A 121896-nucleotide genomic window follows, 5' to 3' on the forward strand; every position below is an offset into this window, starting at 1 on the left:
AGCAATTTCGGCCGATTACAGGACAAAAAACCGACATTTCGTGAGCTTCTACCGAAATTTTAGGATTTCACCCTAAATTTCAACGACTTCTGTTATTACAATCAGTTGCTCCTCACTTGACCCATTTTCTTCATCCGCAACTAGCGTAGCCACAGAGGTTTCTTCGCCCTTCTCGGTCCAGCAGCTCTTTTATCCTTTAGGACGAAGCAATCCTTAAGAATGGAACCGATCATCGCTCTTTCATTGCATACCAAGACCATGAGCAGTGGGCCCTATGTTGAGTAAGGGGACAGTACCCCGAAACCGTTTCGAACAAAGCAATAGCAGCTGGGGCATAAGATTACTAATAGGTTAGTAAAGCGTGCTAGATTGGTATTCGGAGGGAAATGGAAACATGAAAAAGGAGTCTTCTTTCAAGTTATGAGGCTTCGCCAATTGAGAACATTATAATGAATAGGAATTTGCCATTGGCTTCACATGATCACATATTTATCTCGATTTTGCTTTTGCATCTCTCATATGAAACATTCAAATTGTGGACCGGAACAATCAATCAAAGTAGGAAGCCTGGGTCTTTGTAGGCAGCGAAAGAAGACCTTTTTTATTCTTGATGTGGGAGAGCAGTATCAAATAGTGGATTCAGGCACGCAGTCAGAGATCTAATTCTCCTCTCACTGCAGAGGAGCTCATCGTTTCATGCGGTGAACATTGAAATTATAGCCAAAACTGAAATTTAAAACCATGGTTGGGAGACGAGAGAAGAAGGAGACTGACTGCTTCACTTCTCTTTAAAATCGTGGATTTTAAGTAAGAAATCCAGGTTTCAGAAATCTTTCCCAAATCCTGAGATTTGTAAAACCGGGAAAGATGGGATGATCTCCTTGTCACTTGCTGACGGAAAGAAGGGGCGAGAAAACAGAAAACGACGGCTGGTCTCCTCTCGTCTCCCAACTACGATTTAGAGGACATCCAAGATTCTAAAATCCACGTATCCAAATGCCCCCTAAACTGTCCTATTATCTACACACCTAAACTTTGAAATTACTACAAATAACCCAAAATCTCTAATACCAACGTAAAATAAAACATATTGAAAGCCATATAAAACAACACAAGATTGTAAATCTCAAGCCAAATAAAACAACCCATGATTGCCAATCTCTCTATTAAGCCCCTAGGATATTTAAAACCCTACAGATGTAAATCTCTCTATGAAGCCAACATGCTATTTAAAACTTAAATGCTCTATGTACAAGATATATAGGGGCTTTTAAATCTTATTCATGAAAATTTCTGGGAAATGATAAATGCGCCCATTTTCATCACTTGGGACACCCAGCAACAATGTATCAATGACTGTAGAGGGGCTGATGTACTTCACCTCAGAATGATTCAACAGCTTTGTTTGCCACGTACACTGCACTTGGGTGTCCCATGTGATGAAAAGGGGCGCATCTATCATTTCCCAAATTTCTCCATCCCTATTAAATACCTTATCAAGCATTTAAATTAAGGAAATTTATATCATATTTGCTAGCGTTCATCGCAGAAGGCATTTCTCGGATGGACTGGTGCATGTGAGAGCAGCCACTCAGGTAAATTAATAGAATAAGGCAAAATTTGCTGAAAAGTGAGCCTGACCATTGCAGTGTTGATATCATTTCCTTGCTTTATTTCTTGTAACAATATATGAAGAGTATATAAAACTTCCAACATTAAAAAATGTACTGAAGACACAACAACTGGCGTCGGGTCTCATTCCTTCGAGGGCAACAAAGCTTGAGATCACAACTTATTTCCATCTCCCAAAAGGAGAAATAAAATAATTTAAAGACTAAACAGACAAAGAAAGAGATTCTTAAAGCAAGAGTCTCCTGCTTTGCATGGTGTTAGTAGCCCAAAAAGCAGCGCCATAGATAACAACATTTCCATCCTTTTGAACATTCGGACGGCAATCGTTTCCCCCACCAGACGGTGCATTTGCCACTTGTAAAATGGCACTTGCTTTAAAAGCAAGGGGAAGAGTTGATGGATACTTATTAACCTCATCCACTCTTCCCACTTCCAATATGGGACTAAACTTTGAGTCTTCCTCCGCACACTCTACCTCTCTTCCAAAAACACTCATTTCTTTATAACAAAAAAAATTGTGTTTAACCTACCAAAAACAAAATTGTATTTACGAAAAAAGAACATTTCATAACACTTATTTTAAAAAATCCAAATCTCTGTCACCAAATTTATTAGAAAACCCATCATTAGCTGGTGTTGAATAGGTATAGGAGATATTTTTTTTCTCATTTAGCCCCTGTTTGGATTGGATAAATATATATTTTTAAATTGGAAAGGAAAAATATTTCAAAAATCAGCTACTTTTTTACACACAAATAAAGATAACTTCAAGCCAATCCTATTTATTTTTTATTTAAAGGGACCTTCAATTTATGACGATATCCCTCTAAATTAACTATAATCATATTATTTTCCTCTAAAATAAGGAAAAATATAATTACCCAAGAATTTTTTTTCCCATACAAAAATTTATCACGCTATCCAAACATGGCCAAGTTGAGAAAAAAAAGAAATTAGAAGAACCGATCATCCGTCTTCCAAAGAAACCTGGACATGTGGTACCACATGAGCATCCGGTAAGGCTACAGAGTATAATGAGATCATTTAAGTAGAATCTTGCATTCAAAAACCTAATAATGGTAAACTGTAGAAAAAAGATTTAAAAGGAATCGAGTGTGATGATCTAGATCGTCTATCTTGTGAGCCACCACAAGTTAGCAATATGACGGGTGCAACTTGGGTTGGGTTAAACCCGAAAAAAAGTCTAGTCAGGTCGAGTTGAGTTCGGGTTGAGGGCTCGGGCAACCCCCCGACCCGGGGGAAACCCGACATTTTTTATCAATTTTTTTCAGCTTATAAACTCAGGTTGGGTTGGGTTGGGTTGAACCTTGTCGGGTTGGAAATCAGGTCGTGTCGGGTTCGGGTTGAGTAAATGGTTCATCGGGTCAGGACCAAGCTGGCCTCAACCCGACCCGCATTGCACCCCTAGTTGGCAAACTTCAATCAGAGATTGTCAGGATCTCTCCTTCGCTCACACAGACAAATGAGGTCGGAGAATGGTCGCCGAACATAAACAAAGGAAATGATAGAAACCAATAGAATTGGGCCAGCTGACGATCTTCTTTCCAGAGAATATCGGGATTTCTCATTCGGGAACATCAGAAAAAAGTAAACAATAGAAACGGGCAGAAGTAGGCAGGTGCTGGACTTCATTTCAGAGATTGTCAGGATTTCTCATTCGCTCACACAGACAAATGAGGGGCCAAACATCACCACCTAAAGTTCCCAAAAAGCTCTCGGTAGCCAATTAAGAAAGAAAAGACGAGCATAGCTTGTGCAATTTTTATTTTTCATGTGATAATTCCACATTGTTTTCACCCCTCTTATCTTCCTCTGCCCAACCCCTTTAGTGTAAAAAGAGTAGTCATAAATACACTAAAGCCCGGTGGCCAGGGGGAGAAAAGGCCATTATTTATTTCATTTTTATTATTTAACATGATAACTCCACACAATCCCTTTGAAGTTTGAAGTGACGAGAACTTGGTTCGCAAAACTGTTCTGATTAACCGTGTCGCCTTAATGTCCCCTCCGTGGTTGGATATTTGGTCTGGATCCGCGATTTAAGTGAAAGAGACAGAGAGAGGATTTCAAAATTTACTTTGAAAAAGAAAATCAATCAAAATCATAAAAAAGGAAAAAAAAAGGAAGAAGCGGATTTCTCGAAATTAATAAATTCATCCGTACCGCATGCTCAAAAAATTTCCGTATAAGTACCTTGCTGCGAGACATCCGCATTAGACTCAGAGAGAGAGAGAGAGAGAGAGAGAATAAGAAAAGAAAAGAACGAGAAGATCTGATCAGATCTCGCAACTTTTCTCTCGAATCTGTGGAAATTTCTCTCGAGTGCGTGCAAAATCGCAACTTTCTCTCGAATCTGTAGAGATTTTTCTCCAGTCCGTGCAAAATTTCCATATCTACGGGCATTTCAAGGTACAAACCCTAATACCATTTCATCTTGCTTTGTTCGTCGCATTCAAAGCATTTTAGCGACCAACAAACATAAAAGATAGCTTTTTTCTCGAGCCTTTCGGCGATTTTAGGGTTTCTGACTAGGGTTTGATTCGGGAGTCTTAGAAATGTCTGCATGTGATCTTTGATTTGTGATCTAGGGTTCGGTGTCGGATCCGTAATAAAGGTCAGATGCATGCATGTCTTGATCTAGGGTTTCTCTACTTCCCTTCTTTGACATGCAGTTAGGGTTTTGATCTTGATCTGTTGCATATGATTTTGGGTCTAGTTTATTATGGGGGACGAAAAGTCCAAAGGCGTGATCGAGGAGATCGGTTCGAGTGAGATTAGGGGCCCTCGCCAGGAACTTTCATGTACGGGGATGGAAAATGCCGAATTAGGGTTTTCTTTGGGGAGATGCAGAGGAGCTGATGGTTTGCAGGGCCGTGAAAGAGTATTCGAGGAGTCAGATCGGAGGATGAAGGATGTTGTGAGGAGGAACCACGAGGGAGAGAATGAGAGATCTGGGGACCGCGGTCCTGATTGGGAGATCGGATGTTCTCGCTATTTCGAGCAGTATGCGTTGGCTCGGGGTCATGATGGAGGGGAGTTTCTGGGAGAGGTGGAAGGGTGGGATTTGGATGAAGACCATTTCTCAGTGCCAGAAAGAGGCGATTTCCAACACAAGCGTGCTAAAGTTCTTTTCCATGATCTGTGAGTTCTTGATCATTCCTTCTTCAATCATCCTCATTGTTTATACTGCTGTGAGTTAGCTGTGCCTGCATGCATGCCCATGCACGCGGCAATGCTTAATTAACATTATACTTCTGATTTGGGTTATTAATTTTTTGGGGCTATTGTCCTTTTGATAACGTCGAATGAGTATTTAAAAAAAGAAGATGTTTTCCGTGATTGGTGAGTTCCTGATTATTTCTTCTTCAATCATTCTCATTGTTTATACCGCTGTGAGCGAGCTGTGCCTGCATGCATGCTGATGCACACGCCCATGCTTAATTAAGACTATGCTTCTTCTTTGGTTTATTAATTTTTTTGGGCTACTGTCCTTTTGATTACGTCAAATGCGAATTTAAAAAAGAAAAGAAACTCATCTTAAGTTCTAAACAAAACTTATTCAGATATTTTCAAGAAGTGTAATGCTCGCGAGGCTGAGAGTAAGGTTGGGGTCTGGACGAGGACCCAGAAAAGAGGGAAATGTGATTTCCAACACAAGCGGGCAAACGTTCTTTTCCATGATCACTGAGTTCTTGATTATTCCTTCTTCAATTATTCTCATTGTTTATACTGCTGCGCGTGCTCGTATGCTTAATTAAGACTACATTTCCTATTTGGGTTATTGTTTTTTTCTAAAAAAGTGTTTTGTCCTTTAGATAACATCGCACATGTATTTAGAAAAGACTATAAAACTCAAAAACTCATTTTAAGTTCCAAATAAAACTTATTTAGATCTTTTCAAAAAGAGTAATGATAGCGAGACCTAGACGAGGACGGAACAAATGGGTTCTCGCCACAGCATCACAAGTGCTCGCATGCTTAATTAAGACTACATTTCCTATTTGGGTTATTGTTTTTTCCTAAAAAAGTGTTTTTTCCTTTTGATAACATCGCACGTGTATTTAGAAAAGACTATAGAACTCAAAAACTCATTTTAAGTTCCAAATAAAACTTATTTAGATCTTTTCAAAAAGAGTAATGTTAGCGAGACCTAGACGAGGACATAACAAATGGGTTCTCGCCACAGCATCACAAGTGCTCGTATGCTTAATTAAGACTACATTTCCTATTTGGGTTATTTTTTTTTTCTAAAAAAGTGTTTTTTTTTTTTTTTTTTTTTGAAATGGCAATATATATTGAAGAAGGGAACCAAGAAGGTCACCAGAATTACAAAAGGGAAAAAACAGCAAGGGACAACAAAAATTCAATGGAAAACAGAGCCAAAACTTCTCACGGGGGAAGGAAATCAAACCACTCAAACCCCTTTTTGTGTACTCCAGATCGAGCGAGAGAATCTGCCTCGCCATTTGCTTCTCGACGAACATGCTTAAAAACCATAGACGCCCCTGAAATGAGATCAGAAATTTCCTCAAAGTAACTAAGGAATCTCCACGGGGGAACCACTTTCCCTGATAACCAACTAATAACATTTGAAGAGTCCCCTTCCACAATCACCCTATCATAAGCTTCAGCACTCAGGTGCTTTATTCCCTGATATGCCGCCCGAACTTCAGCTTCAGATGAGTCACACCTTCCAATGGGACTTGCAAAAGCCCACGAAACCTCCCCTTGATAATCCCGACATAGTCCTCCAACCCTAGTTGGTCCTGGATTACCCAAGCAGGACCCATCAAAATTTAATTTACTGAAACCTTCAGGAGGAGCTTCCCATTTTTTACTTCTCTTCTCTCGCCTCAAACCTTCAGCGCACACAATGCTCCACCCCTCCCACAGATCGAATGCTGATACAAATTTGAACAGAGGGATGCTCTTCACCGACAAAATAACCAAGGCGATAATTTTGTTAAATAGCCAGGACGATGACTTAGCTACTCCTTCGAAAACTCTTTGATTTCTTTCCTTCCATATGACCCACCACAAGGCAATTAAACATAATCTCTACAACACCTTTCCTTTATTTTTCCACAGCACGAAATCCCAACTCGAGAATAGATCTGCTAGAGACTTTGGAAAGACCCATAAAATACCAAACTTTTCCAGAATGAAACCCCACACCTCCCTCGTTACCTTGCAATGGATAAAAAGGTGATCAATCGATTATCCATCTTCCAAACAAAGCGAACAATGGTCCACCAGGCACATACCCCTTTTTCTTAGAAACTCTATGGTTTGGATCCTCCCATTACACACAGCCTAGACGAGGACGGAACAAATGGGTTCTCGCCGCAGCATCACAAGTGCTCCCATGCTTAATTAAGACTACATTTCCTATTTGGGTTATTGTTTTTCCTAAAAAAGTGTTTTTTCGTTTTAATAGCATTGCACGCGTATTTAGAAAAGACTATAAAACTCAAAAACTCATTTTAAGTTCCAAATAAAACTTATTTAGATCTTTTCAAAAAGAGCAATGTTAGCGAGACCTAGACGAGGATAGAACAAATGGGTTCCCGCCACAGTATCGCAAGTGCTCGCATGCTTAATTAAGACTACATTTCCTATTTGGGTTATTGTTTTTTTACTTCTAAAAAAGTGTTTTTCCTTTTGATAACATCGCACGTGTATTTGAAAAGACTAAAACTCAAAAACTCATTTTAAGTTCCAAATAAAACTTATTTAGATCTTTTAAAAAAGAGTAATGTTAGCGAGACCTAGACGAGGATAGAACAAATGGGTTTTTGCCACAACATCACAAGTGTTCGCATGCTTAATTAGGACTACATTTCCTATTTGGGTTTTTGTTTTTTTCAAAAAAGTGTTTTTCCTTTTGTTAACATCGCACGTGTATTTAGAAAAGACTATGGGCGTGTTCGGCAACTATTCTTTTACGTGATTTCCCCCCTTTTTAGGGTTGGAGAATGACGAAAGCCAAAAAAATCTCAAAAATCTTGTTCGGCTGTGTGACCCACTAAGGTCCGTTTCCAAAATTTCTACTACTTTTTCGACTAAAAAATAGGATTCCCTGAAGCGATAAATAATCGTTTCTAAAGTTTCTCGTCACTCCGTTTCTGCCCGATTTTTAGGCGAGAATGAGAAGTGTTGCCGAACATGCCCTATAAAACTCAAACTCATTTTAAGTTCCAAATAAAACTTATTTAGATCTTTTCAAAAAGAGTAATGTTAGCGATGCCTAGACGAGGACAGAACAAATGGGTTCTCGCCACAGCATCACAAGTGCTCGCCTGCTTAATTAAGACTACATTTCCTATTTTGGTTATTGTTTTTTTCTAAAAAAGTGTTTTGTCCTTTTGATAACATCGCACGTGTATTTAGAAAAGACTATAAAACTCAAAAACTCATTTTAAGTTCCAAATAAATCTTTTTTTTTTTTTTTTTTGAATGGTACGTTCCAAATAAATCTTATTTAGATCTTTTCATAAAGAGTAACGTTAGCGAGACCCAGACGAGGACATAACAAATGGGTTCTCGCCACAACATCACAAGTGCTCACATGCTTAATTAAGGCTACATTTCCTATTTGGGTTATTGTTTTTTTTCTAAAAAAGTGTTTTTTTCCTTTTGATAACATCACACGTGTATTTAGAAAAGACTATAAAACTCAAAAACTCATTTTAAGTTCCAAATAAAACTTAGATCTTTTCTAAAAGAGTAATGTTAGCGAGACCTAGACGAGGACAGAACAAATGGGTTCTCGCCACAGCATCACAAGTGACCTAAGCCAGCCCTCAGGTTTAGGAAAATCAACAAATAAGTAGATTTATTTTGCGCACATGACACATTCTTACTGTTGGGCTTTCCCATCGTTCTTACTCTACTCTCGGCCACGGTCACGATATCATTTTCTTCTCAAAAACTTATTAAAAAATCCACATTAATAATGCATGTATAACTATAAATTCCTAATGCTCGTAATTCTAATCAGCCATAAAGTCCTTCACTCGAGCCTAGTGTAACCGTCTCTTTCTATATTCTTCTTGTTCGCATCCAATAATGAGGCTTATTACTTACTATCTGTGGACTTTGGATGTCTTAATACACATTTCTTCTTTCTTTTCTTGGATGTTTTCGCTTCTTGTATTTTTTTTTTCTAAATCCCTGGCTTTCCTCCTACTCTTCTCTTCGCTTCTCACACTTGCTTCCCAATCTGGCAATTGTAATTCCGATTGCTCTCACCGAAAATATTTGTTCTTTCATTCTGTTTGCATAACTCGAATATCTGGTTGCTCAATAACTGGTGATAACTTCCAATGAGTAACTTTACATTTTCATGTGCACTTTCCACTCTCAATAAACTGATATTATTCTTTTTGCCAGCCTTCCAATTCAAAACAAGTGTTGGGCGGCTATCATATTTCTTCATATTTTGGCTCCTATGAAGTCTCTCTGTGCTACAGCTGATAAAACTCCTTGCTATGAACGTGTGTTTTACGCCCATCTAATTGGTGGAATTCTTTCACAGGTTGACTGGTGTTGAAATTCTTTTCAAAAAACATATATGTTTTGTAGCTTATTTTGTCGTTGTTTTGCTCATGCTACATTCTTTGAAACATTGTTATTTCAAGAGTTCAAAATATATTACGGTTGTCCTTGTTACTATAATTTATTATTGTAAAGTGCTGGTCTTCCCATCCAATATTTATTTAACTTGTTAGAAGATTTTATCATCTATCCCCAACACATAATCACACATATTCTGTTTCCTCCAACTCCTCAATCTTTTTTTTCTACTTTTGTAATGCATTTTATCAAAGAACATTGAATTAATATCTTAGTACAGTTTATTTTTGAATGGTTATCTCAGTACAATTATTGGTGTTACCTCAGTACAATTATTGGTGTTACCTTATCTTGCATTTGATGTCTATCTGTATTTGTACTGAGGTTATATTTGAACTTAATGGAAATATTCAAATTTTTTTTTTTTGAAGTTCTAGGAAGTGTGTAGTAGGGTCGCAGGTTTTAGAAGCAAGTCTATGGGTTCAACTCTCGGGGTTTCCTTTTCAAGTTCTGCTTCACGATAGACTCATTTTGCATAAATATTTTTTTTGAAAGATTATTTGGATAAAATTTAAAAAAGCTATTTTGTATTGATTAAAATTGTATGTGTTTCTCGAGCATTAACATCTCGATCAATTTTCTCCTAGTTAATTTGTTTGTATTAATGTTTCAAGCTGGGTTGATTTTCCTACCTTAAGAGTAATTTTAGTGCTTGGTTTGTCTATGCTCTAATAGATGTATTCATTGATGATTGTTTAGCTGGATTAAGGCACATGGGAGTTGACACTTCAACAAAAATCTTTCTAAAATATTTTATTTTATGATCGTCATGTTAGATGCCTCTATTTGTTGCGGAGAGCTGCTTACCATGTATCTTTCTCTTTCTCTCTCTCTTTTCCCCTTTCACAGGGCATGCCTTTCTGCTGCTACAGCTTCAGGCGATGAGTCATCTACTTCACATGCAGATGGGGAACTCAATGTTTGTCAGGGATCATCGCTTCCTTCTGGAACTGAGATGGTCCGTTACTTCAGCTCAATACCGAATGATGATCGTGGTGGAAATTCCACGGGCCCTAATGGTGGAGGTGACGACAATGGAGATGGGTTTAGTATTTCAAAAGTAGAAGATTTAGTGGTTAGGATGGATCTTACCGATGATTTGTTGCACATGGTAAGTTCATGATTCTTATTCAGGAATTTTCTATTACTAGTTCATGTTGCACATGGTACGTTTACGAATGCTACATTATTGCTTCCCATTCCGGGGTTTTGTCTTAATTTTATTGTATGTGACTGCAGGTTTTCTCTTTCTTAGTTCATATTGATCTCTGTCGAGCTGCAAGAGTCTGCAGGCAGTGGCGAGCAGCTAGTGCCCATGAAGATTTTTGGAGATGTCTGAATTTTCAAGATAAGAAAATTTCTCCACCTCAGTGTACGTCTGTCTTCTTTCATACCTTTCTTGTGGTTCACCAATCTACTTGAAGACGCTTTTGTAATCAGTTCAATACTAAACTATTTAAAATAAATGGAGTTGCCAAGAACCATAACATTACGAGGTCAATTGTGCTATAAGTTTGTATGGTTACCTATTATACCTAGACGTGGACACAAATGCAGAGAAGGGAACATTGACATATTAGATTCTTAAAAATTACATTGTTTGATTTTAAGATATATTACGAATAGAAAACTTTCAATGCTTAACATTTTGTTGTCTTTTAATGGTCTTGGAATTGTAGATAAATGATAGTGACCATAGTTATTAATTCTATTTTGGTGGGCATTTCAGTTTGCTGTGTAATGGTCCTAATGGAGTCCGTTCAACTGGTCGATTATTTTTATTAAACAGTTCAAATTTTTTTTAAAATGGGCTTCCTAAAATTATTTTGTACCTTTCAAAAAAAAAGTTTTAAAATGAGAGGTTTTGATATGTTTTTTACCCTGCCATTCATTTGGCTGGGTTAAAAGCCTTCAAATAACTATAACCTATCCACTAAAAGGGAGTAAAAAGTAAAATTTCCCAAAAAATGCCAAAAAACATTTATGGAATTTTTATAGAATTTTTTGGAATGGATCAGTACAAACCAGAATAGAGCAGAACAAGCAGAACATACCAGAATAGAACAAAACATGGTAGAATTCAGTTTTCTATTCTGGAGCAGAATGTTTGGTCGTGTCGAATGAAGCAGAATGTTTGGCCATTCCAGATGAAACTGAATGAAATCCGTAACTATGATAGTGACACACACATTTGTCTAGTTTGAAGTGAGTAGTCAGATCATTTTTTTTTTTTAAAATGGCAGGATGATTTCATTAAAAAGGAAGAGGGCCAAGATGGACCCCAACCAAAAATACAACAGAGAAAAACAACAAAAACCAAAAAGAAAAAAAATAGACAATACAATTCTCAAGGAGGAAGTCAAACCACTCCAAGTCCAACCTCCTAACCCCACTCCTAGCCAAATAGTCCGCCTCCCCATTAGCGGACCTCCGAACATGATTGAAAACAATAGATGAGCCCTCAATTAAATCGTCTATTTCATCAATGTTAAAAGTATTAAAGATAAATAACGCCTTTCTCCAACAGGCTTTTGGAGAAGTTGGTAAGTTAACTTGGTATCAGAGCCAAAGGTCTCGAGTTCAAACCTCCCCGATAGCAAAAATCCACATGCGATGGTCGGCCCAAAGTGGGACCACATGTGCCACGTGTTTGCCAAGTGGGCCACACGTGCGGGGGAGTGTTAAAAGTATTAAAGATAAATAACGCCTTTCTCCAACAACTTGAGCTTTTGGAGAAGTTGGTAAGTTAACTATCAAAAATAGAAGAAAATCTCCAAGGAGGTGACACCAACCCCTTCAACCTTCGAATCACATTCCAGGAGTTTCCCTCCACAATAGTGTTATACATGCTCCACAAATCATAGAATAAAAGCTTCTTTCTCATGCCGTATTCTATACCTGTATCTGTATTTTATCCTGTTGATATGGGTACCTCTCGGTCTACCCCATTATCCTAGTGGTTACCAACTGGGACATTTACATCAGTGGTCATGGGAGCTCCTCTCGATCAAATAGCCCGAAATAATGTAGTCTATGGTCTATCTTTTAAACTTATTGATCAATTGACACATAGGAAGAGATTCCATTTTTTGCATCCTGCCATCTTTTAGAAAATAGAAAGTCACGAATCCATAGTATCACTTTCGAAATTTGGCAAAGCATCTTCACCCTATTCTGTATCTCTGGACTTGCAAAAGCAAATTCACAGATTTTCCCAGAGAAATTCTCCGCCTCTTGTCCCAAAGAAAATCTCTTTCCAATTCTTTGACAGCTAAGCCAGTGAGCGCATCGAAGTGTGACTACAAGAAAGCCTCTAGAGTACATCCATAATAAATCTTCTACTTTCATCTGAAGAGATATGCATAGGGCTTTGAGAAAGCACTAGGGAAAGCTTATCTTAAATCTAATTTTTTAAAGAGACTCATATGTTGGATGTTAGAATCCTTATTAATTTACCATTCAAAAAAAAAAAAGAAAAAAAAAAGAATCCTTATTATTTCCATGTTGTTGCAGTTGCGGATATGTGCCACCGGTACCCAAATGCCACAGAAGTTAATATTTTAGGTGCACCTGATTTTGACTTCCTTGTTATAGAAGCAATGAGATCTCTAAGGTGATTGTGTCTACACCTCTCCTACTCATAATTTCCTTCTCTGCATGTTGTTGTTGCTCATATGGCTGGTTGGTATACAGGAATATTGAAACTTTAATCTTGGGTAAAGGAATGCTGGGCGATGCTTTTTTCCATTCTCTAAGTGACTTTCATACCCTGAACCGTTTGAGTATCACTGAAGCATCTCTTGGTAATGGTGCTCAAGAGATTCCTGTGTTCCATGATAGGTTGCATCATCTTGAAATTAGCAGGTGTCGTGTGCTCCGTATTTCAGTCAGGTGAAAATCTTGCCTGGTTTGGAATTCTGAATTTCACTTAGTACTCAGCCTTTTTCTCATTCTTTTTTTTTTTTTTTTGATTTATTTGCCAACTTCTTTGTTGAGCCATGGTAATATCCAGGTGTCCCCAGCTTGAAACTTTGTCGTTGAAGCGCTCTAACATGGCACATGCCATACTTGGTTGCCCCCAATTACAAGAATTGGATATAAGCTCCTGCCACAAACTCTCAGATGCCGGAATTCGTTCTGCGGCAACGTCATGTCCATTATTGGCGTCTTTGGATATGTCGAATTGTTCATGTGTTAGTGATGAAACCCTACGCGAGATAGCGCTTGCATGTCTTAATCTCCGTGTTCTCAATGCATCATACTGTCCAAACATCTCACTTGAGGTCAGTCTTATAAATCTGGCTTGTTTGTTGTAGTCATAGTTTTAAATTTGGGAAATTTACAATTACACGGCCTCAACTTTCTGACACATTTAACTTGGACCCTATGGTTTAAAAGTCATCAAATACACCCCCTGACTTTTCACCGTCCATTAAGTAGACCCCCTCGGTTGACGGTCTGTGACTTAAACCTGACGAAATGACTCAAACTAACCTGGGTTAATATTTTGACTTTTAAGGACATAAATACCCTCCTCACTGGTTTTAGGACATTTTTGCAGAGGGATTAGGGTTCCGCAATTTCCTTCCAAGATTGTTTCTTCCTAGTTGACAATTCCTCATCAAGTCAATGGCATCAAGTGGCTCTTCTTCAAGACACTCCCACCACAAACAACGAAACCCCACCCCATAGCTACATCAAACAGCACATTTGAAGAGAAAAACATTGATAAAGAAAAAAAAAGCCCTAAAATATAAGGGTTTCTATGCAAAGCATGGTGATGATTTGAATTAAGACAAAATAAAATCCCCACATCGAGAGTTTCTGTCGATAAATATACGAGGGTCTGAATCAAACCTTAATTTCAGTTTTCAAGTATGAAAACCCTAATTTTCAGTTTGGGAAGATGAGGGCATTATAGACATTTCTTCCTTTCCGTCTACTCTGTCACGTTAAAAAAACCCATAGAAAAGTCAGGATGTGTAGTTGATGACTTTTAAACTAACTATAGGGTCCAAGTTAAATGTTTCAGAAAGTTGAGGGGTTGTAAGTATAATTTTCCCTTTAAATTTTGTCCAAAATCCAAAATTTTGGATTTTTTTGGCAGAAATTTCAAGAAATTTATTTTTTTTAAAAAATTTTATATTATTACAAAATTTCGGCTGAAATTTCCGTAATGATTATTTAATTAATTTTTTTACCCGATTTCGGCCGAAATTTCAGGGTTTCGGCCAAGGCCGAAATTGGGACCGAAACCAAAATTTAAATCCATGGTTGTAGTGATATGTCTGCTTTATCTTCAACTGACATTATTGCCTGGCTGTGCTGGAAGTCTGTAAGACTGCCAATGTTGACAGATCTGATGCTTCATAGCTGCGAGGGTATAACTTCTGCTTCAATGACTGCTATATCCCATAGTTATATGCTGGAGGTTAGAACTTGTATTTTGACTCAGAATTTGGTTTTGCTTAGATGTGTTTTAGATTTTAATGCTTTTCCTGAAAATTGCTTGCAGGATTTACAACTTGATTGCTGTAGCCTATTGACATCAGTCTCCTTGGATCTGCCACGCTTGCGGAATATCAGTCTTGTGCATTGCCGCAAGTACAGTTGTTGCCTCATGTCTTGATTCACATGCTTTTATATCTTTGTCTGAACCATTTTCTGAATACAAATTCGTTACTGCTTTTCTGCAGATTTGTTGATTTAAATTTGCGATGTCCTTCGCTCTCTTCTATAACTGTCTCTAATTGTCGTGCACTCCATCGCATCAGCATTACATCAAATTCACTTGAGGTCTGGCTTTCATCCAAGAAACCCAGTTTGTTGTTTCTCTCTACCCAGCAAGTGGCTGGAAGTTGGAACTCTAACGGATCGGTTTTTTTTTGGTGATGCAGAAATTGGTATTACAAAAACAGGAAAGTTTGACATCTGTATCATTGCAATGCCACCGGTTGCAAGAAGTGGACCTTACTGAATGTGAGTCTTTGACGAATTCTATTTGTGAAGTTTTTAGTGATGGCGGAGGTTGCCCGATGCTTAGATCATTGGTTCTCGACAATTGTGAGGTATGCGAATTATCATATTTATGTTCATGTGGGTGGTATGTTTTGCTTTCTACTATCAATTTCACGTACTTAAATTGATTTGCTTTATTTGGGTGAAGTTTTTGAGTTCTTTCTTTGTGTTTCTTTATGTTTAACTACTAAGCTATCTCTTTGAATTATTCAAGTCCTTTCTTTACACTATCAGTATGTAAGTGATATATTTACATATACATATGCTTCTAGCTGTGCTATTATATAAAGAGAACATACTTTCATACTTCCACAGTGGTTTAGAAAAGTCTATTTTCCAATTAATGGGTGGAAAGTGGACTGAAATCTACTATTTAGTTACCAACAAAGTTAGGGATGTGGTCTCTATATCTATTCTTATACCTGGGGACTCTTCTAGATCCCTGATAAAAGAGTGTTCCTTCAGTGTAGGGTGTTGTCTCACCACATCACAGAAGCTGTATCCGGAGACCAAGGTTTTAAATTTTGACCAAAATCCAAAATTTCTTTGGTTTCGGTGGAGAACGAAACCGTGTAAACTCAAAACGTTACAAAATTTCGACAATATTTCGGTGCGAAATTTAAGGAAAATCCCCAAAAATCTGAAAATTTACCCTTTTTAAATATTTTCCCGAAATTTCAGAAATTTTGGGCGAAATTTTAGGACGGGATAAAATACTAGTAAATTGGTTCGTCTGATTTCGCCCGAAATTTCGGTTTCGGTGAGGACCGAAACGCATTCCGACACCGAAATTTAAAACCTTGCCGGAGACTCACTTTGCTGTATTCGGTCTTGCTTTACAAGTTCCATGGGTTTAGATTCTACCATTGAGCTATTGATTTCGTCAGATTTTTTGCCGATGAATAAGATGCTATTTTTATCTTGAGATCTGTGCCACGCATTGCAATTATTTTGTCATCCTAGTTTGTTACTGTTTAGTAGCATCATTTGATTACATCAGTAAATGTTGCAATATTTTATGCTAAGCTGAAAATTGTTAATCTGTTTTTGTCAGAGTCTGATGACAGTGGGATTCAAGAGTACTTCTTTGGTCACCCTCTCACTTGTCGGTTGTCGTGCCATGACATCACTTGAACTTGCATGTCCAAATCTTCAGCAAGTTCATCTAGATGGATGCGATCATCTTGAAAGAGCATCATTTTGTCCGGTAACTTAAATGAAGTGCACGCCTTTTGCGTACTTTTTACTTTGCTGTTGCACTCTATGAAAAACTGTTTTGTCAATCAGCTTATTTTGAACTATTTGTCTGTGCTCTTATCACGTCTCAAGCTGTAGTTGGTTTTAAGCGTATGATTTCTTTCCTTGTTGGAGCAATACTGGTTTTATTTTTCACCTTCAACTACTCTTAGTTTCTTAAGATATTGTTAACTACATCTAAGTAATGTGTGTTTACCCGTTTTCATGTATAGCTTGAGATTTAATGTTTCTATTAGTGTGCACTTTTAATAATTTGATATGCCCAGATAACTTCTCTACTTTCTTCCAGTTATGCTACTACTCATCCTATTATTTCCTGTTTCATGCCCCTGGTTTCTTCTGCAGTCACATGGCTACTTTTATCTGCTGACCAATAGTTCCTGGTATTATTACTATTTAAACGACTCTTTGGCGGAGTCAAATGTAATTTGGTCACTTTCTATCAGATATGTAGGAAGTAAGGGTTATTTCTTTTGTGGGAATTAGATTGTAGTTGGGGGGTATTTATGTCTTTTTTATGCCACATAGGGTTTTATTAGTAACATACATGAATATCCCAGGTAGGGAACTACTCCATCTCTTCTCTCCTCTCATCTCTCTCTCTCTCTCTCCAACAAATCCCAATTGGTATCAAGGCAAGGGATTTTCCCATTTTTTCCAAGAGAATAAACACTCCTGACTGTCCTTGGTATCATTGGGTTGTCAAGTTTTCTGTTATTCAAAAAAGTGAGAAAAAATTGGAGAACTGTGCATGGGTTGCTTTTGCTGCTTCTATGTGAAGGAACTTTTATTATCCTCATGTTGACTGCCCACTTGAATTTGCAGAATCGATATATGACATTAGACAGGGTTTTAAAATTTTGTGGCTATGGTTGAATGTGTCCCAATGTCTTATGAAGTGACTCAACCAACTGCATTATTAACACAAATCGATAAAATGGGTAGAGCCAAAAATGTTAATCTGTATGTATGTTCTGTTACCATGGTTTCCAAAATAAACTAGTTCCTGGATTGGAAACCTCCCTCTTTCAATACTCTATTAGGTTGTGTTCTTTAACCCTTATTGGCAGCACCTTTTGGGTTTTTCCATTGCGGAGGATGGAAAAAATTAATAAAAAGCAGAGAAAGATGTTCGCCAGACATGGCCTGTCTGCCTGTTTCTCCAAATCCATAATTTCCAGCAACCAAAATAGCTGGATTCTCGAAGCAGAGCAGACACTGACTTGTGTTCTTGCGCATGTACATTGCATGGATACTGACATTCAGTCAAGTGTGATAGGAATACTGACAGACCGAAGGTGGTAGGGTGAGGTCTGTTTGTATTGGTATATGTGCACACACAGGCGCGCAATGAAGTTGGAGATCAACCACAAACCAATCTAATTTCAAACACCTTAAGTCATGATGCTTTGGTTAATTATTGGTTTGGTCTTTGCGCACTTTTATCATTCTAGGTATAGCCTTTTTTCGCGTGTGGACACCATTCTATCTATTCCTCCTGAAGTAAAATTAATGCAGTTTCGTATTCTTTTGTATAAGGTAAGGTTTTTTATTGCAAGGGTTGTTGTTTGCGGAGTTCCAGCTAGGTTTGCAGTCTCCTAATTCTGTAAGGGTATTCTTTAGAGTATGCTAGTAAATCATCCAATGTGTGGGGATTAACTTAAGATGGTTGATAACCCAGAAAAGTTTTAAATGCTTTTTTATTTTTGTACTATATGCATTTCAATAAATTTAAATGAAGTGCAGGTAAGACCAGTTTTGTGGTAGAGACAAAAAGGCAGGGCGAGTAATTCCTTAAGCATGCAACTGCAACATATATATTGATAACCCGAAACCTCAGCCACTGAGGGCGTGTTCGGCAACCATCCATAAAACATATTTTTTTATTTTGTACTAATAATATCATAATTATCAAAACAATGGCGTTTGTTATCCATTAAGAAAATTAGTCTAACTGTTTGCTAAGATTCTAAGTCCGGATTTTGCGAAGCATCTATTTATCGCTTTACAGAATCGTTTTAGTGAGTTTATCGGATCGCTGCCTTTCACTCCTCACTTCTCCCCCCACCGCCTATTTTTTCTCTCCCCCTTCTTCTGTCTCCGTCGTCTTCTCACGTCTCTTCAACCATCTCTGAATATGACGGCTGAACTGCAGAGCCAACAATACCTGAGCTCTCTCTCTCTCTCTCTCTCTCTCTCTCTCTCTCTCTCTCTCTCTCTCTCTCACACACACACACACACACACACACACTCTGTTCCTCTCTCACGATTTTGGGTTATGGATTTTCTTCGATCCTTGCTGCCTAGAACTTGTTGAGGACCAAATCAGGAAGAAAATCTGCTGAAAATGAAAATGAATGTAACTAGTCTGTTTTCATCATAGAAATAATGAGAAGAGAGAAGATGAAAAGTGGGTTTCTTTCGTTTGCTATCGTGGTTCAAAACCCTAACTACTTTGCTCATTTGATTTAATCATAGGAGTTTACTGGCATCGAATTCTCCGGAATTTTCCGGTATTTGGATTTTCCGGTATTTGTTGGTCGTTCTCCGGACACGGATCAGGAAGGGGATAGATTTTGGGGGTGATCCGTTGTTTTTGTTTCTCTCGATCACAATCTTGAGCTTTTGCGACTCATATTTATCTTTCTCGAGTAATGATTAGAGATTGGTAAAGGTTTGGATAAAATGAACAGGTTTGGAAGCTCAGATTTCTGAAATTAGGGTTTCAAATAAAATGAGTAGTTTGGAAGCTATGATTTCTTAAATTTTCGGTTCTGAAATCTTTTTCAATAATTATGTTTTATTTTTACCTCTATCTTGAATCTTGCAATTTTTCCTTATGGTGTTACCTTCTTCCTCTTTTAATTTTCGTGAATTTGATGGGATAGTAGTCCAAGGGAGGATAGATAAACGCGCCCTCAATTTTCCTTCCGAAAAAAAAAACAGGAAGTCAAGAAACACAATAAAGAAGTGATGACGGATCTTGTTTAATCCGTTAGATTCGCAATCTTCCTCAAGTCAGTCAAGGAGTCTGTTGTTCATATCAAATATGTTTTGAATCCATCCTTAATAGCACGTGCTGTTGCCAAAGTTGAATTTGTACGCCTATGTTTATCCCTCGCCAAGAATAGCTCCTTTCCAAGCCCTGAGACACCAAAACAAAGGCTCGATACCTTAGGTTGTGGAAATGCTGTAGCCTGTAGGGCCATGAATGGATACATTGAATATCTTAAAAGAAATATTATGGTTTCAAAAGCTGAGCTAATTTGCAAAACCATTGTGGTCCTTTTTGAAATATCCATAAACGAACCGGCTATGTTACATGGATTCTTCTGAATGGGAGGAGAATCCGTGTCGGAGACGTCTCCGATTCCAATACTTTAGGATTCACAGAGACACTTGTAGGTCTCTTTTAATTGTTTTTTTTTATCCCAAATACTGCTACCACAACCTTGCCATTACTGCTTATTTTAAGTTTTATCCACATAAGTTTTTATATTTTTATATGAAAATAAAACATTATATTTACTCAGCCAACTAAATTTTTTAATATATTATTTATTGTAATTAAAACTTCAGAATTAAGAGAATCCATGAATCTTGCTCTTTGAGGTTTGCCGAATCCAACACTCAATGCCCGTGCCCGTGTCAGATTCCAACACGTATTAGTACTGATGCAACATAACGAACTGGAAATTTGTGTGAAACAAATGAGTACAATTACCATTAAAAAAAAAAAAAGCACAACAACTGAGAAGCATTTTGGGAAACAAATGGGGAACAATTGGGAACTAGTGTGAACAAATAGTGGACATATTGGGTATGAAGTCCCCCGAGAATAGTCTTATTTAAATTAACACAAAGCACCAAATTTTGTGAGAAAAAGAATTTCATACATGTTGTCTGTGGATTAGATATTCAGGTACCACATTGGGACTTCTCCCTGTTAGACTAGATATTCAGTATTTTCTCCATGCAGTGATCTTAACTCTTATGCACTGTCTCTGTCAATTTGGTTTTCCCTCGATTTTTATTTTCCAGAAAGATGTCAAGTACTTTATTCAACATCTTCATTGGTCATCCTCTCTTGTTCGGTTGTGAAAGACGCCCTAACCCCTTTGTCGCTCTCCACGTTTGCACTTTTATCTTTTTAAGTTGGCGAAAAGACCCCTTGGGTTAAACTATCCCCAAGTCTTACATAAGTCAAGCCTGATAATTACTTAAAATGAGTTAATTGACTGTGCACAAATATCCCCAAATTGGAGGGTTAGGATTGCTTGACATGAAAGATTTTCTATTTATGGCCCATACTTCAAAAGGCTCATGAGATGAATAGTTTGGATGACCAGGCCAATTACCTGTGCTTGCGGACACCATGGGGGTGAGCAAGTTACTTGCAGACAGCAGACATCTCCTAATGTAATGTAATAAATTAATATAAAAAAGAAACTCAAAATACCATTCAAAAAGAAAAGAAAAGAAAGAAACTCAAAATAAGTGAAAACAGAAAAAGAAGCCTTTACAATTAGGTCATTGACCTGAATGAAAGTTGGCTATATTTCCAGAGAATGGCACAATTATAAAATTTGTGACTCTGTGTGTTGGGTCAGTGATGCTCATGCTAAACTGAACAAATGTTTGCTGTAGGTTGGTCTTCGGTCACTTAATTTGGGGATATGCCCCAAGTTGAGTATCCTCCAGATTGAAGCACCACATATGTTAGTGCTGGAGCTGAAGGGTTGTGGTGTTCTTTCTCAAGCATCCATCACTTGTCCTCGATTGATGTCTCTGGATGCTTCCTTTTGCAGGTAATATTCTTGCTACTATATTTTTGTGCGCTTGTGACATTCTTTGGTTCATGCATTCCAGCTAATGTCAGTGATTTGCTTTTGCAGCCAACTTAAAGATGATTGCCTCTCTGCTACGACGGCTTCTTGCCCATTGATTGAGTCACTAATCTTGATGTCATGCCCTTCTGTGGGTCCAGATGGGCTCTCCTCTTTGCGCTGCCTTCACCATTTGACCTTGCTTGATTTGTCTTACACTTTCCTGCTGAATTTGCAGCCTGTTTTCGAGACTTGTTTGCAGTTAAAGGTAAGTCACGCATCACCTAAACCACAAGCACTTGGAAAATTTCTACTGTTCCTATGTTTTGTGCATGAGCTTTTTTTTTTCTTATTTACCAAAATACATGTTAACATTCAGGAGTCATTTTATTGTTCACCTATCTTCAAATCTCCTGTTTCCTTGTAGATATTAATGTGGCACTTTGAGTTGCATGATTTGCATTTATAGTCTACTTTAGCTACTATGTTTCCAAGTGAATCTGTCTAATATAGCCCTGCTCAACTGCAAGGAAAATTCTGGTCCAATTACCATATACGGTCAGCCCATTGGTTTTAGGTTTCTTCGCTATAACTATGTAGGAAGTGAATGAAAAATTTCATAACATATTTAACCTACCCACGCGCACACACACACATTTATAATTTTTTTGAATGATCTATGTGTATTTATATTTACTATGGAAAATGATGGAACACAAAAATAGGGCTTCAGCTGTGGGACAGCTAATGTTTTCTGGTTGCATATTCCGGTTGCTTTATTGAGCAACCTTGGTTTCATTATAGTAACCGGAACATGTGGCCAGATAACATTTGGCCGTCCCAAGGTCGCCTCCTATTTTTGGGTCTCATTATCATATCTTATATAATAGGGCGTGGGAGTGGTACTGCCATCCCTAAAATTAGGCCCTTCCACCCTTGCAGGTGGTCCTATATGCAAAAAAGTAAAGTATATCAAATCGGACAAACTTACAAGAGTGGAGGCTCCTGAATTTTTGTCGCATGTTTTTTTTTTTTTTTGAATGGTTATTTTTGTCTCATGTGTTGAGGTTGTTATTATTTAAAGTTTGACCAGTTCTGTTTCAGGTTTTGAAATTGCAGGCATGCAAGTACCTCACCGACTCATCTTTGGACGCTCTTTACAAAGAAGGTGCTCTCCCAGCTCTGCGTGAGTTAGATTTATCCTATGGGACCATCTGCCAATCCGCCATAGAGGAGCTTCTTACTTGTTGTACGCATCTCACACATGTGAGCTTGAATGGTTGCGTGAATATGCATGACCTTGACTGGGGTTCAAGTGGCAGCCACTTCTCCGGTTTATCAAGCACCGGCAGTTCACCTGACCGGTTGCTTCAGAATCTCAACTGTGTTGGGTGTCCAAACATTAAGAAAGTTGCCATTCCGCCAATGGCTCGCTGTTTCCATTTGTCTTATCTAAACCTTTCTCTGTCTTCAAATCTAAAGGAAGTGGATCTATCTTGTTCTAATCTCAGCTTTCTCAATTTAAGGTTAGTTTTTCACTCTTGCTTTTTTAGCTCGGTTGATCATTTGTTTCACTTCTTTTCTTTTCTATTTCCACACCTATTTATGCTTTATTTTGTCTACTCACTTCCTCCCCCTTCGCCTTTGCTTCACAGCAACTGCAGCTCATTGGAAAATTTGAAGCTTGACTGTCCAAGATTAACCAGCTTTCTTCTTCAGGTATGTATTGTGCCTAGCCTGTAATTCAGTCACTTGCAGAAACACCAGGGGCAATGGATACAATTGAGATTGAATGGCAAATAATAGAGAGATGTCGAAATAAAGTATTAATAGAATCTTTCTACTATGAATTAGGGTATCAAATTTCAAGTCCAAGAAAATTTCTGCACACACATGCACGCCCCCATTTTCCAAAGTAAAAATATGAGCAAGCAAAAGTATGAAGTAGGGGCCATTGGTTCAATGATCCAAACCATCTATTGTGTAGGCCTTGATATGGATGGGTGATGGAGCAAAATGTACCCTCTTTGGGCGATTGTAACCCTCCATTTTTTTTCTTGATGAATACGGACCCTTGCCTTTTATTTTTCTCCACACCCATTTAGTGGCAGCAAATCGGAGTGTGATTTTGTTCCATGACCCATCCATAACAAGGCCTAGGTATTAATAATTTGGATCTCATTAAGCAAGTGACCCTCGTATCCATCACGCGCACGCGCGCGCCACTCGTGCATGCACCTGAACTCAATTCAGCTAAGCATTTGTCCCAAAGTAGTTGGGGTCGGCTGATGAATCCTTTAGAAAATTTTCATGAAGAAGGTGAAAGGATCTACCCGGCTCAAATCGACTAAGTCTACTCCTGACACTAGTTGGGTTCACACACACATATAACCCCCAAAATTCTTTTGACGCTAAATCTAGTCTCAGCCCTAGATCTAATACCCGACTTAGGAATTCTCTTTTAGAAGCCCTTACTACAAGATCCAAACCCAACGCACAGTGATGGTACAGTTTTGTTATTGTTTACATTATTAATTTATCTATCTGGTTAGTGGTCTGCTAATATTCTACTCTCCTGTGTTCATAGTATTGCAGCATTGCGGAAGCATCAGTGGAAGCTGCTATATCTCACTGTAACATGCTGGAAACCCTGGACGTCCGCTATTGCCCAAAGGTGACAGCCAACAACTTTTGTGACAGCTCACTTTTTTCTTTTTCTTTTTTAAATGGCACAGTTCACTTCTGTTTTGAAGAATATAAACTAAATGGAAATCATAAATTGATCTGAACATGAAAATAAGGAATTCAATTGCTGTTTATTATTGAAAGTTCATTTTAATCGAATTGGTCTTTCTTCCTTTTTGTTTAGATATGTGGTGCGAGCATGGGGAGGCTACGAATGGTATGTCCCAGTTTGAAACGCATATTCAGCAGCCTGTCTGCCTAATTGTAGGTGGCGTGTGAGACGGTCGCCCTTTCAGGTCAGGCTCTCTGTGTTAATTTTATATGGTTTGCAGTTTGTATGAAGTCTACTCTGTATCGACAAAGCCCTTGTTGTTCTATGCTGGAGAGATAGGATTGTTTATTTTTACTATGCTGGAGAGTTATGATTGGAGTTTATGTTTCTTATTTATTTTAAGGTGGGATGTAAACTGCAATAATACTTCTAATTTTTATTTATATTTATTAGTAGTTATAATTAAATGTTTAGATGTCTTCTATTCTCACCCCCTCTAACTTGGAAAAAAAAACTGATCCTGAAAAGATCATTGTTTCATGATTAGTTCAATTGATTTCTAGGTGACTTGACTACTGGTATGAGTCAAATGAAGACCGTTAATCTTGTAGAACATCATATAGATGTGTCACAAGCAGGGCCCAGAAGGTATTGTTTTGGAAGAGTGTACCAACTTTCACCTCTTAAATATTTTTCATATTCAAGTCTCTCACTATAATTTCATGTTCTTTCAATTTAGTTGTTTCTTAGCTATGAAAAAGTTAAATTTAGGCTCCGTTTCTTTCTAACGTAAAAATGGATTTCACGGATGGGCTGTTGCACGTGAGAGCAGCCACACCGGCTCAATTTTCAGCAGATTTTGTCTTCATTCATGATGTAGCTGCTCTCACGTGCGACAGCCCTCTGTTGCAAAAAGTAGTAGTAGTGGCCTAAACTTTTTCGATTATCCCAACCGTGTATTTGTTAGGGCATGATATTGATGGGCCATGTATCAAAATTAACTCCGATTCGATTATTATAACCCTTCAATTTAGAGTTAGAATTGTCCGATGAAAGCAGATTTTCTTTCTTGGACTCAAAATCACCTTTAATGGGCTGTTCAAATCTGAAATGAACCGGCCCAAGTTTAAGAATTAGGATCATCCATTCAATAGGGATGATTTTTAAGTCCTACAGCCTATTATGGTGGAGGAAGTAACCTATAAATGGTTTAACCACTGAAAAGGTGGTTGAGGTTCGTAGGAATGCCTTATTAGGGTGCGTCCTCATTGGAATACAATGAGGTTCATTCCCAAAGGCCCCATGGGTCTCACCTTTTCTTAATTGGAACCGTCCGTTTGTTAGGCCTTAGGCCTTGCTTGGGATATCCTATGGCCCAAAGCTAAATCACCCATCATATTCCATGAGCATATGGCCCAAAATCCAAGTTAGGCCCCATTTAATTTTGAGTTCAATAATCAGTTTTGGACTCACATTCGGTTCTCAAAAGCCAAAACGAGCAGGGCATTATTGTTTGTTTTAGATTTTCATGTTTGACCTGAGTCCAAAATCAATTCATGACAAAATTGGGTGTTTGATTCACAGCTTTAGAATTGATTTTGGACTCAAATCGATCCTACATCCTTTGCAAAAATACACATATTTATAAATGTAATAGAAAATTAATTTTAAGCTTCGAATCAACCGCCTCACCCCGTCCGTTTTTATATTGAGAATTGATTTTGTCCAAAAGTGGTTATTGGTCTCAAAATTGCATATGATTTTCAGTCCAATTTTTAGTTTTAGACTCAAAATCGATTCTGAAAATCCTCTGTTTGTTTTGGACTTTGAGAACTGGTTCTGAGTCCAAAACTGACTCAAATTTACTCATCTATTTTGGACTCAGAACCAATTCTCAAAACCCAAAACAAACAGGTCTAAAACGAATCAGGGTAATTTTTCCCATAATCAGTTTTGAAAATGACTTATCCATTACTGAATTAGGAAATGATATATATAATTGCCCCTTTTTCTTCCTTTGGCCACCCCGGGTAGAGGCTGGGCGGCTAGTAATGCCGTAATGGGGTGCTTATATCACTTCCCTAACTAAAACCGAAATTAAACAACCGGGCCCACATCACATGTCTAATGTATTATGTTTTGTTGTTGCCTTGCTGGACATGGACTCAAGGGGGCGAATGCGTACTTCCGGGGGGGGGGGGGGGGGGGGGGGGAGGATTCAACTCACGAATATGTCTATTTTCATCTTGATTTTGTTAGGGTTTCATATTTCTTGAGTTTTCTTTGGCCTTTGTTTTCTCCTTTCATCAATAGAAATATAAGTGAGAATAATGATGGCTGAAGAAGGGAGAGTGCATCCAGATTGCATAAATGCATCAAATCCCTACCACGAATGCGTTGAATTTTGCTTCAGAAAGATTGCTGAAGCCAAGCAACAGATTGAGAGAGATGATTCAGGTTATCTTTTTTTACTTCATTCTTTACTATTCTTTCTTTTGATTGATTTCATTTTTACTCGAATTAGCTAATCAATTGTTCTTGTGGAAATTTATGTTTATATCTATCTTGATGTATTAATTTGAGGAAATTGAAACCTTCTCTGGCTGATATAGAATTGGGGGTTTTTCTCTCATGATGCAATGTAATTGGGAAACTAGGATCTTGACTCTATGGATGCCATGAGTTTAACATGCTCTTAAAATCAAATTTTAAGAGCTCGATAATTTTATGAAGTTTGGTGATGCAATGTAATTGGGAATTTAGGATATTGACTCTATAGATGCCATGAGTTTAACATGCTTTTAAAATTTTGGAGTTTAATAAAATTTATAAAGCTTTGAGGAAACAAAGACTCGCTCGTTATTATAATATGTAATTTTCCATTATCTTAGTTGGGTGTTGAATCATAAGAACTGAGATGGAAGGAAGAGGGTGCGTCCTAATATAGAAAATTGATATTCTTAGCAACAATGCCGAAATCTTTTCATGTCACCATCTAGCAAGATGATCTAATAGTCAAAGCAAGATATTTTGGCTGAAAATTGGGTCAACCTAATTGAAATAAGAATATATATGCTGCCCGTACTCAATTTAAAATATTATCAGTTTACTCTCTGTATTTGTGTGTTTCGGTAGGGATGGAAATAGAAACATCCAGTATTTTCGTGCCAGTTTCAGTGGAAATTTAAAACCATGGTTGTGGTCACCCTCTACTTGACTCTACGAATCACCATGTGTATAGTGTTCTCACTTACCATCTTCTAGTCACAGAGTCGCATGACTATAAGCGATAATTTTTGTTTTTGTTTAGCCGTGACCATCTAGGCTGGCGCCTTGCTTTATTTTCCTTACTCTTTTAATAAGGTTTTTGCATCATTCAAGAATAAAATGTGATAATAAATGAATATGCACCTGTAAAGGAATTGTCTCCACTCCATGCATATGCATGCTTTGGGGCCTGAACGAAACAAGTAACTTGTATGTACAAGACTGAATTTGAATCTTCAATCTCTTGATACTATTAAAGAAACAGAATATGCATTTCTCACAATAAAGCCAATTTATTCAAATAATATTGTTCCAAATAACTGACGTTATATTACGGACCTGGATTTTGAGGATAATTGTCTAATCACTTGTAATAAAGTAGGCATGTCAGTGACTAGATTTTTTCTTCTAAAAAACAGGTCTCATCGTCATTAAGAAAAGAAGAAAAGAAGAAAGTATCTCATCTATGCAAAAAGTTTCTGCTAATCTCTAAAAACCTCACAAGTCTTTTTGAGGTGCCTAAGCTCTGTTTTGTGAAGATTATGGAATATTCTAGTAGTGTATTTACTATACTAGTTACTTTTCAAAAAAAGAAAAAATTTACTATACTAGTTGCTATCTATATTTAATTTTTTTGTTCGTCATTTTATCTTAGAATTTAAAGGAGATAGCGGTGGTCCGTCCATAGATGCATCCGATCATAGTGAAGATCCTCATGAACAAAGGCCAGGTATAATGCAACATGATGATGGTGATGATGACCATCTTGTTGAGAAAAATGTTGAAGTAGATTACACAAATCTCACAGGAAGGCAAAAGAAATTGTTTGACCTAAGGCTTAAGATGGTAAGTTCATCCGCCCTTGTAATATTAGTGTCATTACCTGAAGTTTAAGATGACTTGCTTGGTTTCCTTTTGACCTTAATTTCTGTTGCCTGTTGCTCTCTGCTTGCAGAATGAGGCAAGAAAGGCCAATCAAAGTGCCATGGTGGCAGAAAAGAAAAGATTGGAGGCTCCACCGGAGTCAAGAGGCATTTCCAAACAAAAATGGATTGAAGAGAGGAAAAAGAAAATTGGGAAACTGCTGGATTCAAATGGTTTGGATATGACAAAGGCATACATGCTTGATACACAAGAGATGGCTGAGACTAAATATAAGAAATGGGAAAAGGATCCTGCCCCATTTGGTTGGGATGGTAAGCTCAATTTGCTGACATTTTTTTTAGTATTCGTTACCTTATAGTTGGCTATCAATTTTAACTACCATCTCATGCAGATTTTCCCTCTTTAGTGATACTATAGGTACTTTTCTGTGAGGCTAGCTGTTTTGCTAGCAATCAGAATAGATCTTGTTTTGTTGCTGACATTTCTCATGCATCATCTATGAACTTCGATACTCAGATGCCATATTCTTTTGGAAGACATTTTGTCCTGCTTATTATAATTAAACAATTGAATGTACTCCTGGAGTAGTATTGGATTAATTTCTCATGCACCGTCTATGTATTGAGCAAACTCATTTTCCTTGGAATTTTTTTTCGAAAATCAATTTTTTTTTCTTGATTACTAGACCCTGGAATTGTATTTTCCATCAAAACATTATTTTCCATAATTTTATTTTCCTTACGTCCAACTACCTCCTTTAAGTTGCTGCTTTGAGGACATGCCCATTCTGTTCATTAAAGTGTTTTTTTTTTTTTTTTTATGGTGAGCTTTTGTTGATGCATGAGTACTGTTAATGAGCTGATTCAAGTCCTTTTCTTCTTTGAAGCCTTTTGAGCATTATTCTCCATAATTTTATTTTCCTTAGATCCAACTACCTCCCTCAAGTGCTTTGAGGACGCCCATTCTGTTCATTAGAGGTTTTTTTTTGGTGAGCTTTTGTTGATGCATGAGAGTACTGTTAATGAGCTGATTCAAGTCCGTTTCTTCTTTGAAGCTTATTGAGTATTAAAGTGTGCATATTTTTATATTCTTTCTTGCATGTTTTCTGTATAAGTCCAGCAGAGCAACCCTCAAAATCAAAGATACATTGAGATTTTTTGCTATGTGGAAACTACATATGTTTTGATGTTCAACCTTTTATTTGCACAGTTTTCTGTTATGTTTTTAAGCTAACTATTACATCTGCTATGAACAGTTTTCAATCAGAAGACTTTGTACAATGCTTATAAAAAGCGTACGAAGAACATACAGTGTGACTTGGAAGGTTATAATAAATCAAAGGAAGCCGACCCGGAGTTTTATCGCGATGCTTCAAGTCTTCAGTATGGAAAGGTAATTATATTTTTTACCGGTTAGATGTCTCAAAACAAGACGTATTGAACCTCCCATTCATTTATCTCTTATGGTGCAGACACCCAAGATTTCTGAAGAAAACATAGAAAACATGGTAAAGGAGCTCACAGATAGGGACGAGAAGCGAAAGGCATTTAGCAGGAGGCGTAGGTTCCATGAAGAGAAGGACATTGATTCTATCAATGATCGGAATGAGCACTTCAACAAGAAGATTGAAAGAGCATTTGGGAAATATACTCTAGAGATCAAGAACAATCTTGAGCGTGGAACAGCTTTGCCAGACTGAACATAGAGGGATGATAGTGTGTAATTGGTTGGTGAGCATATACTGACCGCTGATGGACTAAATCACTGGGGACTTGGTTTTCTCTCGGCATCATTGCACCCACCATTTATGTATGAAATTGTGCCCCTATCTTGGCATAGAATCTCACAAATTGCATTTCTGCCCTGTATCTTGAAGTTCATCTATAAATGCTCTTTATAAATCACTCTTTATAAAATCATGTTTGTTTCATCCTATGTTAGATCGTGCATCAGTTTTTTTCTCAGTTGGTGGACCATCTTTCGACAACCAGACACTTCTGGCCTCTCTCATTCATTTATTGGTATGCGAAAAACTTCAAAAAAAAAAAAAAAAAAACTAAGTCAGGATTAGACTTTAGTCAGTTTGAACCGGGTTGATCCTTTCCTTCTTCATGAAGATTTTCTAAAGGATTCATTAGCCGACCCCAACTAGTTTGGGACAACGGCTTAGTTGAGTTGAGTTGAGGAAAAAAAAAAAATTACCTGTACTGCTCAAAATTAGAAAACTGGGTTTCTAATGGCCAACCCTAAATATTTAATACCGATGGAAATAAATGAAAACAAAAGCTTAGTCATGTGCACAAGCCCCTACATTGTTTATTTGAAACCTTATTCTATGCTATATAAACAACTAGAATACCAATGGAAAGGAAAATCATAGTCTGTTATGCACACATGCCCTTAGGCTATTTAAAACCTTATAAAATCTAGTAAAAATTTGTTTATGTATCAATATTGTATATGGAAAAATGAATTTATTTAAAACCTTATAAATCTTAGATATTAAATCCTTGCAGTTCAACAGTAAAATTATAAAATTCAGGGGATGTGTATATTTATGTCTATCTATTGACATAAAAGTAATTGGAAACTTTGGGTGGCTTGGAATAACGTGGAAATCGTTACTCAAAATGATCAAAGACACAGGAGGTCTAACAGATTAACAGTGCAAGAACCTTTTTTTGGTAACGAAGGGTGTCCCCACCCCCTTCGGGGGTAGGACTGTTTCCCTACGGATGCGCGCAATCAACCGGAAACCACGCGCATCGGGTAAGCAAGAGGGGATTCGAACACTCGTCACTGGGGAGCAAACCCATGACTTTATGCCAAAGAGCCACACCCTTCCGGGTTTACAATACAAGAACCTGCAAAGCAAACAATGAACAAAGCAAAATGAGAACCAAAAAAAAGGAAAGGGAGGTGATCAAGAGTTATAGATTCATCTCTAATAACTCGTAGATTCATCTCTAATAACTCGACACCGAGCAAGTTGATCAACTTAACCATACTTCAGCATTAGCTGAGTGTCAAAAATGCCTTCACCATACTTCACCATTAGCAGAGTGTCAAACATGCTGGAGCTCAATTTCGTGACTCTCAAATCTTATCTATACTTTCCTCTATACAGTGTGCACACCTCTAAGGGTAAGCGGCCCCTTTCGAACTTTTCCAATAACATTAAGAGAATCACTCCCAATAACAATATGATTCATCTGTTTCTGATCAACGCATACCGATTAGAAGCGCAAGAATCTCGACATCATTAGTGTCCTTCTCAACAATATGAACCGAGAAAGCTTAGCTAGCTAACCATATTTTCATTTTTTTTTCTGAGAAGACTCCTAATACCTGTCTGGGATCGACTTGCGAAGGTTGACATCCAAATCCAAAGAGGGGAAGTGCTCCATTGATGAAAAGGAAGATCCTTAAGGCACTTGCTAATACAAATTTTCTCTCAAGATCTGTATAAACTATAAAGAGGATTCAGAAATCCTATTACAGCAATAAACCACCAATCGAGAACATCTCTCCGGATGTTGTGAATACTATTAGAGCTGCTTTTGTAGATTCTTATTTCTTTTCCTTTCAGATCAGTCAAACCACTTCAGAGAGTTCTACCCTTAGGCAGCCACGAAGCGAAAGCCCAAGACTAAAAGTTATCCGCTATACAACCAAGAACTCAACTCATCCAAATAGATCAAAGACTAAATCTGATGCTTAAAATTACAGTGGTGCAATACATCATCTTCTAAACATAAAGAACAATATGATTCACAGTAATCTTATGTTTAGCTCAAAGCTAATCAAGATCATGAATATTTGCCAAGCAAGCCGCCCAACGTAACGCTACAACCCTCTGAAGCCACATTGAACAAGGCAGGAAAAGCCAAACAAAGAGGGCTACAATCACACCATTCATCTAACCGAAGTTCAATTTTATCTCCACTCCCAACTATTAACGGATATCTTTCTGCAAATCTAACTACTATATATAAAGGCGGAATCGTGGGTTAAGTTCTTCCATCCTTTGCCAAAAATCCCATCTATATCCCAGTTGTATTATGCCTATTCTCTTTAATAATAAGTTATGATATTAACTACTTTCTTTAGGGTAAAATCATAATCTACATACGAAAAGTACCAACACAGGGTTACTGTCTATGACAATTACGAAAAAAAAATACCAAGAAGAGGTAAAGGCATATGACAATAACGAAACTACTACTTGATATTACTCATGCGAGAGGAACAACAATTATAAAAACCTCTATCAATTGGAGGGTTAGGATCAGCCTATATCGATTGAAGGACTAGGATAATATTAAATAATATTAATAATTACTGAAGAGGAACAACAATTATGGAAACCTCTATTGATTGGAGGGCTAGGATTAGCCTATATCGATTGGAGGGCTAGGATAATATTAAATAATATTAATAATTATTTAATATTATCCCGAAATTTCGGTCAAAATTCTATACAAGAAAAATAGTCGTTCATTGATTTAGTCGGATTTCAGGCAAAATCCGCGAAATCCATAAAAATCAATTTAAAAGATACTTTAACTCGGTCAAAATTTCAGTAATTTTGGCAGAAATTTCAGGATAATATTAAATAAGGGATAAAATCCATGATTTTTTGGGATATTCCTTAAATTTTGGAACTCGATTTCGGGGTGAAATGAAATTTCGATCAAAAATTTGAAAATTCGGTTAAATTTCAGAACAAAATTTCGAGGCAAAACGAAATTTCGTTACAAATTTCATACCATTTCGAGTTGACCGGATTTGGATTTCTGTCGAAATTTCAAACCATGCTTAAGATCAAGATTTTAAATTTCAATAAACAAAATTTCGTTAGAAATTTCATACCATTTCGAGTTGACCGGATTTGGATTTCGGTCGAAATTTCAAACCATGCTTAAGAGCAAGATTTTAAATTTCAATTTAAGTTTTGATTGTCTTGGAAATGTGGACGTTTCGGTTTTATATGAAAATTTCGGTAAAAGGTAAAGTAATACTGTTTTCCCTATTATATGAATAGATTCTAGGTAGTTGTTCATTTTAATCAACTCCAATATTAGATTGCCACTTCATTTTGCATTATTTGAACTGATATTTGGGCCCCACGTGCAACGCACGTGCATTTTTCCTAGTAGGTATAAATCCTTAATATGTCATGCCAAATAGATGTACTGTTTACAAAAATCTTTCTAATTCCAGCCACAAAAAAGAAGATTCATATTCTTCAACTGCTCTTCTCCATAGACACTCATGATTCTTTTCAAACCTCCATAACTATTTTCCAAGCAAGGTCTTATTAGTAATCAATTTCTGCCTCCTGATGTCAAAACCTCCTTTCCTTGATTTACAATCCTCTTCCCATCTATCCAAATGATACTTCCTACACCAATGTAACATCCCGAAGGAAAAGTCATATAAGTTATTCAATTTATAATAATAATAATAATAATAATTATTATTATTATTATTAGAAAAGCATTACTGTGCTGCAGCTCGGGGAGCTTAACTGCGCTTAAGTTGTTTATCAAGCCTCCCATTGGTTACTTCTTGTGGACCCGCTATACGAACTAACGGGAGGCTAACCAACGAAAGCGCAGTTAAGCTCCCTGCGCTGCAGCACAGGAATGCTTTTCTCTATTATTATTATTATTATTGTTTTATCTTTCAACCCATGGAATCCCAAACTCTCATAGACAAAGGAAGCCCTGTATAAGAGTAAGAAATAGTCGGTGCTCTATGGCCTATGGTATCGACAAACTCGAATGTCTCGTGATTCTGTAAATGAACTCCCATAACTGCTGATTAGCTAAATTAATTCCTTCAAGCTCCGTAACATCTAAAAATTGCTTTCGGGGTTTTTTAATCCGGGGTACTAAAAATCGAAGTGTCATTCACATGTAACCAATGAAAATTTCCAACACACGAACTAGGAAGACTACTCTTAAATCCTTCAATTAAACCGCGAGATATGGCTGTATCATTATTCTAAATAGCAACTCTGCTATGATAGTAAAAAAGAATGGAGATATAGGGTCTCCTTGGCGCAAGGTGGCTTCGTTTGGTTGCCAGTTAAATTTTTATTCCAGGAAGTTTTAGTAAAATTTTGGTCCCATCCCATGTTTGGTTGCCTTTTAGCACTAGGTTTTTTTTAATCCCACTCTTGTAATGATTGCTTGTGGTGAATTTTTTAATCCCACTTTTGTAATGATTGCCTTTTCATCTCATCCCAAAATAATCTCAGGAACAAAAATAAACCCAGGAACCAAAAATAAGCTTGAGAAGAATATTTTTCTTCCCAACAGTTCAAGCAACCAAACAAAGTTTTTTTTTTTTCCCACCATAGTCCGGTCAACCAAACATGGGATTTTTATTTTACCGGGATACTTCTAGGACTTTTTTTTTCCCACCAATCTCCTGGGATTTTTTTTCTCCCACTTAAATCCCAGGAACCAAAAAAAACCCGGCAACCATTAGTAGTTTTAAAGAAGCCACTAGGAAACCCAGTAAGAAGAAAAGAACACCAAGCCGACAAGATGCAATATTTCATCCACCCACAACAACCTCATCGAAGCCCATTCTTTCTATGAGATAATCCAGAAATCTCGACTACATTCTGTCATGGGCTTTTTCTATATCAATTTAATATTCAACACATTCATTAGTTATCGTGACTCCATTTATTCTGCACCTCACAAAACAGGAGTCGTTATTTTTTTCCAGCCCTTATCTTCATTGTCCTTTCCTAACCCGACTTTGGGTGTACTGTCACAATCCTATCCTCGTTCTTCCAATTTCCCCTCAATTTGCGTGATGGAGATGGTCAATCCTGAAGAGTGTGCATCTCTACTTCTTTGGAATCAATAATGCCGATTAGGCCAGCAAAGAAGTTGACGAAGTCATCCGAAGAATTCCTAAAGACCGCTCCACTACTTGGCTTGCCTGGGCTGCCAAGGGAGCAACCATCTGCACTACTGTTTGGTTGTCAACCTTGTAGAGTAGAGGCAAGGGATGTCATTCCCAATATAGAAAGAGTGAGAGAAAGAAATGATCAATCTCAAGATTTTACAAGCAAAAAAATATTTTTCTAATTTTTACTTAGATTTTGCTAGTATGCCACATGAGCAGACAAGTGACATTTTAAAACTCCACCAAGAACGAAAGAGTATTTTGCTGGCGTGGCAACTCAAAACCTCTACAAAATCTGCGATATTTGCATCCAGAGGCCGAGTCACGGACCATTTCAAATGGGGTCATCGGATTGTAGGTGTACACAATTAGAGGCTAAGCGTAGTGTGGGGAGAGGGGAGAGGGAAGAGGAAAAAAGAAATATTGTTTGTCGCTTTGACAGAGAAACCCTAAATTGTAGAGAAGGGAATTACTAGAGACCACATATTCAACATTTGATGACTCTTATTTAAAGTGGCAGGAAGACTTTCACAGTCTCCTTTTTCGCTGTCAGATATCTCTTCAACGTGCTCCGTCCAATGGGCTAGAAAACAACCCTTTTTAAATTATCTTTGTCTACTGATATTTGCACTACCATGTTTTTATAATGAGACAAAATGACCTTGTTTTTTCCTTTTTAATTATCTGCTGAGAGCTCTTCTGAGAATTGTAATAGTTTTTGGCAGCTGGATAACTGATAAAAGACTGAGTTTGTCTCACTATCAAAACGTAGTAGTGGGAATATCAGTGGCATTATCTTTATCAATTTTGGAACATACTTCTTATTCATATGCACTGGTGAAACTTTAGGTCAATGTACTTCTTTAACACTAGTGAAAGGTCAATATACTTCATTGACGCCGAAACTTAGATCAAATTTTCTTTTTTTTTTAAAAAAATATGCAGAGACTTATTGTGAGGTTTCTTCTGTTTTTTTACTGGATTGGACTTTGTTTTCTCTATTAAAAACTGGGGTGGAAATTCATTTTCCTAAAAAAAAAAATTCCAAATACAATACAAGAAATGAGTATTTGAGAAATCTTAATTGATTAAAAACTTTTATCAATTAAAAAAAAAAACTTTTATGGAAAAAACTTTTATCTTCGTTGACCTTGATTAAATTTTAATTAGCTGGAATATATTTTCTTTATCAAGAAATATATAAAATTTTGTTGATGATATTACCAAAATGATCATCTTATTTAAATGTAATATTTAAATTTTGTTGATTAAATCTTAAGCATCATTTAATTGCCCTCGGGAACTTAAATTTACACGTACTTTTAGACTTTTACACATATTTTGAGATTTTTCCCTCTAAGTATGTGTAAATTCAAGATCCCAGGGGCAATTAAATGTTGCTTAACAAGTGCCCTAGCAAAACCCCATTTGAATATGACTTCGTATGGTGTGTTTTTTTGGCAGTGAAACTTTCTTTTGTTGTTAATTGATTTTTTTTTTTGACATTTTTATGCTTAATTATGGAGGCAAATAGTCATATTTTAAGATTTTTATCGCATTGAAAAAGGTGAACTTTTGTATTGAAATCACATTGAAATTTTTATACTTAATTACTGAGGAAAATAGTCATATTTTAAGGTTTTATCACGTTGAAATACTTGATCCTTTAGGCCCGGTTTGGATTGCAAGAAAAGCATTTCCAACAGAAACATTTTTTGAAGCTCTCTCTCTCTCTCTCTTATGAAAAAATTGAATAGGGTTGGTAAAAGTTATCTTTTTTCGTTTGTAAATAAAGTAGGAAATTTTGAAAAGGGATTTGGTAGCGTCCATCTCAGAAGGCATTCCGCGGACGGTCTTTTGCATCTGACAACATCCACCTCATGAATGAAGACAAAATCTGCTGGAAAGTGAGCCTCTGTGGCTCCTGTCAGATGCAACAGACCATCCACGAAATGCCTTCTGCGATTGACACCAGCAAGTCCATTTTGAAGATATTTTTCCTTTCCAAACTGTTCTAGAAAATCCAAAAAATCCAAAGAGGGCACTGGGTTGCCATTAATTATGGTTAGTTCCCCCCTCCTCAATTCATCTTGATTTTTATCAGTTTATTTATGCTGATAAAACGGAGAGAACTGCTAGGAAAACGGGATTCCGAAAAAAGGGCTTCAACCATTTGAGCCACGTCCACTAAAGGACAAATGGAAGGAGCTCAAATCCCTATAAAAACAATAAATGCACATTGAAAAGGACCAAATCAAGGGTCACTAAAGTCTGTTTTTAATTTTCCAAACGCCTTGAAATTTTTTTGGGAGCTTTTAAATTTCCTACTCCCTTCACTTCCACCCTGTCGAGTTTCTCCTTCTCCGGGAATGTTCAATGGAATATGTATTTTTTCAACAAACATGGCCTAGTGTATTCAGAAGTGGGCCATTATAAAGTCCATATATCATCTTCCTTTATTTACTGCAAAAGTTACTTTTTACTTTTGTCCCATTTTGCAATAAAAAGGGTATTTTGTTTGATTCCACCATGGGATAGAAGATCATAGATGGTCACATGATCTACAGCTCAAAATATGTCTTTTTCTACCGTGTTTTCTCTCTCAAATTAACTATGCACGTGAACTTGCATGGTAACTAGGGCAGGCAAAATTCCAATCAATTTGCTTCCAATATATAACTAACCCCACCCTCCATTGAGAAAACACATCCAAACACTTTGAGAGGAGAATCATCAATTCTAAAAATGAAGTTCCTTTACACCCTCTTCCTCTTCCAACTCTTCTTCTTCTCTTCTTCTCATGGAGCTGACTTTTGTGTGGCTGACCTAAAAGGCCCACAAACTCCTGTAGGCTACTCATGCAAGAGTCCTTCTAAAGTCACTGTAGATGACTTTGTGTACTCTGGCCTAGTCATGGCCGGTAACACTTCAAACCTCATCAAAGCCGCCGTTACACCGGCATTTTCGGCCCAATTCCCCGGTGTTAATGGCTTGGGAATCTCCATAGCTAGACTAGACTTGGCCGCGGGAGGTGTGGTCCCACTCCACACTCATCCGGGCGCGAACGAGCTCCTGTTAGTCACTCAGGGGAGTATTACCGCGGGATTTATTTCTTCGGCGAATTCCGTTTATATAAAGACACTTAAGAAGGGAGAGATCATGGTGTTTCCTCAGGGATTGTTGCACTTTCAGATAAATGCTGGTGGGATTACTGCGGTCGCGTTTGCTAGCTTTAGTAGCCCTAGCCCAGGGCTTCAAATTCTAGATTTTGCATTGTTTGCTAGCAACTTTCCTTCTCCATTGGTGGAGAAGACCACATTCCTTGATGATGCTCAGGTGAAGAAGCTCAAGGCTGTTCTTGGGGGTACTGGCTAAGGCTTGGCATGTATTGTTTGTTATTTCTCCATTGTTGTGTCTTTTTTTCTTCTTTTCTTAGATTCTTCATTAGGATCAAAGTTTGTGGTCAGGCTAAGGATTTTTCTGATCATAAATTGTACTGTTCCAAACTCTATCTTTGTTGTTCTAGTCCAAGGCTCTAATTCATGGTTTTATTCCCAAGTGCACCCATTATATATCAAATATAACCATGTTGCAAAAATAAGGGGATTTACTAGGAAATTTCGCCATTTCGCGGATCACTTTTCCATGAGAGAACAGCCTCACAGGCTCACATTTTGGTAGATTTTGTCTTATTCATATAAATTGTCTAAGGTGGCTGTTCTCTCCTGCAAAAGTGAGCGGTAAAATGGCTTTCCACGAAATTGTCTAGCTAATCTCAAGATAAGGATGTTTGAAGTGGGCTTAATCTTCAAGTTGGCAAAGAATCCCATGAAGTTCTATAAAATGAATTATTGCTTTCTACCCAAAGTGTTTGAAGCAGCAAACACTGGCTTACAGATTTGCAATGCAAAACCATTCATCCAGGTTTACAGTCTTGTTTAGGATTTGCAATGCAAAACTATGTGACAGCATGGTTTAAAATTTCGATTTCGATACCGGTTTCGGACATTCCAAAAACCGAAATCTCGACCGAAATTCGGCCAAAATTTTGTAACATATTATTATTATTTTTTTAAATTACAATTTCTCGAAATTTTGGATTTCGGTCGAAATTTAAAACCATGTGTGACAATAAGGGCCTGTTTGGCAATTATGAAAAAATATTCCATGAAATATTTGTGGGGTCAGTTGTGAGAGATGGGCCGAGATGGAGGTTACTAGAGAGGATGAGAGTGAGGGAGCATGAAAACCCTAAAAAAAACCCAATTTGAAGTAGGGTATTTCTTTTGCACAGTTTTTAGGGTTTTCTCATGCTCTCAAGACGCTCCCCACTCCTGCCCTCTCAAGCCTCTTTCCACCCTTTTTCCCAACTCAGCATTTACTGTTGGGCTCTCCAATATTCCATGGAATATTTCATGGTTGCCAATTAGCATGTCCTGACTGTTGGGAAAAGGATGGTAATCAACTAAGCCAATGGTTTAAATGAAAGCTCATTTCGCATTCTTGGAAAAGCTCCAACCTTATTTAATAAATCGATCTCCCAAAATACAAAAAGATGAGTAGAAAACGCAATAAATTAGCATGCGAGTGTCACATGAAAGAAGTGAGAAGTCTTTATTGCACTACAACCATACACTATATGACTACCTTATCTCTTTGGAATGATTCTCTGAGCTTTTCTGAAAAGTTTTGGTTGTCCTCACAGTGTTCTTTGATCTTGACACGTGGCAACATAGTTGGATGTTCTTCCCCGTGTGAATCGACTTGTTCTTGGATAACTATCCATATCACCAGAACAAAATTGGTGAGCACGCGGCGTGGTCCGGGGAAGAAAAACGGGAGAATATATCACTTCCCTATAAAATTTATAATTGGAAAAGGAATGAAAACAAGAAAATCTTGTCAATAGAGGTGTAAATGGATATTCGAAAATTCAATTACCGTCCGCATCCGAATCCGTTTAAAGCGAATATTATCCGGATCTGTTTCAAGCGGATATTATCTGAATCCGTTTATGAGATATCCGGCTCTTAGCGGATGCGAATCTGATAAATGGTATATCCGATCCGGTTAACATCCGAATCCGAGAAGTAAATCCTTTTTATTTATTATTAATAATATCATTAATATTTATTTTTAGTAATGACACACTATTTTTTGTTTCTAAAAGAAAAGTAAATTTTCTTTTTAGAAAAAAACAAAAAGCGTGTTGGGTAGGAAATGAAGTAATCTCTCATTTTAAGGGCATTCTTGGAGTCTGACATGGCTTCTTTATGAAGCAACAAATGTGGCCTGTAGGATAAAAGAGACAACCGGATGATGATGATTGAAAGAAGATGTCATAGTTTCTAGAGAATTCTAAAGCAAAAAGGCCATCTGGGTCATTGATGGTAAATGGACGGCTCATATTAATTTTTCAACTTAGGATTATATAAAAACCCAAAATGTAATTAAAAGATGGGACTTCTAAGGTTTGCAAGGAGAAACAGAGAGAGGAAAAATGAGGAGGTTGAGACACCATCTTCGGCATTTCTTGGTGCCTCCAACCCCACAAAAATCCACCGCCGCCCGTCTCCACCTTCTCACAGCCACCTTCATCACCGCCAGTCACCTTCATCTCTAACCCAATCCCCATCTCCATCCCCCATTTCTCTTCATCTTTCACAATCAGCACCCCCACTTCCCCTGTTCAAAATAGCCCAACCCATTCCATCATATACACACACAAAAAAGAAAGAAAAAACCCAAAGACCACTACGAACACCATCATCCATCCCCACCGCCTCTCTTTCTGCCTTTGTTTTAAAAGGAAGAAGAGAATCTCATATATTTTAGGGTTTGAGAGTTAATTTTGTGAAGAGAAGGTAAAGGTCTAGTTTTAGGGTTTGGAAAATTCATTTGAGGAGTATGAAGGAGAAGAAAGATAAAGTGTTGCAATAAAATGTTCGAATTTACAGGATAAACGGATACGAATAATATCCGAATTCGAACAATATTCGGCGGATACGAATTCGGTAATAGATATTAAATAACCGTCAAATTCAAATCCGAATCCAAATTCGGATAGTGTATACGGTAATCGAATTCGGATATAGCCATATCCGATTCGAATTCGATCCGTTTACACCCCTACTTGTCAACCACCTTTAAAGATGATCTTTAGGGCATGTTTCAGAACCGTGAAAATTTATTCCATGAAATATTCGCAGGCCCAATTGTATGAGGGATGGAGGACAGAGAGGGGGAGAACTGAGTGGGCTAGGGGTGCAACTTGGGTCAGGTCCAACCAGAAAAAAATCACAGTTGGGTCGTGTTTGAATCAAGTTCGGGAGCGGGTTGAGGTAGTTGAACCCGTGTTGGGTCGGGTGTCGGGGTCAGGTTGAGGCATCGGTTTACCAGTTCATAGAAATCTAAAGGGGAAAGATATCACCATAACTGGGTCAACCCGACCCAACCCAACTCGAATTGGGAAATCGGGTCGGGTTCGGGTTGAGATACTAATTTTTCGGGTTGGATCGAGTTAGCCTTCATCGGGTTAGGTTGACGGTTTAGATCAGTCTCGGGGTGGGCTCGGGTTGGCTTCAACCCGACCCAACCCAACCCGTCTCATGTTGCACTAAGTGCGTGGGAGTGGAGACAGCATTTAAAATCCCTAAAAGCTAGTGAAAACAAAATACATGTTTAAAATTGATTTTTTGTTTTCATGGATTTTAGGAGATCTTTTCATGCTCTCATAGCTCAGGCCTCACTTCTAACCTCTCAATTCTCCCTCTCCCTCTCCCACAAATGGCGATACAAATATTCCATGGAAATTTTCCATCGTGGCCAAACATGGCCTTACCAGTTCTCTTGAATCCCAAACCAAGATTTTTTTAAAAAAATACAGTTAAAATCACCAAATCAGCTCTTATTTTGACTTTCGTCTTTTTTCCCCCAAAATGGAGATCCATTCTGATAGTGTTTTCAGAAGATTATTCATCCTTGATAAGGGCGATAAAAATAACGTCCTTTTACGTCTATATGCCAATTGATTCTTTTCGCCTCACAATCTTGTTAATGGGATCTCCTTCGGCATGTGACCTGGAGAGCCATTAATTAGCATCTAGGGGCTGTTTGGATATGCGAATTTTTGAATCTCAGATTTCCTCAAAATCTTGGATGGGAGACGACAAGAAGGAGACCGTCCGTTTTGTTTTTCTTTAGAATCTTGCATTTTAACTAAGAAATCCAGGTTTTAGAAATCTCTCCCCTATGAGAGTGTTGAAGTATAAAAGATTAAATAACGCCATCTCCAACAGCTTAAACTTTTGGAGAATTTGGTTGTTTTCACAAATAATTAATGGGCGGATTTATTAGCTCCCATAAGAAAAAAAAAAAACAGAAAAAATGGGGTGTCAACAACTTGGCACCTTAGAGCAAACATGTTTCCATGGCATTTCCCAGCTACTCAATTTGGCCAGACAATGCTTTGGTTTCATTAATTTGGTCGTGTAGTTTCTCGTGAGGAATGATTCACGTGTACAATTGATTGGAGTTAGCTGGCCAACATTTTAGGACCCTGCTGGTTTTTCTTTTTCTTTTAATTAAGATCCTGTTCGTTTCAGATTGTAACAACCGATGGTGAGGAGCCCAACCGATTATTGGCAGCCTAATTGGTAGGTAAGAGGGATTATGGTTGCAACACAGCTTTTCTTAACTAAGATATGTGCCTAAGCCACACACGCGTGGCTGTTTTAATCATTAGATTTGAATCTTACTGTATGGATCATCAATGACTAGCTGGATTAACGAATAAACAAGAATTAACTCTGCATCATGCTTACCTAGTACTATTCTTTAAGACTTCTCCTGAGGACTTCTGTACATTTTTTATTTATTTCAGAGAAGGAAAAAAATAAAATAAAAAATCCAAAAATGCTCTTCTCCAAACTCAGCCTGTACTAAATCACTAGCTAATAAGCTGAGGGTCATGATTGTAAAATCCAGGGCTTTTTAGAAGGGAGTGGAGTCACTTCACAAGGTTGGACGGACCGGCCATCTCATGGTCTAATAGTATACTCTCTCACCAATGTAATCATCCACACAGGCAAGATCATTAGAGCAAGATTTTGGAGTAGGTCTAGATCAATATTGTGGTCCATAACCTATAAACCCATTGAAACACCTTGATTGGGTGATAATTGTTCCCAAAAAATGATTTTTTTTTTTGGGTACTTCAATTTGGGCTTTTAAGGCCGCATTTGGTAACCATTCTTTTGTTTCTTATCTTTTTTAATGATTGAATTCTCATAATCACGTGTTGTAAAGTGGGCCCAAAAGCACAGGAAGGACACAAACAAGGAAACCACTCCATAAAATAACTTTTCTTCAAATACAAATTTTGTAAGAGGATAGTGTTCCTTAGCTCGAGCTCAAATAAGTTTAGCTGAGCTGGAGCTCAAAAACACATGTGGCCCCACATTTTGGGGTGATCCAAAGCATTCATTTGGAAGGCCCTTCCATGGATATTTTGTGGAGGAAAAAAATGGGCAGAAACATGGACATAATGTCAGCCCATTTTCTCCTACACCTTTGATTGGGTTAAGATGATCTTATTGATCTGGTTTTTTGTACACACCCTATCCATGGAAGGGCCTTCCAAATAAATGCTTTGGATCACCCAAAAAATGAACACTTCCGTCATTTTTTAATTCCCCATTATCTAAAGCGCCATAATCTAAGACTTGCTCTAGAAAATACCAGATCTAGTTAGATATTCTTATCTCATTGGAGGATTATAAATGGCCTACCAGCTGCCCATGTTCAATGATAGAAATCCTTACGTGGATGGTTAGGATTGTTCAATAAATGTCCTCCGCCCCCCCCCCCCCCCCCTCCCCGGGCGCGCAACAACGTTATTTGTTAGGTGTCGAAGGCAAAAGAAAATTGTTAAAGGGCGGGGGGGATTTATCCATTTAGTTGGGGGGTATCATTTTCCTACTACTAATAAATCAATATAATATAGTGGGGTCCATAAGATGAACAGCCTAGATCATGTTATAAATTGTTGATTGGTTTAGATCAGGGTGTAATTTTTTCACACTCTTTCCTTTTTTTTAATCAATATAGTGGGGTCCCCACCAGATGAACGGCCTAAGACCATACAGAAGATTCACCTTAACGAATAACGTTACAGCGGGGATTTAATCCGTCATAGGGGGGAAAATATCATTCCCCTCTGATTTATTAACTCACTCTCTCTCTCTCTGGCCATGACATGAGAAACCTGGCGGGCGTTCCACCTGAATGCCAGGCTGTCCAGGCTGTCCATTTTGCTGTTTCTATTTCTCTCCTCTTTCTCCACCCAAAAATAAAACCAACCCTATTTTTATATAATTATTTTTAGGCCAGAAGAACAAGAGGAGAAATCCAAACGAAGACGAAACCCAGAAATCTATCTCTCAAAAACATGAGTCTCTTTGGCCTCGGAACCAGGTCTAAATCAAATGCATCTCTCTCTCTCTCTCTCTCTCTCTCTCTCTCTCTCTCTCTCTCTCTCTCCCATGCTTCAGTTTTATTTCAATTTTTGTTTCTTCGATGACCTAACATTCCAATTGCTATCTGTTTCATTTTTATTTTTTTTCTCCCTCCCTTTACGACGAATTAGAATGACATTCATTTTGTTTTGCCTTTTTGGTTGATTGATTGGGGCATATAATTTGAATAATTAAACTATCCTTAAATTTCTGTATTGAAAATTCCTTTTTTTTTTTAATTACGTGTATAATTTGCCGTAACACAAATAAAGAAAGAAAAGAGGGGAATAGAGGTTGTTGATTCGAGAGGAATAACAACTCTCCTAAACAAGGTTCCTTTCTTGATTGTAAAATTCTCTCCATTTTCATTAGAATGCACTTGTTAAATACAAGCACAAAGGTAGTGCCACATCATTACCCTATTTACCCACTTTATATGACACATTAGTAATAATAACTAACACCCAAAACCCTAAAACACTTGCCCACAACCTCATCATAACGACATTACAACGATCTTATAAACATATGCATATATCAGATAATATAGGGAAGATTGAGAGACTGTGTGGGTAGGAGAATTCCTTTTCATTTTAAGGAAATGCAATGGGCACCTTTGTGTTTATCAATACTCCTCCTACTTTTGGGAGATTTCACAGTTAAAAACATGCATTAGGTTTTTTTTATCTATATAAATCATATTGGGCTTGTATTGAATTCTTGCCAAACGGCCTTAGAATTGATCATTCTCTCATCGTTTTAGAATAAATATCCATTTACAATGTTTCAATTTCAAACTGCATAAAAATGTTTCGTTCAATATACTCTCTTTGCCATTATGTTTGCTCTATGCTATTATTTCTTACTGAACTTAACTATGTAAATAGGCACCAGAAGACTTTTCGCCCCAAAAAGAGTGCACCATCAGGAAGTAAGGTTGGGCTATTTTTTGCTTCTCTCTCTCTCTCTCTCTCTCTCTCTCTCTCTCTCTCTCTCTCTCTCTCTCTCTCTCTCTCTCTAGCCAGCAGTGTTTTACAATCCTTCTTGGCATACATCGTTATCGTTATGATTTTCTTTACATTTTATTTTCCGCTTCATAGGGTAAACCTTATCATTTCCCATGTGCATGTAGGGTTGTTAAGCATAATAAAATCTTCTGTGCCTCTTTCGCTCAATGACTGATAGCACATATTAGAACTTGTCATTATGATTATGCGCAAGTAACTTAATAGTCTTTTGGACCTTTCTCACACCACAGCCAAAGGAGTAACAATGCTGCAATGGTTAGAATTGTGACTCCCGGTGATAAATTAGAATATTGTTTTGTATTATTTATGCTGAATGAAAACAAGAGGTTCCTTAGTGACTTAGGGCTATGCCTTCACCTTACATCCATATTCTAATTGATTTTAGATTTCGTATTAAGGCCTGCATGCCTTCACTCAATTTGATAATAATCTTTTAATGTTCATCATATTCACTGCTTTTATAGGTGCTTCTTTTTTCTTTTCTTTTTTTGGAATGGTCAAAGATTTTATTAATAGGACCGAGATGGTCAAAATAAACAAAAATGGAGCAAAGAGATATCACAGACTATATACAGGAGAGAGACACCACAGGGGATCAAGGAGGGAGAAAGTCATTTTGCTCAAGGGACCCCAAGTGAACTCCGCTTCTAGCTAACTTATCCGCTACTCCATTGGCCGATCTCCTAATGTGACGAAAGGAGTTGCTAGAGGAGCCGATCTCAAATTTTCAAGGCAAATTTATGAAATAGGGGAATTTTATGTAGAATAATTTCAGTTAAGGAAACAAACAAAAAAATACTGGGGTTCTTCTAAATTAAGTGCATAGAGAGAGTTATATTTTCTCCCTCTGAACATTTCTCGAAAATTTCTTAGCCATGGAGGCTGTCCTTTTCGTGAAATTTCTTATTGGTTAATTTCCTAGTTAGTTATTTGAACTTATTTTTGAAATTCTTAGCTAATTTATCTTGTAAAAATTTTCCCAGAAAAAATCTCGAAAGAGTTCTTTTCTCCCTCTCCTTTTGTGAAATTTTATGATAAGTTATTACTGTTTTTGTGCAAATTCCTTGTGAGAAACTTCTGAACAAGTTACCTTTTCCTTATGATAATTTGCCCAAACCCTCTATTTATTGATTTAAACTTTGGGAGAAATTGCTTTGTTTTTATTTTGAAATCTCTTTTTTTAAAGAATAAATCTTTTGGCATCCTTCCAAAAAAAAAAAAAGCATAAATCTTTTTGCAAGTTAATTTCTTTCTGCAAAATTTCTACAACAGATATCTTGGTGGTAATCTATCCCCTTCTCTTGAGATTTTACGGCTGGAACTCTATGAAGGACTGTAGATTGTGCTTTGTAGAACTTTATAGAAAATTAATTCTTTTATGTATTTTAAAAATCTTCAAGCAATAAGTTTCTTCATGATCTATTTTCTTTATGCAATTTCTGTGTGAGATTTCTTGTGAAGTTCTTTGTCCTTTTGTGAAATTCACATAGGACTACACAAGAGTGCTTTTTTCTAAGACCTACAATATTTTTTAAACACACTTACTCTTATTGTAGTTATTTTATGAAGACCTCCTTTATTTGGCAATATTTTGAAAATTTATTTTCCTTGTAAAACCATTATATAATGGTCCGATTTTCAGAGGACAATTTAAGATGCATGCATTGCATGCTTAAGACTTCAAAATTTACATTCTTCGTGTTCTAGTTGTACACTCTCACATTACTTAATATCTTCATTTCTATGGTGATTGTTTTTTTTTCATCAGAATGATGCCTTACTGGATGGCTACCATTTTAAATGGTAACCGTAAAATTGTGTTGCTATCATGTACTAACCTTCTCTTTTTTTATTGTTATTACCACATGCAGAAGCTTGCTAAACCAGACTTATAACTTACTACCTTGTTTATTACCATGCAGGGTGCACAGCTTCAAAGGCACATTGATGCTACCTTGGGTAGTGGGAACTTGAGGGAAGCTGTACGGCTACCCCCTGGAGAGGACGCTAATGAATGGCTGGCTGTCAATAGTATAACTCTTACCTTATAGATTGTTCAAATATATAATACTTGTGTTGCTATTTTGTAAAGAATACTTGTGTTTCTATAATTGTGTGCACTTACATATGAGTTGCTCTTATTCTATACTATTCTATATTTTCTTTGCGTCAGATCCATGTAAAATAGTAAATGTATCTTCTGATCCAGTCTACATAAGTGATTAATTGTTAATTTTATCTTTTTGTTCGCAGCGGTAGATTTCTTCAATCAGGTGAATCTTCTGTATGGCACTCTCACTGAATTCTGCACACCAGCCAACTGCCCAACAATGACAGCAGGACCAAAGTATCTTTCCATCAATCTGTGGTGTAAATTCCCTTTCTAATTGTAATGATATGAAAGCAGGTTCAGCTTGATTGTTTGAAATGTAGGGTTTGTTCCCTATAGAATATTTTCTTATTAAGTGTAACGAAAAGGTGCAAAATTATGTTCACCTAGAATACTTTAGATTATATTTTCAAATGTGCTTATTAGAAATTAGTTTCCTAGTATTGGATATCAATAGTCGGGATTTTTTACCCAACATGAAGCCTTCATATCGTTAGCAAGTTCATAATTGGAATCCTACCTAGGTTTGACTTTACTTTGCTCTAGTTTCACAAACTCATAAGGAACTATAGCTTTCCCTACAAGGTGATCAAGAAGTTTGTTGGCACGTATAATCGGGATGATTTGTCCCTTCCACAAAAGAAAGTTATCACGAGATAAATTGATGGTGACAAGGTTAGAGAGTAGATTCATGGAAGGTGAAGAGAAAGGAAATGTCCTAATAGAGAAGGAGAAATAAAGATAGTGAAAAGGAGAATAATGAAAGGAAGCAAAAGTAGGAATGGGATGGAAAGTAAATACGATGTTTTGAGGAAGTAGAAGGATCCTTGCAATATCAATGGTCCCGCTCTGACACCATACAAGAAATAGCTCTAATCCAAACAAGAAAATGAAGTAGGGAAGAGAAGAGATGGAAAGAATGGTCTAGAGAGTCAAACTCCACTCATCATAATGAAAATACACCACACACTGTTATATACATATTAGTCAAATGACCATAATACCCCTAAGTGATCAAGCCACTTCTAACATGGTTATCCTGTTGTTCCCACTGGTTTCTATGGTAAAGTGGTTTCCTAATGGATGCAATTGCCACAATGACTAAGCAGTTGGATTTGACTCCCTTTTTGTAACTCGGTCATAGCCTTAGTAGAGCTCACCTGCATTGGTACCATTGATGTCTGTTTTAATTCTGTTTTATATTGTTCCATTATTTGTATTGCCATATAGAAATTGAGATATTGCAGAGAGATCAAGTCCCATCTTCATTATGAAGAGCTAAATTTGCTTTTATGTTTGTTTCAATCTGTATATTAAAATGACATACAGAAAACCTCACCAATTAAAGAATCACACTTCACAGGTTCAAGTCCCATGGAACTCTTAACTCAATCATCACTCATCAGAACTATCCATTAATCAGTGCATTCACAGTCAACTAGCTAATAGTCAGGTGTTATGAGGATATAAGAATGTAAAGTAATAAACCACAACCAATCCCTATCTTCAAGCGTAACATAGAAGTTGATAATGTAATCCTTTTCATTTTAAGTCTTGATATTCTTGTAAATCTCCTTGTAGTTACAACCACTCAACAAATTTTTGTTTTACTTGTTTTTGTATTTGTATTCAATTATTTGTGTGTGATTTTATTTAATACATTGCTAGCTGTTAAAATTGCATTGGAGGTCAACCACCACAATGGATAAACTTTACCATAGCCTGTCACATGTGAGATGTTTCTTAAATCTCTAAAAAAGGGCGGCCCAATGCACGAGGCTCCCACTATTGCGGGGTCTGGGGAGGGATAGATGTACTGGGCCATCGGCCCAGTGCACGATGTTTCTTAAATCTCTCAAATCTTAAATTTGTTAAAATTGTTTTTTTTTTTTTTTTAATGCGATAAGTAATTGGAAGTTGCTTATCGTGGCTGCAATGATTTGTGATTACATGCTACAATACAAATGCTCTGACACAGATGAAACTCCACAGGTATGAGTATAGATGGGCTGATGGAGTTCAAATAAAGAAACCCATAGAGGTGTCCGCGCCAAAATATGTAGAGTATTTGATGGACTGGATTGAACTACAGCTTGATGACGAGTCTATATTTCCTCAAAAAATTGGTATTATCAGGTTTCTTTATGTAAGCTACACCATTTGTTTCCCATTAGTGAATTTCAAAGTTGATTTATTTGATTTCTATTCCAGGGGCACCATTTCCTCCCAATTTCCGAGAAGTTGTTAAGACAATTTTCAAACGATTGTTCCGTGTTTACGCACACATCTATCATTCACATTTTCAAATGATTTTGACTCATAAGGAAGAACGCCATCTCAACACTTGCTTCAAGCATTTTATTCTGTTCACATGGGTAAGTTCTATCCTCTTCTCGTTATAGGTTTTAGAATGTTTTAGCTAAAAACCTAAATGAGATGCTCATGATTCCTCTGCTAACCTTTTTTGTTTTGATGAATTTATGTATCGCATGTTTTTCTACTAAAGATACTTGATATGCTCTTGGTTTCCAAGATGTTAGGTGGCTTACGGGCTCTAGCTTGGCTAAAAATAGTATCCAAGACTCATTAATCTCTATTTAGAGAACAAATGAAAACTGATGTTTTACTAAACTATCCAATCAGATTGCCAAAATGTACATAATTTCATCTTGTGATGTAAACAATCTCCCTAAAGAGAAATAGGCGAGAGGTTTGACCGGCAGCAAGCAACTTCTAGAATGAGAAAATTAGATAGCAAAACCCAGGGTCAAATTTCTCAAGGAAAAATGATCAAACTGCTCAGATCTTCAATCCAAAGCACAGCAGACAGACAAGGGAGGGAGATGGCTAAAAATAAGGGAAAATAATGTCTTGGAATTCGGCCTACCTTGACAGTGAGATTAGTATTATAACTGTTACTTCATTGGTGTGTAGCATTTATTATCTAAACAGTCCTAAACAAAAGTAAAGCAACTCCTACTTCGAATCAAGTCCAGACTTCTTCCTCTTTCCTACTTTGACTTTACAGTAACAAAAATAACAATGATTTCTGCAATTTCTGGACTGTAGCCACAAAATCAAATTCTAATCATAGATTAAACCTCCTACAAACTTCCTACGCTTCTAATTTTAGCTCTTGAACTGTTAACCTAGATTAGAACTCCTAATTAGACCCAGCATTGATGATCAAGAAGGGGCCAGAAGTCTGAGGGGGAATTGATTGATAGAGGCAACTTCAAGATTGAATTTAGGAAACATTTTAAGATTTGATAAAATAAGTTATAGAAAAGAAATAAGGGACGAAGGAAACTGGTTGATGGAGGAAAGAGTTGAAACGGAAGAGTGAATTGTGGGGTTTTTAAGGACTATATACAAGGGAGGAGGTTTAGAGACCTAAGTTGGATGGGATGGAGTCCAAGGTCATGGGTACTGAAAAGATAAGGTGGTTGGAACAGAGCCTTAAGGAGGATGAGATTAGATAAGAATTTTTATAGCATCGAAAGTGACAGGCTCCTGACCTATATGGTTTTCCAATGGCTTTCTATCAAAAATTTGGGAAGTTGTTTAGGTCCTTTAGGAGCTGATGGGGATGTTTAATGAATTTCATGATAGATGCGTTGGTGAGAAGGCCGATATAGCTTTTATTATGTTATGTGAGGAGGAAGGAGCAGTGGAGGTCAAAGATTCCACCTAATTAGCCTAGTACATAGTTTGTATAGAACCATAGCCAAGGTATTATCAACGAGGATGAGGGAGGTAACGGGAAAGGTGGTTTCTCCCCACCAAGGAGCTTTTGTAGAAGATTAAACAAAGATTCCACCTAATTAGCCTACTACATAGTTTGTTTAGAACCATAACCAAGGTATTATCAACGAGGATGAGGGAGGTAACGGGAAAGGTGGTTTATCCCCACCAAGGAGCTTTTGTAGAAGATTAAACAAAGATTCCACCTAATTAGCCTACTACATAGTTTGTATAGAACCATAACCAAGGTATTATCAACGAGGATGAGGGAGGTAACGGGAAAGGTGGTTTATCCCCACCAAGGAGCTTTTGTAGAAGATTAAACAAATACTTGATATCCTTTTCTAATAAGGATATCAACTCTAAGCACTGTGAGGGGAGAATGAGAATTTTATGCAAATCTGATGTCGAAAAACCATATGTTCACATGCAAAATGGGAGTTTGTGGAGTAAAAAATAAGAACGGGTTTTGGGGTTATATGGCATAATTGGATACATGCATTTCCTCAGCTATTTTCTCTATTCTCGTAAATGGTTCTTTGGTGGGTTATTTTTCAAATCTCTAGAGGGATTAGATAAGGAGACCCACTTTCTCTATTTTCTTCTTAATGGTGGTCAAAGGTTTGAGCTTGATCGTATGCCAACCAGAGGGGAGATGTCTAATTGAAGGTTTGCATGTTCTTGAAGGTTTGCAACAAGTAGAAGTTGCTCAAAATGTCACATCTCCAATTCATGGTGTATCTTGCTCAAATCTGATTGTGTGGTATGAGATGCCTATATTGTAGTCAGTTTTGTTCTCTTTTGTTTTGTTTTTTCCCCTTTTGCTGTGCTTTTGGGTGCTAAGTGCATGTAAGGTTTTTCTTATTTAATAATGTCTTTCTTTGTTGGTACTCAGAATTGTGAGCTTTAGTGACCGCAAATTACAGATGAGTTCAATCTCTGAATATTTCTGGATTTTGGTCTAATAAACTTCTTGATTTGTGTTCTCATTCATGTGTGAAAATAAAGCTGAGAACATTTTATCTGGAGCCTTTCTACCATTTTCAAATGATGTACTCCTGCTTTATATGGCAAGCATTGTTTCTCCTTGGTATCTTATTATCTTATTTCTTTTTTGCATTTCATTTGTTCGAAAAAAGGACTCTTTTTGCTTGACCTGGCTTATACTCTAAAAGTTTGCATTTTTTGACACTCCCTATTCTTCAGATGTAATATTTAACTCAGAAAGTCTTCATTGTCCAATACATTCATGATGGTTTTATTTGGAGTTCTTACTTTGTTTCTATGATCAATGTTGCCTGATTTCATATGGTTGTCACACATGACATCTTTCAATTCTCTCTTTGCTTAAAGTGCCTTCAAAATCGGATTATACATCACAAGCACCAAAACGTTCATCCTTTATGTTCAAGCCCATCTCTCCTCTTTGTTTGTAGCTGGAAAATACAACATAAACATATGATGAGCATACGAAATTTACTAAAACTAATGAAAGAAAAATACTCTACTTCAATTTGGGATTTTTTTTTCTTGTAATTTAGGGGCTTTTCATGCTCCCCTCACTCCCACCCTCTCATATCACTCACTCTACAGTCTAGACCCATCTCTCACGACTGGCCCCTCTATTTTTCCTTGAAATATTTTTTCATTGTTGTCAAACATGTCCTCAATGTAAATTCTCTTCCATGTGCACCAAAGACACTACTGCTCACGTTGTTTGTTACAGAGTATGTGTGGTCCTGTTGAACTGATTGAGGCTCATATTCCATACAAATGTTGGTATAACTTTCTTTGTGACAGTTCATCACCACATGATGATTCAGAGTCCAATTGTGATGTATATTTTATGCAGGAATTTCGTTTAATTGAGAAGGGGGAGCTTGCACCTCTCCATGAACTAATAGAGCCCATCATCCTCGCATATTGAAAAATTCAGACATGGAGAATTACGGCCTGGAAAAATCAACGGTGTGAAATTTTATGGGTTTTATGGGCAGAGGAGCATGAGCTATTTTATTCTTCTGTGCTGTTGTTTTTTGGGTATGTCATTTGAACATCTAGTTTGATCTTTTTGATAGATGGAAGGAGCACCTTTATTCTTCCCCTCTTGAGTGTTTGTTTTTCATTTTTTTCCTCATTGCAAAGCGAGGCACTAATAATTTTTTTTGTAATGGATTGGCCATTGTTATTAGCTGATTGTAAGGTGCCATTGTTCTTATAAACTATTGTTTATAAATGATTGAGATTGATATCAGATCACTCTAAATATTTTCCGCGTAAAGATACCCTAATTTCTCCTAAATATTTACTCTGCAATACAGCATATGCACTCCCACTGTTGCAAATGAAAGACCCTTGAAACTGTGGAGTAAGCTTTCTTCATACACCCTCATGTTTCCAACCACTTTGTATTGTTCATAATTCATATATACAAGTTCCCAAGGTCCTGTTTGTATTGCAGCAATTTTCTGGAAAACTTTAGAAAAGAACAAATATTTCTAAATTTTCCTACCTTTTTATACACATGAAAAAAGATAACTCGCACCGCTTTATTTATGTGAGCCATAATCTTACTGAGGGGATTATGTGATTCACTCCACGATCAAGGGTCCCATGCCTATGTGAATCTGGCTGGCCCACTCAAACTCCTAAGCTCAGATCCACCGTACATTTAGAAAGTCAAAGTTGAATTAGATTTTTGACAAGAAAAATGCTAAAAATAAAAAGAGGGTCCCTGTTAGAGTGTTAGTCTCTTCCCTAACAGTAACTGTTTGGTTCCAAATGTACCACATGTATGTAATTGAATCTGTTGACAACTAGTCCGGGGACTACTGCTATATTCATCTAGGCTGTATCTTGGTGTGTCTGCTATATTCATCCCATTGCGCATGGGATGGTCAACGAGATCAGCGGTCACGATTACACATGCTACCCAAAGATTGGTCCACAACCATTGATCCCGATCAGCCATTGTATCTTGGTGGTGATGGTCAGCAATTACATTTCTAGTGCCATTTAAAGAGCATTGACGTTAAATGAAACAATGTCCTCAGAAAAAAATGAGTGAGGTTGTACCATAATATAAACTAGTGGAGTTTGCTCAGAACTCGCCTGAGTTAACACATTCCATTTAGAAAACGAGTTGACTCACCACCAACTCGGAAGATAATAAAAGGTAAAAAATTTATTAGTATTCCCATATTCACAAACTCCTATTGAGAATAAAATGACCCAAAACACTACAGCTCCCATCTTAAGAAGTAATAACATATCTACAAAATATTCAAATACTGATAGGTGAATGTCATTGAGATTGGATGGAGTCCCCGGTTCAGTCGTTCAAGTTGACTCGTCTATTCTAATTTTCGGAATATGTATTGAACAAGAAGAAGAAAATTGAAGGATCGTATAAACCAATCACAATGCCAACTCAGGCCTAACAAAAAACCCAATAACAGGTGCAAATCAAAGTTTCAAGGCTTGAAATAAAGCCAATGCAAGACCAAGAATTCAAACAGAATGAAAGAAGAGAAACATGGAGCATACTCTCATAAGCCATAGGCATAAGCCAATGCAATCAAAATTCCACCCACAGTTGGCCACAACATATGGCGATCGAACCCATCTGCGCCATTACAATCATCATTAGTTCCACTGAAGCATCCGGGCCGCTGTGTCTTCACCACGCCACCCTCCAACACAAAGCTACTGTTTGCTGCACCACTACTGAACAGCACACACCAGAAATATGGCGATCCACCATCTGAGCCACTCACACCAGCTCCCACCTCTGTGTGGTTACTACTGTAAACTAACTCCAAGGCCCTGTTGTTCTGAATCAGAATTGTAGAAAAGGCTTCAGAAGCACTGACATAATGTGACTGGCATCCAAGTAGCCGGCCAGAGATGGGAGCCAGTGTTGAAGCTTGGACTCCACAATTGGGTGCAAAGGTCTGGGCAAAGTCGGCTTCGGCTGGCTTCTCACCATTGGGACCCACGTCGTTACACCTTCCTTGGTAGGCTTTTATGTACTGCAAGGCAATGCAGCCAAGGCCTGGGTTGTCAATGAGGGAGGATGATGAGTTGTGGGCCGTTCGATTGCTGTTGAGTACAGCCACAAGCTCGTCAGCCGGGTTATCTGCATTTTTTTTTTTCTGTAATTAGCGACTTTTGATATTTGTTTCCATCAAAGATTGATTACATTTGACAACTTATAACTGTCAACGTCCCACCACATATGATATTGAAATACTAAAGCATATGAGATTTTCACTTGCCATTATCTCTAGAGTTTGTTTGGAGCAATGTGGATGAAAGTGTTCTTTAGAGCGGATAGTAATCTTCTAGGTATTCGCTGTTAATGTGGTGTACTGCTATCATAGGTATGAGCTAATATTCTTGGAAAATAGCCACAATTTTTTAGGCATCCCCTCAAACAAATGGAAGAAAAAAAATCCACATACAGGAAGTACCAAAGGGCATCCTATTTTTGTTTGGGTTTGTCTGATACAATTTCATTGCTTTTTATTAAAAGCAAGAAAGGTTATCACTTATCTGGTTAACTTGCATGAACAATGGATGTGAGTAAAAAAAAGGTCTTTGCACAGTCATGGGCGTAATGGAAAGAGGCAGAAAAGAATGAGGAAAGGAGAGGACATCACAATTTATGCTTTCCCTTTCTAGAATCTAAAACCACCTGAGAAAGAAAGAAAGACAACCCAATAAACAGGGATGGAAAAGAACAAGAGCAAAACCCATCATGAGAAACACATATCCCAAAAATTTTGTTGATGCATGAACACGTATACCTGCACTGATAAAACCTCCTGGAATCAAAGATACTTTGACACTAGAAAAGAGTTGAGAAATAATCTGAAATTCTTGAACACTATGGGGAATATCTAGTTTTCAGTAAGTTTTCATGTGTAGTTGCATGCCTTTCTTATCTAGTGGATTTGCATCAATTTCTAGTAAGTTTTGAGGTCGCTATGCATATAATACTTCGACTAGATAAAGGTATACGTGGAACTATTTGGGATTTCATACTCCGTGAACACTTAATGATGAAAAACCAATAGGGTGCTTTTGTGTCATTTCAAATAAAGCACATTGTGACAGGCCTTTAATGTTTCTAGAACATTGAACTGTAGAGATCCTTTGTTTTTTGCAGGGAAGAGGGGAGACAGTGATTTGAAGGGCCAAAAGCAGTGACAAGTAAAGGTGTCAGAAAGAAATCCCCAAAGGAGATGATTATGACAATGATAAAAATGGGGATGAAAAAAGATAATTAGGTTTCGATCAACAAAATAGAATTTCATTTATAAAGAAAATGAACAGAATGCAATACCAGACTCGATAAGCTAAGCCCCAGACAGGCCAACACTCTCTAGAGATGATCAACCAAATGATTAACCACATAGTTCCCCTCTTATACATATGGGAATATATGAAGATATCATTCATTATGCTTGTTGAGAATACAAAATATTTCTTGTGTTTTCTTCATATCTGACTTAACACAAACAACGCCCTTTTGCTTGCAATATTTCACAAAGTGGAGATTTTTTTTCCTCCTTAGTTCCATGAAGTAGTGTTGCAGCACTACCAGAAGAAATAACAGGGATAGAGAAAAACTCAAAATCAAAACCACCACATGAGGTAACTCCTATTCAATTCTCAAAAGTCTAGTACAAATCAATTTCAATATGACAAATACCAATCCCCTCAAAACATGAATGGTGACGTAAAGAGTAACATGAAGAACAACGTGAATCATAGTTTCAAAACACTTCCACGCCATTGTTGACTCCCTCAAGTCAACTCCCTTATGCCTTGGCAGCGTTCATGTCTTATTCCGCATTTTTCCCTACAAAGTCAACCAAAAGTCATTTGACCCTCCCGATTTATGACCGCACCAACTGAGTACTCAGTCCATCAACCAAATACTCGACCGTGTGCCAAGTCGACTAGGATTTCGTTTGGCTGCGTTTTGACCCGCATCCGCATTTTAAAACACTGACGTGAATAGTAGACCCACCTAACATGACTTAAAACGTAAGTGGATGAAATAAAGAAACTAACTAGACTCCAGAGGCACTTATTAAAGTTGACCAACCTCCTGGACATCTTCCCTGCAAGGTGTAAATTGTGCTTTGTTTTGAAATCCTATTTGGGTGGTCAAAGCATTCCATGTAGGCATTTGCAAGTGCTACAGCATCAAGCAGGAACTAAAGTGAATGCAGAAGGGAAATGAATTCTTGAAAATATATATATATATATATATATATATATATATATATATATAGAGAGAGAGAGAGAGAGAGAGAGAGCCCAAGAAGTATTTGCATAAAATAATACTTAAGAACTAAAATATATTTTCATCTAATTACATGTAGAAATCAACTTATTTAGTGATTCTATCGATAGAAACTAATGATATCTAGACCGAAAGATGACAGAAAACTAATAACAACAGAAATATGATTTGAGTCAACAATGGTCTCAATGGAATCATGGTGGCAATGGCCCGTAGTAGGACAAAAGGGAGTTTGAAAGAAGGATTGCAACATCCTAAGAAAAAGATTCCTGCAAACTCTTGTTACTCCATGAGTGCATGGCACGGGAGTTACACTTCACACCATTGTCCTTTATACACCAAAAATGCCTTAGTGATCCCCTTCCCCAGGAATTCGGTCCAGGTCCTTTGATCTTATGCAACTTGATTGGGAAAAGAAAAGAAATCGAGCGATACGATATTAGGGGCCTAGATACATTTACTGTTGGTTAATATCAAAAAAGATACTAGAGGAACTGCAACCATCGATAGCTTGTACATGACACATAAAGGTTAGATGAGTGCCCCTGCAGTGCTCAAGCAGTTGAATATCTATAAGACCTTTTTTACCTTGACCTATGGCAAACATAATATTTCGTATAATTTCTTAGATCTATACTTGCAAGGCCATTGCTGCCATGTTTCTCTGCATAAGAGAGAACTTTTACCAATGCCTCTAACATGTAGTGTCACTTCTCTATAATTAGGGATGCAATGGATAGAAGTTAAAAAATGAGGACTATCTTAGCATGGAGTAGTGTCACATGTGAGCGAAAAAAGTATGAAATTAGGGCCACTAAAAAAACGATGAAAATAGGGCTTAGGGAACAAGGTTTTAAAGTGGTACACCCCCTAAACTTGGAGAACTCATACTTGGGTGTGAAGCAGAAACAGAGTGTAGATTGCTCAAAACCCTTAAAAGGTTACCATTGGACCAAATGGTCATTGTATTTGATTCAGTTATGTTTCTTAGAGACCCTTCTTTTGGTTTACTAAGGTTTCACAAGAAATGCTAGGTGAAGGGAGAAACAAAAAAAAAGGACTAGGAAAGGAGACCCATCATTCTGTATTTGGAGCTTGGAATTGAGAGACCTAAGACCCAAAAGAAAAAAAAAGGATATTGAATATCTTTTTTAAAGTAAGATATTGAATCTCTTTAGACCTGCAACAAAAGAACTGGTGAATTTTGCATAGCTCATGGCAATTCAATATGTTGGTTCCTGGTTCAGAAATCCAACAAGTAATATAGTTGATAACAAAGGATGCATTAGCCAATTCACTCCTTTTTATTTTAAGTTTTAAACACATCCACTCCTATTGTGTGGGCTGTGGACAATTCCTTCTCTTTGCCTTGTATAAGCGGGAAAATATTGGATGTTTTTCAACTATATATAGTGCCAGTTTTGCAATTTATTCTTGTTGGTTTTCATTTATTTAAACAAATTACTGTGGCTTTTTCAGAGAATGTATAATATCCTGAAATCTTCACCTATTTATTTCCAAATTTCTTCAGCTGCACATTTTATTAATTTTATGAACTTTTAGAGTTTTGACCCCACTTAATTCATACAAAATGGATCATGACCCAGTTTCATAAAGTAGGATTTGAAAAGCATTCCGAAAAAGATCCAACTGGTAAGAGATCTGATCGGATCGTGACCAAGACCTAGGTGAATCTGATCCGAAGTGGATCCATTGACACCTCTATCTCCCACATATAAGCTTAATAAAATATGAATTATAATCCTAAATGAAGTCTAAGGCCCTGTTCGTTTGAGATTTTGACAACCGATGGTGAGCCTCCAAAGCGATATTGGACTCAAATTACATTAATTTTTAGTCCAATAATCAGTCTGGGGGCTCACCATCGGTAATCATAATCTCAAACGAACAGGGTCTAAGTAAAGAAAAAAAAAATCTGTCATGAATAAAGAAATCCTAGTTGTAGGTCACATCAAGAATTTGTATGGAGATTCAAGATCAATTAAAGTCAACCACCAAAACACCGACAGTAAAATTGAAGATACAAAACCACAAGCTAGAAAGTGGAAAACATTCTTAAAATGCCGTGCAGAAACAGACATATATGTGATCTATCAGGATTTGTTTCTCCAAAACAGCACTAAAATATCACAACAACAACAAAAAACAGGTTCAATTTGTGGACTGTAGTCTTCTCTACCTCTATCTGCACATCAATGTGACATAAGACAACTGGAAGAAGAAGCAAAGCACATAGTACTACTCCACCTCTGATCAGGTTAAAAATGAAAAGCCAAAGAAAAGCACACACGAGAGAGAGAGAGAGAGAGAGAGAGAGAGAGAGAGAGAGAGAATGCAGAAATCGGCTCCTTGACCTTTCATCGCCTCACATATTCCTCATTAGGAGCCACAAAAAAAGAACCCTAACTGACGCAGAGCACCAAAAATCAAGAACCATAAACTCATCCAACCTCAAATTCGCAGTAACAGATCGACAAACAAACAATGCAGTACTCTAATCTTCGATCTATGAATCATTACAATCCACATTTGAAAAATCTTCCAATAAAAGAAGAGTTAAAACGTGTTTTAACAGACTCACAGAGGATTTTCTTACTAGAGCGTGGAATCCAAATCAAGAAGATCTGAAATAGAAGAAGATGATGAAGAGACTTTAATCTTTTTTGGATCAGAAAAGGAAAAAACTTACTTTTACTGTCTGTTGCATCTGAAGAGAGAACGAGAGAAGCAACGAGAAACCAGAGTGCGATCGCCATTGACGGTCTGAGCTAAGCTAATGGCACAATGGCGATCAGATCTGAGACTCTTTTTTTGTAATAGAATTTTATCGATTCGGTACGTAAAGTAAATGCCTATATTTTCGCACGAAATAACGAGAATACCTAAATGGCTTCCAGAAGAAAAATTAGTTAATCAGTTGAAATTGGAAAACACGGTGGGCTGTCCTAATAAATGTCCTAAGCAGATTAAAGAGAGTAACCCTCATATGAAAGTCCCAAAATACCCTTCGTTAAGGGTGACCGTGTTAGAAGGACGTCAACGGATTTACTTCGAATCTCATTACACAGAACGTCTTGTTGGACAGGCTTTTGCATGAGAGAGCAGCCACCTCAGATGAATAAGACAAAATCTGATGAAAAGTGAGCTTGTGGGCTGCTCTCTCATGCAACAGCCGGCTGTGAAATGCCTTGCTGCAATGGTTCCTAGTAACAAATCCCAATTTGCTATGGTAAAATTAGGCTAATGATACATATATTTTTTTGATGGGTAAGCTGGGGTTTGGCAGACCCCTACCAGAGCATTAAGTAATGAAAATTTTACAGACATTGATACATTATATTTGAAGCATCTTTGCTAACAATATCCAAAAGTGATTGGGGCATGTGGGAAATAGGGATGTCTTCTCCGTGGAGTATGCAATCTGTTTTGGAGAGGAAATCAGCAGCTGAATTGGCCTCCTCCCTGTGTGAGTTATCATACATTGTTTGAAGTGAGAGAGGATCTCTCTGATTTCAACCAGCATGGGAAATTTCCTCCGTGGGCAAGGCCATTTGCTGTTCAAGACGTTCACTGCAACTTGAGAATCGGATTCTATCCAAAGGTTTTCAATTTTTCTTGATTTAGCAACAGAGATGTTGTTGCTGAGATTTATTGCTGATGGAGATTTAAGATCAAAAGTAGTAATGCTTCAAGACGTGTAATCGCTTTCCTTAAGACAATATTCGCCCCCATCAGTAGTGTGCAACAGGGATCCGCAAATTGTCTCCAAGATACAATGAAACCTTGTAGGACTGTCCTACAAATGTTTGATGACGCTTTGCACAAGCGGAATCAAACCCAAAACGCCTTTTAAGAATGACAAGCCTTAGAGAAATTCACTAAAACTATTTCTGCACTAAAACAGTTTTTTAGTGTATTGTTTTCATAAAACTCAATCTTTAAAAACCAAGAGAGCAAACAAGAGTAGGGATTTCAAGAGAGAAAAGTCCAGCAATAACTAATTCATTTATTTTTTTAAAAGACAGATTTTCTACTCTTTTTATAGAGCCACAGATGTCTTTCTAACGTGAAAAGCATCTCTTCAAAGTACCTTTTAGAATGTTAAAAACATCCCTTCAAAGTACCATTTAGATTGGTTTGAACAATGGCCATTAGATCGCACATATTCTCGATTTAAAAGCTTCGGATCATCCACAAGGTGTCCCCTGTGTTTGAAAATCATCCATGACTGTTGGGAATCAAAAGACATGAAGAAAGGTTAAAAACGGAAGTGAAAAGCTATGTCTATTTTCTCCCAACGGATAGATTTTCGAACATCCGCGGTCGACTGGGTTACCAATGTCACCCGCCGGCATGCTTCTGTTCCTTTTTATTTTTCCGATCTAAAGAACCGCGGTCGACTGGACCTACAGTGGTCGACCGGCCATACCCTTCTGGAAATCACATGCATTTCCAGATTCCAATCCACGGTCGCCCGGGAACCCCGGTCGACCGGCCCTGTTTGAAAATATGTTTTAATTTTCTCATTTCTTTTGATAAAAACACTTCAAATATTTTGACTTAACCCAATACATTTTGAAAATTTCCAACATATGCCACGGTAGAGGGCCTGAAGTTCTAGTTCATGAATACTTTCAGGCTGGGTTCAAATCGAGAAGAAGGCCAGAATCTCAATGTTTGAGTTGCGAAGAAGACCGCCTAGACCAGCTTCCTTTTCAGTCACTGATGCATCTGTGTTTAGTTTGATAAAGGATTCATCCTGAGGGATGCAATACTTTGGGGAGTGCTCTTTCTGGTAGCAGGATAGCCTAAGGTTTTGAGATATTTGGATGTTAGCCTCCGTGGGGTTTTCTTCCATTTTGAGGTGGATCATCTTTTCTTTGATGATAGCAAGGATGTTGCAAAGTATACCTTGCTTGTGGGTTGGTGAGTGCTCAAAGATGCGCCTATTCCTCTCTGTCCAGAGGGAGTAAACTGAAGCTGTGAAACCAATTCTGATGGCAGGTGAGGTATGTCCTCTATGTTTAAAGAGGCTCCTAATCTATTCTTCTTCTTTTAACAGAGTTTTATTTGGTCTTCTTCGGTGACACTTTGGCCATAATATGGATCTCCATATCCAAGATGAGTCTATCTCGGGTACTGAGTTTGTTTTGGTGTGCCTGCCAAGTGACAAAACTGTGTCACAGTGTATGTCTTGGGAACCAGACCGTGTTGTACCATGAAGTTTTTGGGGACTGGTTTCTCAGTTGATTCCAGGCACTCTTGAAGGAGAGTGATCCATCTGGGGAGGGTTTCCAAATGATTCGATTGCCTTCAATGGGAGCATATAATCCAGCGGCAACAATATGTTTTTGAGCTCTGTGTAGTGTTGAAGGGTATAAATAGAATCCCAACCATCATTTTGTTTCAAATCTTCAATTGTTGCTTTATCTGGGAAAGTGATAAGTAGCCTTCCTATGGATGTTTGATCATCGAGGGAACTATTAGGGTGCCATGGATCAGCTGAATTAGGCTGATGATATTGGCACTACCATGTTTTAATTATTGCACAAAATCGGCTTGTCTTTTCTTTTTGAAATGGCTTCCAACAACTTTTTGGCATAAGCAATTGACAGCTGTTTAAATAATAAAAGAAAAGATAGAGTTATTCCAATTATCAAAACATGGTAGTGCCAATATCAGTAGCCTAAAATTAGGGTGATGATATTTTCAACCCCTCCGGAGTACTTGCACACTCCCCTTATAACGTGATTCGACATAAAGTTGCCCACTTTTCACATCAAATCAGGTTATAACTTATAAGGGGGGTGTGCACGTAATGCAGGAGTGAAAATATCATCTCCCTAAAAATATTATTATCTTTTTTAAAATGACAAACACATACACTTTGCGATATCAAGATCTGTTTGGGACAATCTTTTTTTTGGTAACGAAGGGTGTCTACCCAACCCCTTCGGGGGTAGGACTATTTCCCTTTGGATGCACGCAATCACCCGGAAACCACGCGCATCGGGTAAGCAAGGGGGGATTCGAACGCTCGTCACTGGGGAGCAAACCCAGGACTTTACGCCAGAGAGCCACACCCTTCCGGGTTTGGGACAATCTCGACACAAATATCTTGTCTTTGCAATTTAACTCCCATTGTTAGAGCGCTCTTTCCTTACATCAAATAAGACAAAACCAAGGGCGTGCTTTCAACCAAAGCCAAGTAAGTGTTTTCTCCTATGAGGCTCTGACCATCCTTTCGCCCCTGCCCTGGTTTCCTTGACAAACGGTGGTCCAACGCATCGGTCTGTTTGTCTAGAAGCTCAAAAAAAGTAGACACGCAGTTTTACGCTTTTAGCTGGAATGGGCCCCACCTGTTTTCTTAATGAATCAAAATAATAATGGGCTAGTGTTATTGGCACTACCATGTTTTAATAATTGCACAAATTCAGGTTGTCTTTTCTTTTCTAATGGCTTTTGAGAGCTTTTGAGAATTGTAATAAATAAAAGGACTTAGTGAAATTATCAAAACATGACAGTGCAAAAATCAGTAGCCTAATAATGATAGGAAAACACAGATTTTATATGATGTGTGTATTTCTACAGAGATACATACACTTGGGCCTACTTATTTGGTTGATCTAAATCATTCATCTGTTGACCCATTATGTTGGTAGGCTGTGCCCCAAAAATCTTCTCCATAGAATGATCCTAACCTTCCGATATAATTAGTGTAAAATGGACGGCTCAAAAAGTTCAAACCAATAACGAGATACCTCCACAAAATGAAGCATTAGGATCATCTATAGAGAAGATCTTTGAAGCACTATAATCTACGACAGGAAACAATAAATGAATGGTTTAGATCCTTCAGAGAAGTGGGCTCCACAAGTATCAAATAAAAGCTTCGAAAAAGTAGTTCATTTTGACATGTATTAAATAAGAAAAGATAGGAATTCCATTCTTACATAATCCCTCACCCACTATCTTGATCTACAATTTGTAAGAGCATAGGGGGATATTTCTCCCTTACAAGGGCATTCAAATTTTGAAAGAAAATATGTTGCATAATTTACCTCTCTCCATGATCCACCAACTCTAGAGTTGTTGCAAGGTTTTCCCAATCTTTGCAAGCGTGGGGACCTTCCTCCATGGGCAATGGATTTCCTTCCTTAAGATCTTCACAGCCACTTCCAAATCTGAGTCAATCCACATGTTTTCAACCAGTGTTGTACTGTAAGTAGAAGGCCTTGATGGATAGCATTGAGCTCTAGAGCATAAATGTCTTCCCTATCTATATTGATGTGATACTGCCTTCTTTTGAGGTCTTTCATGACCAAATTTACATTGATTTTCTACTTTAAGCATCTCAAAACTTTTGTTGTGGACAAATTGTTGACATCAATGATGTTCGTCTAGTCCAAGCTGGTGCACAAGCCAGCAAAGACAAGATCGTACAATGTAAAGTGAATTTTCGAGAAAGGTAGCAAGCAACTCAGCTGCACACACCACCGATGTGGAGCATGGTTTTAAATTTCGGTTGAGACTGAAACTGAAATTTGGCGAAATTCGAAATTTTGGGTCTTACCAAATTTCAGCTGAAATTTCAAGAATTTGAATATTTTTTAAAAAATATAGAATTATTCCAAAATTTCGATTTCAAGACCAAAATTATAACCGAAACCGTAATTTAAAACCATGTGTTGGAGCCGTAATCTACCTTGAGATATTGTTTAACCAGTAACGTGAGCAATGTGCCTTTACTTCCTTAAGATTTATTTATATTTTCTAGTTTATTTAAGTCAAATTTTGCGCACAATACATACACTTTAACTTTGGTTAATTTTGAAAATTTTAGATTATCCACTTAATTTCCACTGTATGAACTGATTATTGGCAAAGGCCAACTTGTGATTGCTGATTGGATCAACGACTCTGATCAGATCCACCTTACATTGATAGGCCCAAAAGGTACAGCTTATAAAAGAAGCCTAATAGTAACCATTTGAACCGTCTCGGCGATCTCCAATGGCTTGAAAATAGCCTCTAATCATCTAATATATATATTAACATCCAATAATGAGCTTTTGGGACAAATTAGTGGTGCAATAGGTTTTCTCTCTGTGGTGATGATGTTGCAGACATGGATCTTCAATGTAATTTATCCAGGAGGTAGGGTTGGGGGCTTCTTGTTACAAGGTTGATGGAAAATATCACGGATATAATATATATTACTAAAGTGATCTAGTTAAGACTTTCTGGTTATATTAGAAGAGAACGATGTCAAAGAGAAACAGGAATGGCTATTTAATTGGGAGGAATGTGTTGATGTGGTGGTTCTTTGTAGTGTTTTGACCCTGAAGAATTTAATTGCTCCTTCGGCTCAGGAATATAATCCTGGCTATTACTTATTGACTCTATGTAATACACGCTGGGACTGTTGGTCCCCAATGTAATTTTCATAGATTCAATAAAATTATCATCTTTCAAAAAAAAAAAATCCAATAATGAGTACATTTTGTAATCGAATATTAACGGTAAAAAGTTACTTGTGTGCAATGGTTTACATTCAACAACAAAAAGTACATATTATTGGATGCTAGTATCCCAAGATTAGCATGATTTTTAGCCCACATGAGATCCAAGGCAAACCCTATCAAATGGATGGTTCAGATCAATTAAAAGTAGGCCTGCTATTCATCGTAGTAGACAAGAGCTATCAAAAGGATGGTTGAGATCAATCAAAAGTGGGCCCACTATATCGTTAGTAGGCCATAACGACTATGCATAAGGTCACTTTCACTGTCTGATGGTAAGGGGCAATTTTATGTAATATTTGGGCCCCACAGTGTCTTGTATGAGAAATCAACTCTTGATCTTGTCGAGCATCGTTAGGAGACCCACATAGTCTTGGTCTCATCCAACAGGTATCCCATGCCTAAGATAAAGAACTACAAAAATCAATGGTTTATCTTTTCGTAGCAGAAGCCTAAAGAAGAATTGATGGATCAAAGACCTAGGATCATCTAACTAATCGTGTATTTAAAATCATTTAACTTGAATTCTAGTAGTTGTTTGGATCTCATGCAATAGGCTTAATTGGGGCCCAATAAGTGTCTTTTAGGAAGACAGTAAAGTGATTTAAAATCATTCCCCCATTCCCCTCGGAAATGGATAAAATCCCTACCTTTAACGGTTTCTGTGAGAATGGTTCACTGGTATAGGATAAATTCACCCCCTTTAACGTTTTTCTTGGCCTTTAAAACTTAACGAATAACATTAGAGGGAGGTTTTATCTGTCGGGGGCATCATTCCCCTTTTTTATTCCTTTTATAAGAGAACAAAAAAATGTCTTTGATCCATAAAAAATGTGGGCCCCATGGACACTTATACCAACTAATATGTTTCAAAGAAAAGTATCCACTTGTAACTTAAGTTTCATTGGAAAGAGGTTGGAAAGAATTGTTTCTTTGGACTTTTTAGGTTACTATATGCAAAATAGGAATCAATCATTGAAGGGTTTGTGATAATTGAGGAGTATAAAACTCTCTAAAATCGGTGGGTCGAAGACAGAGACAGGAACCTACTTTGAAATATTGGTCATGAAAAAAACCATAGACAGTTTGGATAGAGAGAAATAGGTGGTAATGGAACTGTTATTCTTTTGAGACTTAGATTCGTTGTTTGAAATGAAAAAAAAAAAAATAGAGCAACAATTAGCATCTACGTGGCATCAATCAACCATTTTTTTTTAATTTTTTATTTTGATGAGTAAGCTGGGGTTAGAAAAAAGAGTTTTTATATGATGGCCGACCGTCAAATATAAAAAGCGTTGAGAGAAAAAACACCACCCGTGGCCCCTTGCTTTTTTGAGTTTCTTTTATGTAGATGATTTCTCTAGACAAGCTATATAAATGAGTGGCCAGAGCAAGGCCAAATGGAGTCTCGGGCTTCCAGCCAATGAGTTGTTTACTTACAAAAAACCCGCGTCTAGGTGTTTTTGTGTTTGTGAACTTCCCTCTTCCACGTAAGCACAAACAAAGAAAGTCTCCACAGAAATTAAGAGAGACCGGACATGATCCAGAACATAATGGGACCCAATCGTGAAGTGACGGACCCACCACATGCGATGGGTAGCATTTCCTCACCCGATAGTAGGAACCCCATGAGAGGTTATTTTATTAGCTTGTCCAGCCATCCTTAAATTTTTTCTTCCACAAGATCACATTGATCGAATCATCCTAACCGTCCAATTGGTGACCTAGATGGTTAAAACTGTTGGGAATTTAGTAATTTACCGGGTAGAACTCGTCCCTAAAAAGCTAGCCTTTCGAGGGAGGGTGCTCATTCCCTTATAACCCATCCATATCCGTTCCACTTATCCAATGTGGGACTATTTGCTTTTGTGTGAAACCCCAACAAAAACAATGTAATCACTCGACAGCTTGCATACTAGATGCAAAAATCTCCCATTCCAGATATATTTTATATGATAGGGTGCAGTGGGTCCGCGTGAATGGATGATCTAAAACATTCATTTGTTTGTCCGACCGTAGATAGGCTATGCCCCAAAAATGGGCCCATAGGATGATCTTAAACCTTTGATTTGTGGAGATTTAAAATGGACGGCGGTTGTAGAAACCTATGCAAATCGAAGGGTTAGGAATCATCTTATGCAGGACTGACAAATGAATGGCCTAGATCATCCATGCATGTGGGGCCTACAGCCTACTCTACCTAGCAAATAACATCCCGAGATTCGGACTCCTTTGTAAATGATGGGACCCACCCAGCCGAAGACAGCCCACGCCCATAGAATTTAGAAGTAGAAAGTAGAAAACGTGGGGAATGCTCGAGAACCAATCCTCATTACCTGGCAGGATTTTTCGATACGTTTTTGGGAAGAGATATATTCACCCCATTTTCTTCCCCGCGCCACCTCCCTCTAGTGCATTTATGACTACTCTTTTTACACTGCATGCCTGCATGGAGCGGGCCGGGGAAGAAAAAGAACGAATATATCATTTACTTACGTTTTTTCTAACCGAAATATGGGCAGTCTTAAAATTCTCGTTATTACGTTTCTAGTGAAGTCGTTATTTATCCTTTTCTGCCTTTTTTTGCAGTGTCATGGCTACAAAAATCAGCTTCAAGTTGCAGAGACAAATTCTAAAATCCTTAACAATTTCTCGTTGGCGCCTGTAAGAGCGTTTGGAGAAGCCATATTGGGTTTATTATCTATTCGTGGAAATAAATTTCCAGGAAAAAAACTCTAATGTCGACGATTGTCTTCCAGAAGTCTGATTTCTGGCGAATTTCTACCCGTGGAAAGTGCCCAAACAGAGGAAAATTTCACAGAATCCCCATTTCTGTATCGATGTGTGTACTTCTCTCTATTCCTCTCGCTCTGTTTGGATTTCTTCGTTTCCATGGAAAAAATTTCCCGCTTGAATTTATGTTTCTGCATCTTTGTTTGGTGAATTTTTTTTTATTTTTATTTTTTTTCGCAAAATTTCTTCTTCTCTGAATCAGGAGGAGCTTGGTATTTGAATCTACAGGATTTTTCAGCATAGATTTACATCGAATGGATTTGTTTTGAATATCTTCATAATTGTAGAGAAATTTCAACTGGGTTTATGTTTTTCAGCTGCCAAGTTTTTATGATTTTTATTAAGTTTCCTGATTTTCTGAATCAGAGAAAGATCAAGGCACGGAGTCTTTGAATTTTAGGACCCTGGAGTTGAATGATTTGTTTGGATATTTTCAGTTCCTTCCAAAAATTTCAACTTGGTTTATGTAAAAAATTGGACATTTGGATGTAATAAATCATATAATATTCTTCAAAACATTAGTTCAGATTTGCTATTTCTATGTTCCTTGTTTGAACATAGCATTTAACTTTACACTTTGGAATTCTACTTGCATAGGACAAATGATTTGGCATCCTCCCATCCATGGAAAAAGGAAGACAACTCAGCAGAGCTTCAGATGCCATCAGTTGCTCAGCCCGATGTATCGAGGTTATCCGATCTCCGTTTTGACAGGCTACAGCCTTCAGTTCGAGAGTGTGAGTATAGACATAAAAGGATGTTTGGTTGTTTTGTCGCACGGGAGGCAATACTAGATGAAGAGTATTGGGTGAGTTGATATTACAATTTTACAATTAACTCATCCCTGTCCATAAGTTTCTTCTATTTTCATCTCTCAGATTAATTTCCACTTTCTGGTGTTCTGATTGATGATAGACCGCGGCATGGTTGAGGGCAGAGAGTCATTGGGAGGACAGATCGAGTGACCGGTTAGTGTTATACTGTTAGGCTCCGTTTCTTATACGTAAAAATGGAAGTAAAATTTGTTTTATGTTCATTTTTACAACATCAAACAAATTTTACGTCCAGTTTTACGTTGAAAGAAATGGAGGCTATGGAGCCTCACAGGAAAAAAATTTGGTAGCAATGCACTGGTTTACCTTTTCTCAGATACTGAAAATTGTAGAAGACTGCTAACTTTAGCTTGGGTTGTTGCCTCAGCTATGCAGATAGCTACAAGAGGAAATTTGCAGAGCAGGTAAGAAGAGTACTATGTTAGTTTGCAAGATTCATAGGATAGTCTGCTCCAATGTTATGGGTTTTAATGGCAACATATATCATTCTCTCGCAATGGTTTAGAAGTTCAGATACAATTTTGTGAATCTGTTTTCGAATCTGCTTTAATACACAGTACAGATCAGAGGATCTTGATATAAATCTAGGTTGTTTTGGTAATTCCAAATTTATAGATTATTTATGCCTCTACAAGTAGCCCCTAATTTTCCTCCTTTCCATGTAGGAATTCAATGCACTAAAGAGGAGATGCAGTGGGCAGCTTGCGGAGAAATCCACTTGCATTGTCACGGTATAATATAAATTATACCGATTTTCCTTTATGAAGACACTCAGATGCTTTTGATGATGAAAGAACTCAATCACACCCATTAATGTAATTATGATGAGCGATGACTTGTATTTCAGGATGAAATTCAAAACTCTACAATGACAGTGGAATGCCTTAATGATCTATCACTTGATACACTTGAATTCAGTGATGAAAGCAAAGTGAACGTGGTTATAGACTATAGTTGCATCCTTATTTCTAATCCTGTACCCCAAACAAAAATGGAGAGGAGATTTTAATATTCATGCATGAGTAAATTTAACAGCAAAAGTTACAGATTCAAAGTTGCTTACATTTCCACTTACCTTCCAACGTTTCATCTCAACCCTCACAGAAGATTATTTATTTTGAACTTTAGTTTGATAAGGTGATGTGAACACAGCAATTCTATTTGTTTAAGATGTTATTCAATTGATCGAATGGTTAAGGGCATTTCCCATCCAGCTATTGTTATATCTGCCTACTGCAATTAGCAATATAGCATGCTTATGAATCTAAAAAGTCACAGAGAGCCAAATGCCATACTTTAAAGAAAATGCATTCCCTGGCTAAAGCCTTGCATATAGCATGTAGTTATTCTGATGGAGTTATTAAACAGGAAGTGCACAACCGGCCATTGTTATTTCTGCTTTCTGTTGCTTAGCACTAAGTGCATGCTTAGGAATTGAACGATCAGAGTAGCTAATGACATTTTTCAGCAAAGTTTCTTCGAAGAATACATGGGACCTTCACTGGAACATTAAGCTGCTGAAACAGAGCAAGGATTTACTCAAATTGGACATCTCTTATTCATCAGTCATGCCGTTTTCAAGCAATAATTCTTCATTTATATGTAGTTTGAATTATGCGAAACATGAATTTTCTTGATGATTATCATAGCCAGGTTTGCTTTATTGATGATCAACATAACTGGGTTTTCTTATCTAGTGTTCTCTTACAAAATATCAGGCTAAGAAGGAAGAAAATAATGTTAAGCGTACTGTATTGAAAAGTATAGTTGGAACTCTGGATATAAGCATTCGCAATCTGTTACAAGGAGAGACCTTTCCTGGGGTATGTCATGGTCTGCATCATCTCTCAAACTTGATATATTTGTCAGAAATTGTGATTTCACTCTTGTATACCTACTATTCAAATTCTTCTAACAGGAACATACGAAGGCCTCAGTGTTCTCCAGAATCAATAGGAAAGATGGACAGAGGTACTTGTATGTTTCAAACTTATGTGTGGCCAAATTTGCACGACGTCAAGGAATTGCAAGCAACATGCTGCATTTGGCTATTGAAGCTGCCAAATCATCAGGTACGATAAGAAGAAAAAAAAGCACTCATTATGTATGTGAATGCATGCCTGTAAGCATGTAAGTGAATACTAGAGTCATTGTCGATCCATGTTACATGGATTCTCCTTAATGGGCAGGGTCAGATGGACATATAGCATGGGAGTGCGCCCCCCCCTACCCAAAGTGCAAATTCCTGGCTCCACCCCTGTTAATGGGTGAAGTACCCATGTCCAACATGTCACATATTCCAATGCTTCAGGATTTGCTGAGACTTCTAGATATCTCTTTATCTGTTTTCTTTCTAAATATTACTACCACAACTTCATAATTACCGCATGTTTTGGGTTTTACGCACCCTAACAGTAAGTTTCTTAAATGGGAATAAAAATTGAGAATTGATTAAACATTTTGATGAATCCACAAATCGTTCTTTTTTGAGGTTTTCCGAATCCAAAACTTGATACTCATGTCAAATTCAGACACTGATACCCGTACTGATGCAACATGGTAGTCAGGCATGTCTAATGACATCGGCACATATAACATGCCTGCTGAATTTGATGTTCATGTGACAGGTATAGATCAGATACTTGTACATGTACATAAAGATAATGTATCAGCTCAGCAACTGTACACAAAGATAGGCTTCGAGGTATAAATCATCTTAACTATTATATTCGCATGTGGAACTTATCTTTTGCCACTTCTGTCCTTATGGGCTGACGCAGCTAGTACTTCTTCCAGACGGTCGAAATGGCTACAGATCATTTATTAGCAGAGGAGAACTACTTGCTGAACTTGAGAATTAGTTAATCCTCTTCCTTCAACACTGAGCATGTAAGAGAAATCTACGGTCAATGGACAACCAGATTATCGAGTAGGTTGCGACAGTTAAAGCAGTCAAAATATCATTGACAAATCAGCTTCTACTAGTTGTCCACACTTGTTAGGATTATTTTATAATCAAAAGTTCAAAACCTTATTGACAATTCAGCTTCTAAGAAATGATCTACATTGTCGATCAGGGTTTGGTTGTACAATGCAGTGTAAATGAATGCTACAAATGTGGGCTATTGTCTTCCTGTGTTCCTAGGTATAGGACAAGCTCTGTCCCTTGTATAATTAATTTTTCTCCTCACCATCACTAATTTTTATTTTATTAAAGATAAACCGTTGCCTGGCCTGTGTTTATCTATTGCGCAGGTTCTGCCTCTTGTGTAATTGTTTTTTTCCTCCTCTGTTAATAAATTTGTAAATTATCAGAAAAACTGTTGGTTAGCTTGCCAAGTCTATTTATTGGGCAGGTTCTGCCACTTGTGTAATTGTTTATTTCTCCTCTTCTGTCAATCATAAGGCTATTAGTTTTTCAAGTTAGAAGTGAACTAAAATTAAAGACAGTAGATTCCAGGGGAGAGAGGACGGTACAAAGCTTTAACAACCATTGGAAAGCTGCCTAGATTTCCCTTTTCATTACAGGGAAAATAATATAAATGATAGTAAATAATAGTACAATGACTATGATGATGGAAAAATCAGAGTTCAAACTCAGGATAATGGAAAACTCAGTGCATCCACACTTGGCACTGTCTGAAAGATGAATTGAGTTGGGATGGAAATGGATCTGATCAACATGATTGGCATACTAAAAAAGTCAGTTATGGTAGCAATCTGTTCATTGAAACATTGGGGAAAACTCACACATTGTTGCATGCTTGAGGTCATCACAGTCAGAGCAAAAGTTCAACTCCCATTTCTAAATAACTTGTCACCATCTCTAATGTTGAATTTGAATCTTCTCAAGGGCGGCACATGCTCCCAGTTTCCTCTAAGTACCTTAACTTTAACAAAAAGAGGATGCCTATAGAGACAATTTTCATCAGAGATGAAAACCAATGAAGTAATGGGAATAGTTCCCTTTCTTTTGTTTGGTGGAAACTTTTTGGATTTTGAGTCATTTTAATCTTGAAACTAGGACTAATTTTTTGAATTTTTGAGTCATTTTAATCGCATCTCAAACACCCCGTAGTTGATACATACCTGTTTGTTATAATTCTAGAGGCAAGTGTGCAGCATGCATGGTTGCCCTAGCAAGGTAGGCAGGATCAACTATGACTCACCATACCCATGGTTTCAAAGGGATTCAACTCAGAATCATTCAACTCTACTATCACTAACCATTCTGGTCAAAATTTCACCATTTTCATCTGTACACAGGAATTTAAGATGCAGTACAAATAACGTAGCGATGCTGCTGTGACGTCACATGAATATGAAAGCAGTGGTCGGGAAGAACATTATGGAGTCTTCAACCGATCCAAGAAGTATCCTTCACATTCTCTGTGGCAACAAAATTAGAAATATAAGGACATGTGATCTAAAATGTTGATGAAAATAATAATGATGCACCATAATTTAATATAGTGGTCTAGATAAAATATGAATCTTAGCCCCGCTTCTTTCCGCAAGTCACTACTACTACACACTAAGGGGCCGTTTGGATACGCGGATTTTAGAATCCAGGGTTTTGTTTGAAAAGAGTGTAAAAGAGGGTTCATGATAAAGCTGTTGTATGTTGTCCTGACAGCGTTTCTTGGATTTAAGTAAGAAATCCAGGTTTTAGAAATCCCTCCCCCATCCTGAGATTTCTAAAACCTGGAAACATGGGACGATCTCCTGCTCTCTTGCTGTTGGAAAGAAGGCAAGAAATCAGAAAACGACGTCTAGTTTTCTTTTTCCCCTGTCTCCCATTCATGCTTTTGATGAAATCCAAGATTATAAAATCCGCATACCCAAACGACCCCTAAATGTGTACCCTAGAATCAATAACAATGCATCCATTATTAGATAACATTGAATTGCTAACTTGAAAGAGGTACAATCTCATATAAAAGTCGGCTATTATTGGATCTACGAATCCATGTGGCTATATCTCTTTTCCAATTAACACATACAGGTAGGTCCCACAAATATGGCACTTGTTGTTGGATTCAAATCAATTGAGACCATTGGGCAGTGTAAAGGAAAGGAAGGGGGAATGGTGAAGGTACCCTCGGCTTGTTTAGTAGATGGAGAATTTGAAAGGGAAGTGAAATAGTATGGAAGTGCGGACCTACCTGTAGCGGTTGACCCAAAAGATCTTTTCTTTTGGTTTTTACTGGCCTAGGAGCCACCCTTAATTGATTCTATGTAGTGCAAGTAGGGACCCCTGGTCCCCAATGTAATCTTCATAGTATCAATGAAATTGTCAATTTTCATAAAATAAATAAATAACACATACATGTGATGAGGCAAATGCATGCTCATATGAAATAAGAAATAAGGGTGTTAGACATAAAGTAGGACACATTGCGATCAAACTCTCACTGATACAACTAAGAAATATATAATCTTCCAATAAATACCAACTTGTATTAGCTAACTGTCAATTCCCTATTAAACTTACAAAATCTGCATTTATATTAAATAGCTACCAGTCTCAAGAAGCACTTAAAAGGTATTTTCAAATCCAAAACCAAGCACCCAGCATTTCCCAACATAAATTTGATCCTTTCAGATGGGCATATGCAAGTATCTGCGCAGAAAAAATACAGATGTTTGCAGTCAATAGCAGATAGCTGCCCAACACTCCAACTCCAATATTATAATGTACTGGTTGAATCTTCAATAGCTCAATCTGCTCGACAATATCGGTCGGAATCCATTAGAGGCAGTCTCAGTAGCTTGTGGGTTATATTCCATGGAGAACTCCTCCACCATCAACGGTGCATGTTCTCTCCAATCCATCCATTTTTAACTCAATGTTGCTCTGCCTCATGAGGCCCTTTATTCTACATCAAAATTGACATGTAGACTAGATATACTCAACTCAACTCAACTCAACAAAGCCTTTGTCCCAAACTAATTGGGGTCGGCTAAATGAATCATTTAGAAAAAATTCATGAAGAAGGTAAAAGGAATCTACCCGGCTCTAATCCTAGTGCTAGTGGGGTTCTTCTACGTGGATCATTTTCTTCCATTCTATCCTATCCAAGGTCATGTTCTCTGTTATGTTCTTAGCTATCAAGTATTTCCTCACTGTTTCTACCCAAGTTGTTTTCGGTCTGCCCCTACCTCTTTTTACTCCATCAATTTGGCACGAGTCGCCTCTTCTCACCGGAGCATCCAAAGGCCTACGTTGGATATGTCCAAACCATCTTAAGCGGTGTTCTCTCATCTTCTCCTTAATTTGTGTCACCCCCACCTTTTTACGAATGTCTTCATTTTTAATTCTATCTAGCCTTGTGTGGCCGCACATCCATCTAAGCATTCACATCTCCGCTACACTCATCTTATGCACATGCTGCTTCTTGGTGGCCCAACATTCTGAGCCGTACAACATGGCTGGCCTCATAGCTGTCTTATAAAACTTTCCCTTCAACTTGGTAAGGATTTTACGGTTGCACAGAACTTCTGAGGCAAGCTTCCACTTCAACCAACATGCTCTTATTCTATGGTTAACATTCTCGTCAATCTCTCCTTCCTTATGTAGAATTGAACCAAGATAGCGAAAGATATCCCTCTTAGGTACCTCCTGTCCAGTCATATCTACTACATCTCCGTCCCGCCTCCTTACATTATAAAGTTGCATTCCATATATTCTGTCTTAGTCCTACTCAGTCTAAAACCTTTAGATTCCAAATGGTACAGACCTTCACGGTTTATTGGTTGTGAGTTTGAAAGTACTGATTTAACCCATCTCATATTACCTCTTAACACAATGACTAGCAATCAACAGCTGCAAATGGAAACGATACACTCATATTTGTTTAGACATTTGATTTGACTTACGAAGACCACCAGAGACGCTGCACCATGTGATGATAAAATCCAGAACGTTCAATGAAACAGTGGGCAGTGATGAAGATGCATAATCCATCTTTTAACAAAGTACAAGGATGAGGGCTTCCAAACCCTCATTTCCTCAGCCCATTAAGGGTCCACATTATTCCTTTGACTGTCTTATTGGGTCCAATAATCTGGGAGGATCATTCTATGAATATTGCAGAATCTTGATTTCATAGATGCTTGACGGTTGTGCAATCCATCTCTATTGTCCAAAATCACTGAAACCCAAAAATCCAATGATCAAAACTTTTAGTCTGATGTTAACTATAGCAATGGTAGCAAGACTAAATAAATACAGAGCAAAAGACATAAGTGACAATTTTCCCAGCCAATGAGACTGTGTAATGGTAGTGTACATAAAATACATCCGCGCGCATCTCCTAACACGTTCTTGGAACAAAAGTCCTTCAAGTAGGGGGGTTATTAGTTACCAAGAAATCAAGCATGTTTTCTCTCACAAAGAACACAATCTGGGGCCTGAGAGGAATGTATGGAACCTTCTATTTATTTCAACCAGACTACGGCCAGGAATCTTTTTCAATTCTCGCTCTTTCATCAAGCACCTAAACCTTGCTACGTCATCCCATCTCCCGGCCTCTGCATAGATGTTCGACATAAGCACATAGTATGTCACAGTTTGTGGGCCCAACCGAAAAAGATTTTCTGCCACAAGTTCAGCCAGCTTGAGATCTCCATGAATCCGGCAAGCACCAAGCAGAGCTCCCCACACACCCTCGTCGGGTTCAACTGGCATCCTTTCAATAAAATTATATGCATCAATTAATCGACCGGCCCGACCAAGGAGGTCTACCACACATGCACAGTGCTCCACACCAGGTACAATTGAGTAGTCTTTTCTCATGCTATTAAAGTGCTTCATTCCTTCCTCTACGAGACCCGAATGCCTACAAGCTGTCAATACAGAAGTGAAAGTAAAACTATTTGGTTTTACCCCCTCCTCTTGCATCCGTAAGAAGAGCTCAAGTGCATCTTCACTATGCCCATGAGCTGCATACGCCCCGATCATAGCACTCCAAGAGACAACACTTCTTGTAGGCAACTTGTCGAAAACATTTCTGGCCAAGACTATACTCCCACATTTACCATACATATCTAAAAGTGCATTTGTGACTGAAATGTTGGTTCCAAGTCCTTGGCTCTCAACAAGGTCATGTAACCATCTCCCAGTGTTAAGAGCACCCAAACTTGCACAAGCTGAAATCACACTAACCATTGTTATATAATCGAATTTCACCTTTTCGGTTTGCATTCTCCAAAAAAGCTTTATTGCCTCAGCGCCTGCATCATTCTGCTCATACGCAGCAATCATGGCATTCCACGAGACCAAACTTCTCACCACCATTCCATCAAACAAAGATCTAGCAATATCAACATTCCTACATTTACCATACAATGCAATCAAAGAATTCACCAGTGAAGTATCTGAATCTAAACCCAATTTAATCCCATACCCATGAATCAACTTTCCTAAATTATAAAATTCAAACCCAGCACAAGCAGGAAGGATGCTCACTAGTGTAACCGCATTCGGTTGTGTCCCCGAAACAACCATCTGGCTGAAAACACGCAATGCTTCCTTATAGAATCCATTTTGTACATAACCAGCAATCATGGCAGTCCAAGAAACTATATTCTTAACCATCATTTCGCCGAAAACCAACTCTGAAATAGAGATCTCTCCATTCTGAGAGTACATTGCCACTAAAGCACTCTGAACAAATACGTCTGAATCAAACCCATTTTTTATTATACTGCAATGTATCTCTTTCCCTTCTCTCAGAGCAGATAAAACCGCACACGAGCGGACAATGAACGGGAAAGTAAAATGATCAGGCAACAAACAAGAGGAATGCATCCGGTTAAAAAGGATTAGGGCTTCTTTGCAAGGGCCAGAATCGGAATAGCCACGGATCAAGGTGTTCCAGAGGAAGACATCTGGTTGGGAAATTTCGTCAAACACCTTGCGAGCGTATTCCATGGTGGGTGCTAACATACGTGCTGTTGTGATGAGTTTTGTGGCTAGGAGGAGGTTTTGGGAGAGCCCATTTGTTAGAATTTGGGCATGGATTTGTTTGAGCTGTGTTAGGGAAGAGCAAGAATTCAAAAGGTAGTTATAAGGGAGGGAATGGCAGTTGGTACGGACGTGCAAACGGTAGGGAGTTAGGGATTGGAGTCTTGTCAAAAGCCTGTAGAAAGAGACGGACATGAGATTTAGTAGTTGAGTAAACAAGTTTCTTTTTATCTCTTTTTCTTCTTCCGCAAATGAGAAGCCAAGCGGAAACAATTGTGGGGTTTTAAGAGGAAACAAGAAAAACGGCCCCAACATGAGTTAGTGATAATTGCACTAACTCATGTTGTCTTATAGTATTCAACCAGATGTCAACCGTTATCACAATTTTCAAAAGGCTACTAATATTGGCACAACCATTTTTTATAACTGCACTACTTATCTTGTCTTTAATTAGTTAAACAGCTGTTAAATATTATTGCATTCAAACAGCTAATTAAAACAGGAAAGACAAACTGAGTTTGTGCAATTATTAAAACATGGTAATGCCAGTATCAGTTTCTTTCCATAAATGCTCTCAGAACCCAAATTAAGAAACAAAGATAAATGAGTTCGTGCAGATATCAAAACATGGTAGTGCCAATATCAGTATCTTAAGTGATGATTTTCATTCTTGCTGCAAAGGGTAATGATAAATTCAGGCCTCTTTGTTTGGTAGGGAAGTCCCTTTTTAGTAGGTATATACCAAAAAACAGAATGCTTTTAGTATTAGTCGTAAATCCGCTACGAGCAGCATTCATGGTTAGAAACAAGGGGTGCATTTATCGTCATCGTATTGTAAATTGCAGATAGAGAGGAAGAGACAAAATGGACTTATATTGCCACCCAGACATTTAGCTATCAGTGGAAGCCTCCTTCAATCAAACATGGGTGGAAGTCCTAATTTTAATGGAGGGTGCCATTACCAATCGTGGGGCTATTGAATTTAAGAAGGGGCAACAGATTCAATTTGATCAACTAATTGGTGGGTTGAATTTGATTGGGACTGCATCCGATAGGTGGAGTCCACTTACGGTCGATCTAGTCCGTCCACCTTGCGACCCCGATCTTTATTCTTCGATCTCATGCTGATCGGATGTCCAAGGAATGTCCAAGCAAGTGGACGATCCAGATGAAGCGAAGGCGGGGCACACCTGTTTGACACATGCATGTCACCTTTTATCGATTGTTCCTAAAAAATTTGAGCATAACATGCTTTTACTTCAATTTCAATTCCAAATAGCTAATTACTTGCAAAGGGGTTACAGATTGAAAAAAAAGGATAATATTACAACAGATAAGAAGTTCTACAACTGTAACCAACAAAAGTTGAATAAACAACTTGAAGATCAAAGCTTTAAAAGTTTAAAAGAATAGAAAACACCTCTGTACTGCCTACAGTAAAGCTTTAACTTGTGCATGAAATGGAGGAAACAAGCTCTTCTGCTTTCAAAACTCATTTGCCTATTTGATATCATCTGAGTTCTTTGACCCCATTCTGCAGACCCTTCTCATCCACTTTTTCTGTGTTGTAGTAAGATTCAAAAGTTTTGGATGAGATGAGGAAAGATTTGGAGATGCCCCAGAGACTGAAAGTTCAGCAGGAAGTGCAGCAGCGGTGCTAGTAAAGGCATTTAGAGCCAGGAAGGCTAGTATGGGAGAAAGATCCAATCCCCCAAGAGGTGGGATAATTCCCCGAAATATGTTCAAATAGGGATCACACAAAGTGCTGAATCCACAAAACGAAAGAAAGAAAGATACGAGAAGTGTTAAAAGAAAAATGGTTTTAACCGCTCTAAATCATAATGGGACAAAAGTGCCATCATAGCAATTATATGGATATAAATGGAACATCACAACCTTTACCGCTCCGTCACAAGAAACAGGAAAGAGCATTCAAAGTTCAACAACCAAAGCTTAAATGTTGAATGCAACTATAGGAAAATAAACCAGTAATCTACTGTCACAGTCGTTTCAAATTTGTTTATAACTTTCGAGTATCTCTACATTAAGGTTCTGTTTGGATTGCAAGAAAAGTTTGAAAAAGAAAAACTTTTAGAATTTCATATTTTTCCATAGTTTGATTACAGATGATAAAAAAAGTAGCTTGAACCACTGCGGTTCAAGTTCTTAAGGGAACTTCACTTTAAAATGATATCGCTCTAAAAAGCCAAAATCATATTATTCTCCTCTAAAAAAATACTAAGAAAAGCAATTTCTCACAATTTTTTTCCTGCAATCCAAACAGGGCCCAAGTTCTTTGTCTGCAGATCACTGGCAAGTTAGCAAGATTCATAGTTCAAAGAGATGGGAGTAACTAAAGGTGGAATATTTGAATGTTGTAACTTGTGACAATTGATTGGTAAGAATACCTGAGAGGGCTGACGATGGCTGGAGGAGAATTGGGAAACCAAGTCAACACAAGCCTAACCACCAGCAATGTATTGTAAATGTTCAAGAAACTTGAGATGCCATTAGCCACTACCAGCCCCGCCACTGAATCACCCGGTAGAATGGCAGCAAAGTTGTGAACTGATAAAGAGTTAGGACTCCCAGAACTTCTGCAACGAATCTGAAAGTAGAACTCAACAATACATCCATGGTTCTTCAAGAAATGTGACATGCTATATTCAAAATTTTGCCAAACTTGTTAAAAACTGGTCAGAGAAAGCTTTTTGTAGGTGACCAAGATCATAGGCATGACACATCAAATGTCTGCTAAAATTCAAACACCAGACGAGAAGTGTTTGCCATAGTTGGAGTGAAATCTGTTATAAGTTAATAAAATATTTATGATGAGAAATAATGAAAGAAATAATGGAGCATTCGAAAGGGTATCAAAGAAAGTGTGGGCGATTCAACAGCAAGTTCTTCACACTATTTTTTTAAAGGTAACTGAGATATTATTAATGCCGCCGTTCAAGTACAGAGAGGAGACAAGGCGTCCCCCAGCCAGCAGTACGTTCTGCCAACACTTATTATAGTCCCAACTAAGAACCCCAAACAGTACCCACTAGACCCCCTTACTAATAGTTGTGAGTCTCCATAAGTTTTCGGTCTGCTCCCTCCTTGGCCAGCCTATAGCAGAGCATCATTTGTTGACCACCTTATGTGTGTCACGTGAAGTGTTAGGCAAAGGTTCAGATTTCTGAAATTACATTAGCCAAGTCCGAAGGTCCCAGCACTCTATTGCCAGTCCACGCTAAGACATTTGATGAATCCCCTTCAATAACTAATGGGGTGTGCCTAAATTTGACAAACCATTTCAGGCCTCAAGGGAGGGCCCTTGCTAAGACATTTCATCTTGTGCTGATATGTGCCTAAATACCAGAAGCTGCTAAAATGAAGAGAGAAAGCAAGGTTTGAGGCGATGCACAAAAGAATATGAAGGCATATATTTGTTGCAAAGGTTCTTTAACTTATATGCGGTTACACTTGTTGCACTACTCTTGCATTGCAGCATCTGGAAGTGAGCAAGGATCAGTTAGCCATAGAAAGCAGCCAGTTTAAGAGCATTTTTTTAGAGCAAAAGAGTGACGGCTTCAGAGATCACAGCTGACTACCTTGATATGTATCTTTTGGATGTTATGTATCTCGTATTCATAAAATTAAGTAACATCAAATATCCATTTAGATGTTTGCTAGGTGAAGGAATGGAGTAGTTTGCATTAGTAATAAAGTGTACATGGAAAGAGTTTCAGAATACTTGACAAAGCACATGATATGAATTACTAATTTGGTCATACACTCCCCAAAAAATTGAGTTGAGAGAGGAAAAAATCGTATTTGGAAGAAAGTGCAGCCGCCTATACCATTAGTTATAGAAGCGGTGCTGCCATGTAAACCGTGCCACCAAGATTGGCAACCAGGCAAATGAAACTGTTCAAGTCCCATAGGAAATTTTGGAGCAGGTGATGGTCATATCATAACAACATCAACAATGGTAAAAAAAACTAATATTTGAGGCCAAATGATGAGCAGATGGATTATAAGGCTCAATTGGTCATCAGTGTTTAGGAAGTATAAAATTGTGAGTTAGGAAGATGTCAAAGATAACAAGGGCGTGAATGTTTATTTCCATAGCAACAAGGGTAAAGAGCTGCTTAAGAACAATAGATAAATGTCAAGAATGCATTTTCCTATGGAGGCTAGATGGAGAAGTCTTCATAATGCATCCGTTAAGAATTAGAAGGCTGTCTAATTGATGGGGGACCATCTATGTGAAGAAAGAAGAGCTCAGGTAGATGGACATTGACATGGGAAACCACTAGACCCTCGCAAACAGATTAGGAAGAAACCAACTTTACAGAAAGGGCGTGTCATTTGCTACTATAGACGCTCCATTTTGTCCCAGCCTGACATGACACTTGTCGCCCTGGGATGAGGAACCCAAAGATGATGGAACCTCTACAATATTCTGCAAATCAGACCCCCTTTTTTTATTTCAAGGATTGTATTAATAGAATAAGCGAGAGGGCCCATGACCGAGATGGTCAAAACAAGGAGGAAATAGAACAGAAGAATAAAGAACACAAACTTGGTTATGGTGGTAGGAACTCAAAAAAGTTCTAGGCTATCTTTGGAGACCCCCTCCCTCGCCATTCTATCGGCTTCTCTATCGGCCAACCTTTTGACATCCTGGAATAAAATGACAGAACCTTCTACTCAGACTTTGATTACATCAAACCAATGAGCAACTCTCCAAGGGACAGAGGGACTTCCGATAAGCTACCTAATGGCATTAAGAGAGTCCCATTCTGCTACTACTTGATCCATGAGGTTGTGATCTATAAGCCTGGTCCCCTAAAGTACGGCTCTAACCTCTACCTCATTAGAATTTTTGTTCCCAATAGGACCTGAGAAAGCCCAGAAAGTATTCACATTCTCATCTCTTAGCAAATCCCCAACTCCTGTTGGCCCTAGATTCCCCATATGGGAACCATCAATGTTGAGCTTCAAGAACCCCAGGGCCGGTGGTTCCCATTCTTGCACAATGACCAGATCTATACCAAATCCTTCCTTCCATAGTAGAAAGAAAAAGTAGAAAAAGAAATAAATATGATTTTATTTATATTCTTTATCGCCGTAAATAGAAAAGTAAATAGGAATATTGAAAATCGAATAGGATAAGTAATCGGTGGGCGAACGACGGGAATTGAACCCGACAAAGGAAAAAAAAACATACAAATCATACTTGGAAGAAGCTTGTACAGTTTGGGAAGGGGTTTTGATTTAAAAAAGAAGAATCTAGGGTGTCTATAGTAGCAAAGAATCTAGGGCGTCCAAAGTACCGTTACCATAACTATTTTCTAGAGAGTTCTCCCTTTCTTTCGCCATGGGACATGCAACCATTTCGCCAAGAAATCACCTAGGTTGGAGGGGACAACATATGACATGCCAAACCTACACCTCTCTATCCAGACTGCAGTGGAGGAACATATGGTCAACTGACTCACCTTCCTGAACACATAAAGCACAATGATCTACTATCCACATGTTTCTATTTTGCAAGTGGTCCATTGTCAAAAAAAACTCGAGAAGGGCGGTACAACCAAATGTCCAACCAAATGTGCATACCATGAGCGGACTCGGAATATCCCATACTTTGGCAATGCGAGAGGCTATAGAGGCAAGGGCAATTTAACTGTAGAATGATTTGAGTATTTGACGCAGAACACCCTGGTTGAAATGTTTCCTGTTAGGAATTAACAACGCTGCAGAATAATGACGCAAAGATAAACGAAAGATTCACACACAGATTTACGTGGTTCACCCAACTAGTTTGGTACGGCAGAGCGACAAGCCGACGATTCCACTATTCTGAAGAAAAGATTACAAACCCTCACGCCTCTCCGTAGCGTCTGCTGATATCACATCTCTTTTACATGGCGTTCAGAAACGCGTTACAATAAAGAAAAACCCTAATTCATGAAAGTACAAAACTACCCCAGTATAAAAATACCTTAAAAATTCGGCCGCAATCAGGGTAAAGTGTACAATACTTTCCAGATTAGACTGAGATCAGGCTTCACCAATAACATTTCCACTTCTGTGGTGACCGAAACAAAAATTTTAAAACCTTAACCAAACACATTGAAGTTCATCATCATTTCATTTAGGATAAGTTACTTAAATGTAAGATTGATTTTCAAACATCACGAACTGCATATATTTCCCTAAAAGGATTATTTTAATTATCCAAGTTCGCTCTAGGATAAGTGAGCAGAGCGAGTGTTTGCTGACCCTCCTAAGACAACTAGCGAAATTTAGGTAAGCCAGTTGTACAGCTTTACAAGCTACTCTATACGGGAGGCTAAGGTCCCTTGGCTATTGGGATCTCTAACGTGAGTGATACAACACCTCATAGTATCAAACCCTAATCTTTTGGATTTCAGCCGTGAATTAATAATACACACAGAAAATGTTTAGAGAGATTGATTTCTTTATGTCACCTTCTGAGAAAAAGGAAAGAAAAGGGAAAAGGGAAAAGGGAAAGTTAAGGAATGGGAATCGTTACATACCTGGGAGAAGCTGCGGAGATGGGCGGAGAAGTAAATAAGCCTTTCCAGGAGGGGGTTTTGGGAAGCTGCATCGTTTAATGCTTGAAAACAACGATCGGTAGCAGAGGCGAGTGAGATGTGAAGGTTTTGAATACAATCCCTTGCTTCGAGGTTGGGTTGGGAAAGGGGAGGGAAAAGAGGAGGAGGTGGAAAGGAAAACGGGAGAAAACGGAATGCTGAAGAAAGGAGGGTGTTGTAGTTGGAGGCAATAACATTAGCAAAACCCTTCTCCTCCATTGAAGAAGGTTGAGACACAGATGAAGCAGCGGTAGCCCGTAGCCGTGTTTTGGATAATGCTCTTTTCGGAGACTGTGAATGAGATATGCTGTTTAGAAAGACGAAATGACCGAACTACCCTTTTGCTGAGGTTTCGATTCTATTCTATATTTCTATGCCGCAGTATGGTTCAGTATTTTCCAAAAAGAACTGTACGGGCCATCGAAGGGTTGGGATCGAAAATGATTTTTACGAACGGTATCGATCATCTGGGCCGTACAATACTTTTATAAAAATACTTGACGATACGGTCACACTCTCCGTGGGAAAGTGATACTTTCGCCCCTTTTCTTTCCTGGGCCACCTCCTTCAGGTGTATTTACAAATTATAGCTACTCTTTTTACACTATACAAGCGGCGGGCCGGGGAAGTAAAGGTTGGAAGGAAACCTAAACCGAAGGGCGCCCTTGCACAAGTGATATGAAAGGGCGCCTGCATTGGTTGAAACTCGCCAGAGTGCATTTATAGTAGGGCCCACTTCAAATAATGATCCAAACCGTTCATTTGTTGGGGTTGGCCCACGATGTAAATGGATTGCACTCTGTAAAGCATCTCTATGGGATGATCCTGACCCTCTGATCTATGGAGACTTCTATAATGGGCACACATCATGTGAAATATTCTAATAATAACTCTATAAACTGGGAGTTTCTAGGAACCATCGCATAAGGCATTTCCGGACACATAATTATTAACTTTCATATTATATCCATTAACAAGCCTTTTTTAATAAAGGTTCCTTTTGTAAACGTGTTTTGGACCTTCTATCACATGTCTCTCCTTTAAAAATGCGTTGAAGTATTCATTGGACCGTCCCTCTTATGGTTCTCAGTGTCTAGCAGCCTAGCAGGCAACATGTAAAACTACACTATGCCCGTCATTTTAGATTTTTAGAACTTCTTTGCGTCCAATAATCACTCAAAATCAATTCTCAATATCCAAATCGAACAGTGCCTGATCAAAAATCTCTCTCTCTCTCTCTCTCTCTCTCTCAAAATCCAAATCGAACAGGGCTGGTCGGAAATGTCTAAGTGGACGTCTCTCTCTCTCTCTCTCCTGCGTGCGCGCTATCAATGAATTCAAGCAGAGAATTGGAAGTTTGGATAGAGAAAAGATAAAGGAAAAAATTTTACGGGGAAAAATTCAAGGGTCTTGCAAGTTGCATTTTTTCATTGAAATTAAAATGAGGAAAATTTTTATTTCAAAAAAAAAGTTGCACGCAAAATAAGGCCCTATTCGAATTGACTTTGTCCAAAACAGAAAATTAATGGACTAAAACTTAAGTCCCCGTTCGTTTTGGACTGTGAGAAGCAGTTGTGAGACCAATATTGATTGTTAGATTCAAATGTCAACCCAACTTTGAGTTCAATAGTTAATTCCGGATTAAAAATCAAATTTCAAAATCCAAAATAAATAAGGCCTAAACTCAATTCTGAGTCTAATAACCAGTTTTGGACTCAAAATCAATTCTAAAATTTCAAATCGGATAGGCCTACGTTTACTAATTAAGTGCTGAAAATTTTATTCCCATGGAAAAAATGTTCTTAGGAAGAAATTTCCATACATCTAAACAAGGCCTTATCTGAATTGCAGGGGGGGGGGGGGGGGATTTTATTTTGAAAAAAAGTCATGGAAATGAGAAACTTTTTTTTTTTTTTTTGAGTAAGCTGGGGTTTGTCAGGCTTACACGAAATTAAATAGAATATAATGAATTACAAGTGAGTACAGGGATCTCTGGAGGAGTCCTGGGTAACAATGTCCAGAATGAGAGTTGGGAGGATGGAGTCAGTCTTTCCCAAAGGCGTTTGAATTTCTCTGTCTGGTTGCCGGAATTTTTTTGGTTCTTGGGATTTTTGTAGAACAAAAAACTCCTTAGGAGATTGGTGGAAAAAAAAACTCCCTAGAAGTATCCTGGTAAATTAAAAATCCCATGTTTGGTTGACAGAACTATGGTGGGGATGCTTTGTTTGGTTGCTTGAACTGTTGGGAAGAAAAAAAAAAAAAAAAAAAAAACTTCTGTAAGCTTATTTTTGGTTCCTGGGAATATTTTTTTTTTCCAGGGTAGGGTTTCGTGCGGGGTTATTTTGGATCCTAGGATTATTTTGGGCTCAGCAACCAAACGTAGGTTTCCTGCGGAAATTTCACAAAAGTCTCAAGAACCAAAAAAATTCCGGCAACCAAACAGAGCTGAACATTCATTTTCTATGGAATTTTTTTTTCCTTGCATCCAAGTAGCAACACCAAAGCAGTCTCATTCATGCATCCTAGATTAGGAGCTTACTTGTGGCGAAGAAAATATCAGCCACACATTCCATTCTTTTTCTTCACCACTTTTTTTTCTTTTCCGGGATAATCAGTTTTATTGTCCGTTGCTTGCTTCAGCTATCCACGGTTAAAACGAAATAAAAATCGAAAATAGAAAGAACACAAAAAACGTGCGCATCTCGGCTCATTATTTGGGCGATCTCGTATAGGATAACGCCCCCCCCACCCCCCCCCCCAATTTTAACGCGATTTGACGTCAAAAAGTGTTAAAGTCAGCCCACAATTCACGCTAACAGTTGGGGCGCATTATCCTACAGGGGGCGAAAAACTCGCTCATTATTTTTTACCGCGTTGTAAAGCTGGCGTAATGATAGAGTTCCGCATACCCAATAGTAATACTGCGTCTAACCAATTATAGTGGGACACGTGTCACAACTGTCAGAAAAAGAAAGGCCTGAAATGTCTGAAACTCTCATTAGGTTAGCACGTTTTTGTTCAAGAGTCAAAACACTCAAGACTACACAACTCCTCTCTCTCTCTCTCTCTCTAGATTCATGGCGAAGGATTTTCTGCAAATGCGAATGGATCTATCATCAAACCCTAAAATCTCCATCAGATCCAAAGAAAACTTAAAATTCCACTACTTTCTCGGCAGTCCGTTGCTTATCCGACCTTCTTCACTCACTTTCCGACTTAAATCCGTTCGCAAAACCCTAAAACCTCTCCATGCAAAAGCCGTAGAGATCGGAATTCCGGCACTAGAATCTCCAAATCATCGAGAAGAGAATTCTCTGCTCCTCGATGTCACCGGAATGATGTGCGGATCCTGTGTTTCTCGCGTTAAAACGATTTTAGCATCAGACAATCGCGTTGATTCTGCTGTCGTTAACATGTTGACGGAAACAGCAGCGATTAAGTTGAAATCGTCCGAAATTTCGGGAGAGATTGCCGAGGATTTGGCACGGAGATTGACTGAATGTGGATTTCCGTCGAAGAAGAGGGATTTAGGGTTAGGGATTGGGGAGAATGTAAGGAAGTGGAAGGAGATGGCTAAGAAGAAGGAGGATTTGATCACAAGGAGTCGGAATCGAGTGGTCTTTGCTTGGACTCTCGTGGCTCTGTGTTGCGGCTCGCATGCTTCGCATCTCTTGCATTCCGTTGGGATTCATATTTCGCATGGTAGGATTGTGTTATTAGAGCTTTTATAGGGTCTGTCGCCCGTATAGTTCGGTGTTTTTCGAAAAGTAATGTACGGCTTACTCCATAGGATGATCCAAACCGTCCATTTGATGGGCCACAGCGTGAATAGGTTGTGTCCCAAAAATCATTGCAATAGGATGATCCTAACCCTCTGATCTATAGAGGTTTCCATCTATAGATCGGAGGGTTAGGATCATCCTATTGAAATGATTTTTGTGGCACAATCTATTCACGGTGTGGCCCCACAAATGGACGGTTTGGATCATCCTATGGAGTGGGCCATAAAGTACTTTTTGAAAATACTGGACTATACGAAGTTACGGACACAGACTATATAAAATCCTGCGTAATTTTTTATTTATTTTATTTGGATTGGCTAGAATCATTGTTTTGTTGAATTTCATGATGCATTGAGGGTTCTTATTTTCGTTTTAGCTTTATGTTGGTTGGTGTAGGATCGTTTTGGGATTTATTGCATAATTCGTATCTGAAAGGTGGTGTGGCTTTGGTTTCTCTGTTCGGACCAGGCAGAGGTAAATTCCATTTCTCGTCCTTTCCTTCAGTTTTTGGTTTTCTTTATCCAGTGAAGTGCTGAAGGATTCAAGTGCAAATGTTCAACTTAAGATTGGATTTAGAAAAAAAAAAATACTGACTGTATGTTTTAACATTTACGTTGAATCTGACTGAAACATGAAAGCAGCTATCTGAGTTTTCTGAGCTATTTATGACTGAATTACAGGTGGGCTAATAATCATCTAGATTGGATTTAGAAAAAAAATATAATTACTGAGTTATGTTATGATAGATATTAGTTTTAGCATTTGCATCATTGATAATAAGTAAACAACTAGAATTTTGTAATTGGACATTGACAGGTAACATGAAAGCCGCTATGCCAGTTGTCTGAGCTATTTTTTGACGGAATTTCAATCACACTGTCTGATTTGTAGTGTCAGGGGTTAGAACTAGTGCAAATAAATACATGACAAGAAAGTAAGGTGTAATGACCATCATAGGAAGATACCTTTTTTTTTTTTTTGAATGGTAAAATTCAATAAAAAAGACTGAGATGGTCAGAAATTAAGAAATAAGCAATACAACACAAGAAATAACACCCTCAAGGGGGGAGAAAATCAAATCTCTCCAAGACTCCAGACCAACCCCCCTTCTAGCTTGTGAATCTGCCTCATCATTTGCCGATCTCCTAACATGATTGAACTCAACATGAGAATCTCTGATAATATCTAGGATCTCATTAAAAAAGTCCGCAAACCTCCACGGAAACTTATGAGAACTCGACACCATCGGATAACATTTATGGAATCACCTTCCACTACAACATTATTACGATATTCCCCCAAGAAGTTTTATTCCTTGATGAGGAGCCCGCACTTCCGCCTCGTTCGAATCGGCAATCCCAATAGGTCTGGCAAAAGACCAAATCACCTCACCCTTATCATCCCTTAAGACCCCACCAATACCCGCCAGTCCGGGGTTACCATCATAGGAAGATACCATTGCACTATTGTATTTCAACAAACCTCAGTTAACGGAGGGTTGGTAATAGAAACTAGAAAATAAGCTTTTATTATGATTCGAATCAGAATATCCTAACCCCAGGGCTGCACTATTAGCTAGAAGATACTTACTCTGCACTTCTGATTGGGCTATTGTGCTTTTGGTTGTTGTCGGTGCCATCGAAGTCGGGAGCCCTTTAAAGGGAACTGGTTGTATTTTAAAAGCTTTAGTGATGAAATAATAACTTCTCTTTTGTGGGCATTATGATACCATCCTTTTGTTCTTATGGAAAAGAACTTTGTTTTTTGTCACATGGTCATTGTGGAATTTATATCTTTGGTCTGACTAGCTAATTTTTCTGTTAGGTTCCTCTTGGGCCATTAGTTCATTTCAAAAGAATCAGAACTTTAGGACTCAAAATCTCTGAAAAAAATTTCATTGGAAGAGTGTAAATTTATCGTAACAGATAATCTAACTGAGCTGAAAATGTAGCTAATCCATTATTCTTGCTATATTTTTCATCAGGTTTGAGATGTGGAGATTTTTCATGCATGCTATATATGATTTGTTTGGTAATATATGTACTGTTTCTTACTTTATTTGATGCATATTATGTTGTTTCATACACCAGATTTGATGCCTCTGAGATTTGTTGTGACCTTTAGGTGGTCTGATCTGTTCTCGTCAATCTCTTACTTTGAGTTGAAATCTAGTTCCTTCTTCCTTTTAGCACTGCCATGTTAACTTACCAACTTCTCCAAAAGCTTAAGCTGTTGGAGAAAGGCGCTGTTTATCTTTTATACTTTAACACTCCCCGCACGTGTGGCCCACTTGGCAAACACGTGGCACATGTGGTCCCACTTTGGGCCGACCATCACATGTGGATTTTTGCTATCCAGGAGGTTTGAACTCGAAACCTTTGGCTTTGATACCGTGTTAACTTACCAACTTCTCCAAAAGCTTAAGCTGTTGGAGAAAGGCGTTATTTATCTTTTATACTTTAACACGCCAGAAGTCACTTATCCAAAGTTCTAAAACTCCCTTGCGTCCGCGTCGACTCCCTTTTACCTTGGCCACATTCTGCATTGCACCGCATCTATGTTCTGCGTTTTGCCCTACAGTGTCAATAAAACTCCCTTGACTCTCCCGAATTATGACCACATCAACCAAGTACTCAGCCGCGTCAACCTCGTTCTTGACCACGTCAACCGAGTACTCAGCTGCGTCAACTGTGTTCTTGGCCAGATCCGTGCCGAGTCGACAAGGATTTTTGTTGGCTGCGTTCCGCGTTTTTAAACACTGCACTTATCAACTTATAGAAAATGCGAATTGTTTAAATAATGCTGGATCTTGCTTTAATTATCTACGGGCATATATCTTTCAGATCTGAGTTTGTTATTCCAAATTCCCAGTAACTTCTGTTTACTGTCGCAGTTACTATTTCTGGCCTAACAGTAGGAAGCACAAAAGTTGATTTTAAGGTTGTCTAGTAAACCTTGACATTAATTTGCTCCATTGCAGATTTACTATCGGATGGTGTGAGAGCATTCATGAAAGGATCTCCAAACATGAATTCTCTTGTGGGATTTGGATCAATTGCTGCATTTATTATAAGTGCGGTGAGTTCCTTTCTAAAGAAGAGATTATATTTTAGCAGTTGTTTGAACCCTTTTTTTGTCCTTTTACTTTAGTGCTTTAAGGTCGAGTCACGGATACAGCCTCTCTGCAAAGCAGGGTTAAGGCCTCCCCAGACCCCGCAATGGCGGGAGCCTCGTGCACTGGGCCGGCCTTTTTTTTTTTTTTTTTTTTACTTTAGCGTTTTAAGCCTCTTTGATTTACATGGTTTTTGTGCCTTTTGCATTAGGTGTCATTGGTGAACCCTGGGCTTGACTGGGATGCAACATTTTTTGATGAACCGGTGAATTTTTCTTATATCACTCTATGCACATCTTTTTTTTTTTTTAATTGGTACTCTTTTCTGTTCTGTGAGTGCAATGCGTTGCATGGTCGTAGCTGTGTATTATGGAAGCACCTTATTACGAGGCAAAATTTTGAGAACTAGAGGCCTTTGTCCTAGTGCTTACTTGAATGATGAATTTTTACTTTTTTAGCTATATTGCAACTTTACTTCATCAACACGTAGTTTTCTGCCTCTAAAAGTTGATTTGGATCTCACCTTCCACTTATACAGATGTTTCTCTGAGGGGTAGAGACTAGAGACTATGATTATGTGAGGCTAAAACCAGGTACCATCAAGAGCAATGCTTTCAATGTGAAAAGGGTGGTGAACACTTGGGACTACGCATTCACCCCATGATAAAATTGGAGAAATATCCAGAATATATGAATAATTTAGGACAAAGAAGACATTTCATTTGAAAGTTTTTAGGTTCTTGACGTAGGACAGATCACACTTATATGGGGTTATCTAGAAACTAGAACGAGGGTGACAATCTATCAAGTTTTGGACGTTCAGTAATATGAAAAGAATGATTACAAAAGTGCCATAAATCTTGGCAGCATGCAAATCCTATGATTCGATCATGAAAATATAATTAAAAAACAAAGATTTTAAGAGTCTCCATGAGTAAATTTATTTATATAATCAATCTACACGTATGCATGAGAGTAGCAAGAATATCAAGAAACTATAATTCTCACAATTAGGAAATTCCAGCAATCCCACAAAGAATGTATTCCAATTCCATGTACAAAATCTTACAAGGTCTCAAAACCATAGCAATACGCTTATGAGGAATATTCTGGATCTCAGAGAGGGCTTTTGGGCTGGTTTAGAGGTGTGCAGACAGAATTTGGGACATTGCAGACATATGCCCACAAGGTATAAAATTAGTTTTGGAGCAAAACTAAAAGGGAAGCGGAGTATGGATCGATTTGAATGATGTTTATATGGTAGGACATTTTTTTGTGGTTTCAAACAGAAAGTAGGTGAGAAATAATTCAAGAGAGGTTTTGAGTAAGAATAATGTGCGTTTGGGGGTTCCTGAAAAGTTAGTTTATGGGGAAAAACTAAGAAAACGAAGAGAGAAGATTAGTAGAAGTAATAAATGGCAAGTAATAAGAAGTATTCTACTTATAGCAAGGTTTCACACCATGAGTTTCTTTCGCATCTCACCAAGGAATCCTTGGCATCCCACCAAAGAAGAAGAAGAAGATGACGAAGAAGTCTTTTTCTCCAAGAAGCTCTCAATATTAGATAGCAATCGATGTGGTGTAATGCAAACAAATAAAATCCCAATGAGCTAAAATTCATTCTAAATGACTTAAAGGACTCTCTCCCCACTTAAAAGTTTTGTAATACATGTGGGGCCTATTTAAATCACTCATAACTTAAAGAACGTAATTGATTTTGATGGGAAAAGACTCCACTACCTCCCCTATGACTCAACACCTTATAAAACCTCATTTAAAACCCTACAACTAAAAGACTCTAAAGAACTTATGGATCTAAAGGGACCAGCATGTCATCCAAACCATTTCTGGAAAATATATGTGAGCTCATCGGACATGTGAAATATGTCTGCAACATATATGGATGATCTGTGCCGTTGGATCATCGATATGTGAAATCAGGATCAAATTCTGGTTGTCCATCTAGATCGATAACCTATCACCTAAATACATATGTGGACCCTATGTAAATCACTCACAAGTCATAACTCAAAGAACGCAAGTGATTTTGATGGTAAAAAGACTCTAATATTCCTTATGACTTAAAAACCTTTTAAAATACTCATTTAAAATCTATAACTAAAAGACTCTAAATAACTTATGGATCTAAAAGGGCCCATATGACATCTGAATCATCTCTAAAAAATATATGTGGACCTGACATCTCGAATCTATCCGCAACATCTGTGGATCATCTGTGCCTTCGTATTATTGATCTGAGACATCCGGATCAAAGAATCCGGTTGTCCATCTAGATCGAAGTCATCTGTCTGTCTCTGTGTCTCCTCTGTCGTTGTTACACTTGGAATCCCGAGTCTGAATCCCCATTAGTTCTTCTGATAAATTACAAACCTAGATACTTGCACAATATGCTTTGATCTTAAGTAAACCTGAACTTTGAGACAGACAAACGAACGCTAATTATTTATGTCATCAGGGCGGACTCATCAACCTGTTATCTTTTTAAGCTTTCTCTGAAATGTTATTGGAAGCGACATTTGGAATGGGCATGGGAATTTTTCTTCATACTTTGACATGTAAAACCTTCATAGAAGTGCTTAAGGTCATAAGTGGGTGTAGTTTTAAGTCCCATCCATTATAGGACAAGACAAAGCTTTAGTTTGGTATTGCTAAGCGTGAACGAAATAATTTGAATCCTAAGCACTTTCTTCTGTAGACTAACTTGGAAATGAAAATTACTTTTAATTAACTAAACAATTAAATTGAAACTCAGTCATAGCAATACTTTCTAAAAGGACTCTCAGACTAGTTAAGTAACTAAGATAGGTAGACTAGAATTTCTAAAAGACATAAAACTCAATTTAGGAACTCCTATTTTAACTTAAACACAACTAAACAAAAAATAAAGCTCTAATCTCCATGTGTGATCACCAGGCCACATGTTCATTCTCGAGAACCTTAAAAGGAAGAAGAACTCTACAATGGACAGTTTGACAATGGCCAATTGTCCAAAATTATGAAATTGCCCCTGAATTCAATTTTTGAGAATTTTGAAAGGGGAACTATGCTCGGGACCCCCTTTGCATCTAGAACTCATGGAAGCTCCCAAGGATAATGTGATTGGCTGATGAAGTTCGAAGATGGTCCGCATCAGAATATCACCTTACCTACCAAAAAACATGTACAGAATTGATTTTTCTTTATTTTATTCTGGAGTGGAAATAGCTGATGGAATTTGGTACATGTCTGTAATGCACTAATGGTAGGCATGTAATTTCATCTGAGAATGGATTAGCATCAAATCACCTGATCCCTCTTTGCAGTATTTGGCCTTTTTCCATTTTTCCTTTCCTCTTTCTATTGGCATCCCCGTTGTTTCTATATTAAGTTACCTACTTACGTGTGCAATTTATATCTGTTTTCGTGCTATCTATAACTACATATGCTGGTCCTTGATCTTTAATAGGTACCTGCTTTACATTTTCATATGCATTTACATATTTACTTACGTTAGTTAATGGCATTATTTATAGGTTGAAAGCAGTGGAATAACTTCCTTGTAAATAATTTATTTTTTATGCAAGGCCGTTTTGTAGTATGCAGGTCATGCTTCTTGGTTTTGTGCTTCTTGGACGCTCTCTAGAAGAAAAGGCAAGACTTCAAGCTTCAAGTGATATGAACGAACTCCTGGTAAGTTTTACTTTATGGATAATGCTCGTGCTGTTTTATCTTGTAGTTGGACATTTTTCCTTGTGGCAATTTTCTGTAATCTGAAGGACTTGGTCTATTTTCTTATCTAAATTAAATATTTGTGTCTTTTCACATGAGTACTTGAGGAATTGGTGTGTTTCTTAATAAAATGTGACCAGATTCAAATAGTTTTCTTAAGATATCCTTCTGAAAGTTGTAAAACAAAAAAGTTGCTGAGGGTTGTAACTATATATTATTACACATATAAAAGTACAGGAAAATATTTCCAACAGTTCATAAAAAATTTACCATCTATGTACATAAGTCTCTGAAAAGGTTGAAACACTCTATAAAGTACAGGAAAATATTTCCAAAAGTTCAGCTTCACGCTTGACTAAGTTAATTAAATGACCTTTTAAACATTAGCCTCGGATTGACAAGGAATCTCGCCGGTTACTTTGGCTTCAGCTAAGGATTGACAAGGAATCTAGTCGGTTTTTCTTTCCTTGCTGAATTAGTTTTGTTCACTCTTCTGCCATTATCTTGTGGCATTGGCTACTCTTATAGTAGCATGTGTGATGAGTCTAGTATGGGAAATGTCTGGTGGTGAGTTTGGATGGCTTGTTAAGCTGCTATTTTATGCATTTAATCTGTCTCCAATTTGAATTGGAGCCGCTCAATTCATCTAGAAAATTCAACCTAACAAGTGAACCCTACTTTATGTAGTATTGAAAAGGTAGTTAACTGTGTAGCTTGAAGGGTGGATAAGGTTAGGCATTGTGACTTAAAGTAGTGAATTTATCAGTGTTTTGAAAGTTCTGATGCCACAAGTTGCATTTAATCCTTTGCATCCTCTTTAAGCTTATTGCTTCTAATTTCTGTTTCCGGTAATCGTAGTGAAACTATATACAGAACTTTCTGGGTGATAAATGTTATCATTCTCACTGTCTTGTATTTTATTATTACTGTTTGCATTTCATCATGTGTTTTGGCTTGAACTCAATTCCTTTTCTTGTCCTCAAAACTTTGCTGATTTATCTGCATGCACATATTTGTTAAAATAAATTAAAATTCTCCTAGTAACTAACACAATGAGCTCTGTTGCAGTCACTAGTTTCTTCTCAATCAAGATTAGTGATTACTTCCTCTGAAGGCAATCCCTCAACTGATAATGTGCTTGGTGCTGATGCAATTTGCGTTGAAGTCCCCACAGATGATGTTCGAGTTGGAGACTCAATATTGGTTTTGCCTGGCGAAACTATTCCTGTAGATGTATGTTATCTGAGTAATAAATTTCGTTGCTGCTTTGTAGTATCACTTTTGAACTCATTCATCAGTACATGTGTATATATTAACAAATTCTAACTATTACCTATATTCTATCATGTAATTTCTTTGGTGATTATTAATAGGCGAGTTTTTCTATTATAGTTGTTACTGTTTGCATTCAATCTAAAACTGTTGAAATTTTTGTCAATGTATGGCAATGTTTTTCCTTCATTTGCTTAATGTGTTTTTTTATGCAAAATGATTGCAAGCTGAATTTAATTTGACATGTAGAAGTTGATAAGGTATCTGCATGTGCAGGCATTGTATATATTTCAAGTCCCCGCTTTCCACATTGACATTTATTTGCACAGAGCTGATAGGAGAAGTGGTCCACTTCCCTCACAGTGTTAGCTTTGAAAGACCTATTTGTAATTCTTAGTATCTTCTAGATTTTCTGATTACTCATCACCCACACATATGTTTCCATAAAAAAAAGATACAGATATCAATGGCTCGACATAGTATGGCTTTTTTGTTTTGTGTTTATGAAAAATATCTTGGAGTAAAATCATCAAGTGTGACTGTTAAAGCACATGCCATCAATAGAAATGCCTGGTTAGATTTTGTCTGGTCTATTATAGAAAGCCCACTTTCCCTGCCTACCAATTTGCAATTGTTTACAACACTATATAGAGTTCTAAAACAGGGATCGGGATTATTTATCCACCCACACATTCATTTGCATAAAAAAAAACATACAGATATCAATGGCTCAACATAGTATGGCTTTTTTGTTTTGTTTTTATGAAAAGTATCTTGTAGTAAAATCATCAAGTTGTGACTGTTAAAGCACATGCCATCAATAGAATTGCCTGGTTAGATTTTGGCTGTTCTACTCTAGAAAGCCCACTTTCCCTGCCTACCAATTTGCAATTGTTTACAACACTATATAGAGTTCTAAAACAGGGATTGGGATTACTCATCCACCCACACATACATTTGCATAAAAAAAACATACAGATATCAATGGCTCAACATAGTATGGTTTTTTTGTTTTGTGTTTATTAAAAATATCTTGGAGTAAAATCATCAAGTGTGACTGTTAAAGCACATGCCATCATTAGAATTGCCTGGTTAGATTTTGGCTGTTCTATTCTAGAAAGCCCACTTTCCCTGCCTACCGATTTGCAATTGTTTATAACGCTATATAGAGTTCTGAAAACAGGGATCGGTACCTGTGATATTAGCAGTTGTACTGACGTTGTGTTTTGTAGTATAATGGTTTGTTTGTTTTGTTGTGGTTTGTACTTTGTATTATAATGGTTCATTTATTTTTTGAAACAAGGGGTCATTCGTGAACTAATGTGTGTGATGCACATATCCGATACATCACACTAATTATTAAATATGTTACTGTTGTGATGTTTTGTGATTTTTCTTGGCTGAGAGGAAAGGAGAGTTTTGTAACCCTAGACCAAAATAGTGATAGTGTGTAACTCTTCTTCTGTGGATGTAGGCAAATTGTCGAACCATGTAAATCTTATGCACTTGCTTTGTGTGATTGTGTCTCTTGCATCTCTTTTTGTCGCTTTCTACATATCGTGTTTGATTATATATTGTGAGATTAGAGATCTCTTAGTTTTCCACGGTTACCTTTAAGAAAAAGTGTATTCAGTTTCTTTGTTTATGGAGCGTATTGAGACCCTGTGTATTAGGCGGAGAGGGAGTAGATTTGGTGCCTAGATGGTTCTTTCTCAGTTAGATTTCTATTTCTTTCTTTGGATGGCCCCTCTAGCATGTCTACCTCTTCCAAAAAGGTGTGAACGCTCCCTGGTTCCCTTAGGGTGGTTGCTTTTTGTTGGACTGTGTGTGCCTTGGCAAGATTCTCACTGCTGATCACTTGAGAAGTAGGAATTTGGTGATTATCGGCATCCATGTTATGTGCGGTGTTGCTGAGGAGACGATTGACTACCTATTGATCCACTGCTTTTGAGTGAGATTTGGTTCTCTTTGTTTGGCCTCTTCAAGGTGACCCGGATATTGACTGCGCATATTGTGGAGTTGGTTGAGGCTCAAGCCTTTCTCTCCTTGGACAGCCTAAGGCATGGTTTTGTGGAGGATTGACCTTACAGCTGAGTAGCTGACCTATGAATGGTATGTAAGAAGAGAAATGCTAGAATTTTCAAGGGAACGGTAAATTTGATGGACTCTTTGTTTAAGATGATCTGCTCTTTCATTGTCAGGTTGACGACCGTCATGAAGGAGTTTTAGGGCTTTTCTGAATCTGACCAATCTCTTCTCTTGGCATGTGCTTTTCTCGAGCATTCTTTCAAGGGAGACCCTTACGTCTAGGTTGTCCCCTATGCGTTGGAATCTTAGAGCTCAACTTATGGGTTGAGTTTATGCTACACGCTACTGTTGGTGTTGTGTGTGTGTGTGTGCGCGCGTGGGGGAGGGGGGGAGGGGCGCTCTTTGCAGCGATGATACAGAGTTCAGGTGAGCATTCTCGAGCTCCATTGGGGTGAGATATTCAAGTGAGGCAGAAGTGCTTGCTCTAAGTAATGACATCGTTCTCATCGTCCCTGATGTTTGTGATTGAGGGAGACAGCCTTAACATTGTCCAATGGATTACCGGTGCTAATGGTTTTCCTTGGAGATTCACCGCACTAGAGGAAGTTAGGACCATATCAAAGGACATTTGGTCTCCTTTCAACACATTTATCGATTAGCCAATATTGATGCAAACCTCCCTCATAGACATGCCGGACTTCCAAATCAAATATCTTTTGCGAGAGCTGGAGAAGTGCTCCTCTTAGAGAGGTAATCTCTTGTGGTTCTGCTCAGTAACTTTAGCGATAGAAGGGTGGTCCTGCTTCTCCTTGATAAGTATCTATCTGGGTTCTGCAAGGTTGTTTATTGTTTTTGAATGAGAGGCTTTTTGAATTTTTGTTGGGCAGCAATTTCAGGAAGGCTTACACTGATGGATAGGATGACAGGGTAATGCTTCAAGAATTTTTGGTCTTTTGTTCCTTATTCCAGGAAGTCACTTCCTGGGTTTCATATGATGTAAAGCAGAGGGGACTCCTGGTCCCGACCTGATGTAATATTCGTATGATTTATAATATAATACGTCATCTTTCAAAAAAAAAATATTGATGCAAAATTACTGTCTCAGAGCAGCATGTCTAGGGACTCATTGTTTGTTAGTTCTTTTTTCCTATTGAGGAGCCCATCTAAGTTTTCTTCTTTGCCCTTTTCTGTGCTTGCTTTTGACTATCTCATTTTTGGATTGTTCTCTTTTCTTGTTTACTGAAGTTGCACCATTAAAAAAGAAAAGAAAAGAAAAATAGAATTGACTAGCAAACAAAACTTGCACTGTTTCAGCATATTAACTGGATAGGACTATTAAACTAATAGTGCCTTATCAGGTGAATAAATGACTGAATATAACTTTTGATTGTGCTTGATTCTTATAAAGTTGGACCCATGATCACTCACCCATCTTATCTATCAAATCCATGGCCTGTGTAGGGATTGCAATATTTCCTTGTCTAATGTTTTGCCTTTTGAGAGGCCAATGAGATGACCTGCTCCTTATCCATAGAGAGAGTTTGTAAGTCGTCCTTGGCTACTGGGCAAGCTCTGCCCTCTTGTAATCTCCTTTTGTTCTTTTCTAATAAATTTCTTGTTAATCAGTTAATGATAAAAAAGAACAAGAAAAAAATTCCTTGTAGACGTTTATTTTCAGTTTAATGTCTGATGATGGAGGATTTCAGTCATTCTTTAATTGCTACAGGACTTGATAACATAGTTCTTTAGAGCCCAAATTTTGTTGTATTGAGCTTTCCAACATGCTTACATGCATTTTAAATGAATTATAACTTCCCCTTTTCTCAGGGGAGAGTTCTTGCAGGCAGAAGTGTTGTTGACGAATCCATGCTAACTGGAGAATCTCTTCCTGTATTTAAAGAAAATGGACATATGGTTTCTTCTGGAACAATAAATTGGGTATGATTTTGCTTACAATTCTTTTTTCTTGGACTATCCCTTTTCTAAGGGCAATAATATTTCTCGTCTAACTTGAGTTTGATGTTTATTATTACTAGTGTTTGATTGACATTTCAAGGATAAATTCTTTGGTTTAAATAAATGTCACTATGAAAACAAATTTGCCGCTGAATTGCATTTAGTGGGATACACTAAATTTGTAAATAATTATTATTCGCATACTTGATAGAAAATAATATAACAGAAAACCTGAACAAGTCGACTTGCCAAATAAAAATAAGGCTTGGGCATGGTGTGGAGATTCTGAGATTTGGCAATTACAGTTTCTTTATTGACTAGGATATGTCATACTTTGTTGATAATGCAGAATTGGTTATACAATAATTACATTATTGATCTTTATAATATATTATTTTCTATTAATAATATGTCACTATGCTAAATAAATGTCTCTATTTTATTACAATTTCAAGGATAAATTCTTTGGTTTAAATAAATGTCACTATGCTAACCCTCGTGCACTGGGCCGCCCTTTTATTATAACACACACACATATGACCAATGACTATTACCTATTGGATCTTTGATAATTCATTTTGAATGCTTATTTGGTGAAAATCTTCTTTTTTTTTGAAAGAAATTTGGTGAAAATCTTCTTGTTCAATAAATAGTCATGGGTGTAGATTTTAGTGAAGAGAATGACTAAACAGAAAGTCGTTTTCACGATCAATGATCGAAGGCAATTTTTTCGGTCCCACAAGGAGGCATAGGGGGCATGTTTGTGAAATCACAATCATTGATCTTGTAGAATGTCATAAGGGGATCCATATGGTCTTGGTCCAATCCCAAACGGACATCCCCTGTGGAAAATAGAGGGATATAGAAATCAACGGTTTAGTTTTCCTTGGCAGAACCCTCAACTAGACTTCATGGATCAAGGACCTAGGATCAATCAAGGTGTTCTCAAGTCGCAACAGCATTGGGCCAGGCTTATGGTTGTCGTTTGGATCAGCGAATCTGATCGTGCATTCGGGCAGATTTTCTCTTTTAGTTCTGCTCTTTTAGGAAGGAGCATAACTATGACTTTCTTTAAAGTATTTTCCTTTGTGCTCTCTTTCTTTCAACATAAAATGCGTGTAAAACAAATTTTACGTGCCCATTCTTAAGTGAAAAAATGGACATAAAATTTGTTTTATGCCCATTTTACATCAAAAGAAACGGACCCTTAATGAACTGAGCAATTATCAAATAACAGTTCCCAGGAAAAGTATTGTCCTCTACCTCAGCATCTTCTCATTGCTAGACTGCTTTCTCTTGGCATACTGAATCCCGTTGATTTCAATATTGCCTTGACATTTGATGGCTGATCCTGGATGTTTGTAGAATATTTGACTCCAGTGGTTGCAGCAATCATGTGATCTGAATATCATTGTCTACTTTCTTTCCAGGATGGCCCTTTAAGGATTGAAACCTCTACAACTGGCTCTATGTCAACAATTTCCAAGATTATTCGCATGGTGAGTGCATTTTGATTAAGCATCATCTCATAGAACGCAATAACATGAGATGAGCTACCTTTTAGACTGCTTTCCTAAATGCATTTAGATATGGAAAATGTTATAATGATTTATTACTAATGGATAATATGCTACAACTGTGCTTTTAGATGTTATTTTGGTTCGGCACGAGTTTGGCATACAAGCATGTCTAATAACATCTTTTCAATTAATTATTTCAGTGTTACTTAAAAAATGAAATGTTACAAAAATCATGGCCTACAACACTGCTTTGTGCGCTTGAAACATATAAAAATGAAAATGATCTTGTTTAGCTAGTCTAACCATGTCAAGTCTTGTAGGACTGGACTATGTAAAACATAGAGAAATGTCTAAAGAATACCTGGTCCATTTATTTATGCATCAAAGTCGAAGAATATACACCATATGCACTCAATGCTTTCCATTTGAACATGTGATCAAAACTTATTAAAAACCAAAGAAAAAATACAAAGGAAGAATATGGTCTAAAGACTCTAAACTATTCAGTTGACAACCATAGCTAGAAGCCTAGAAGCCAGAAACCAGTGCTACATATCAACCTATGATAGCTATACAAACCACATTGAGCATATAGACCGATACAATGGGAAATGATATATTTGCCCCTTTTTCTTCCTCGAGCCACCCCTTGTGTAAAAAGAGTAGTCTTAAATACACCGGAGAGGGTGGCCAGGGGAGAAGAAAAATGGTTGAATATATCACCTCCCCATTTACTTAGTTAAGTTGCATGGTACTCCAAAATTTGCTAGTCTATCTTCCATCACGTTTCCTTCCCGCATGAACATGGTATCATTAGCAAAGGTCAAACTTGAAGATCACAAACTCCATATCTCTACATAGGAAATTTCAATGTAAGGGTGGAATTTTTTTTTCGACTTACACATTTCCAATAATGAATTGCTTTCAATCCAAATTTTCAATCTAGAAAAGCAATCAAACTTTGGTTTCTGTTCGGGTCTCAATCCTCACGAAAGTGGAAGTCATTAGTGGAAGTTTATGGAAGTCCATGAAAATCTTGTAAAAATCATGAAAGTTTTTGTTAGTTTGCAGAAATGATGGGAATTTAAGATGAAACTTCAGGAAATGCTAGAATAAAAACATATGTACACTTAGAAACCTTCATATAAGCAAGACAACCATCCATAATGGTTTAACAATATCAAACACCTTTTGACATGAGCTGTCATGCATATTTGGAATAATAATATTCATTCTAAACATGGATATTTCACATGTTTTAAAAGTTGTTGATCATGCCATTTCTTTTACTTTTCTATTTATTCATTTTATTATGAGCATTAATATTTCCTGGATATATGGGGTTTTTGGTTATGTGGATGTATGACAAGGGTCAAACTTCAACAAAAAATAATAATAATAATAATAATAATAATAAAATAATGTAACACTGATCCTGTTGAGGTAATTTTTTTCCTTTAAAAAGGCAGGGACACTTTAATCCTTTGTTTTCTTTTTGAAATTTGACATTTGTCTAATCAGAAAAGTTAAAAATCACCCGAAGATGCCTATTTAGCCTTAAAGAAAGTTAAAAAGACCCAAATTTATGAAGCAACGATAATCACACAGGGGAAGTGCACCTGCTTTGTTTAGAGAAGTCAAGGGTGGCTTTTGTCTTTTGTGTGTACAAGCTAGCTGGAGCATTGCCAATGATTTTGGAGTGTGAACACTGTAAGGACCTTTGTTTATCCTGAGTGCTTATAGAATGTTTATTTTCTTCTATGGAGGTTAAACTTTGACACTTAATTGATTCTAGATATGAGTTCTTTCCTATCTTATGTGTTCTCCTTTCATAGGTTGAGGATGCTCAAGGTCATGAGGCACCTATCCAAAGGCTGGCAGATTCAATTGCAGGGCCTTTTGTATACAGTGTGATGTCATTATCAGCTGCAACATTTGCTTTCTGGTATGTGGACTTCTTTTTAGTTAATTGATTCTTGTTTTTTTTTTCAACAATCTGTGTTGCAGCTAACATCCAAGCTGAGGGGTTCTCTCAGCTAATTCAAGAACTGACTTATTGTAAAACTCAACTAACCAAACTCTTTTAAATTTACAATATTTACTTGACTGGTAGAAAGTGAAACAGTATCTGAGGATTGTGATAAATATGGCATGGAAACGAAAATGAATAATTTTTTGGCAGTTAAATTGAATAATTTTTTTACTTTTTATGTAGCAGGAGAAACTTAAAAATCATGATCAGATGTATCAATTTTGTTCAAGTAAATAAAAAATTGATGAAATAGGTGAGATTATGTCCCATGAGACTACTGGAGAAAGCATTTGTACTGAAGATTTTGAGAAATTCTAGATGTTGTACTAACCTGAATGGTCAATTTTAGAAATCCTCAAATTGAATCTTTCTTGATTATGTAGTTATAGGATCAGAGATCTGGTTTCCTTTTGGTTTCACAATGTTCGAAGTACACACTGTATGTGAGTACATGCTGTATGTAGGTACATAGGAAACGCTTTTCAGTATCTTAAAGTGGAATCCATTGTGGTGGTCACAGCAGCCATGGACTCTGAAGTGGCAGTGGTACGGGACAAAGCCTGTGAACTATGTTCATCTGACTACATGCTAATAAGCGTGGAAGGAAAAATGCCACCAAGGATGGAAGCTACCCGGGTAAGCAATTTGTAATGGACCTAGAAAGAGGAGCGTAGGCAATGTACCACAAGGAGATGAGCACCAACAACCTAGTTGCATTTTCTGTTCATGTATTGTGGCTTATGGTTATTGCAGATAACACATGACTTCCAGTCATCCTAGGTGTAGGAGAGTCCAAAGAAGCAACTGTGACGAATAAAGTGCCTACAACACAGTAAAAAATGACCGATAAACCAGAGGAATTTTCTAATGTCAAATATGGAGATGATCTCACTTATAACCTCAATTATGGCTTCAACTAAGTAAAGGAATACAATGAAGACTGACATCTTGCATAAGGAGATGCACCATAAAAAAGAGTTTGTCGTAGACTCGTAGCCATGTTACACAACAAACTTCTTACCTGGGTCTCTATTGGAAATGCTAGGGCCTTGCTTTCCTCCCACGATGAAAGAAGATAGGAATACCTTCATTTTCAATTAATGATAAGTTGAATTTTTGCAAGGGGGATACTACCAGTAGAGAACAATCGAGAACATGTATCCAGATCAAGTTTTGAATGTACTTTTGTAGTGGGAGGGAGATGGTGTTGAGAACATATATTCTCTATGTGGAATTAGTGTCAAGTGTAAAAAAATGCTCATCTATAGGATCCCACAGAAAGCATCATGCTTCAACTTACTCCTTGAACAGAAAAAAAAAGATTTAAGTTTGAATACTTTCAGTGCCCCTTAGATGCTTTCCACGTAGCTGCTCACTGTTATGAGAGCAGTTTGCTTTCCTTCATGGTCCCTGAGAAGTATCCATGGAAACCTTTGCGGAAGGTTGGCAAGAGAAATTGCTCCATTATATTTTGAAAATAATGGGCTTAAAAGTCTATTATAAAAGCAAGAAATGAAAAAATGTTACTCTGTTCCTTTCAGTCAGCAACACAAGGCATGAAAGATGTTTATATGCAGATACATAATGGATACTATTTGTAAAGGTTAGGGTTATGTTATTACATGAAATAGTATAACGGTTCAATATGTAGGCACTCTGGCACCCTACCATCTTGAGTTGACGCACGCTTCCATAGAGCCGAGTTGTAAACACTTGGATTTGGCAAAGAGGGTGGACCGGTCAAAGCAAACTCCCGAAGCTAATAGCAAACAGGCTGGAAGCAAATGGCAACCTAAGCTCCAAGGGGAAGTCCGCCTCTTTCCTTATTTTTTCATTGTTAACGATTCTAGGGTTTCGACACCCGTATTCTTGGAGCGGTTATATGACTTCCATGGGTCTGAGTTTTCAACTATTATCAATTACCATATGGTAATTGATAATAGTTGAATGACAAGTCCAAATGGTTGTATGATTTATAGAGAAATATTTTTGTCGTGGAAGGCCCAATGTTGACTTCACTTTGAAAAAATATCATTCTGAAGCAATGCTATGCAAAACAATCTTTGTAAGAAACTATAAGGAGAGCTGATGAAATAAATATATCTATGTGGCATCCTTATTAGCAATTTATATTCAACACTTTAAAACTGCTATTTTGCTATATTTTCATGATTGTGTAGTAGGGACTTGGTGGTGGTCACCATGTAGTCACCTTTGTCATGAACTTTCTATCACAATGGCTTGGAAATTTGAAATGAAGCATAACAAATCAATACATCAAATTTCTATCAATAAATCATAAACAAGCATGAAAGGACACCTAAATTCATTAGGCTCTTACATTACAAGGATTTGAGCCACTAATTGGTGTGTTTCTCAAATTGAATTATTTAATAGGAAATACATTCATGCACTTAATGCACTGTCTTTTATTTCAGTTCCAACTTATTTCTTGTCACATATATGTTCAGGTACTACTTTGGGACACACATTTTTCCAGAGGTCTTGCTCAACGATATTGCCGGACCTGATGGGAACTCATTGCTTTTAAGCTTGAAGCTTTCTGTGGATGTATTGGTGGGTATTGGTGAACTAATGAGCATTTTCTAATACCAAATGTAACTCTTCTGATAACACAAGTGCATCTTCATTTTCATGTCTCAAACCTTGTAGGTGCCAATTTCGTTTTTTGCAAGTAAAATTTGGAAAGCCTCATGCAGAAGTTGTATTATGACTATCTAGTTGTATAAGTACGCATGATACAGGGCTAGTTATGCTAACAAATCCAGCCATTTTCTGTTGAACTTATGATCAGATTAAGTATCATAATTTTAACCTCGAAGCGCATTCCACCGATGTTTTCAGAAGAACTTGACGCTGGACCTAAGAACATCACAAGAGAGTTGTCATGCCTAAGAATACCACAAGGGAGTGTATAGCAATACCACATATAGTGAGATGCACTTAAGCAAACCCTAGTACAAGATTATGAATTAGGGGGGAATAATTAAACAATCCATTTTGTAAAAGAGCTCATTTCTGTTTCGTCAATGGTGTACATGTCCCAGTTCGTTGCACATCACCACCACACACTTGGCTGAACTCTTGGAGAACATAAGCTATATATACTACCGTGATGGTCTATGGCACGTCATGTTGATCTGACAATACGGCCCCCTATCTGTGGATTCCCGTTTAAAATGGGTTGTTGATCATTTTTTGTGACCCTCTGCGTGAACTTTGATGGCTATTTTTGGATGATTAGGCCTTACAATAATCCAACTGGTGAGATTTTTGTATCGTAACCCATTCATCTGTGGGTTCACTAGTGGATGGTCTAGATTAGTGATCATCTGATCTACAAGCACATGCAAGATGGTGATGTGCGATGAATCGACATGAATTTGTTATGGAATCTGAAACTACCTCTTTCTAGAATGTGCATAAAAAGTGAGAAAAAGCCACTTTGTTTTTGCTTCTACATTTGATTGATTGCACATAAGATGGGAGAAGAAATAGAAAAATGCCACAAGTAATCCTAACTCACGAAATAATTGAAGGATGGAGGGGTTCAAGTCAGTCTCACAACCTTTCTCCTCTCCTTTAAATTACTGTCCCATTACAAGAAAGCCCCTATGTCATGTGCATAAGCTGAAGGGCATAAAAGTAGAACCAAGCTATCTCATTTATATGCACTTGTGTAAGGATTACAATATGTCCCTACTCCACGACTCATATACCCCACTAAATTGTGTATACAAGTGATATAAAGGGTCCCATTTTCCATAGTATCACTTTGCAACGATGCCTCTACTTGTTGGGAGATTATTTGCTTCAAGCTCTTCCATTAGGCTGCAGCTTCTCTCGGAGTCCAATATTTCAGGATAAGACAAGCCCCAGTCCTCTCTTCACTAGTATATGTTTCATGGGTACACTAGATATCTTCATCTTTCTGGGAGAAACTCGAGTGAAATAAGTTACCTGCCACACATCTTGACTGAACAATAAACAGTGGACTTTTCACAATATCTACTATATGCAGCTGGCATTTTATTGTTTGTTAGCCGATAGTTATTTTTTTAATGATGACATTTTTTTTTTTTAGTTGACCTCTCTACATAGTTGGATGAGGTTCTTGAATGGTACTCTAGCTACTTTAATTCTTTGTTCTTTGTTATATCTATTATAGGTTATTTATTTCCATATATGTACATGTACATGTGTAATGGGAATGTTTCATTCCACAAATGCTGTGCATCTCACATATCTCAATAGTGGATAAACCCTACTTTCTCTAGTGATATGGCTTTTCTCTTATTCCCATATGTTTTCCTGTATGATGGTGTGTGTTTATGCACACTAATGTGACTGTTACAGAAGTAATTTTCTTTAAAATAGAAAAGAAAACAGTTGTCCTATCTGATCGCTAATAGCAGGTGGTAAAATAATTATTTAAATAAAACAGTTGTCCTATCTGATTGCTAATATTAGGTGGTAAAATAATTGTTTTTTAATCTTTTCAGGTAGTTTCTTGCCCTTGTGCACTGGGGCTTGCTACACCTACAGCTATCCTAGTAGGCACCTCCCTTGGTATGATATCTAACTCATTTGCTTGCACTCAGATTATATCTGTATCTACTCAGCCTTTCAGTCATAGATACCATTGATTAAGAGTTGTTGAGGTATCTCTGTTCTTATGATTCACTTTCCATAATCATATGGTACTTTGTGATCTGTACCATTGATTTCAATACGACTGTGTGCTATACTAAATCATAGTCATATGAACTTTTTATGCTACTCTGATTTCTGCCTACAATTTTGATAGTGTTGAAATGACTACTTGACTGTATTATTATATGCTGTTCTTATTTATGATTTTCAATGTTCTATATGATGGCTGGGTGCCATACACACAGCACTTTCATCGGAACCATTAACGTCTCCTCCGTTGGACTTACATGTGAGCAGGGGCAAAGCAAGGACTTCTTATTAGAGGAGGGGATGTATTGGAGCGTTTGGCTGGCATAGATGTTATCGCTTTAGACAAAGTACTTAAACTTATGACATATGATTATGTTTGTATTTCATGCATGACCTTATCTCACTGAAGAACCAATCACAAAACACTGCCACATTTTACTTTTACATTATTTTGAAAATCCTATTCTCCATGTAACCTACTTTTCTCCTTCTCCAGACAGGAACCCTCACGGAAGGAAAACCTACTGTTACTACTGTTGCTTCTTTCGTTTATGAGGAATCAGAAATTATCCGACTTGCCGCTGCAGTGGAGAAAACGGCATCACATCCAATCGCAAAGGCTATTATAAATAAAGCAGAGTCACTGAACTTGAAAATCCCTAGCACTAGAGGGCAATTAACAGAACCTGGTTTTGGGTCATTAGCAGAAGTGGATGGTTCTTTGGTTGCCATAGGCAAAATGGAATGGGTTCATGGACATTTTCAGAAAAGGTCAACAGAGTCCGATTTAATAGATCTGAAAAATTGTATCGCGCGTCTATCATCAAATGGGAAATCACCATCCAACCATTCAAACTCAATTGTGTATGTTGGACGTGAAGCAGAAGGCATCATAGGTGCTATTGCTGTATCTGATGTTTTGCGCCATGATGCAAGATCTACAGTTAAAAGGTACTTTTATCTTGCATATAGTAGCTTTATTTGGAGTAATTCACATGGACATGGATTCAGCCCAGCCTATGCTGAATAAAAGCTGCAATTGCTTCCATCTTGATCTAGGTTTTTTTAATTGCCTGTTTGGAAAAGTCTATCCATGACTATATCTGGAATGAGCAGACAATGCTTGATTTACACCCATTGTTACCCTGTAAATAATGGGAGCGTATGTAGCTTTAACTCTGAGACAAGATGTCTTGATTATGTATTACAGCAAAATTTTCGCTAATTAATTTTTCACAGCGATTTTATTTTTTTACGTTGGAACTGTCTTCTGTCTCTTCACATCTTGAATATTCGGTATAGTTTAACTATATAATGTAAATATATTTTTGAACATGTCAGTAACTGCTCTATTTAAGTATGTTTTAGCTATCTATAATTTTTAATGTTTATTTTCCTCCCTCTCCTCAAGGTGCATGGACACCAATTACCTCTATAATAAGAGTCTCCCTGCATTTTTTTCGGTCAGCAATTGGAGAAGAAATGTCACAAACGGCTAGTTTCTTTATACAAGCCCCTTGGGGTATTTACTTATTTTGAATGGTCCCATTGAGGTATTTATAGATGACAACAAGTGAAAAATCCGTACGAAGCCAAGTGATTAACGCAACTCAATAAGTAAGGATTAAGCAACACAAATGGTTGCAGTTACTCGCAGGTTTGCTATCCTACCCATGAACATAAGAAGAGCACTTAATTGCTAGAATTCAAAAGCAGCAATGCTCAATAATAGCATTACTTTTCAAAATGGCTCCTTGAAATCAATTACCACATTTAGCCTAGTGATTACCAATTTACCACAACTCCATGAGTAAGGATTAAGCAACACAAAGGGTTGCAGTTACTCACAGGTTTGCCATCCTACCCATGAACATAAGAAGAGTACTTAATTGCTAGAATTCAAAAGTAGAAATGCTCAATATTAACATTACTATTCAAAATGGCTCCCTGAAATCAATTACCACATTTAACCTACAAAGAACTCAGTATGGCAATCATTGTAGTTTTGAGGGACATGTCATTCACAAGCATCTTCTGTCCTGATTTTCTCACTATTTGGGAGTTCTAGTGTTACTTTTGGAGAAACATGAAGATGATGGATATCAATGACTTTTCTCCTTGAGTTTTTTCTCTCTTGAGCTTTTGAGGACTAAGGCAAGAGCGTCAGGATCTTGTATAATATCTATTTCTTGCATATGGCATTAAATATTCTTTCTTGAGGAATTTTCAGGGAAGAATAGAGAAGGAATCGGTCTTTGAAGATCAAGAAAGACATCCGTTGTTGATCATGTAGCAAGAGTTGATGAAGAATCACTTTTGTGGAAATTCTGCTTACACTCTCACTGACTAGAGTTGCTTGAGGACTGGACAAATAATCGTTATTAGATTTATTGATCAATGATCAAGTGCTTTTACCTGTATTCACAGTAGCAGAAGAATCATTTCACTCTCACATAAAGCCTTTATTCTTTTGGATTTCCAAGATTTTGAGAACATCATGTGTTATCTTTTCCTTTTACAACCTCTACATTTGTTGCATGTCTCTGTAAATGCTCCATTTATAATCTTATACTTGTAGTTCTGTAGCATATTGTTATGTAAGAGGCGCTATGTGTTGACCATGTGCTAAGTATGAGGATGAGCAAAGGTGTTTGTCAACATGGTATCTTCAGAAAACTCAAAATTCCAAAATGTCTGTAACGATAAATATTATATGGTATAAATTATATAGACAAACACTCCAGATTTTGGTCATTGTAGAATTTCTGTTGCTTAATGGCTGTTTTTTTTGTTTTTTTTGAAAGATGTATTTTGCTTAAAAGCTGTTGCCCATACTTTTTTTTGAATGGTGCTGTTGCCCCTACTTTTTTCCACTCTGTGTTAATGTTGGTCAAAGTGGTTTCCTTTCCCATCTGTAATTTCGGTAATCTAAAGATGTCAGATTACATTGACCTTATTAGCATGGACCACTTAATTTTTCAGCTGGTGGCTGTGAATGCCTGATTCTTTTGTTTATTGTCTTAAATTTGAAACTATAATCTAGAAGACACGGTCAAAGGCTTTAATCATATCTCATCTTCTTTTACGGGTAGAAGTACATTAGACCTGCTTGTTATTTTAAAATCTTCTGTAAATGCGTATCTTAGAATTGATGATGCTAGTAAGGTTTGAAGCAAATAAGATTTTTGTAGTCTTCACAACCCACTGTACACATGCCATTTGTCTGGTGATCGGAGCCATCGGTGGGCGACAACTGGCCTGGTGGGGTTGGCCCATCTCATACTGAAGATCCTATCCCGTTGATCAAAGCCTGCAAATAGCATGCTTTTTTTTCTATGGGAAAAATGACTAAAAACATCTGTTCTTGATTGAGGGCTTAGGATCGTCTCTTCAGGGTGGAATGGGCAATTCCATATGGGCTGGTGGTGACCCGCTAATTCAGCAGCTCCTATCACAACGCAAATGCACCACAGAAATTAATAGCTATCCTCTTTAGTGCTAGATAAAAGTTGTACCAACCGCGTGTGCTTATTCAGTTTCTCTGGATTGGAAGGCTGCAGCAAAAGGGAATCAAAACGATTCTCTTATCAGGTGACAGGGAAGAGGCAGTGGCAAGTATAGCAAAGATTGTTGGAATAGATAGTGAAAATGTCAACCCAAGCTCAACGCCACAGCAGAAATCAGGTGTTATATCAAGTCTGCAAGCTCAGGGGCACCACATTGCAATGGTAACTTTAGTCTTCTTCCAGTAATCTAACAAATATGTTTGACATACTAGCCTTAAAAAGGGAAATGGCTATCAATTATAGGGGATATCCTCTACTTCTTTGAATAGTAATCATCTAATTTCTTTTCTTCGAAATTATGAACAGCGCTTATAATAGTATTAAAAAGGGAAATGTCTATCAATTATAACAGCGTAAAAAATGAAAATGGCTATCTGATTGACACTTATATCTATGTAGATTGGTGATGGTATAAATGATGCACCTTCTTTGGCCCTTGCTGATGTTGGGGTCGCTTTGCAAATCGAGGCAAAAGAAAATGCTGCATCTGATGCAGCGTCCGTAATTCTTCTTGGCAACAAGCTCTCACAGGTTTGGGTTCTGAACCAAACGCAGTCTTATACAGTCTCTGCTTTCATGCTTCTGCCTGAACTAAAGCATAATCCCAAGACATAATTTGATGATTAAAAAAATCTCTACATGTCCTGATACATGTCCTGATTTCAAAGTCTTTATTTTATATCCATTAGCACAATTTCTGTTTTTACTTCTTTATGTGGGTGCATGATACTTTCATCTACCAAAGAAATTCTTTCAGCTATCTCTGTCATCAAATTTGTTGATGCTTCTTTCTGTGAAAGTTTCAATAGTTCTACTGCAGTGACCCCTTGAATAGTCACGTCCAAAATATTTTTTTTTTGAAGTGACAGAAACTTTATGTACAAAATGAATCAATTGTTCAACTAATCTCAGGGTGTGCAAAATTCAGTGGCTTGGACAAGTGATACCACATCCAGATCTTGCAATTTGATCTATTTGGTGTTTTATTTTAATAGGTGCTCAGTAAGCCAACCCGAGCTCCTGTATCCCTAGATCAGTTCAGTCTGCTAACAAGATCCTTGACCTAGCTTTGGCTGTTCTCATCCTCCTTCCACTGTCTCTTTACCTTCAATACAATAGTGATGACCAGTTGATTTTTTGTATCAATAAATTACTTCGTAACCAAGAAAAGGAATGGGTTGTTTCGATTAGCATTGAAGTTATAGGACTCTTGCTCCTACCCAAACTACCGCTACTGCTACTACTACCACCACCACCACTACTACTTCTACCAAGATTCGGCCTTTTAACTGATCAATTTTGCACTTTTATGGTTTTCATCTCTGGACATGGATATTCTAAGTATCTACAAACAAAATCAACTAAATATGTTGAGTTTATTATTTTATCACACAATAGGGCATGTTCCATATGTGTCTCATTTTCTGCGTCTCAAAACAGAATTTGAGTGCCTGGTTATTTCTATCCTAGAGGATTCTATAAAAACTGCCAACATTTTCCCATGCCTAATTTCCTGATGTTCTTGACAGGTGGTGGATGCTATAGACCTTGCACAGGCAACAATGGCAAAAGTCCATCAAAATCTTGCATGGGCAGTAGCATATAACATTGTTTCTATTCCCATTGCTGCAGGGATACTGCTTCCACATTTTGATTTTGCCATGACACCTTCACTTTCTGGTGAGTAAAATAATGTTAACAGTTAAAAAGGTTCAAATTTCTGCCCTTGATCATTTTCTGCAATGTAAAAATCACTTGCTGGTTTAGGCTGTTACCCATTTTAAGAAACCAGAAAGAATGACAATTTGACACTTGTTTGACAGGAGGATTGATGGCTTTTAGTTCTATATTTGTTGTCACAAACTCTTTGCTTCTACAGCTTCATGGATCTTCTACAAAGAAAAAGAGTAATTCTACATGACATGATGCCAACTAAAGTGGTGAATTTAGAAGTTCCATTTGATTGTGACTAGTAGATAGAATTTACTAAAACAGCTTTGAGTACGATATTTATTACACGAATCGAGCACAAACATGAACTGATGAGATTCCTCGAGGCTGATGGGAGTTTGAACTGATGAGATTCCTTATTTTTCTCTTAATAAATTTTCATCATTTCAAAAAAAAAAACGATGAGATTCCTCCGGTGTGACTCAATCTGTTTGTAGCTCTGTACAAATTCTTTCATTGGAAATATATCTGTTTGTACCCTGTGATGTGTTTGGTGACTGCAAGTAGTCCCCGTTATGAAAGGTTCTGTGTTTATTGCCCTAACAACGTACTGTTTTCTTTGGACTCTCTGTCTATACTGAATTCCTTACTATTTGAAAATAAGTTTATTTTAAGTTAATCTATTTTAAGCCTTTCAAATCTGGTTAAAGCATATCGGACAAATTGATTTTGTGCCTATTATTGAAACATGGTTGTGAGAAGCTGCTGACAGCTTTTAGGAATTGTAACAGATGGTTAAAGTATATGGGACAAGGTGAGTTAGTGCATATTATTAAAACATGGTTGTGATGATTATATCACTTCCCTCATATACTATGTATAATGGGAAAACTTGAGTGGCCCCTAGGTAAAATCTTATAAATCTAAAGAGACGGATTAACCCAAAGTTTACAGTAGCCAAAGTTGTACTTCGATAGAGGAACAAGAAACAAGATAAGAACGATAAAGAGGGAAATGATATCAGCATAACCATGTTTTTGTTAATTCCACTTACCCATATTGTCTTTTATGTTATTGCAGTTCCCATGAAGCTCTCTCATAAGACATGCTGAGTTTGTGCAATTATTAAAACATGGTTGTGCTGATATCATTTCCTAAAAAAACCTTCACATCATATGCTTGGGGACAGAGAGAGGGGTTGAGAAAGTTATCATTCAACCTCTGTTGAAAATCTCTACAAAAAATAGCAACAAGGATGATTGGCTTAATCAATAGAAAATAGAAAGTTCATGGCTTGGGGGCGTGGTGGTGGGGCTTGAGAGTTTCAAGTAGACTTTGAATTTGAAATATGAGGGGACACACCTGTGACAAGCTCATAATGGCCTTGGACACAAAAAATTACAATTTTGTCCTCGTTGCATCTCTCAAAAATAAAAATAAAGTAAACTATCTCGAATGTCTTTACTATTTGAGGCACACGTGTATTTTTGAGAGAGAGAGAGAGATACATACATTCCACAAACACAAGCAGTGATCAATATAAATATATGGTTGATACAACCTTAAAACTAGGCATAACATCCATGTCAGTTTTGTCTTATTAGGATGGAAAAACAAATCAAATAAGACAAGCTGACTTGTTGGAAAATACCTAAGTTTATAGGTGTCAATACCCATTCCCAAACTATATAAATATGCATCACACTAACTATGTAAAGCCCAACAACAGACAACGATCAATGGCCTTATCTAATCTCTCTAATGGCCACCAAGTAGTGACCAGCCAACCAAACAAACAAGGTGAGAAACAACCCAAATCCCCATCCATTCACCTGTATTTTTGAGAGAGAGAGAGAGAGAGAGAGAGAGAGAGAGAGGATACATACATTCCACAAACACAAGCAGTGATCAATATAAATATATGGAGCTGGTTGATACAACCTTAAAACTAGGCATAACATCCATGTCAGTTTTGTCTTAGTAGAATGGAAAAACAAATCAAATAAGACAAGCTGACTTGTTGGAAAATACCTAAGTTTATGGGTGTCAATACCCATTCCCAAACTATATAAATATGCATTACATTAACTATGTAAAGCCCAACAACAGACAAAGATCAATGGCCTTATCTAATCTCTCTAATGGCCACCAAGTAGTGACCAGCCAACCAAACAAACAAGGTGAGAAACAACCCAAATCCCCATCCATTCAACCAAACCCCAATTCCCCTTAACCCTCAAAATCAGTCTTAACCCACTGCCCATACTTGCTCTTCATCTTCTCATCCAACTCCTTTGCTCTTTCCTCTTCTATCTTCGCCACATTTGCCATCGACTCCTCTTGAACTCGCGCCATTCTCTTCTTCCTCTTCCTCATAGTCTCCTCCCTCTCAGCCTCCAATCCCTCATACTCTTTCACCCAACAGCTCTGCAATGCGCAACTCAAAACCAACACAACCAATTGCAATAGGAACATTGACAATAACAAACCACACTCCATCTTGACCATAATTCTCGCATCTCTCGGACTTCTCGCTGAGTCCAATGAGCGTAGGCTTGAATCCTCTCGCCAGAACAGCATGAGGAAGCCAAGCGCTTGCCCGATTGAGGAGGCAAGGAGAAGAGAGATGTGGGTTATGAAACAAAAGTGGGTGAGTTGTGAGTAAAAACCCACAAAGGATGAGAGAAGAGAGAGTGTGGAGGTTGTGAAGAATGCCCAACCAAGAGAAGTTGGTGGGTTTTTGAGAAGGAAAATGGGAACAAAAGAGGCAGAAGAGAGGAGGAAGAGGAAGAGATTGAGAGTGGACATGAGAAGGTTTGGGAAAGAGGAAGAGCTTCTAAGCTTAGATGAAGCCATTTGAGTGGAATTTTTCTTGATGGTATTCAAGTTGGAGAAAGTGTGTGCCTCTGTCTATGAGTAGGGGAGGAGCTTGAACTTTTAAATGTGTGGGATTAATGGATTATGCCTACAACGGCTAAATAGGTGAGTGGACCCCACTTTCCCCACTTTGGACAAAGACTCCTTGGTGGTTGTGTTATTCCTTCTCTTTATCTTTACATGTGGCTACTTTTTAGAAATTTTGAAATCTTCCCTCCCAACGGCTATGGTTTAAGAGGGTTATGTGGGCCTTTAAGAAGAGGGGTGGGGGAGCGGTCTTGTTCCTTTTCTTGTATCATCTTTCTTCAAGTAATATTCTGGTAGGGTCCGCCTAACCCCAGCTTACCGATAAAAAAAAAAGGGGGTGGGAAGAATATGAGGTGCTAGAGGTACAATTGGGGCCCACTTGTTCTATGATCCAAAGCATTCAGCCATTACGCATTGCAATGGATGGGCCCTTCTCTTTATCTTTACATGTGGCTCCACTTTTAAAAATTTGAAATCCTTCCCTCTCAACGGTTAAGGTTTAAGAGGGTTTTGTGGCCCTTTAAGAGCGGTTGGGAAAAATATGAGCTGCTAGATGTACAATTGGGGCCCACTTGTTCTATGATCCAAGCCATTCAGATGTTAGGCATTGCAATTGATGGGTCATTCATCAAAATTCACCCCCATTGGACAATTCTAACCTTCCAATTTGAATCTATTGAATGGATGGTGAGAAAACAAATAAACAAGGGTCGATATTCACGCTTACAAATTGGAAGCTTGGATTCTTCCGATGGGAGGCATGCCCACTACCGTGTAGTGGATCCCATCTTTGAATGATCTGGACCATCCATTTGACAAGTCTTGCTTTGGATCTCTTATAGCAGAAAATCAAGCCAACTGCATGAATGGCGTGATATTTGGGCCATAGGAGATCCAGAAGAAGGGCTATAAAATGGATGATTCGGATCATTCAAACGCGAGACCTACTATTTTCTAGTGGTATGCCTCACTGTACTACTATTGCAATGATGACAAGACGGAGGCAAGAGACAAAGGCTACTGATATTAGAACTACCATGTTTTGATAATGGGGCGAGCTTACCTTTCAACGGGTGTGATGTTGTGGCGGTGGACCCACCATCTAAAAAGGACCCAGTGGATGGCTAGATTTAAGCGCAACATCAAAGGTAGAGATTAATAATCTTCTCCCTATATATTTTAGCTAGTGATATTTGCCATACCATACTTTGATAACGAGACAAACTCACCTTGTCTTTCCCTTTTTAATCAAATTATAATAGCTTTTAACGGCTGGCTAGAGAATTAACGACAAGGTGAGTTCGTCTCATTATAAAAACATGGTAGTGGGAATTTCAGTAACCAGTATAAAATATTAGAAAATAAAAATGGGCCGGATGGTTGGTCGCACCGGCAAAGATTGTCAAGCTACTATACGTACTCTTTCAGCGAAAAATAAATGGATTTGCTAGGGACCACCGCAAAAGGCATTTTCATGGAACATCTGCTGCATGAGAGGCTCACTTTTCAGCAGATTTTGTCATTATTCAAGAAGTGGCTGCTCTGGCTGCTCTCTCATGCAACAGACGTTCTGCGAAACGCCTTTTGTGATGGCCCCTAGCAAATCCCTAAAATAAAAGAAGAAATGAAAGATCTTAAAATAAGGGTGATGATAAATTCACACCCCAGCCACAATTCACGTTATAAGGGGTGCGAATTATCTAACAGGGGGTGTGAATTTATCATCTCCTTATAATAAAGACAAAAATGTAAGGTATTTTAGAATACCTCTTCAGAGTCCCACACATTCCTTCTGTGCACCACCCAAGGTTTGATCCTTAAACCATATATGGTAATAGAATAACGTTCTTACCAAGTAGACCAAAGGTCCAAAGGTGACCGGTGCAAGTTTGTGCTAATAGTTATTTAATTAATGCATATAATTTTTGCATAAGATGGCACCCAAAATCTTCTCTCTCTCTCTCTCTCTCAGTGGTGTAAATTATTTAGAAAACCAAAACTACGACTGAGACAGTCGTGGAAAAAAGTACAAGTTAAAATGATACAAAACAAAAGAGACAATTGGCCTCAAGGGGATAAGAAATCGAAAATTTCTAACGCCATTCTATTCACTCCGGCCCTAGCAACTCAATCCCCATCTCCATTCGCCAATCTCCTGACATGATGGAATTGGACAAGGTGACCCTCCACCCTCCACCTGATCAAGGATCTCATCCATCATCTCTAAAAATCTCCAGGGATGGGGAGACCCTCAACCCAATCTGCATCACTAAAAAGGATAGAGAATTAAAAGACTCAATTTTATTGCTTCAATAATCATGATATGCCATGGCTCTTACCTACTTATGGACTTAGAGGATGAACTGAGGTTGGCAATTAAGATTCAGTTAGGCGAACTTTTACACTAGAGAGAGCTAGCTGCCCCAAGTAACAAAAAGATGTGAATATGTCACTTCCCATACTAAAAGGTTTTGTTATTTAAGATTTGAAAGGACAAATGATATGAGGAAGTCCATGAGGGCTAGTGGACTGGGATGTTGAAGAATTTACCTATAGTTGAAAAGGTTGGAAGCAATTGCACTTGGCAAATTGGAAAAGGGAACTTAAACAAACAACAATTGGTGAAGGGAACTTCGAATGGGGGTGCAACTTGGGTCGGGTAACATGGGTTGGGTTTAGAAATCATGGGTGTTGGGTAGGGTCAGGTTTAAAGAAAAGACACCCGAAACCTGATCCGACTTATATAGGTGTACTATGACTTTCTTAAACAGCTTTTGAATAACATAGCAAATTATTTTTCATTATATTGATCTAAATGTTTTCATTGAGGTGATCATGTTTGTGATGTGGAAATATAGTTTCCTTCTTAAACCAACTTGCATATAAGATTATGTTCGAATAGTTACCGGTGGCATCCAAAGAGGTGCTTAGTTAGCTTGGTATTGAATAAATTGAAGCAAAATCAGATGTTTGACTATTGGGATTTGTTGTATTGCAAATTGGAAATGGCCTTGGATGATTAAAAACAGAAATTGTATTCGCATTGTTGGGTCCTTATTGGTTTTTTATAGACATCCGATTTACCGTTAAGCCATTAAATCTTGATCTATCTTTTCATGTTCTTCTAGTGGAGGTGGGAGCTCTTGTATCGCAGTAAATGCAGTTCTATTTTATTATACTAGTTCATTCTTTAAATAAAGCTAAACAAGACGACAATATGAAAAAACCCGACCTGACCTGACCCGAGAAACTATCATGGGTACCTGTATAGGAATCGTGGGTTTTCAAAAAAAAAAATCCCAACCCGACCCGACCCGACCCGACCGACATAGTTTCTTGGGTAGTGTAGGGTCCTTCAAAACCCGACCCGACTTGCACCCCCTAACTCAGAACAACGTCAAAGGGAGAAGTTTTTTTACTTTTTGTTGAATAGGGGACAACAAATGGAAACTGTAGAAGGGAATTGAACGACAACGAGTGGCGAACGACTGCTAGGATGGAAAGGCTTGATGCTCATTGAGAAAATAGGACTTTTTTATTAAGTGATGGGAGATATATTATAAGAGGGGGAAACCCAAAGACGGAGGAGATCGATAGTACAAGATAACGGAAACAAAAAGAGAGAAGAAAAATAAAACAATGCTCACTGGGGAGAAAATTAAGGAAATTAAGGATCTCATACGCCTTATTCACTCCATTTCTGGCTAATCGGCCCCCTCACTATTAAGAAAACACTACTTTTAAGGAAATGTTATCAGCACTACTGTATTTTGATGAGGGCACTCCTCACTTTATTAAATGTACAGTATAGCCCCCACCATAGGATGATCCAAACCATCCATGAGATGGGCCACAGCCTAAATAGGTTGTGCCCCAAAAATCATTTCCATAGGTTGAACCTAACCCTCCGATCTATAGAGGGTTAGGATCAAACTTCTAGCATTCAGA

General features: G+C 37.7%; 10 protein-coding genes across 11 annotated transcripts; 6 read left to right on the plus strand and 4 right to left on the minus strand.

Moving 5' to 3' along the window:
- Window positions 1-3856: 3856 nt before the first annotated feature.
- Window positions 3857-24593, plus strand: LOC143877907 (F-box/LRR-repeat protein 15-like). The gene is made up of 18 exons (XM_077380221.1): window positions 3857-4062; window positions 4370-4794; window positions 10138-10399; window positions 10528-10660; window positions 12802-12901; window positions 12982-13179; window positions 13301-13571; window positions 14621-14719; window positions 14804-14892; window positions 14985-15084; window positions 15186-15356; window positions 16361-16513; window positions 21211-21371; window positions 21459-21657; window positions 22494-22915; window positions 23045-23108; window positions 23977-24063; window positions 24259-24593. The coding sequence occupies exons 2-18, from the start codon at window positions 4376-4378 to the stop codon at window positions 24334-24336; spliced, it is 3006 nt and encodes a 1001-aa protein (XP_077236336.1). The 5' UTR covers window positions 3857-4062; window positions 4370-4375; the 3' UTR covers window positions 24337-24593.
- Window positions 24594-26338: 1745 nt separating this feature from the next.
- Window positions 26339-30211, plus strand: LOC143877908 (uncharacterized). 2 transcript variants are annotated; one of them, XM_077380222.1, is made up of 5 exons: window positions 26339-26583; window positions 28049-28239; window positions 28349-28589; window positions 29534-29670; window positions 29750-30211. In XM_077380222.1, the coding sequence occupies exons 1-5, from the start codon at window positions 26457-26459 to the stop codon at window positions 29975-29977; spliced, it is 924 nt and encodes a 307-aa protein (XP_077236337.1). In that variant the 5' UTR covers window positions 26339-26456; the 3' UTR covers window positions 29978-30211. The 2 variants fall into 2 exon arrangements, with proteins under 2 accessions (XP_077236337.1, XP_077236338.1); XM_077380223.1 differs by having other exon boundaries at window positions 28058-28239.
- A 7690-nt stretch (window positions 30212-37901) lies between these two features.
- Window positions 37902-38766, plus strand: LOC143877909 (auxin-binding protein ABP19a-like). Its single transcript, XM_077380224.1, has one exon. The coding sequence runs from the start codon at window positions 37954-37956 to the stop codon at window positions 38581-38583; it is 630 nt and encodes a 209-aa protein (XP_077236339.1). The 5' UTR covers window positions 37902-37953; the 3' UTR covers window positions 38584-38766.
- A 5657-nt stretch (window positions 38767-44423) lies between these two features.
- LOC143877910 (MOB kinase activator-like 1A) lies at window positions 44424-53886 on the plus strand. The gene is made up of 7 exons (XM_077380225.1): window positions 44424-44682; window positions 45611-45659; window positions 47674-47782; window positions 48005-48098; window positions 49854-49987; window positions 50073-50236; window positions 53458-53886. The coding sequence occupies exons 1-7, from the start codon at window positions 44657-44659 to the stop codon at window positions 53530-53532; spliced, it is 651 nt and encodes a 216-aa protein (XP_077236340.1). The 5' UTR covers window positions 44424-44656; the 3' UTR covers window positions 53533-53886.
- A 1108-nt stretch (window positions 53887-54994) lies between these two features.
- LOC143876834 (uncharacterized) lies at window positions 54995-60781 on the minus strand. Its single transcript, XM_077378527.1, has 2 exons — window positions 60632-60781; window positions 54995-55743 (listed from the first exon to the last, which is right to left on the minus strand). Exons 1-2 carry the CDS (start codon window positions 60696-60698, stop codon window positions 55154-55156), a joined length of 657 nt encoding a protein of 218 aa, XP_077234642.1. The 5' UTR covers window positions 60699-60781; the 3' UTR covers window positions 54995-55153.
- Window positions 60782-68737: 7956 nt separating this feature from the next.
- LOC143877912 (Acyl-CoA N-acyltransferases (NAT) superfamily protein) lies at window positions 68738-73420 on the plus strand. Its single transcript, XM_077380226.1, has 10 exons — window positions 68738-69128; window positions 69224-69306; window positions 69855-70065; window positions 70173-70225; window positions 70458-70494; window positions 70756-70821; window positions 71809-71913; window positions 72009-72162; window positions 72718-72794; window positions 72887-73420. The coding sequence occupies exons 1-10, from the start codon at window positions 68979-68981 to the stop codon at window positions 72953-72955; spliced, it is 1005 nt and encodes a 334-aa protein (XP_077236341.1). The 5' UTR covers window positions 68738-68978; the 3' UTR covers window positions 72956-73420.
- Window positions 73421-77258: 3838 nt separating this feature from the next.
- Window positions 77259-80287, minus strand: LOC143877913 (pentatricopeptide repeat-containing protein At1g11290, chloroplastic-like). Its single transcript, XM_077380227.1, has 2 exons — window positions 80129-80287; window positions 77259-79233 (listed from the first exon to the last, which is right to left on the minus strand). The coding sequence occupies exons 1-2, from the start codon at window positions 80263-80265 to the stop codon at window positions 77481-77483; spliced, it is 1890 nt and encodes a 629-aa protein (XP_077236342.1). The 5' UTR covers window positions 80266-80287; the 3' UTR covers window positions 77259-77480.
- A 76-nt stretch (window positions 80288-80363) lies between these two features.
- Window positions 80364-85965, minus strand: YLMG2 (YGGT family protein). The gene is made up of 3 exons (XM_077380228.1): window positions 85616-85965; window positions 81467-81666; window positions 80364-80823 (listed from the first exon to the last, which is right to left on the minus strand). The coding sequence occupies exons 1-3, from the start codon at window positions 85889-85891 to the stop codon at window positions 80559-80561; spliced, it is 741 nt and encodes a 246-aa protein (XP_077236343.1). The 5' UTR covers window positions 85892-85965; the 3' UTR covers window positions 80364-80558.
- Window positions 85966-88673: 2708 nt separating this feature from the next.
- On the plus strand, window positions 88674-115584 carry LOC143877915 (copper-transporting ATPase PAA2, chloroplastic). Its single transcript, XM_077380230.1, has 17 exons — window positions 88674-89374; window positions 89851-89928; window positions 92435-92532; window positions 92778-92831; window positions 96170-96256; window positions 97364-97528; window positions 101423-101533; window positions 102982-103050; window positions 104907-105016; window positions 107575-107680; window positions 109627-109693; window positions 110075-110154; window positions 110304-110758; window positions 113361-113535; window positions 113773-113904; window positions 114903-115053; window positions 115197-115584. Exons 1-17 carry the CDS (start codon window positions 88750-88752, stop codon window positions 115292-115294), a joined length of 2661 nt encoding a protein of 886 aa, XP_077236345.1. The 5' UTR covers window positions 88674-88749; the 3' UTR covers window positions 115295-115584.
- A 1347-nt stretch (window positions 115585-116931) lies between these two features.
- Window positions 116932-117975, minus strand: LOC143876835 (Putative membrane lipoprotein). The gene has a single exon (XM_077378528.1). The coding sequence runs from the start codon at window positions 117898-117900 to the stop codon at window positions 117274-117276; it is 627 nt and encodes a 208-aa protein (XP_077234643.1). The 5' UTR covers window positions 117901-117975; the 3' UTR covers window positions 116932-117273.
- Window positions 117976-121896: the final 3921 nt, after the last annotated feature.

The sequence above is a fragment of the Tasmannia lanceolata genome, unplaced genomic scaffold, assembly GCF_043159265.1.
Source record: "Tasmannia lanceolata isolate RefF3 unplaced genomic scaffold, GAP_Taslan_0.1 ptg000005l, whole genome shotgun sequence".
Lineage (NCBI taxonomy): Eukaryota > Viridiplantae > Streptophyta > Magnoliopsida > Canellales > Winteraceae > Tasmannia > Tasmannia lanceolata.

Coding starts and splice junctions, on each gene's coding strand:
- LOC143877908 (XM_077380222.1), top strand. CDS start 26,457: ATGATGGCTGAAGAAGGGAGAGTGCATCCAGATTGCATAAATGCATCA. Junction 26,584..28,048: donor GATTGAGAGAGATGATTCAG/GTTATCTTTTTT, acceptor ATTTTATCTTAG/AATTTAAAGGAGATAGCGGT. Junction 28,240..28,348: donor TTGACCTAAGGCTTAAGATG/GTAAGTTCATCC, acceptor CTCTGCTTGCAG/AATGAGGCAAGAAAGGCCAA.
- LOC143877909 (XM_077380224.1), top strand. CDS start 37,954: ATGAAGTTCCTTTACACCCTCTTCCTCTTCCAACTCTTCTTCTTCTCT.
- LOC143876835 (XM_077378528.1), bottom strand. CDS start 117,900: ATGGCTTCATCTAAGCTTAGAAGCTCTTCCTCTTTCCCAAACCTTCTC.
- LOC143876834 (XM_077378527.1), bottom strand. CDS start 60,698: ATGGCGATCGCACTCTGGTTTCTCGTTGCTTCTCTCGTTCTCTCTTCA. Junction 55,744..60,631: donor AGATGCAACAGACAGTAAAA/GTAAGTTTTTTC, acceptor AAAAAAATGCAG/ATAACCCGGCTGACGAGCTT.
- LOC143877910 (XM_077380225.1), top strand. CDS start 44,657: ATGAGTCTCTTTGGCCTCGGAACCAG. Junction 44,683..45,610: donor CTCTTTGGCCTCGGAACCAG/GTCTAAATCAAA, acceptor CTATGTAAATAG/GCACCAGAAGACTTTTCGCC. Junction 48,099..49,853: donor ACAATGACAGCAGGACCAAA/GTATCTTTCCAT, acceptor GAAACTCCACAG/GTATGAGTATAGATGGGCTG.
- LOC143877912 (XM_077380226.1), top strand. CDS start 68,979: ATGGGCAGTCTTAAAATTCTCGTTATTACGTTTCTAGTGAAGTCGTTA. Junction 70,066..70,172: donor TACTAGATGAAGAGTATTGG/GTGAGTTGATAT, acceptor GATTGATGATAG/ACCGCGGCATGGTTGAGGGC. Junction 70,822..71,808: donor AATCCACTTGCATTGTCACG/GTATAATATAAA, acceptor ACAAAATATCAG/GCTAAGAAGGAAGAAAATAA.
- YLMG2 (XM_077380228.1), bottom strand. CDS start 85,891: ATGGAGGAGAAGGGTTTTGCTAATGTTATTGCCTCCAACTACAACACC. Junction 81,667..85,615: donor ATCTCCGCAGCTTCTCCCAG/GTATGTAACGAT, acceptor TTCTACTTTCAG/ATTCGTTGCAGAAGTTCTGG. Junction 80,824..81,466: donor GCCATCGTCAGCCCTCTCAG/GTATTCTTACCA, acceptor TTGTGGATTCAG/CACTTTGTGTGATCCCTATT.
- LOC143877913 (XM_077380227.1), bottom strand. CDS start 80,265: ATGCATGTGTCAAACAGGTGTGCCCCGCCTTCGCTTCATCTGGATCGT. Junction 79,234..80,128: donor GTGGACGGACTAGATCGACC/GTAAGTGGACTC, acceptor CTCTTTCTACAG/GCTTTTGACAAGACTCCAAT.
- LOC143877915 (XM_077380230.1), top strand. CDS start 88,750: ATGGCGAAGGATTTTCTGCAAATGCGAATGGATCTATCATCAAACCCT. Junction 89,929..92,434: donor TCTGTTCGGACCAGGCAGAG/GTAAATTCCATT, acceptor GCTCCATTGCAG/ATTTACTATCGGATGGTGTG. Junction 107,681..109,626: donor AGCTTTCTGTGGATGTATTG/GTGGGTATTGGT, acceptor TAATCTTTTCAG/GTAGTTTCTTGCCCTTGTGC.
- LOC143877907 (XM_077380221.1), top strand. CDS start 4,376: ATGGGGGACGAAAAGTCCAAAGGCGTGATCGAGGAGATCGGTTCGAGT. Junction 15,085..15,185: donor TTACATCAAATTCACTTGAG/GTCTGGCTTTCA, acceptor TTGGTGATGCAG/AAATTGGTATTACAAAAACA. Junction 21,372..21,458: donor CTGGATGCTTCCTTTTGCAG/GTAATATTCTTG, acceptor TTGCTTTTGCAG/CCAACTTAAAGATGATTGCC.